Consider the following 144,179-nt stretch of genomic DNA (forward strand, 5'->3'; position numbering starts at 1 on the left):
GATACATGAGACAAGAGAAAGACAGATTTAAACCAAGCATATCCATCTTTACATTAGATGTAAACAGTGTAAACCAAAGTTCAGCAAACCTTTTCTTGTAGGGCCAGATGATGAATAGTTTCCCTTTGCAAGTTACAAAGTATCTGTTGCAACTCCATGACTCTGTTGTTGCACAAAAGCAGCTACAGTCAATGCATAAAGAAGTGGATGTGGCTATAATAAAATATTATTTTCAAAAACAAGCCATCAACCAGGCCATAGTTTATAGTCAACAAAGTCATAGCTCCTGTTGGAACACCTCAATTCAGAGGCAGAAGTAGACTGGGGGAAAAATCATGACCTAAATATATGCTGCCTAAAAAATGTATTTTCACAGTATGCATAGATCAAAAGTAAAAGAATTTAAAAAAAAAAAGTACACCATGCTAATATTGTAGAGAAGAGCCAATTCTAACTCCATGATGGAATTGTTTCTTTGAGTGGTTTTAGTTGCTGTTGTTATAATCACACATAAAGCCCTGCCTCAGGAAACCCAGTCCCTCTGCCTGGCTGTTGGACCAAAGTGCCCTTTTTCAGTCACAGGAAGGTAATCTGACCATGCCAACCTAAGCATAGTTTCAGGAAAGAAAAGATTGTTAGTGCTGTGTCTGCTTTGTCATGTCTGACTCTTAGCCACCCAGAGGACTCTAGCGCACAGGCTCCTCTGTCTGAGGAATTTTCCAGGCAAGAATACTAGAGTGGGTGGCCATCCCCTTCTCCAGGAGATCTTCTCTACCCAGGGATCAAGCCCACAATTTCTGCATTGCAGGCAGATTCTATATTGCTGAACCTCTGGGGCAGTCCAGTTGTTAGAGAAACGCAAATCAAAAGGACGAGGTATCATCTCACAAAAGTCAGAATGGCTATCATCAAAAAAGCTACAAACAACAAATGATGGAGAGCATGTGGCAAAAAGTGAACCCTCGTATGCTCTTGGTGGGAATGTAAATAAATTTATATAGCTACTACGGGGAACAGTATACAGATTCCTTAAGAAACTAGGAATAAAACTACCATGTAACCATGCAATCCCATTTCTAGGGTCTTCCTGAAGGCTCATATGGCAAAGAATCCACCTGCAGTGCAGTAGACCAAGGTTCGATCCTGGGTTGGGAAGATCCACTGGAGATAGGAATGGTATCCAGTCCCATATTCTTGCCAGGAGAATTCCATGGATAGAGGAGCCTCATGGTCTACAGTCCATGGGGTTGGAAAAGTTGGATGTGACTGAGCAAGTAGCACTTTTCACTTTTCATATATATACAATGGATATTATTCAGCCATGAAAAGGAATGAAATTGTCAGTGTGTAAGGTGGAGGAACCTAGAAGACAGTCGGTCACAGAGAGTTCAGTAAGTCAGAAAGAGAAAAACAAATATGGTAAACAAATATATGTGGAATCTAGAAACGTGGTGTAGAGGAACTTATTTGCAAAGCAGACCTGGAGGAATAGAGAGAATATACCTATGGACATTAGGGTTAAAAGGGGCGTTGGGAAGAATTGGGTGATTTGGACTGACAAATGTACACTGAGTCTGTGTCTAAGATAACTAGTAAGAATCTACTGTACAGCTCAGGGAGCTATACTCAATGCTCTATGATGACCTAAACTGGAAGAAAATCCAAAGAAGAGGGGATATATGTAAACACAGAGCTGATTCACTTTCCGTACACCAGAAACTAAAGCATTGTAAACCAACTATACATCATAAACAATTAAAAAAAAAAAACCCAGACTCATAGATTACAGAGAACTGCTTGGCATTTGCTAGAGGAGGCCCTTGGTGGTGGGGGAAATAGAAAAAGGTGGTGTATAACTTTCCTGGGGATGTAATGTACAGCATGCTGAGTATAGGTTTTAATACTGAGTTACATATTTGTAAGCTGCTCTGAGAATAGGCCTTAACTTTTTAGAACTATGTCAGGTGATGGATGTTAACTAAACTTACTGCGATCATTACATTCTATTACATACTATATATACATATATATGTGTGTATATAATATATATATATATATATATAATCACTATGTTGTACACTGAGAAAGGAGTATTTCCTGTCATATCACTAAACTGATGTCACAGTTATAAGTAATTCCAGCTGTACAAATGTGAATTTCTGAGCTCAGAGGCTGCCCATGAAGAACAATACCTGCTATACAGCAGCTACCAGCCACTCCTCATGGTGAGCCTTGAGGAGCTTGGGGGTGATGTGGAAAAGGCAGGATAGTGCTCCCTGATAGCTGACATGTGTATGAAAGGAATGATTTCAGCAAGCCCAGACTCTGGCATCTTCTCATACATAGAAAAGTGCTGTATTTCTTGAGATTTCTGGTTTTCCTTAATTAACAATAATATTTTGATGTTCAAACTACCTGCCCTTAACTGCAGACTTCTGTATCACCTCACTCCACCCCTTGCCTTCTTGGAGCAGTTCTCTCAAAGTCACTTGAAATGCTGTATCCGGGCTTGCAGTCCTAAAACTTGACACCAAATAAACCATTCTTCTTAACTTTCAGGTTGTGACTACTTTTTAGGTCGACAACACCTAAAACTAATGTTACAAGCCAATTATATCTCCATAGTACTGGAGGGAAAAAATTCAGCCAAACAACTGACTACCTACTCTCCCTAAACATAAAGTGAAGTCTTAGATATGCACACGATCAAATGACTCGTCACCTGCACATCTATATGAAAGGAATGTGAAAGGAATGTAAGGGAAACCAGTCCTTGAGGCCGAAATAAAATGGTGTCTCATGGAGGTCTACATCTACGCAAAAGAGGGAAGAACACCAGCAGTGGTAACTATACTGGCAAATTATATAAATACTTTTACCTTTCTACTTACATCTCTTTAAAGGACAATCAGATGGCTTGAAACAAAAATAAAATAAAACATTCTTGTTTCTATCACACATGTACTGGTGAAATACATAACAACAATATAAAAAAAGCCAGGAGAAGGGAATGAAAGTATGTTGTCAAAGGTCTCACTTCCTTTAAAATGGTGTATTGTTGGAAGGAGACTGTGATAAAGATACACAGTATCAGTTTAGTTCAGTCGCTCAGTCGTGTTCCACTCTGCGACCCCATGAACCGCAGCACACCAGGCCTCCCTGTCCATCACCAACTCACGGAGTTCACTCAAACTCATGTCCATCGAGTCGGTGATGCCATCCAACCATCTCATCCTATGTTGTCCCTTTCTCCTTCTGCCCTCAATCTTTCCCAGCATCAGGGTCTTTTCAAATGAGTCAGCTGTTCGCCATCAGGTGGCCATTATTGGAGTTTCAGCTTCAATATCAGTCCTTCCAATAAACACCCAGGACTGATCTCCTTTAGGATGGACTGGCTGGATCTCCTTGCAGTCCAAGAGACTCTCAAGAGTCTTCTCCAACACCACAGTTCAAAAGCATCAATTCTTCGGTGCTCAGCCCAACTCTCACATCTATACGTGACCAGTGGAAAAACCATAGCTTTGACTAGATGGACCTTTGTTGGCAAAGTAATGTCTCTGCTTTTTAATATGCTATCTAGGTTGGGCATAACTTTCCTTCCAAGGAGCAAGCATCTTCTAATTTCATGGCTGCACTCACCATCTGCAGTGATTCTGGAGCCAGAAAAATAAAGTCAGCCAGTGTTTCCACTGTTTCCCCACCTATTTGCCATGAAGTGATGGGATCTTAGTTTTCTGAATGTTGAGCTTTAAGCCAACTTTTTCACTCTCCTCTTTCACTTTCATCAAGAGGCTCTTTAGTTCTTCACTTTCTGCCATAAGGGTGGTGTCATCTGCATATCTGAGGTTATTGATATTTCTCCCGGCAATCTTGATTCCAGCTTGCGCTTCCTCCAGCTCAGCATTTCTCATGATGTACTCTGCATATAAGTTAAATAAGTAGGGTGACAATATACAGCCTTGACATACTCCTTTTCCTATTTGGAACCAGTCTGTTGTTCCATGTCCAATTCTAACTGTTCCTTCCTGACCTGCATATAGGTTTCTCAAGAGGTAGGTCAGGTGGTCTGGTATTTCCATCTCCTTCAGAATTTTCCACAGTTTATTGTGATCCACACAGTCAAAGCCTTTGGCATAGGGAGACTGTGATAAAGATACACAGTATAAACTAAAACACCACCACTAGAACTTATAACTACTAAGCCACAAAAGGAAATAAGATGAAGATATAAAAATGTTTTCACTTGTCCAAAAGATAGCAGCAAAAGGAAAAAGGAGAACCAAGGACATATGAGACAATAGCAAGACAGTAGATGTAAAACAATCATATGCATCATTACATTACATATAAATGGTGTAAACCAAAGATCAACAAACCTTCTCTACAGAGCCAGAAGGTAAATAGTTTCCCTTTGAAAGTTATGAAGTCTCTGTTGGAACTACATAACTCTTTTGTGGTAGCACAAAATCAGCCACAAGCAATACACAATGAAATGGATACAGCTATGTTCCAATAAAATATTTTTTTAAAATTCTTGTTTCAGCACATCAATTCAGAGGTAGAAGTAGATTGGGAGGAAAGCGTGATCTCAATATATGCTGCCTACAAAAAATATTTTAATGTGACAGCCACAGTTAAAAGGAAAAGTATAGAAAAGATGTACCTTGCTAAGTTTGCAAAGAAGAACCAGTTCTGACTCCTTTTTGGACTGTTTCTTTGACTTGTTTGAGTGGTTGTTTTTATTATGATCTTATATAAAGCCCTGTCTCAGTAAACACAGTCCCTCTGCCTGACTGTTGAACAAAAGTGCCCTTGTTCAGCTCACAAGGGTATAATCAGACCCTGCCTACCTATGAATGGCTGCAGGGAACAAGAGATTGTGTGTGTGGTGTGTGCTCAGGTGCTCCGTCCTGTCTCACTCTTCGTGACCCCATGGATCCTAGCACACCAGGCTTCTCTGTCCATGCAATGTTCTAGGCAAGAATACTGCAGTTGGTAAAGGACCAACTCCAGGGGACCTGCCCACACAGGGACTGAACCCACTTCTCCTGCATTCCCAGCAGCTTCTTTACCACTGAGCCACCAGTGGAGTCCACTTATTAGAGAAATGCAAACCAAAACCATAATAAGGTATCATCTCACTTCAGCCAGAATGGGTGACATCAAAAAGGCTACAAACAATAAATGCTGAGAAGGTGTGTAAAAAATGGAACCATCCTACATTCTTGGGAATGCAAATGGATACAGTCACTATGACGAACGGGATGGACATTCCTTAAGAAACTAGGAATAAAACTACCATATGATCAAGCAATCCCATAGCTGGACATATAACCCAACAAAAACTAGGGTTGTAAAAGATACACCACTGCAATATTCACTGAAGCACTATTTACAATAGCCAGGATATGGGAGCTACATAAATGTCCTATCACCTGAGGAATGGATAAAGAAACCATGTTTCATACATACAGTGGAGTTTTACTCAGTCATGAAAAGGAAAGAAATTGTGCCATTTGCAGAGATATGGATGGACCCAGAAACAGTCATACAGAATTCAGTGTTTCCGAGACAGAAAAGCAAATCTTGTATAGTAACACATATATGTGGACTCCAGAAACGTGGTATAGATGAACTTCTTTGCAAAACAGACCTAGAAACAACAGAGAACAAACCTATGTACATCAAGGTCAAAAGCTGTGGTGCGAAGAATTGGGAGATGTTTATTGACATATATACACTATTGATTCTATGTCTAAGATACATCACTAATGAGAACTTACTGTATAGCTCAGGGAACTCTACTGAATGCTCTAGGATAACCTAAATTAGAAGGCTATCCAAGAAGAGGGGATATATGTAAATGTATAGTTGATTCACTTTCTGTACAGTAGAAACATATTATTAAGCAATCGTTTAGTTGCTAAGTTATATCTAACTCTTTTGTGACAGCATGGGCTATAGCTTGCCAGCCTTCTCTCTCCATGGGATTCTCCTGGTAAGTAAACTGGACGGGGGTGCCATTTCCTCCTCCATGGGATCTTCCCAAAACAGGGACTAAACTTGCATCATCTGCATTGGCAGGTGGATTCTTTACCACTGAGCCAGCCAGGACACCTGTGAAGGAACTATACTATATTAAAAATTAAAAAAAAATGCATAGATACAGAGAACTGATTGGTGGTTGCTAGCCGAGGCCTTGAGGTGATAAATGTTAACCAAACTTACTCTAATAATTATTTTACATCACATATTATGTATATAATATGTATGTGTGTGTATGAGTGTGTATGTGTGTGTATGTATATATATATGTACACAATCACTATGTTCTACACAAAGAAATGGAGTATTTTCTACCGTATCAATAAACTGGATGTCAGAATCATCAGGGATTCCAGGCCTCCAAATGTGAATTTCTGAGCACAGAGGGCACCCAGGAAGATCAATATCTGCTATCCAGCAGCCATCAGCCACTCCCAGGGTGAGCCTTGCTGAGCTTGTGGGGATGTGAAAAAGACAGGAAAGAAGCTCCTGATAGCTGAGATGCATTTGAAAGGCATGATTTCAGTGAGCCTACACTCTTGCATTTTTTTCCCCACACATAGAAAAGTGTTAAAGTTAATAACTTGAGATATCTGGTTTTCCTTAATCAACAATAATATTTTGATGTTCAGACTACCTGCCCTTTGTTGCAAGCTTCTACATAACCTGATTCCTCCCCTCATCTCCTTGGAGCAATTCTCTCAGGGTCATTTGAGATGCTGTCTCCTGGGCACAAAGTCCTGAAAATTCCTGCCATATAAAAACTTTCAACCTTTAGACTGAGATTATTTTTTAAGTTGACCATAACTATAACTAATATACCAAATATACCTCAATACTCCTGGAGTAAAAAAATCCAACCAAGAAACAACTGATTGCCATATCTCCCTATACATGACATGGAGTCTTAAATATACAAAAGGTCAAACCATGTGTCACCTGCAGATCCAAACAGAAGAAATGTGAAAGGAATGTAAAGGAAGTCAGTCCTTGATGCCAAAAGGCAATGGCACCACATGGAAGCCTGGATCTGCAGAAAGAGTGAGCAGCACTAGTAGTGGTAGATTATTGGTAATTATATAAATATTTTTACTTTGCTATTTACCTCTCTTTAAAAGACAGTCAGATTGCTTGAAGCAGAATAAACAAACATTTCTGGTTTTATAACATATGTACTGGTGAAATATATGAGAACAATATCAAAAATGCCAAGAGAGGAGAATGAAAGTATGTTTTCAGTGCTCTTACACTGTGTATAAAACGATGTAGTGCTTGAATGTAGGCTGAGGTAAAGGTAAATTCTTTATCATGTGAGGCACCAGGGAAGCTCTGAAGATACACATGATCAACAAAAGTAAAATTTAAAAAAAGGAAGTTATAACCACTAAAGCAAGAAAGGAAATAAGGTGAAGTTATAAAAAAGAGTTTTCACTCGTCCAAAAGACAGCAGCATAAGAGAAAGAAAAAAAGGACACATGAGACAATAGCAAGACAGTAGATTTAAACCAACCATATTCATCATTACATTAGATGTAAATAGTGTAAATCAAAGCTCAGCAAACCTTTTCTTAAAGGACCAGATGGCATACAGTTTCCCTTTGCAAGTTACAAAGTCTCTGTGACAACTACATAATTCTGTAGTTGCCTCACAGAAGCAGTCGGGGTCAACACAAGAAATGGAGTTCAGTTCAGTCACTCAGTTGTGTCCAACTCTTTGCGACCCCATGAACTGCAGCACGCCAGGCCTCCCTGTCCATCACCAACTCCCGGAGTCCACCCAAACCCATGTCCACTGAGTCGGTGATGCCTTCCAACCATCTCATCCTCTGTCATCCCCTTCTCCTCCTGCCCTCAATCCCTCCCAGCTTCAGAGTCTTTTCAAATGAGTCAGCTGTTCGCATCAGGTGGCCAAAGTATTGGAGTTTCAGCTTCAACATCAGTCCCTCCAATAAACACCCAGGACTGATCTCCTTTAGGATGGACTGGCTGGATCTCCTTGCAGTCCAAGGGACTCTCAAGACTCGTCTCTGATACCACAGTTCAAAAGCATCAATTCTTCGGTGCTCAGCTTTCTTTATAGTCCAACTCTCACATCCATACATGACTACTGGAAAAACCATAGCCTTGACTAGATGAACCTTTGTTGGCAAAGTAATGTCTCTGCTTTTTAATATTCTGTCTAGGTTGGTCATAACGTTCCTTCTAAGGAGTAAGTGTCTTCTAATTTCATGGCTGCACTCACCATCTACATTGATTTTGGAGCTCAGAAAAATAAAGTCAGCCAGTGTTTCCACTGTTGCCCTAGTCTATTTGCCATGAAGTGATGGGACCAGATGCCATGATCTTCGTTTTCTGAATGTTGAGCTTTAAGCCAACTTTTTCACTCTCCTCTTTCACTTTCATCAAGAGGCTTTTTAGTTCCTCTTCACTTTCTGCCATAACGGTGGTGTCATCTGCCTATCTGAGGTTACTGATATTTCTCCCGGCAATCTGGATTCCAGCTTGTGCTTCCTCCAGTGTTTCTCATGATGTACTCTGCATATAAGTTAAATAAGCAAGGTGACAATATACAGCCTTGACGTACTCGTTTTCCTATTTGGAACCAGTCTGTTGTTCCATGTCCAGTTCTAACTGTTGCTTCCTGACCTGCATACAGATTTCTCAGGAGGTAGGTTAGGTGGTTTGGTATGCCCATCTCTTTCAGAATTTTCCACAGTTTATTGTGATCCACACAATCAGAGGCTTTGGCATAGTCAATAAATCAGAGATAGATGTTTTCCTGGAACTCTCTTGCTTTTTCTGTGATCCAGCGGATGTTGGCAATTTGACCTCTGGTTCCTCTGCCTTTTCTAAAACCAGCTTGAACATCGGGAAGTTCACGGTTCACGTATTGCTGAAGCCTGGCTTGGAGAATTTTGAGCATGACTTTACTAGCATGTGAGATGAGTGCAATTGTGCGGTAGTTGGCTATGTTCTAATAAAATATTTTCAAAACAAGCCATAGTTTGCTAGTCCATTGTTTCAACATCTCAGTTCAGAGGCTGAAGTAGATTGGGGGAAAAGCATGACCTAAGTATACGCTGCCCACTAAAAACATTTTAATATGGTAACCAAAGATTAAAAGGATGGAAAAAGATATACCATGCTAAAGTTGCAGAGAAGAACTGATTGATTCCATGTATGAACTGTTTCTTTGACTCGATTTGTGTTGCTGTTGCTACTATAATCATTTATAAAGCCCTGCCTTAGTAAACCCAGGCCCTCTCCCTGACTTTTGGACCAAAATGCCCTTGTTCAGCTCATCGGGAGATAACGGATCCTGCCTAACTATGAATGGCTACGGGACAGAAGAGTTGATGTGTTCTGTGTGTGCTCAGTCGTGCCTGACTCTTTGTGATCCCATGGACTGTAGCACACCAAGCTCTATGTCTGGGGAATTTTCCAGGCAAGAATATGGCATCAAGTTGCCATTTCGAACTCCATAAGATCTTCCCCGCCCAGAGACCGTCCCACTTGTCCTGCACTGCAGGTGGATTTTGTTCACGCTGAACCACCAAAGATGTCCTGTTGTTAGAGAAATCCATATCAAAACCACAATGATATATCAGCTCATACCAGACAGAGTTTGAATGAGTTTCATCAAAAAGGCTACAAGCAATAAATCTAGAGAGGGTGTAGAGAATAAAGAATCCTCTCACACTCTTGGGAATGTAAATAGATACAGCCACTCTGGAGAACAGGAGTGAGATTTCCTTAAAAAGTAGAAATAAAACTACCATATGACCATGAAACCCCACTTCTGGTCATATATCAGAGAAAATAATCATTCAGAAAGACACATAGCCACTGCTCACAGCATCACAAATTACAATATCCAGGACATGGGACCCACCATTGATGGATGCCTGGATAAAGAAGGTGTGACATATTTTATATATTTATATATATGGGTTTCCCTAATGACTCAGCCAGTAAAGAATCTGCCTGCAATGCAGGAGACCCCAATTTGATTCCTGGGTCAGGAAGATCTCCTGGAGAAGGGATACACTGCCCATTTGAGTATTCTTGGGCCTTCCTGGTGACTCAGATGGCACATAATCAGCCTGCAATGCAAGAGACCTGGGTTCGATCCCTGGGTCAGGAAGATCCCCTGGAGGAGGACATGGCAACCCACTCCAGTATTCTTGCCTGGAGAATCCCCATGGACAGAGGAGCCTGGAGGGCTACAGTCCATGGGGTCACAAAGAGTCAGCCACGACTGTGGCTGTGTACAGCACATATATGTACATACATATACATAAACATATACATACAATGCAATATTGTTCAGCATAAAAAGGAATGAAAATTAGTGTAGTGAGGTGGATGAACCTAGGTCTGTCTTACAGAGTGAAGAAAGACAGAAAGAGAAAACTATTATATATTAATGCATGTATATGTAATCTAGAAAAATAGTACTAGTGAACCTAATGAACTTGTGCTCATTTCATATGCTAGCAAGATAACACTCAAAATCCTTCAAGCCAGGCTTCAACAGTATGTGAACTGAGAAATTCCAGATGTACAAGCTGGATTTAGACAAGGCAGAGGAACCAGAGATTAAATTGACAACATCTGTTGGATCATAGAAAAGGCAAGGGAATTCTAGAAATGCATCTACTTCTGCTTCATTCACTACATTAAACCCTATGACTGTGTGGATCACAACAAACTGGAAAATTCTTCAAGAGATGAGAATACCAGACTACCTTACCTGCCTGCTGAGAAATCTGTATGCGGGTCAAGAAGCAACAGTTTGAAATAGACACAGAACAATGGAGTGGTTCAAAACTGGGAAAGGTGTACGTCAAGGCTATATATCGTCACCTTGCTTTATATGCAGAGTACATCATGCGAAATGCCAGGCTGGATGAAGCACAAGCTGGAATCAAGATTGCTGGGAGAAATAACCACCTCAGATGTGCAGCCGATACCACCCTACTGGCAGAAAGCAAAGAGGAACTAAAGAGCCTTTTGATGAAGGTTAAAGAGGAGAGTTAAAAAGCTGGCTGAAAACTCCATATTCAAAAAACTCAAGATCATGGCATTGGGTCCGATCACTTCATGGCAAATAGATGGGGAAACGATGCAAACAGTGACAGATTTTATTTTCTTGGGCTCCAAAAGCTCTGCAGATGGTGACTGCAGCCATGAAACTAAAAGACGCTTGCTCTTTGGAAGAAAAGCTATGACAAACCTAAACAGCGTATTAAAAAACAGAGACAGCACTTTACTGACAAAGGTCCATCTAGTCAGAGCTATGGTTTTTTCAGTAGCAATGTACAGATATGAGATATGGATCATACAGAAGGCTGAGCACCAAAGAATTGATGCTTTTGAACTGTGGTGCTGGCGAAGACTCTTGAGAGGCCCTTGGACAGCATGGAGATCAAACCAGTCCATCCTAAAGGAAATCAACCTTGAATATTCATTGGAAGGACTGATGCTGAAGCTTCAATACTTTGACCACCTGATGTGAAGGGCCAACTCATTGATAAAGACCCTGATGCTGGGAAAGATTGAAGGCAGGAGGAGAGAGGGATGGCAGAGGATGAGATGTTTGGATGGCATCACTGACTCAATGGACATAAGTGTGAGCAAATTCCAGGAGATAGTGAAGGATGAGGAAGCTTGGCTTGCAGCAGTCCATGGGGATGCCAAGAGTTGGACATGACTTAGCAACTCAACAACAACAACAGTGAACCTAATACAGAGCATAAGAAGAGATATGGACATAGGGAACAGGTCTGTGGACACAGCAGGGGAAGGAGGGTGTGGCACGAGTTGAGACAGTAGCACTGACGTACACACACTTAAATGTGTAAAACAGGTAGCTAACAGGAAGCAGCTGTATAGCGCAGGGAACTCAGTTCAGTGCTGTGGGATGACCTAGACAGGTGGGATGGTGAAGTGGTGGAGGTTCTGAAGCAAAGGCTCAGAAAAAGGATATAAGCATGCCTAGAGCTGAAGAGTTGAAGTCTCCATTGCAACTACATAATTCTCTTGTAAAACAAAAGCAGCCACAGTCAATACATAAAGAAATGTATGTGACTATGTTCCAATAAAAAAATATTTACAAAAACAGGCCATCTATGAGGCCATAGTTTACGCCTCCCTTTTTTCAGTTCTTCAGTTCAGAAGCAGAAGTAGATGAGAGGAGAAGCATGATCTAAATATATGCTGCCTACAAAAAATATTTTAATATGATACACACAGATTAAAAGTAAAAGGACAGAAAAAGATATCATGCTAATGTTGCAGAGAAGATATATCATGCTAATGTTGCTAATTCTGATTCCATGTTGTAACTGTTTCTTTGACTGCTTTGAATTGCTATTTTTATTATCAGTTCAGTTGCTTAGTCCTGGCTGACTCTTTGTGACCCCATGGACTGCAGCATGCCAGGTTTCCCTGTCCACCACCAACTCCTGGAGTTTATTCAAACTCATGTCCATTGAGTTGGTGATGCCATCTAACCATCTCATCCTCTGTCATCCCCTTCTCCTCCCACCTTCAATCTTTCCCAGCATCAGGGTCTTCGCATCAGGTGGCCAAAGTATTGGAGTTTCAGCTTCAATATCAGTCCTTCCAATGAATATTCAGGACTGATTTCCTTTAGGATGGACTGGTTGGATTTCCTTGCAGTCCAAGGGACTCTCAAGAGTCTTCTCCAGCTACACTGTTCAAAAGTATCAATTCTTCTGCACTCAGCTTTCTTTATAGTCCAGCATTCGCATCCATACATCACTACTGGAAAAACCATAGCTCTAACTAGGTGGACCTTTGTTGGCAAAGTAATGTCTCTCGGCTCTTTAATGTGCTATCTAGGTTGGTCGTAACTCTTCTTTCATGGAGCAAGTGTCTTTTAATTTCACGGCTGCAGTTGAAGGAGGAAACAGACGAACAGGCTCCATCGTGAAAGCAGGGCTCCATCTTGGGCCAGACTGTGGTATTTGGGCTATATGCCTAGTACCTGTGGAAAGGACATACCAACTGGAAAACCGGACCCCCTGGATGGAAGAGCCCCAGGGCTCGTACCTAGATTCTCTGTCACCTAATACTCTAATTATCTGTATAACCAAATAGAATCATAAATTGTATTATGCTCATTGGGGTATGACCACAGGCCTATTGATAATTGTTTCCATTGTTAACTACCTAGGCCTAAGGCATACGAATCACGGGTTTAAGGCATACAAATCATGGGTTAACTTTGATTGTATCTTTCTTTTCCTTTGTTCAGACTAGTTTCAGAGAATTTGGGGAGGTGGGTTTGGGCATGTAAACTTAGGGTATATAAGGTTTTCACAAAAACTGGTCGGGGTCCTTGGCTAAGAGGAGACTCTGCCTGGGGCCCGCCGGTGTAATAAACTGCACTCCACTATCTGCATTGTCCTTCTGAGTGAGTTTGTTTCCCGGAATGAGTGGCTACAACACAGTCACCATCTGCAGTGATTTTAGAGGCCCCCAAAATAGCCTGTCACTGTTGCCATTGCTTCCCCATTTATTTGCCATGAAGTGATGGGACTGGATGCCATGATCTTAGTTTTCTGAATGTTGAGTTTTAAGCCAACTTTTTCACTTTCCTGTTTCATCAAGCGTCTCTTTAGTTCTTCGCTTTCTGCCATAAAGATGGTGTCATCTGCATATCTGAGGTTATTGATATTTCTCCCGGCAATCTTGATTCCCATACACTGAACAATGCTAAATTTCTTAACTTGAGATATACCATTTTCCTTAATTAACAATAATATTTTGATGTTCAGACTACCTGCCCTTTGTTGCAAACTCCTATATAATCTGACTTCTCCCCCTTCCTCCTTGGAACGGTTCTCTCAGGGTCACTTGAGATGCTATCTCCTGGGCTTGAGTCCTAAAAATTCCCACCAAATAAAACTTTACTCTCAACCTTTAGGTTGTGACCATTTAAGTAGACAACAGCTAAAACTAAGGTTATATACCAATCATATCTCCATAAAACTGGAGGGAAAAAAATCCAACCAACAAAGAACTGATTGCCAGCTCTCCCTAAACATGAAATGAAGTCTCTTAACTATGCAAAAGGTCAAAGAATTTGTTACCAGTAGATCCATATAAAAGAAATTGGAAAGAAAAGTAAAGGAAGTCAGTCCATGAAGCCAAAAGAAAATGGTACCACAAGGAGGTCTGGTTCTACACAAAGAGAGAAGAGCACCAGTAGTGAAAACTACATTGGGAAATTATATAAAACTTATATCTCACTATTTAGCTCTCTTTAAAAGAGAATCACCTTGCTTCAAACAAAAATAATACAATACAAACATTTCTGGTTTTATAACATATGTCCTGGTGAAATACATGACAACAATATCAAAAAGGCCAGGAAAGGGGAATGAAAGTATGTTGTCAAAGTTCTTACACTGAGTATAAACTAGTGTGTTGTTGAAGGTAGACTGTGATAAAGATTCACAGTATAAAGTAAAATAACACAAAAAGAACTAATAACTACTAAGTGAATAAAGGAAATAAGGTGAAGCTATAAAAAGTTTTCACTTGTCCATAAGACGGCAGCAAGTGAGAAAGGGGAAGAAAGGACACATTAGACAACAGCAAGAAGGTAGATGTAAACCAGCCTTATTGATCAATGCTGCTGCTGCTGCTGCTGTGAAGTTGCTTCAGTTGTGTCCAACTCTGTGTGACCCCATAGACGGCAGCCCACCAGGCTCCCCCGTCCCTGGGATTCTCCAGGCAAGAACACTGGAATGGGTTGCCATTTCCTTCTTTAATGCACGAAACTGAAAAGTGGAAGTGAAGTTACTCAGTCGTGTCCGACTCTTCGCGACGCCATGGACTGCACCCATGGGATGTTCCAGGCAAGGGTACTGGAGTGGGTTGCCATTGCCTTCTCACATTAGACGTAAATGGTGTAAACCAAAGATCAGCAAACCTTTTCTTAAAGGGCTAGAAGGTAAATAGTTTACCTTTGCCAGTTATGAAGTCTTTGCTGCAACTACATAACTGTTTTGCTGTAGCATAAAAGTAGCCACAGTCAAAACAAAGAAATGGATGTGGTTATGTTTCAATAAATTATTATTTACAAATACAGGCTGTCTGCCAAGCTATAGTTTACAAGTCCCTTGTTTAAGTACCTCAATTCAGAGGGCATAGGAGACTGGGGGAAAACCACAACTTAAATACATGCTGCCTACAAAAAAATATTTCAGTATGATGTCCTGTACTGAGTACACATGTTCCCATGTCCAACTCTTTGGCGACCCCATGGACTGTAGCACACCAGCATCCTCTGTGAATGGAATTTTCCAGGCAAGAATACTGGAGCAGGTTGTCATTTCCTTTTCTAGAGTATCTTCCTACTCACAGATTAAAAGTAAAAGACGGACATGATATACCATGCTAAAGTTGCAGAGATCTAATTCTGATTCCATATTGGAACTGTTTTTGACTTGCTTTTTGGTGTTGTTGTAATTATAATCATATAGAATGCAGTGCCTCAGAAAACCCAGCCCTTCTACCTGACTGCTGGGCTAAATTGTCTTTGCTCAGCTCACAGGGAGATAATCTGACCCTGCACATCTGTGATTACCTACAGGAGAGAAGAGATTAACACATTCCTTTCAGAAGTTGGCAGTTCCTAGAGCTGTTTTGCAAGTCTGCCTGCCCCTTTTTACTTTGATTCTTCACTGCCTGTCCCTCTGCATTCTGCCTTTTTACTTTATTTCCTTACTGCCTCCTACCTCCATCTCTGTTCTACAAAAGAGCCTGGCATCCTGACCCTGATAAATGGGTATTTTGAGACACTAGTCTGCCATCTTCTCGGTCAGCCAGCTTTCTTACTAAAGTCGTATTCCATGCCTCCACACCTTGCTTGGATTTGTTGGCCTGGCGACTGTGTGGCCTAGAGATTGAGTTTGGACTCGGTACCTTTAATAGGAACCAAAGGGAAGGTGGAGGGCCGATGTTAACATTAGCCAGAGTACATCTAGAGCAAAAGAGGGGTAGGGTAAAGAGAAAGAGAAATCAAACAGAAAGATGGCTACCTCTTCTGCCAAATGAAGCAGGTTGCCGGTATTTATTTCATCTCCAGACTCTTAGGAATGAGACTCACCAAATAAGACAGGAAACCGCTGTCATGTAGCTGTGCCTTTAGCCTTTCTACTGTACTGGAAGGATCAAAGGAGCTAGAAAGAATGGAGGGATCCTAGGCTTTTCTTTCTTTTTCTTTTTTTTTTTGTGGTGGCAACAAAAATTTTTATTCAACTGGTTCAGAAAAAGATTTTGGAATGAATGCATTTAGATAACCAAATACACTTTAAAAACAAATCTTTGCCAAATAGTTTACTTTAAACTTCAAAACAATTTTTTTGTAATGTATAATTAACTACCCATAGCTATGTCATACCATAAACATGTTAATAGATGGTTGTTCTCAACATTCAAATCTTTCTAAGACTGGTAACCAGATTTATGCAAGTGTTAATAAGGGATTAAAACCATGACCTTGACAAAGTTAATTTACCCTGAGCTCTTTGAAGTTTTGTCTGTTTAGTCTTTGGAGGTCCCTGAATACCATTTTAAGTGTTACCATTTTACTTCTGCTGGATAATAGTGCAAGTGCTAAAATGTAAAAATCACATAGTACAAGGTTTGGAAATCATGCAGTTTAGATGCAGAAAAAAGTTAAATCAAGGCAAGATACTTTTACTGAGGAAACTGAATAAAATGATGTGGTGACCATAAGTCTGAAGGATGGCTTCATTTATAAAATTTTAACGTGTAACCTGTAAAATGACAAATTTATTTATCATAATCTAATTAGATAAGGGCATTAATTATCAGCACAAAACTGTCATTCTTCCATTAGAAAAGGAGCTCGACTCTCACAGAAGTTAGTTACAATTTAACTACAATAGAGAAGCAATATATTACTGCTTTTACATACTTAACAATGCATCTCCAGTGCCTGAGTTTTGTAAGCTATTTTATCAATATTGTTCGCTTTTCCATTGGCTCAGACAGTAAAGGAATCTGCCTGCAATGCAGGAGGCCTGTGTTGGATCCCTGGGTTGGGAAGATCCCTTGGAGAAGGGAATGGCAATCCACTCCAGTATTCTTGCCTGGAGAATTCCTTGGACAGAGGAGCCTGGAAGGCTCTATATAGCCCACAGGGTTGCAAAGAGTCAGACACAATTGAGCAACTAACACGTTTACACCTTTATCAATAAAACTATTTCCTCACTTTTGGAAGACAAAGACCATTTCGCTTAACACTTCCACAGATAGACAACCCACATTGCTAGTTCTTAAAGCTATCAGGCTTCTTGACAGATTTCAGGCACAAGATTATTTGGGGTTTCTTCTACTTTATCCTTATTGCAATTAATCCCCAACTAGAAAGGTGCTGATATTCCTTGCATTTCAATTGACAAGCTTTGCTACGAAGCATTTTAAAATAATTAACATTGTTTTGCCCACTCCTTCAAATATGAATATTTTTAGAAGTCATGATTTCTCAAAGGAGATTTATATAGGCCATGCAAATAGAACATCACCCATATGCACAGAGGCACTAAGAAAAAGCTAGAGGGTACTGCTTAGCATTTTAGCTGCAGTCACCTAGACATTAAAAACTAGATTTGAAAAAGCAAAACAAAAACTTTTCATTTTGGGCAATGCAAGAACAAATAGCAGTTGAATCTGGGTATCAGCTGTCTATGTATGACAAGTGAGAAATCCATTTGACTTCAGACAACTTTTCAAATAAGTTTATTTGAAGCAAAATGAACTATTGCCAAGAAACTTCATGAAAATTTCATCTCAAAAGGGTCAAAAAAGGAGAATTAACTGCTTTGAGTTTTTTGCATTCAGGGCTGCAAACCAAATACATATTATCACTTAAATCAGTTTTATTTAAGAATTTCCAGCATTGACAACTCTTGTAAAAAAGCATCCAAGCACAGGAGACAGAGCTGCAGCACACAGCACTCTTATGGGTAAGCCTCAGACGTCTGAACTTCCACCTTACTTGGAGACACCGTGAGGTCACTAGTGAACTCTGCTTCTAAGTACTCCTACAAAGCACACCATAAGCTCAGTACATGTTCTCAGCCCCTCAGCTTCAGTTCACATTACCACACTTACAGATCTGTGACAGAAGAGGACACACACCATACAGCATTCACAGTAGTTGACAAAAAGGGAAAATACAAACATCGTTTCACTTAACACATTCAGCTAACGTAGGTTAACTAAGAACAAACCTAAAAGTCTTCCAACAGATGCAGATGTCCTTTGAATGCAAAAAACATTTGTATGTTATTTGCTATCACTGCTCTCAGCACACTCTGTTACCAAAGCCACAGGGCTGAGAGACACATCTTGCCAAGTTAAAAAATATCCGTTATGCACCACCAAATCTCTGCACACGCTCTTTCCTTTCCTCGCTCATACTGGCACCATCATCAATCCCACACAAGGTTTCAGAAGTTTTAACAGGCCTCTGGTTCCATATCACAGCCTTGCATTCACAGCATTGATACAAGTCCATGAAATAAAGAGTAGTGTACAAAAATGAGACACATACAATCAAAGATGCAGCTTGTGCAGCGTGATAAGAATTCTTGAATGAGAAAGCATGTAGACAGAAGTATTCCTATGGTAGAATTATTTACAGCACTACTTTCACCAAAGTGCTTCTTCCATAAACATTTGAAATGAGATGAACTGCAAAGATCAAATGAAGGCTTTGTATTGTACTTTTGTACATGAAGGAGACAAGTGTTAAAAAAACAAAAACAAAACAAAACAAAACAAAAAACCAAAAGAACCAAGCACTGTGACACCATGCTCTCCAAAGAGATTTCCCAAGGAAAAAACTTGATATGGTGGGGTTTGAATGAAAACAAGAAAAACGTGGTTCTAATCAATCGTTTCCATTTTGAGCATGCAAAGAATTCACTTCACAAGTCCATGGATAAAATATTTCAGGAGAAACATTTTGATATCAATTGTAGTGTGTTGTTTTATCAATAAGGTTAATAGCAGTTCACTTTCAAACACTCAATACTTCAACCCTTTATGTAACAAAACTTAAAAAATTTAGCTCTTTTTCTAAAGAAAAATGCCAGATATACTGCTGAATATACTCCACACTGAACAAGCCAATTTTAGAAAGCTGTGGTACATATGCACGATGGAGTATTACTCAGCCATTAAAAAGAATACATTTGAATCAGTTCTAATGAGGTGGATGAAACTGGAGCCTATTATACAGAGTGAAGTACGCCAGAAAGAAAAACACCAATACAGTATACTAACGCATACATATGGAATTTAGAAAGATGGTAACGATAACCCTGTATGTGAGACAGCAAAAGAGACACAGATGTATAGAACAGTCTTTTGGACTCTGTGGGAGAGGGAGAGGGTGGGATGATTTAGAAGAATGGCATTGAAACGTATAATATCATATATAAAACGAATTGCCAGTCTAGGTTTGATGCATGAGACTGGATGCTTGGGGCTGGTGCACTGGGATGACCCAGAGGGATGGTACAGGGAAGGAGGAGGGAGGGGGTTCAGGATGGGGAACACATATATACCTGTGGTGGATTCATGTTGATGTATGGCAAAACCAATACAATATTGTAAAGTGATTAACCTTCAATTAAAATAAATAAATTTATATTAAAAAATAAAAATTCTTAAATACATATTTTACAATATACTTACCATGCATTTAGAAAAATTTGAATTACCACCAGTTTATACAAACTAACCATAACCCAAAGTCAACATTCCCTAGCCAGAAGATTCAGAATCCATGCTTGGGCCAAAGCCTACATTAAAACCACTGCCTGCATTTGATGCTGATCTACAACCAACTGCTGCACCTGAATTAGAACCACTCTAAGAGTTATTTCCAGTACCAAAAGCCTGACTTGGCTCCCTCTGCATGCTGCCTTGGCTTTGGTTATGACCTGAGAGGCCTGGCTGGTTCTGGTGACTGGCTAACATGCCCATCACACCCCAGCTGCTGTGCAGAGCTGCAGCCATCATTGCTGGACTAATGCAAAAAGCACCAACATTCCTCCGTCTGCCCATATTACTCCCTGGTGGCTCAGAGGTTAAAGGATCTGCCTCCAATGTGGGAGACCTGGGTTTGATCCGTGGGTCAGGAGATCCCCTGGAGAAGGAAATGGTAACCCACTCCAGTATCCTTGCCTGGAGAATCCCATGGACAGAGAAGCCTGGTAGGCTACAGTCCATGGGGTCGCAAAGAGTCAGACACGACTGAGCAACTTCACCCTATTTCCCAAACCAGCTCCGCCCTCTCTACTGCTCATCTACCAAATCCACCCTGACTCCCAAAGCCACCTGGATCACCACCACATCTTCCACTGCTGTTGCTATTGTGTTTAGGTTCAGCCTTGGAAATATGTATGCCAGTTCCTTTAATGGTCACGTCCTCTCCACAGAGAGACTGGGCAACCTGATCATCTGCAAATGGAACAAAGGCAAAAGCCCTGAACAGCATGGGATTGAAGACATCTACCACTTCCCGTACTGGGAAAAGAACTGCTGCAGCTCATCAGCAGTCATGTCCTCTGTACAGCACCCAGTAAACACCTTTCTGCTTCCCAAAGGCTCCTCTGGGCTTTGCTTAGAATTTGGAAGTTTACAGTCACACTGTTGTCCATCTATCACATGTTGCTGTGACATGACTTTCACCTGGGTTTCATATTCTGTAAAATGAACCAAGTCAAATCCTTTCAAATGATCAGTTTTTAGAATATGCATTTATTTGGCTGTGTCGGGTGCTATTAGTTGTGGCATGTGAACTTTTAGTTGTGGCATGTGGGATCTGTTAATAATTCCCTGAACAGGGATCGAACCCAGGCCCTCTGTATTGGGAGTGCAGAGTCTTAGCCACTGGGCCACCAAGGAAGTCCCGGAATGACCAGTTGTAGTATCTTTCTTGACCTGAACCCTAAGAACCTCTCCAAGGGTACTAAAATACTCTTTTAGATCCTGCTGTTTCCCATGGGAGACCCAACACTATTTCTGGACTACTTTTCTCCTGGTCACTGCTGACGGAGCATCCATTTTTCTTTTGTTCTTGTTGTGGTAGTTGACATCATACACCAGATTCCCTCAGCCAGCCTTAGGGGCATGCAGAATACCTCTCATATACTGAGGCACTGGGCTTCCTGTAGGGCAGACCATGTGCCCCTAGAAGCTGGGCTGCATTGTCCCATCATTTTATGATAGTATTCCAATGGGCTCGTCATTTTCATCTTTGGTTACCCGAATATATTCAGACATCTTTGCTTGCCTTTCTGCTAGGAAGCCCGACAAAGAAACTGAAGCAGTGAGGAATCCTACAGCAATCTGGCTACCACTTCACTACCACACCCCTGGGTTTCTTTCTGAGAGGCAGGAAAGAGCAGTTACTCACAGTGTGGGCTCTGGTATCTGACTTCTCAAATTTGAATCTTAATTTCACCATTTACAAACTGAGTTAGAGTGAATTTCTTAATATCTTTTAATCTGGAAAATGTGGATAATATTTATACCTTATGGACTTTCTATGAGAATTATATCAGATATGTGAAGCATTTGGTACACATCTCACAGCACTCAAGTGAACTCTGATGACACTGATGTTGCCAACCACCATGGTATTGCTTTGGAGAAGATGAAGTATTTTACGCTGTTTGTGCAACAATTCTTAAGTTGACACAATGACCTCCATCCTCTAGCAATAAAATGTTCTTAAATATAAGTATCATTTGAACATAGATAAATAAGGACTTACTATGGTAGCACTCTACTCAATACTCTGTAATGACCTACATGGGAAAAGAATATAAAAGAGTATCTATGTACTGTTATATATAACAGGGATCCTATAAAAGGGATCTATGTATATGTAAGAAAGAAAAATTACCATGCGGGATAGCATGACTTAACCCAGGTGAATAAGGGAAAATTCAGTTTTCTAGCTTTTCTTTTACTTTCACACTACAACAAAACAGAGTGCTTCTGACACCAGATGTGTGGGAGTTTTCTCACACTACAAGATTCTTGGATATTCGTTGGTGTCTTAAAATTCTACTCAGTTCTGACATCATCTCCCTGGAGATAGCACAAGAGCCCACAGGCTAAGGGCGCAGTCCTGCACAGGTGCCCCTGCTTCAGACGCCAAACCCAAGGCCATGCAGTTTCCTGTGCTTCTGAAGTTCCAGCGACTTCCTCCTTGGTTGAGATTAATTTGCAACAGCATCTCACAGAATTCAGAGGAACGTTTTCCTTACTAGATTACCACTATAAAATGACAAAACTCAGGAATAGCCAGATGGAAGAGATGCATAGGGCAAGGCATACCAAAAGGACTTGGAGGTTTCATGCCCCCCCCCGCCCCCCCACATCTCCACATGTTTACCAACCTATAAGTTCTCCAAACCGTGTCCTTTTGGATTTTTATGGAGACTTCATCATATAGGCATGATTGATTGAATCATTTGCCACTGGTGATTGATTCAACCTCCAACTATGCTCCCCTCCCTGGAGGTTGCAGTGGGACTGAAAGTTCCAATCCTAATCATGGCTGCCTATACTGGTAAGTAGTCCCTGTGTTTACATTACCTAGGGACTTTCCAAAAGTCACTTCATTAACAACAAAAGACACTTTAATGGCGCTCATCACAGGAAATTTTGAGGTCTAGGAGCTCTATGCCAGAAAGTAGACAAAGACCAATATATATTTATTATAAATCATGAAATTATATCAGGTTTCAGCAACCTGAAATTAGGTGTAGGTCAAATCCAGCCCACACCTTTTTTGTGCACTGCAAGCTAAGAATGGTTTTTACATTTTTAAATAGTTAAAACCAGGACTTCTCTGGTGGTCCAATGGTAAAGAATCCCCGGTCCAGAAAAATTCCACACTTCGTGGGGCAGCTAAGCCTGTGAACCACAGTTACTGAAGCCCATGGGCCTAGGTAGAGCCCATGCTCCACAACAAGAGAAACCATGGCAATATGAAGCCTGCGCACAGGAGGAGCTCCCGCTCGCCACAACTAGAGAAAGCCCGTGCACAGCAATGAAGACCCAGCACAGACAAAAATAGATTATTTTTAAAAGTCATCTTTAAAAAGAATAGTTAAAACCATTTTGTGACACATAAAATGATAAAATTCAAATGTCAGCGTCCATAAACCAAGCTGTATTGGAATCAGCCATGCTCACTCATTGACCTATTGTTTGTGAGTTTTTTAGCCACCGCAGCAGAATTCAGGAGTTGCAACAGAGATGGTGTGGCCCACAGAACCTAAAATATTTATTATCAAGCCTTTTACAGAAAATAAATTTGCCAACAAACTTGATCTAATGCATCCTTGAATTTCCCCATTATTTCTAAATGACCACAAATGGCACTTTGGAAACGGCCGACCCGGATAGCCCCATCCCAGATGGCAGAGTCCCAACCTTTTCCTGGCCAGGTCCTCACCTTGGTGTGGCAACCTTCTTTTGTTGGGAGTTTAATTTTCTTTGAAGCTTGGCAAAAAGCTTCTTTGGAGCTGATCTTCAAGTCCGCGGTCTGGTCTTCAGCTTTCTCTGCCTTCCACTGCAGAAGTCAAGAGCCTCTTTGCATGCTGTTAAGGAGGCCCTGGGCTTTCCACGTAACTTTCAGTTGGCAATTGCTCTCACCTGTTTATTATCTTTTTTCCTTAGCAAGAGCCACCTGATTTCATGATCCTTTGGTTCCCTGTTTCTTCATGATCTCTAACACCTGATACATAACACTAGCTGATGCATTCCTTTCCCACTGCCACATCATTCCAGCTTCCCACCAATGAAAGCTTTAATGATTGGACCAGCTCATCTCACTGGCCATTTTTGCTCAGTCACCATCAGCCATGAGGTCCCTGTTACAAACAGGGTGGTGGATGATTCAGCTCCAAAGCTGCATCAGCAGTTTCTTTCTGGGACCACTTCAGATTAGGGGTGCCAGATTTAGCAAATATAAATACAGAACTCCCAGTTAAATTATGAATTTTGGATGAATAAAACTTTTAGTGTAAGTATGTGCTTAGTCACTCAGTCATGTCTGATTCTTTGCAACCCTTTGGACTGTAACCATGGACGGTCCATGGGAGTCCTCAGGCAAGAATACTGCAGTGGGTTGCCATTTCATTTTCCAGGGGATCTTCCTGACTCAGGGATTGAACCCACGTGTCCTGCATTCAGTTCAGTTCAGTTCAGTCACTCAGTGTGTCCGACTCTTTGTGACCCCATGAACCACAGCACGCCAAGTCTCCCTGTCCATCACCAACTCCTGGAGTCCACCCAAACCCATGTCCATCGAGTCGATGATGGCCATACAACCATCTCATCCTCTGTCGTCCCGTTCTCCTCTTGCCCTCAATCTTTCCCAGCATCAGGGTCTTTTCCAATGAATCAGCTCTTCACATCAGGTGGCCAAAGTATTGGAGTTTCAGCCTCAACATCAGTCCTTCCAATGAACACCCAGGACTGATCTCCTTTAGGATGGACTGGTTGGATCTCCTTGCAGTCCAAGGGACTCTCAAGAGTCTTCTCCAACACCACAGTTTAAAAGCATCAATTCTTTGGTGCTCAGCTTTCTTTATAGTCCAACTCTCACATCCATACATGACCACTGGAAAAACGATAGCCTTGACTAGATGGACCTTTGTTGGCAAAGTAATGTCTCTGCTTTTTAATATGCTGTCTAGGTTGGACTTTCCTTCCAAGGAGCAAGCGTCTTTTAATTTCATGGCTGCAATCGCCATCCGCAGTGATTTTGGAGCCCAGAAAAATAAAGTCAGTGACTGTTTCCACTGTTTCCCCATCTATCTGCCATGAATTGATGGGACCAGATGCCATGACCTTAGTTTGCTGAGTGTTGAGCTTTAAGCCAACTTTTTCACTCTCCTCTTTCCCTGCATTACAGGCAGATTCTTTACCCACTGAGCCATCTGGGAAGCCCCTAGTATAAGTATAGAAAGAAAGAAAATGAAGTAGCTCAGTCATGTCTGACTCTTTACGACCCCATGGACAGTAGCCTGCACCAGGCTCCTCTGTCCATGGGATTTTCTAGGCAAGAGTACTGGAGTGGGTTGCCATTTCCTTCTCCAGGGAATCTTCCTGACCCATAGTATAAGTATATCCCCTGCCATTTCTGGGACATATTTAAATTTTAAAATTGTTATTTATCTGAAATTAAAGTTTAGCTGGGCAAACTGCATTTCACCTGGCAACTCTACAACAGGTTCCTCGGGAAGCAAATTCTGAGATGGAGCTTAGTTAGCAGGGTGTCATTAAACGGTGCCCTTACTATCAATACCTTTGGGAGGTCTGCAGGAGTAGGAAGCAGGATAGCAGAAAGAAAAGTCTGTGATGCAGGCCCAGTGACAGGTCTGGCTGAGCCACAGGGATCTCTGGTACTAGAATGGCCCTTTACAGCAGTTCCAAGTTGGGCTGAATTGTCCAAGCCTTTATACTCACACTGATCCATCACTGGATGAGGAGATGCTTCCTGGGTGAAGCAAATCTCTGCAGACAAGGCAAATCCTGAAGGGTCTGACAGCTGAAGGGTATATCCTGACAGCACTCCCAGCACCAGGGGCAGAAAGTCTTTCCTGATGTGGAATCCATGTAGTGGGTACATCACAGTGTTTACTATGCTTGGAGAGAGGATAAACACATTGGCCAGAGAGAATAAATGATGTTTAAGAAGGATATCAATGGACATGAGCTTGATCAAACTCTGGGACATTGTGAAGGACAGGGAAACCTGGCATGCTGCAGTCCACGGGGTTGCAAAGAGTCAGACACGACTTAGCAACTGAAAAACAACAACAAGGACTTTTCCATTTGAGCATCTATGATGCTCAAGTGAAATAATGAAATGACGTGTTCCATTGCCTAGAAGAGACCATGACACATAGATGGTAAGCACCAAGCAGCAGTTACATTGATGTCTCGAAAACATTTGGGCAGGAAGGGTTGTCCAATGGTGAGGCAATTTTTAGAGTAACAAGCAGTGCTGTGCCAGCTTATTTATCTACCTCTTGGAAGGTGACGACTGTTGAGGAATTCTTTGTTGGGGAGTGTTCTATGCCTGAGTAGGCTTAAATTGGAGAAGGCAATGGCACCCCACTCCAGTACTCTTGCCTGGAAAATCCTATGAATGAAGGAGCCTGGTAGGCTGCAGTCCATGGGGTCGCTAAGAGTCGGATACGACAGAGCGACTTCCCTTTCACTTTTCACTTTCATGCATTGGAGAAGGAAATGGCAACCCACTCCAGTGTTCTTGCCTGGAGAATCCGAGAAACGGGGGAGCCTGGTGGGCTGCCATCGATGGGGTTGCACAGAGTCGGACACGACTGAAGTGACTTAGCAGTAGCAGGCTTAAATTGGCAAATTCTTCTAGATACAGCTTTTTAAAAAGGAACGCCTTTTGAAAAAAAATCTTCAAAGTTAATTACTGTCTTTTTCCAAAGACCAGATCCTTCTCTTGGACATGTATGAGTAAGGTGGAAACCATGATCATAAAGTTAGGAAACAATGTCTTATCTTCACCATGACACTTAAGCTGTGATGTTAGGTGAAACTTCTCTGGGTTCACTTTTCTAGGCTTTAAAATGAGAAGCTTGGAATGGTTTTTATGTGAAGGTTCTATCTAGTGTTGACCTTTTGTAATCCTGTGATTGTGTATGTGGCTTCTTGGCAATGAATTTGGAACACTAACCAAGCCAGGTTGCTAGACACAAGACTTTATCAATTTTAGAATTAATTTTTTTAGATTTTTAGAAAGTAGTTTAACAACCACTGTTCAAGTAGCTCAATTTTTGAGGCTGATCATGACAGATTGTTTGGAGGGGAAAGTAGGGAGACAGGTTAATTTATTTCTTATTTTAAATCTTACAGTGAACAGCTATAAAACTGGATATGTTAGCATCCTATGCAAAGTCTGAACGGTCCAGGTAAAGGGGAAAGGCTATTTTCTCTGAGGACTTTTATTTCTTTTTTGCTTCGTATTATTTTCATGACAAAAGTCATCAGCAGTGCATGCCTGGGCCTGTCAGGAACAGAGACTCTTCTGGGGAAGGTTATAAAGAAGTTCTCTAGGCCAAAACAGTGGGTCCTTGAAATTTTTTTTTCATGATTTGAGGGCAGTTTTACTGTAAATTTGTAGCATGACTAAGGGACCATTTTTTTGGTGGCCTGAAGTGTTAACTCCCTAGTCATACAGATCAGCAGAGAGACACTGTTGATGCTGTGTGCCTCTCACTCAGCTCAGCAGCCCCTGAATAAGGCTGAAAGAATAGCAGGGTTGCTCTGGTTCCCTGAAGGTTTGAAATATAAAAGTACCACTCATGATTTATCAAGAATCATATAATTTTTAGAGCACTTTTCATTTCACATGGAAAAACCGAAGGAGGTAAGTAGTACTATCCACATTTTACAGATGACACAGAGCTTCTGAGAGATTAAAAGACTTGCCCAAATTCACACAAATCCAATTTTTAAAATTCCTTCTCTGTTTAGCCTGTAACATCATGTCCTTTTTAGTTGCCTAAACTAAGCCAATAAACTAACAAATCTTCATTGCACTTACGTCTGTATCTAGTTTTAGTAACTAGCAGCACATTTTTCATGTTTTCTGATAGAGAAAACAATCCATATTAATGACTTTTTTCAGTACTCAGAAGGAGCCAGCAAACTATGAGAGTTTGAATAGAGGACCAACAAATATGAATATAATTCTACCACAATACTGGTTTTTGGTTATTTTTTCTTCTAAACATTATGTATAAATTAACAGGAGGTAATAACAGTACACTTGTTTCAACATGTGATTATGTTCAGCAATGATTATTTTTATTGACTAATTAAAGTTAAATAAATTACAACCAAAAAAGATACATTCACCATGATCCATTCGTTGTTCAAAATAGCTTAGAATCTGTGGTTACAGATTGGAAATGATGGCTTTTAATGATGTGGTTCACCAGGTCATAGCAGCTGCATGAAAACTGAAAAGCTCCGTCGTGAACCTCTCCTTTAGATGGTCTGTGATCAGCTGGTCACAGTCAAAATGTAGTCAGTGCAGTTAGAAAGAGACACCTGGTTCTTTAAGAATTTTAGAGTCTTGTTTGACTTTTTATCTTGCAACCTTGGAAGGTAACAGACTGTGGAGGCACCTAAGATCAGAACTCCTCATTTTAAAACTTTCCTCCCAGGATTCGTTCTTTGTCATAACACCTGGGCTAAGTGATAGGACACAATATCAGTTTGCAAGAAAATGCTTTGAAATGAGTCCACCCAACCTCTGAGGTTGAGAGGGATGGTTCTGTTTACTCTCTGGTGGGAAGTTATTGGCTTTAGATTAAAGAAGAATTAGGGAATTATCTGGTTTGATTCTGACATCAGAAGTGCAAATGTTTGAAAAGTGCTTTAAAGTAACTTTGCTTATAAGCATCAATGTAAACTGCTAAAATGATATCTTGACTTAAAAATATTAACTGGTACCTTCTATTTTAGCAGTGAGCTCAAACCTTTTTTAAAATCAAGCACTGTTTGCAGGAAAGAATGAGTAAAATCTGAATTCTTTTCACTCTGTAAAGACAAACTTTTCAATCCTATTATGAAATTACTCACTAATTTTTGTTTGTTGATCAAACTCAGTTGTCCTTATATTACTCTACCATAGCAAAAAAAAAAAAAAAAGAGAGAGCGAGAAATCCCGATCTATATGTCTCTAGCAGTGAGTATATGATTCCTTACCAACAGTTAAGGGTGCCAAGATAAATCAAATACCAAGACTGAGGTTTCTAAAACTTTTTCTAAAAGAAATATGGGCTAATTCAATAACTAACCTCTTTTGGTTGTTACTGTATGTACAGTTAGTATTGTGTATATTACTATTATAATCATCACTATGAAATTATATACATATTCAGGTCCCCTGTGTCCAGAAACAGCCAACATATATTTTTAAATACTTTAAAAGAAGAGTAGCACATATTAAACACATTGATCTTGAACATGAAACTCTATTTTACTTTGTTATAAAACATGAATCTGAAGAGGACATTTTTTTAAAAAGCTGTGATGACATGACACAACCAATCTAATTAAAAAGTGGGGGGAAAGTTTCAAATACCCATTATTTTGAGAACACAGCAACAACAAATTCCCTCATAGCTGCCTAGGTTTATTCAGGGGGTGTGGAGACTCAAATGTTTCAATCTGCACATTCCCTGAGTTTTAAAATGCTTCCACTAACATGGTATAAAACCAGGACTCAGGGCCACTGAGAATCAATGATGCTCCAGTGAAAAAGTTTCAGAAGCTCCCCCCTAACACATACATGTACTCAGTGAGGGCAAATTGCCGAAAACATCTTTACATAAGTATTTCCCTAGGTCTCTTTCCTGACTGTAGGACCCCAGGACTCCTCTCTACTCTCTGTGGCCCTGCCTGGACCTCAGTGCTGGGCTGAAGGGTATCTGAAGAACCGAGTTGGCAGAAAATATGTGTATTTAAGGGCATTTAGGAGCAAGTACACAGAAGAACTATATGAAAAGATCTTAATGACCCAGATAACGACGATGGTGTGATCACTCACCTAGAACCAGACATCCTGTAGTATGAAGTCAGGTGGGCCTTAGGAAGCATCACCACAAAGCTAGTGAAGGTGATGGAATTCCAGTTGAGCTATTTCAAACCCTAAAAGATGATGATGTTAGAGTCCTGCATTCAATATGCCAGCAAATTTGGAAAACTCAGCAGTGGCCACAGGACTCCTGAGGCCTGTTTTCATTCCAATGAATAGGTCAGTTTTCATTCCAATCCCAAAGAAAGGCAGCACCAAAGAATGTTCAAACTACTGCACAATTGCACTCGTCTCACACTTTAGCAAGGTAATGCTCAAAATTCTTCAAGCCAGGCTTCAACAGTACGTGAACTGTGAACTTCCAGATGTTCAAGCTGGATTTAGAAAAGGCAGAGGAACCAGAGATCAAATTGAAAAATCTGCTGTAACACAGAAAAAGCAAGAAAGTTCCAGAAAAACATCTATTTCTGCTTTATTGACTATGCCAAAGCCTTTGACTGTGTGGATCACAATAAACTGTGAAAAATTCTTCAACAGATGGGAATACCAGACCACCTGACCTGCCTCTTGAGAAACCTGTATGCAGGTCAGGAAGCAACAGTTAGAACTGGACATGGAACAACAGACTGGTTCCAAACTGGGAAAGGGGTACATCAAGGCTGTATATTGTCACCCTGCTTATTTAACTTATATGCAGAGTACATCACGCGAAATGCTGGGCTGGATGAAGCACAAGCTGGAATCAAGATTACCGGGAGATATATCAATAACCTCAGATATGCAGATGACACCACCCTTATGGCAGAAAGCAAAGAAGAACTAAAAAGCCTCTTGATGAAAGTGAAAGAGGAGAGTGAAAAAGCTGACTTAAAACTCAACATTCAAAAAATTAAGATCATGGCATCCCGTCCCATCACGTCATGGCAAATGGATGGGGAAGCAATGCAAACAGTGAGAGACTTTATTTTCTTGGGCTCCAAAATCATGGTGACTGCAGCCATGAAATTAAAAGACACTTGCTCCTTGGAAGAAAATCTATGACCAACCTAGACAGCATACTAAAAAGCAGAGACATTACTTTGCCAACAAAGGTCCATCTAGTCAAGGCTATCGTTTTTCCAGTGGTCATGTATGGATGTGAGAGTTCGACTATAAAGAAAGCTGAGTGCCAAAGAATTGATGCTTTTGAACTGTGGTGTAAGAGAAGACTCTTGAGAGTCCCTTGGACTGCAAGGAGATCCAACCAGTCCATCCTAAAGGAGATCAGTCCTGAATATTCATTGGAAGGACTGATGCTGAAGCTGAAGCTCCAATTCTTTGGCCACCTGATGTGAAGAACTGACTCCTTAGAAAAGACTCTGATGCTGGGAAAGATCGAAGGCGGGAGGAGAAGGGGACGACAGAGGATGAGATGGCTGGATGGCATCACCGACTCGATGGACCTGAGTTTGAGTGAGCTCTGGGAGTTAGTGATGGACAGGGAAGCCTGCATGCTGCAGCCCATGGGGTTGCAAAGAGTAAACACAACTGAGCGACTGAACTGAACTAGGAGCAAGTTAAACTGGATTTTCTCCTGGCATCCAAAGGGACCAGATCACATTCTTTATAACTATATTTGGGTAGTTATAAAGTAATTGTTCACCAATTAAAATTTTTTAAAAAGTCACAAGGAGAAAAAAGCCAGATAACACATATTAAAAAGAAAAACTACATTAGGGTAAGAACAGTTCATTAACTGCTCTTTTGGGGGACACACTTAATTTTATGCTGTTCTCACCCTTGCGCTTTACTATAAACTCAAAGCATATAAATGACCACTTTTTAGTCTGAAACAAAAAAAATATAACAAACAGGCTCAGGTGAATAAGCCCTTCTAAGAATCAGGCTCACTTTACTATTCTAGATCAGGGGTTGGCAAACTACTGCTGTAAAGGGCCAGAAGATAAATGTTTTAGGTTTGGGGAGCTGTTACTCAACTTTCTTAGAGTGATTCAACACTGCCAGTATACAGCAAAAGTAGTCACAGCCTATAATACGCCGATGACTGTGATAATACGCAAATGCCTCTGATTGTGTTGAATAAAACTTTATTTACAGAAACGATGGGCTGCCTTTGGCCCAAGGGTCACAGTTTGCCCATCCCTGTTCTAGATAATACCCACGAATGGCACCTTTCTTCTGAAAATTGCAAAGTGCCTCTCAAGGTTCTCGCTGGATTAATGTCCACTTGCACAGTGTTTGCTCTGAGAGCAGATCCAGATCTAGGGCAGAAAGACCCTGCAAGACCTGCAGACTCAATGTTTACGAGCCCAGCTGCAGGTCGGCATGGTCAGAAATTGACAGGAATCCAGAAGCGCCTCTTTCTGCTTCAATGCAGGCAGCTATTCCTGGCTTTGGCTAATTTTGGTGTGGTAATCAGGAGCTAAGGATGATGCCCACTTTGACGCTCTGGTGGCAGGTGAAGATGCAGAGAAAGGTAATAAGTTAGGGGTAATAAGGTACCTCAACAGCCTTAAAGGGTCAGTGCAACTTCCAAAACAATAAACATAAGTCGGCACTAAGGAATTTATTGCTCAGGCCACCAGGCTGATCAACTCAGAGGTAAATCTGCTCAGCCATGGCTAAAAGCCAAAAATAAAATCCAAAACCAAATACATAAAAGTTGCGAGAGCAGCAACAGCTAGGAATCACAGAATTCCCTACAGGTAAGGAAATCTTACCAATCAGCTTAGCCAGCCCTTTCATATTACCAGTGGGAAAAACAAGACCTAAAGAGGCAGAGGTAACTTGCCCAGCTAGTTTGTGAAGGAATTACCAAATGCCAGCCATCTTTGAGTTCCAGTCTGTTATTTCCCCCTACAGAATCAGAATTCAAGGGGAAACACCACATAAGCGCCCATGTCGTGAGATTATGACAGCTAATTACCTGACCGCCCTTAAAGACAAGTTTCCTATTGGGACACACATGGTACCAGAGAACAGCTGAAATTTACTGAGGGGAATAGAAGGCTTCCTATCACTGGTGTAACGCAGCTGACAGAAATTGCACAGGATAAAGCATTAAATGGCCATCTTCCCAAGAATACAAATGCTGGTCTCTCATATTGTATGATAACATGGCAAGAACAGACTGGGAAGTTCTTAGAGCAAAGTTTGCATTGATCTGTTTCCCTCCTAACAGATCAAAGGCAAACGTTATCCGCGTATCTTTGGTGTCAGTGACATAGAGGATCCCTCGGGCAATGAAGGCATTGCCAGCCTTGGACTTGGGGTATGTAGTGTTGATGTGCTGCACCACGGAGAAGGTCCTCGCCTCCAGCTGTGCAACAAGGATGCTTGAGCCGTCCACGCTGGAAGCATAGATAATCCAAAGGCCCTTTTCATCTACAGCTAAATTGAAGTACGTCTTGGAATTCGCAAAGAGGTATTTTCGATCAAAATACAAGGCATTTTCAAGCTTCAGAGTTTGGGATGTTTCTTTGCCAAATTCAAACCTGAAATGTGTGTAAAAAAAAAAAGCAGATATGAGACACCATTTTTATGGACCAGGGTGGTTTTTAGGCTCCTCTGTTCACCTAGGGTGGGGCCTGGGATTCTGCATTTCTAATAAGTTGCAGGTTGTGCTCATTCTGCTATTGCATCTGCAACACCGTGAGCAGTGAGGATGCAGAGGCTGGTGACTGCATCTCAGTGTCCACCTACTAACCATGTGACCCTGGTAAAAGTCCTTCACTTCCTGAATCCTCAGGTGTCTGCTGATCTCCTGATATGCCCCCTCAAAGCTGCAAGGGGCCTTAAAAGATAATCTAGTCTGTCATTTCATTTTACTAATGAGAAAAGGAGATGTGACCAGCTCAGGAATACAGATAAGCAGTTTAAACTTAGGCTTTTGATCTCCATGTTTGGGGTGATTCCTCTACTCCACGCTGGAGTTTTAAGATAAAAATTTCACAGCAGGCTCAATGAAGGAAGTCAGCAGCTGAGAAGTGAAGGAGCAAACTCATGGCTGTGAAGTCACTTTTCTTTCTTGGGTAAACAAGGAGATCAATGAAGTGACGGCGTGAAACCCCATGCCCCTCAGCTCCTGGAGGCTGTTTGATCTGGCAGACTCCAAACCTACATCATAGCAAAGTGGATTTTGATTCAGCTTCAGGAATGAAAATTCAGGGACTCAAGGTTAAAAGAAAAGAAAAGCACTAGAGGGCGCCATTGAGCAACAGAAGAACTGTGACAGGTGCGAAGCTGCAGGTCTGCAATGGAGTACAGCAAGCTTGAAACCAGTTAAGAAATCCTGAAGTAAATTTGAAAAGAAACTAGATAAGAGTGAGGGCTTGAGAAGGTCTTTCATGCCCATCTCTGCTCTCAGGGCTCCCTTCCTCTGAATGCCAGGGATTCAGGACTGCCACTGGGTCCCTGTCTGATACTGGCACTTACAGTTGCTTTTCTTGAAGAGGCTCATCTCTTCCAGCAAAAAAGGGTCTAATTCCAGTCTGCCTCTGATTCTCCTCCCAGACTGTAGCCAGGCACTAGAGCAGGGCCCCAGTATAGTTGTTCTAACCTCACACAAGCTTAGTGTCATTAGAAGCCACTCTTTCTTAGGGTGGCCAATCCTCCTCTGGGCCTCATTTACCCCAGAATACCCCACGTAACTGCTCTCAGTTGCTCAGTCATGTGTGACCCTTTTGTGATCCCATGCAGTGTAGCCTGCCAGGCTCCTCTGTCCAAGGGATCTCCCAGGAAAGAATACTGGAGTGGGTAGCCATTCCCTTCTACAGGGAATCTTCCTGTAGATTGAACAGCTTTGATTGAGCCTGTTTGGCAGGTGGATTCTTTACCACTGTGCCACCTGGGTGGCTCTATATATGGCAGCCACAAGGCTTCCTAGTGGTAAAGACCCTGCCTGCCAAGGCAGGAGACAAAAGAGATGTGTGTTGGATTGCTGGGCTGGGAAGATCCCCTGGAGGAGAGAATGGCAATCCACTCCATATTCTTGCCTAGAGAATCCCATGGACAGAGGAGGCTGGTGGGCTACAGTCCATGGGGTCAAAAAGAGTCAGACACGACTGAAGCGAATTGGCACATGTTCACATGCAGGGAGCCACGGGACTGAATGGGAACAAACGTCACAGAAAGCAGTGTGCGGGGAGAGAGGGCTTCTGAATGGGTGGCAGGTCAGTTATCTTTTTCTTTTAGTGTAAGATTCTGTCTAGATGAGGTAGCCAGGAGGTGCTGAGGTGGTGAGGGAACCCAGGGGGGGAGGTGGTGCAGAGGCACAGGAGGGGGTGCCTCCAGCCACAGCTGACGTGGGTGTCTGACGTGGTTGGTTTGACCACATGATGTACTAGCAAGCCCATGCCCATGAGGGAATCCAGTCCTTCCTCAAGATACAGGTCTCTTGTTTGGAATGATGAGGACCACGGCTTTCATAACACTGGAATTGTCATTTCCAATGGGAGTACAGTTGGAGGGCTGCAGAGGTTCTCATCCATCTTTCCATTTGTAGTGAGGACACAGAAATTACCGGAAGTGGTGTCTCTCCTCTGAGGTCACAAATAAGTAGGTGGGAGGGTTGGAACTTGACTGAGTTCACTGCTCCCTTGATTTGCCCAAGATGACATCTGCTTCTAAAGCCCAGCATTTGATTTCTTCTTGAGCCATGCAGACAACCTTTAGCAATTCTTGTGCGGAGCCAGGAAGCCTGGGCCGCTGTCCTGGGCCCCGACTACCTGGGTGGCCACCTCTCCTGCCCATGGGAAAATGGCGGGCATGTGGAGGCGGCTTGGTGAGGGCTCTGTCGGGACGACAGAACCACCTGAAGGCCTTGCAGTCTCTAGTTCTCAGAGATCTCAGCTGTGACACGAAATTCTTCACACCCAACAGTTTTCAGAACAAAACTGATTTGGGGGTGTGACACCTTCCTGCCAGAGGGAGGCCTGGATTCTGCTCTTTCTTTCCTAAAGGGTAAGAAAGCTTCTGCGCGCTCCCCCGCCGCCCCCAATCTCCCCATCACTCCCAGCCTCCTTCTCTCTGGCCCTGAACTTGCACTTGGTTCCAGACCAGCAATAAATGCAATGGGGGTTCACTCCTTGTTGCCTGCGGTTCATTCAGTCAGCAAACCCTGACTGACCTCTGGCTGTGTGTCAGGCCCCAGGAACATAAAGAGGGTAGAACCACAGTCCCTTCCCTTAAGTAGCTGAAGTGTGACTAAAGCGCCACGCACAGTAGGTGCTAGCTGGGATGGGTGAGGAGGGGCAGCGGGGCCCTGAAGGACTCACCTCACTATGGTGTTGGAGCCTCCCTTGTGGTAGTAGAGAGAGTTATTGTGAACAGTGTGCCCACAGCCGTGGAAATAGTATGGGAGGTGGATGAGCGTGTAACTGCCGTTCAGCAGTGAGGGCTGGTCTTCGAATTCCTTCACCCTGATGCCTGTAGGAGGGGAATCAGGGAAAGGCAGTCACAGCTCGGAGGTGAGTCGGGGGAGGAGGGGTAAAAGGACAGAAGGTGAGAGTCAGACGTCCTGCAAGGGTCCTTGTCCAGTTGCAAGATTCTAGGCTCCCAAACCCCAAGGCCAATTCTCTTCCGTGGATTCCTGAACCATCTTTTGAACACAGTAACCAGAGTTGCCTTTGCTCCTCCCAGGAAAACGGTACCATGCCCTCCCCTACAATTTCATCAACTTTTCTGTCAGACTTCCACAGGCCTGCATCGTGAAGAGCACCCGTGCGGCCACCTCCCACCACTGCACTCCAAGGGGGCCATGCTGCCTCAATGGCCTTGCTCTTCCCTTTAGAGTCACAGATTCCCTTTCAGCTGGTCATCCGGACAGTTACTGCCAGCTGATGAGTGTGCCTGGATGAAACCAGAGTAGCATGTCTGAGCTGTTGCTCTGACTAGTAGGCATGGCCAGCCCTCTTCCGGCCTGGGGCCGCTGCAATTCCTGCGCACGTCTGTTTGGGACAGTGTGGTGCAGTAGACCTTCAAGATGACACCTCACCCGCCCCCCTGCAGTGCTGAGACTGAGCACTCCCCTACTCTACTGCACTATCTGAGAAGAGTGGCCAAAAGGGTTCTCCTCAAAGAAAGAGAGCCTGTGCAAAACAACAAAATGTCTCTGGCATTTCTTCTTCATTATGGTTTCAGGGTTTATAAAGGGTTTATCAGTCAGGATAAAGGGTTTATCAGTTTCCTCCCGGACACTTCGCCAAAAAGCGACCATGGAGGTGCCCTGGTCATGTCCCTATTATCTGAACTGTGAGGCTTGTCACCAGTGTGCTCAACTGAGAAGAGCATTCTGCCCACTCATTTGGGCTTTCTAAAATTATAAAAATGCAATTCTGTTACACCAGTGAGCAAGGATTTCAGACACAGAAACAGGATAAGCCTGAAGGGAGGCAACAGAGGAAAGATAAAATTACAACAGAGATATGGATTCTCTGCCAAGTAAAAAGCACCTGAGAAATGTTCAGTCACCCAGACGCGTTCATCACTCTTGTTAGCGGACTCTCTTATCCAAGTCCCAAACGTCTCTTTAACTTTCAACACTTGTATTGGGTTTCCAATGGATGTGATCATGGATTCTATCAAAAGAAGAGAAAGTTACTCACCTCCCAGTTATGACTGTCACCTACAAACTGGCAGTTGCCATTGGCACTTGCCACCTACCTCTACAAGGATCAAATCATGTGCTGATGCAGCTGCTGACTTTCCACATCCCCTGAAAGGAGCTAAGGGTGGAGAGCAGAAATGAGGCACTCTGTCCTCAGTGGAGGCAGGAGCGGGGGACTGATAGAACACGTCTTCAGAGAGTTAGATATTTTCAGGAGCTGATTTTATGAGCGCAGGCCAAAGAATTGATGCTTTTGAACTGTGATGTTGGAGAAGAGTCCCTTGGACTGCAAGGAGATCCATCCACTCCATCCTAAAGGACATCAGTCCTGAATATTCATTGGAAGGACTGATGCTGAAGCTGAAGTTCCAATACTTTGGCCACCTGATATGAAGAACCAACTCAATGGAAAAGACCCTGATGCTGGGAAAGATCGAAGGCAGGAGGAGAAGGGGACGACAGAGGATGAGATGGTTGGCTGGCATCACCAACTCAATGGGCATGGGTTTGAGTAAACTCTGGGAGTTGGCGATGGACAGGGAAGCCTGGCATGGTGCAGTCCATGGGGTCACAAAGAGTCAGACATGACTGAGTAACTGAACTGAACTGAACTGAACTGAAGTCATGTTCATATGGTGGCTCAGACAGTAAAGAATCTGCCTGCCATGTGGGAGACCTGGGTTCAATCCCTGGGTAGAGAGATCCCCTGGAGAAGGAAATGGTAATCCACTCCAGTATTCCTGCCTGAGAATTCCATGGACAGAGGAGCCTGGCTGGCTACAGTAAGTGGGGTCACAAAGAGTCAGACATGACTGAGAGACTAACACTTTCACTTTCTAAATATCTAGAAAAGTACCCAAATCCTTCATGGTGATGACTGCTCCATGTGACTTGCAGAAACTTTGATTGCATGTACTCCTCCTTCACCAAAATCACATATATACTGACCTTTCCCCCTGCCGCTCTGGAGCAGTTTCTCAGAGCTACCTGAAATGCCTTCTCCTGGGCTATAGTCCTCATTTTGCAACAAAAGAAACATGACTCACAACTCGCACATTGTGCTTATTTTATTTTTTTAGTCCATATGACTTTAAGGTATCTGATTTCTTTCTGAGTTTTAAAACAGGATGCTCTGGGACTTCCCTGATGGTCCAGTGGGTAATAACCTGCCTGCCAATGCAGGGAACACAGGTTCGATCCCTGGTCTGGGAAGATGCCACATGCCGCAGAGCAACTAAGCCCGTGACCACAACTACTGAGCCCACACTCTGCAGCCCTTGAGCCACAGCCACTGAGCCTGTGCAGCACAGCTACTGAAGCCAGTGCACCTAGAGCGTGTGCTCCACAGCAAGAGAAGGCGCTGCAGTGAGAAGTCCTTTCACCGCAACGAGAGTAGCCCCCGCTACTGCAGAAAGCCTGTACACAGCAATGAAGACCCATACACACATAATTTAAAAAATAAACAGGATGCTTTGTTTCTGTACCTGCTTGTGGGGAATGGTGTTCACTGACTTTCTCATCAGTTTTTCCAACCAAGGTATCATCATTTGGTACAGCACATGTCTCACCTAAAACAACAAAGATAATCAGAGCAAATGCAGTTGGCACAGTGAGATGTGTATAACTTTATAACTGGCGCTTTCAGCCACCTCATTCCAGATTCGAGTTCCATAAGCATCCTTGGTTTTTGCTTGCTTGCTTTTAAGCACCAACTCATATGCTTCCATTTTTTTCCCCGCTGCCTGGTGAGTTCCCAACAAGCATTTCATGACCATAGTTGCTAAGACTGTACAATCCCGAGAGGATGTCAGTAATAGGAAAATGTCACCTGAGTCAGCTATCCAAACCCTCAACAACCTGGAGGAAGGGGGGAAGGCTTACTGACACATTCCTGGCCACTCTGGGCAGGTGGGAATCTATCACAGTTTGTATTTTCTGGAGGGATTTTCACCCTCAGGGAAGTTGATGGGGATGAGGAGCAGCCTCATGATGGGGTGGCCCATTTCACCCTGTCTTCCTGAACTGCCAGGGAGCAGAGGAAGAAGAAGCCTAGAGACAGCCCAGACCAGAGAGGTTAGGGCCCTGTTCCCCTCCCCATTTTCCATGTTTTTTTCTGCTCAAAGACCTGTGGGACCCAGGCCCTTGAAGGGCACCTGATTCATAGTTGGTTTGAGGCTATGAAGCATAGATTCATCTTCCTTAGCAAATGGGCTGAACTCAGACCTTTGGTGAAGAGGTGGCTCAGGTGGCAGAAGCAGCCCAGAAGGCGGGGGTAGTGTGGCCAGTGGGAGATGAGAGGGCGCAGACCTGCTGGCAGCAGGTCTCAGCAAATCGGGCTTTCCGGGAAAGGCCAGGACCCCACTTCCCTAGGCAAATTCTGAGGGTTTCCGATCACCTTGTGGTTGCTAGATAGAAAGGAGCACCTCCACCGTCACTAGGGAAACACACAGAATAAACTACAGAGGTGTCTATATCAGTAAAATAGGGAGACTCTTCACAAACGTTCCTTTAGCTGGATGAGCCCTGTCTCTCTGAAGCCCGTCTGCCATGGATGAGAGTGGTCTCGGGGCTGTGGCTCTCCACACACAACCCTGCCTCTCAAGTCCCCCCCCCCCCCCCCCCACCCTGAGTTTCCACTTAGGGGCCTGGGCTTTGCACAGAGAGGGTCAGAGAGACCCTCTCATTCTCAGTCTGAAGAAAAGGTCTCATTAACTTGTGCAGGACTTACCCACCAGCTTCTGAAGCCGAGGGGCGTGGGACGGGGTTAAAGGAAAGGGATAGGAGGGGCAGGAGCGAGGGCCAAGCTCAGATGCTGGATGCCTGGCAACCAGGACTCACTCCTGGGAGGCAGAGCAGAAGGAACCGGCCTCTCTTTTAAAACAGTTTTCACAACCCTGAAGCCCAACCCCTGCCGACCAGCCTCTTAGCAGATAGGCTAGGCTGGGAGGCCACCTCTCTAGCACCCCTCTCACTGCTGACAGAGCCTCTGGCAAGTCCAAATTCCACAGAATCAGGGTCGGACTTCCCCTCCTCTCAGGGGATGGTTCTGCTCAGCCTGCACCCCCGGGGAAGCTGAACAAAGGGCTGATGCTAAGGGGAAGGGTGGTGTTGAATTAACAGCCTGCTCACTGCTGGGCAGAGTCATAATCAGGCTCCATTTACTGGACGTGACGGTGACATCTCTGAAAGCTCAGATTCACCCATTCTGACAGGTGAGTGTGTGCCTCTCCACCCACTCAAACATCTTCCAGAAAGAACAGTGTACCAGACAGAATGAAAGAGTGTTTAGGAAGGTGGTGGAGAAATCCACAGCAAGTGAGAAAGAAACCCCAGTCAGGACCCTCTTCTCTGCTTGCCAGGAAGCCAGGCATCCAGTTGTGCCTCCTCATGGCCCAAGTTAGGGGAATAAGTCCCTGAACATCGCTGTGTGGAGAAGTTATAGCAGCATCTGAGATTGACTTTTCATTAGCATGGCCCTTGATTTCTTCTTAGCTCTCAACCCCATGGCCACCCCTGTCACAACTGGCCGAAGAACAAGCCATCCAGGCCGGCCAGACATCGGTGCCCTTGCATTACTTTGCCAACAAAGGTCCGTCCAGTCAAGGCTATGGTTTTTCCAGTGGTCAAGTATGGATGTGAGAGTTGGACCATAAAGAAAGCTGACAGCCAAAGAATTGATGCTTTTGAACTGTGGTGTGGGAGAAGACTCTTGAGAGTCCCTTGGACTGCAAGGAGATCCAACCAGTTTATCCTAAAAGAGATCAGTCCTGGGTGTTCATTGGAAGAACTGATGTTGAAGCTGAAACTCCAATACTTTGGCCACCTGATGCAAAGAGCTGACTCATATGAAAAGACCCTGATGCTGGGAAAGATTGAGGGAGGGAGGAGAAGGGGATGACAGAGGATGAGATGGTTGGAGGGCATCAGCAACTCAATGGACATGAGTTTGAGTGAACTCCGGGAGCTGGTGATGGATAGGGAGGCCTGCCACGCTGCAGTCCATGGGGTCACAAAGTTGGACACAACTGAGCAACTGAACTGAACTGCCCTTTGTTGGCTTATTCTCAACGTGTGGATTTCTGTCTCTGAAAGGAAAATGCTTCAAGCAGGGGCTTTACAGGCAGGCACACAGGTTTGAATCCCAGCTGTTGCTTACTGAGTGGCCATGGACAGACTATGTAGCTCCCTGGGGTTTCAGCTTTGTATCTGTGAACTGGTCAGAATACGACTCCTATATCTTAGGGCTAGTGTAGAACTAAATGAACTGAGCACTTAGCCCTATCCCTACAATGTCGCTAGCATTGTTAGCAAAGCTTAGAGGTGGTGATGGCAGTACTGGGGTATCTATGGGGAGTTAGACGATCTGAATTTCCCCATCGTCTCCATCCCTCCAGCATCAGTCAAGCCCTCCGTGCTCCAGAGATGGTGGATCTGGCAAGAAAGAGAAATAGGCTGGTGATGGCTCAGCCTTTATAGAGAATCCACCTGCCAAATAGGAGACCTGGGTTTGATCCCTGGGTTGGGAAGATTCCCTGGAGAAGGGAATAGCTACCCCATCCAATAATCTTGCCTGGAGAATTCCATGGTGGAGCCTGGCAGGGTACAGTCCATGGGGTTGCAAAGAGTTGGACATGACTGAGCAACTAGCTCAAGAGAAGGAAGAGGGATGAGGGCAGGAGGCAGGAGGCCTGATTCTAAACCTGCCACCAGTCCTTACCCTGGGCAGGCTGTTCAGGCCTCCCAGGTCGGTGGAGAAGGGGAGGGAATACTCGCTTTGGGCAAAATCTCCCCTTATTTAAAACAATCTGGTCACAAAGTCTGGGTGAAGCCTGAGAGCTTGGGATTGTTAACTGAAGAGGTGGCTCCCTAGGGCAGGGGTGTGTGACCTGGGCACTGGCCGTTGAACATGTTTGGCTGCCGAGGGCCTTTGGACCTTCTGCTTCCAGCGGGACCTGGAGGACCCGGAGGGCCTGGGGGCCCAGGTGGGCCAGGTGGGCCAGGTGGGCCTTGGTCACCTTTGGCACCTGGAGAAAGAGAGAGAGAAGCAGGGGTGGGAGTTGATTAGAGAGCTGTAAGCAGAGATGGGTTCCACACAAGGGAAAAGGAGACGGAGCCGCTCCAGGGAGGCTGGCTCTCCAGCACTCACTCACACAGGGTCGAGGGAGCTCCCACAGAAGGCGCTGAGTTTCAACTCTGTGCCAGGAACTGTGCTGGGAATTTTAGAAATCTCCCCTTCGTCCCTCCCAAGTACTCTGTGAGGCAGTACCAGCAGCTCCTCGGGTGACCCGGGTCTCAGGGAAGTTCAGGGCTTTGCCCCAGGTCACAGCTGGAGCAGAGCTGCCCCCCCGCAACACTCAGGGCTGTCTCACTTCTTAGCTCATCCTCCTTTCGTTGGCTGATGTTGGGAGATCTCAACCCTGACTGTTTATTAGAATCACCCAAGGAGCTCAAATACAATTATAATGCCTGGACCCCATCCCAGATCACTTCATCAAAATGATGGGGAAGCTGGTCATCTGTAGTTTTTAAAACCTCCAAGGATGCTTCCAGGCATGAGAAATACTGCTCCATGTTGTGGAAGAGATCAGGGGGAGGCTGTCCAGCTTTGGGACCTTGGGCAGGCAGTGTATCCCTCTGAGACTGGTTCTTCATTTCCGGATTCTCATACTCCCTGCCCTGCCCTGTGAGAACCCACTGAGGTCACCAGGGTGAGTGCGCTGATGGTTGGATTCCCTACACATCAGCAGGTGGAGTCACTACACACTTCTGACTTCTGGTGGCCATGTGGGTGCAGCCCTTTGCAGGGGCCTTTGGTTCTGCAAGTTGCGTAAAGATGCCGCTAGTCTGGGATATTCAGCCCTATGGTTCTATACTCCTTTCCTGGGCTGACTGGTGATCTGAGATCTCTTTAGCTGCCTCTTCCCAGCCCCACCAAATAAGCCTTTTCAGCTGCTTTAGAACTAAAGGGGCAAGCAGGGGTCACAGAGGCTGAGGGTGGTTCTAAGCCCCCAGCAGAAAAGGCAGAGATCATGGCAGATGTGGTCCAGCCCTCCTTTTCTTTCTCTGCCCTCTGGCAGAGGACACACTGAGCTCTGGCCTAGTCTCTAGAATTGGAGTACACTCAGAGATGCTGCTTTCCTGAATGCTTTGTGGTCACCCTCATTTGTTTGGTAATATAGGGGTGTGTGATATTCTGGATGTGTAGATTTCCCATATAACTGAATATAACATGATCTTATAGTTTCAAAATATATTCACACACACACACACACACACACACATATATATATATATATATGAATCCTGTTGAAACATCTCTTAAATTTTACATATTTTGTGCACAACCTCCTTTTTTTGGAACAAGGCATGCTAAACCTAATTTGATTTTTCCTGGGTGCTTTGATCTTTACACAGTACCTGGTAAATGGCAGGTGCTTAAGAAATTTTGAAAGCTGGATGGGACACTGATTCAGGGTCACTGTCCTGAACATCTATCATCCTGGCTTCCTGAGGACAGATATCATGTCTTACTCATTTTCACATTTCCATTTTCAGCTGCTATAGCAAAGTCCCTAATTCATAAATGGTATTCTCTGATATTCAAAAATGCTTACTGAACACACGAATAGGGTAGTTATGCTTTTATAGTACAAATAGTCCCCAAAGTAAAGTGCTTTTAAAATTCTGTCTCTTCCTCCTCCATGACCAGCAGCTGTCACTTACTCTTTCCACCATGTCATTGCCTTTCTGAAGCTTGCTGTGCCACAGACACTAATTACCTGCTTTTAACCTGGGCTGGAAACCAGATAAAGAAGATCAGCAACCATGTTTGCCTCAATCCTATGTTAAGAATCTTAGGATAAGGGTCTGAAGATGGCCTGAGCTCAACTCTGAAGCTTGTACTTTCTGCTGTCCTTTGAAATTTCTCACTTCTCTTGTTCTGGATTGTGCTGGATTTAACAGATATTTGAAGGAAGTTTCCTTCATCCTAAATCCATCCAACCATGGCATGGTGCTTTATCTCAACTACTTATGCTTAGATCTCAGATTTGGTCTTACTAACATTGGGCTTACACATGGTTTTCTCCTTGTCAAAAGCACAGGACTGTAAAACATGCTAAGAAACAGATGGGCATCTAGGGCAGATAAGGAGAGATGACCCAGAGCAGCCTTGGTACAAGAAACCAGGATGGTTTCTGGGCCCATTCACCCCAGGAGAAGACCACAGCACCAGCCCCTTACCTGCGGGGAGCACATCATTGGACACGTCCCCTTTGTCTCCCTTGTCACCCTTCTGCCCTGCTGGGCCCTCATTTCCAGGCAAGCCCAGCTCACCAGGGTCTCCCTTTTCCCCTGGAGTTCCTGTGGCTCCAGGTGGCCCTGAGGAACAAAAATGATTTATGAGCCTGTTGTGCAAGAAATTCTGGTATACTACTTTGTAATACAGTGCTTTGTGTTTTTAAAGTGAAGCAGCTTCAGAAACCAAATACATAACACTTCATAATCATTTTAGGACAGCAGCAAGGTATAAATTCATGAAAGAATACACTTCTAGGTCGTTCTATTGAATTTTTTTTAGAGACGTTTTGCTGGGCCAACAGGTTGGAGAGAGGAGTGAACCCCAAGAGGGACAGTCACAGTGAGAGCAGAAAGAAGGGGACGCCTCATCAGAAATCTGCCCTTCCCACCCCAGCAGGGAGGGCTGAGCACTTGGAGGACTTTGTTAGGCCCTTGAACAGTGGATGTTGTCATCTGCATTATCTGGTGTATCCTTCACAATACTGGGGTTGTAAGCTGGTCAGTTTTCCTTACTCTCACTTGGTAGAAATTGGAAATAAGGCCTACAGGGTTTACAACTGAGGCTGCTAAGTGAGCAGCAAAAATCTTGATTCCATCTCCAACACCCTTTTCTTTGACATTTGGATGCAAAATGTTTTTAAGCAAAATAGCAAAACAGATCACACTGCTTTAGGACAAGCATTATGAGGGATGGAGATAGTGTGAACAACAGGTAATGGACAAAATTTCTGTCTCTGCTCACAGGGAGACATCACTACAGGAACTACAGTCCTACTAGGAGTAGTCAAGATCACGCAGTGACTCATCGCGGCATTGGAAAATGGGTGGCACAGCATTCTGATGCTGGGAGAAAGGAAACCAATCTCATGCATCATGTGATGCCCCAACTCATAGCAGCTTCCACACAGCAGCTTCGCTGAGGTGAGGAGACAAAAAGGTACAGTTTGGGGAGATAAAGGTGGCTGGGATTCATGGGACAGAATATGAGAGAGGAGGTCATTGTGTAGAAAGAGCTCTGGTGAACTTCAGAGGGGTTTCCTCAAGTCTTTGGCAGAGTAATAGTCTGTATAAGGTGAAAGTCTACCAGGCAGGGAAAAGAATGAACAGAAAGCCACTCACTATGTGGCTCTCAGAGCTTGAACAGGGAAGGGTCCTAATTCCCGCCAGTCAAAGCAGAGGGATCTCAGAAAATGGTAGGCTGTGAGGTAGAGTCCTTGGAAAGACTTGTGTTAGTAGTGAGGCTAAATTAGCCCAACAGTCAAGGCTGCTGTGGATCTATCGTAACAAACCTTAAAAATACTGAGCAGTAAGCTTAACTGCCTGCCAGGATAGAATTCAAAATCTGAATCATTTAGTCAATGTAATGTAGCATATTAATAATTTAAGCAAGGAAAAAATTACATGATCATCTTGATGGATATAGAAAAGACATTTGATAAAATTCAACACCTATTTTGAATAAAAATTCTCATCACACTAGGAATAGAAGGAAATGTCCTCAATATGAAAAAGGGAATTTATGAAAAGAACCTACAGCTAACATCATCTCTAGAGCTTCCCTGTTGACTCATATAGGAAAGAATTCTCCTGCCAGCGTAGGAGACTCAGGTATGATCCCCAGGTCGGGAAGGAGGAGGGCATGGCTACCCACTCCAGTATTCTTGCCATGGACAGAGGAGCCTGGTGGGCTAGAGTCCATCGGGTCACAAAAGGTGGGACATGACTGAGTGACTAAGCAACAACAACAACGTTCCTAATAATGAAAGACTAAATGCTTTCCCCCTAAGATCAGGAGCAAGACAATGGTACCTATTCTTGTCACTTTAAATAAAGCACAATAAGGCAAAGAAAAAGAAACAGAGGCAAACAGATTGGGGAGGGATGAATTAAAACTGTCTTTATATATGATATGATTATTTATGTAGAAAATTTATTAAAAAGCTGCTAGAACTTATGGGCACCTAGGGATACTAAGAGGGAAAGTGATTGCTTACTATGTGCAAAGATATTGCCAAATATGGATGAATTAATATGATATGCCATTGCAGGCATCGTTTGTTCATTTTGACAAGAGCCTCCTGGAGATATCACTCAACAGAGATATTTTTCAAAGGGGCAGAGATTTCAGGCAACAGAGAAGAGCCAGAGGCAAGTTTCAGTGAAAAACTTCAGTTTCTCTCAACCTCTATAACCAAGAGGCCTTAGGATTCATTGTTTTTCTAATTATGTGGCCAATCCCAAGCCCGCCTTAGGGTTCATTGCTTTTTCTAATTATGTTGCCAATCCCAAGCCCCTTCTTAAAGGTTCTGGCTGAGTTCCCCACCAGCTTGGCCAGTCCTCATTCCCTAACTGTCATTCTATGACATTGCAACTGTCCTCCCTCCAGATTTAAAACCAATTCTGATCCCCACCCCCAACTTCCTACCAGCTACACAGGATTCCTATATAACCATCCCAAGAGAATCATAGAATTTCAGATAGGAAGGCACCTTAGAGGTCATTTAGATTAACTTCCCATCCAACCCTGAACACCTCTCGACTCCCACCTGACTGGCTCTTCTCAAGCCCTTGCAGCAATGGGGAGGTTATTATTAATAAATCGCGTCACACCACAGATGGCGCTGCCATCCTAGCCCATTATCCCCTAAAATGTGCAACTGGCACTCCTAGCACCTTTTCTCTATGCCAAGGGGGTGAGAAGCTCTTTTAGATTCAAGGGAGCCTACACAGACCATCCCAAGGAAGACAGCAGTGTAGGAAAGAACCTGAAAGTGTTGATCACATTAAAAAATGCAATAAACAGGGAAACATTTGCTCAATTTCTGCCAATGGAATTGCTGGGGACACGGTGGAAGAGCATGTGAAGAAGAGCAAGGGAAGCCCCTGCAGTGTAGCTACTGGAGGCTCTGCCGTGGAGTCAGTCACATGGATGAGGCAGGTCCCACAATGCATCTCTCACACCACGCTGAGATCCCATGGCTGGGGGTCACCTCTGCCCACAGTTATCAGGACATCTTTCTGGAAAGAGGCTCACTCACTGAAAAGCCCTTAATCAGGGACCTCTGCACGAGCGGACGTTCTTTTGTCAGTATTTTAAATAGGCAATTTGGCACATTATCTGAAGGACACAAAAGATGAGAACGTTGCCATAGAGTCCAGCCAGCACAATGCACCAGAAGATAACTGACACCTCCGAAAGGTGTCATGTGACTCACATTCAGCAGTGCTCAGGGAAATGGTATCTTCTAGTTACTTGAGGGTTTTCTTTTTCAAGCATTTATTCTAGTCACAAAGAGCCTTTGGCATCATCATTCGATTTCCTCTTCTTTTATTCCTTCCTTTTATGCATTTTTCCCCTTTCTCAAAAAGGCCAGGTGTGAAACAGGAGAACATTCTCAAAGCTGTCATAATGCTCAGGGGCTGGTGCGTAATGCTCAGGATATTAAGGACTTTGCTCATGGGTGTATTTTGGCGCTCAGCTGTGTGTGTGCATGATCACTTTCTTCAAGAAAGGGGAGGGGACGTTTTGTCTCTGTCGTCTTTGCCACCTCCACAAAGTTGTCCCTCTTCTTGGTTGGTGCAACCACCTTGGCCGTGCCTGGCCGTGGCGTGCAGAAGCACACCACCACCTTGTCACGTCGCTGGCAGAGGTGGCGGATGTGGCACTGTCTGCCTTCCCTGACTTGGCTACGGGCAGGGACACTGTTAAACACTGAGTGGCCTGGACCAGGGCAGTGTCTGTCCCATGACTGCTGGCAGGCTCGGAGTCAGCACATTCTGCTGCAGAAGAAAGGCCAGACTCTGCTCGCCTTGCTCGGGTGCTGGGTGTGGCTTTCTGCTGTTTTCCTTTCTCGTTGCCAGTGCCCACTCAAAACAAGTCATTTTCCCAGCTTTAGAGTCTGGGGTTGTGTGATCAACTGGGGTCAACGCCATCTTCATTGCAGGGGGTGAAGGAGGACATCTTATTTTTGGCAGCGCCATCTGTCACCCACTGAGGTGGAGGAGATGGGAGCTGAGGGTATTATGCAAAACCCAGACCCAAGGCTGGGATGAATAAGGAGGAGGATGTTTATTTCTGTTTTTGTGGGGACTCAATTTTTAGAGAAAACACTGAAGCATTAACTCTTGAGTGAGAAAGTGAGAGGCAGATGGAAAGAAAGAAAATGCTTGGTTTTGAGGCATAGCATGTCAAACTTCGGAAAAGACGCTGTTTGCAAAAATGTTCAATTCTCTCTAAATCTAAGTTGATGGTTTCAAATAAATGTAGGCATTTCCACTCAGATTTCCTCCCCCACCCTTTGAAACAAGACTACCACCTAATATCTAAAACTAATGCAGCACTTGCTCTGTGTCAGACCCTATTCTCAGCACTTTATATATATAAATTTAATCTTCCTAAAAACACTATTACTGTTCTCATTTTCCAGTTAAGGAAACAGGGCGATTAAGTAACTTGCCCAGGTGCACACAGCTAGTAAGCAGACGAGCTGGGATCCAAACCAAGACTTCAAGCTCTGACTCTGGCCTATTCCACTCTTGTTCTTAGCTTTCCTAAGATCACAAGGTGAGGGTTAGCTTCATATTTCAATATCCTGGAAACAACCGTTAGTCTGGAGCTCTAAACTCTGGTCTCATTAGGTTGGTCTTCTCAAGAGCCCACAGTGGCTCCCGGCTGCCTCCTGCAGACACAGAGCTGAAACCCCTGCTCCCTCCCCACCCCACCATCCTCACCTGGGGCCCTTCTCATAGGCAGGGCCAGCCTCCCAAACAGTGCCTCCAAGTAGGGCCTTTTCCTTCTCTCCTTGCAGTGCCCTCCCCATTTCCCCTCTATTTATTTCCAAGGTGTGGATCACACGTCTCTCTCTTGTCCTTTACACTTAGCTCCACGGTACAACCCATCCTCTATACAGGATCCTATTTGTCCATTATCTTCACAATTGAGTTCAGATTTTCCTTCTGGCAGCATTCCCTGCTGTACAGAATAAAGCATCGTCATATCAGAATAACCAGTTACAGAATTCATGCTGTATATAAACTCTATCTTCTCTTTCAGCAGGACTGCAAGCCCTTATGGACAGGAACTATGTCCTACTGTTCTCATTGCTTCATTCTTCACTCATCAGTTCGTTACTGAGCCTTAGCTGGGGTTGGCAGAGAGCTGTGGCAAATAACAGGATACACAAGGCACAGTCTCTCCTTCACAGACAAACACTGGAGCAGACTGTTTCAAAACTGGAAGCCATGTTAGAGTTGTTGGAAGCCCGGCTCCTCGGTGTACAGGTGAGGAGACCCAGGCCCTCGAAGCCAGGCAGAGTTCACGGCAGGTGCTCCCTGAATGCCTTTCCCGGCTCCCTTCTGCTTGCAGAGCAGGGGTAATTCTTTCTGCCTGACACGTGGGTTCTTGATGAACTGTGCATCCAGCCTGTGTCCTATGGGCTTCTCTGAAGGGCTGGTGCCTTCCCACCCTCCTGGTGAGACTCAGAATGAGGCTCAGCAGCATCCTTAGACAATTAATAGCACTAGCTCCCAGTGCCCGGGCTCCCTTCCCCCTGCTCCTGCTTTGTAGCACCTCGGGTAATGCCTCTTGGACTCAACACCCTCCAGCCTGGAAGTATTCGGTGCTCTCGTGTTTAAGAGCAGGGGTCCAGGAGCCAAGGCCTGGAGTCAAGCCTGCCTCTTATGCTTATTAGCTTTTGGACACTGGGCATGTTATGTCCACTATGATTGCCCGCCTTCACTGGGTGCACCAGGCTCTGGAGCCTGGTTCTCACGGACCTCACATTCTCCCTAGGTGGCCAGACCATCAGCACATCAGCGGGCAACACAAGCAGAGGAGTTCAGGGAGGGATCTATGCTTCGGAGGAGAGCAGGGGATGTTACTGAGCTGGTGAGGCAGGGGTGGGAGGGGGTGAGGGGGGTCCAGACACGGAGGTCAGGGGCGATCTTGAAGAGGAGGAGGAGGTATCAGCTGCGATTGCTCCAGAGGAGGGATGGGCCGGGGCAGAGGTGCACAGGCCCTGACAGAGGGCCCGGGCCTGTTTGGAAAATGGAAAGATGAGACTTCTTCATCTGGGAAAAATAAGGCTCGCAAGTATCCCCATCTCCTGGGGCTGTTGTGAAGACTCAGTGAGGTAAATGTAGAGAGGATTTGGTAGAGTGCCTGACAGTGAATGTCAGCTATTAATATATACCATTGTTCAGAGACCACTGCTAGAGTGCACAGCCTGCTGCTGCTGCTAAGTCACTTCGGTCATGTCCAACTCTGTGCGACCCATAGACGTGCACAGTCTAACCCAGTCCTATCTCTGCGGAACATGGGCTCTTTAGCCTGTTTTTGGAAACAGCACTTGTTGTTCCCTCTTTCTGGAAGGCATGCCCACTCCTCCCCTCGCCCAACCCTGCCTGCCAAACCACTAAAGATCCTGGAGCTCTCTGCTGACATGATGGCCCCTCCTTCTCCATGGCCATGACCCTGGCCCTGAGGGTCACATCCTGCATGTGGCTGGCAGAGAGACCCAGACCACCATGCAGAAGACTCTGGAAGGGCCTGGCCCCCACCTCCTACCTCACCTGGCTGTATGCCGCCTCCCCCAGCTGCCCTAGCAGGGCCTTGGCAGGTGTGTGCACCCCACTTGGGCCACTGTCTGCCTTGCTCTTGTCCCTCAGGTCTGACCTCCGACATGACCTCTTGACCCTCTTTCTCTGCCCCGCTTGTAGCACACTGTTCTTTGCTTTCTGCACCTCACCTCGTGATTACAGATGCATCTGATTGTGGACTTTATGTCTGCCTCCCCACCAAGGACAGTAAGTTCCACGATACAATAGGGGCTGCATCTATTTTGTTTCCGCACCAGCACTGGGAACCCTCTCAATAAATGCCTGCTGAGGAATGTTCCCACCCTCTCCTAGGGCTCCTCCTGCTGCTCAGCCTGTCCTTGGCCTCCTTTGCTGGCTCCTCCCTTCCACTTGGTCACTAGATACTGCTGGCTCCTCCTGGATGGGCCCAGGCTCTCCTCTTGGGTGGCTCCCTCCTGAAGGGGCTAGGCCCATGGCCCCAAAGCCCATCGCCTCAGGTGACTCCCTAAGGTACACCTCGAGCCCCAGGGTTTCCTCTGACTGCAGACTGGCATCTTCAAGGCCCTCTGACACCTCCTCCTGGACATTTCAAGGCGTTTCAAACTGAGCACATCCCATGCTAGGACCTAAGTCGGTCCAGGGCTCTCTCCACCTTAGGGAAGAGTGGTCATGCAGGAGGAAGATCTTGGAGTCAGCCTTGGTACTTCCCTCCCCCTTCCTACTTATATTTGCCTTCCCCAAGTACTGTTGATTTCACCCCCAAAACATCACTCAGCTCATCAAGCTTTGCACATCCCACCTGCATCCCTTCTGCCTGCCTGCTGAGTAGCCTCTTCACTGTCTCCCTGTCTTGGCTCCCATGCTTGCTCGAGTTTGTCCTCCCCCAGTGGAGGTATCACAGAAAGGCAGATCTGATCATGTCCCTCTCCTCCTCAAAACCCCTCTGTGGCTTCTCTTGGCTCCCAGAACAAAGCCAGTTCCTCTCTGTGGCCCTGCCAGCTCTGGCCCCTCCTCCCACTCCCTGCAATTACACTGGTCTCTGGGTGGGATGAGAATGCATCCTGGGCCCAGGAAGGGAGCAGGGGAGGGCATTCACAGCCCCTGGGCTTTGGCAGGGTGGCGGGGACAGCACAGCCCTTGGTTTCTAGTCAGATGGTCCAGGCTAGAGTCTGAGCTGGTCGAGGGCTGAGCCATGCTCCCAACAGCCCGTCCTTGGACACAGGGTTTTCACAGCCTCCTCCCTTCCCTCCTGCAGCCTCCCTTGTGTGGCTGCCCAGGGAGGTATGCAGGGCAAGGGGCCGAGTACAAACCCTGGTTCTTAAAATGCCCAGGGCTAACCTGATTTGGCTGTGTTACCTCTCTGGTGTCAATTTGACCACATTTACCTCTCATCCTCTCTGTCCAGCTACCCTGGCCAGGGCAGGAAGTGACCCTTGAACAAACTTGGGGTACCAGTACAGACACTCTTTCCTCTTCCATCTGTCTGTTTGCAACAGAGCAAGCAGAGGAATGGACATCAGTTCCCAGGAACACTGCTTCTCCCAGGCAGCCTGGACATACACCGTCATCAGGGTTGGACCAAAAAGGAGGCCCTTATAGCCTCAGAACACAGCAGCTTCCAGGCAACACTTAACCAGCCTTGCATTCAGAGATGCAGCACTTTCCCCCACTGCACCAGTGTTGGCTCATCCAACATGCAATGAGGGAGACAAAACAACCAAGGGATTTAATTAGAAAAGCTGTGCCTAAATACCCATTTTTCCTCTTTTTCCATTGGCTCCTTTTTCGCCTTTTGGGCCCTGGGGACCAGGCTGTCCGTTTGATCCGTTGTGTCCTGGTAATCCACTGACTCCGGGAGGCCCTGCATCAAAACACGGGAAACGGGAACACTGAAAAAATTTTTCACTGAAGTTAATTTCCTTTAGCCAGTGAGACTGGGCAGGCATCAAGACCTCTCCCAGAGCTTCTCCTGCTTCTTCCTTTCCTTCCCCACCACCACCCAAAGCAGTGTCAGGTAGGGAATGGTGATGGCAGGCTCTCAAGTGGAAGGGGGCCGGAGAGCTGGTGACTCGGGTAGAGAGAAGGTGGGGACACAGCTGTAGTCAAGGCTGCCTCCGGACTCTTCCCCCCTCCCTGCCTCAGTCCCTTCTGAGGGATCCTGGGGAGCCAGCCACCCACATCCTCCCTGCAAACTCAGAATATCTATAGGTTCTTACCTGCTGGGCCAGGTGGTCCTACAACAGAAGAAAAATTTAGATGATAAACCACAGATAGAAGTAAGCTAAGTTAACTTCCGAACTCAAAGAACAAAGAGCATCTTCCCCCTCTTAAAACATACTGATCATCTATGAGCCCTAAGGAATTGCCCTGTGCCTTTTATTTAGAACTCAGTATATTTGCCCAAAGAGCCTTAAAAACAATTAGACAAATACCCATAGCCCAGTCAAACCCACTTTTGCTCAAGTTCTAGTGGACTAAGAATAATTTCTAAGTGGCTTCACCATAGACTCCAAAGTCAACTTAATTACATGAGGTTTGGTGATCATGTGGGTGGGCCTGCAGCAGTTTGTGTGCAGCTAGGTGTCAGGAAGTGCTGCATTTGCAGGGCTGAGCCAGCTGTCCTGGGAGCAGCCCTGAATGCACTCATCCAGACAGCCTGTCTCCTCTGGGCCACCCAGGGGAGTTGAGAGCAAAAGCTGGTTTGCTGGATTTCTATTTTGTTGCACAAAATTGCCTGAGAAAACCTGAGGGCTCAGATCAGGTAACAAATACCTTTCTTCATTTGTAATCACCCTAAAAAGGATCTAAGGTGTTCAGGTGAATCATTTACACATAATCTAACACAATAAATTGTTCCACAAACAGTTTTAGTGTCAATTATTCCACTTAATAAGCACTCATACAGACCAGTCAGGTTGCAACATGAACAGTTGAGGGTCTTTGTTTCTCTGACCACATAAATAGTCACCAATATTGGAGTGGGTGCGTGAAGGCTCAGTTGCTTCAGTCATGTCCGATTCTTTACAACCCCATGAACTGTAGCCCACCAGGCTACTCCATCCATGGAATTCTCCAGGCAAGAATACTGGAGTAGGTTGCCATGCCCTTCTCCAATTGGAGTGAGAAGGTCTGTCTAAAGATCCAAGTCCTGTGACTTCTCAGAAAACCACCATTTACGAAGCACTTACTGTGTGCACCAAAATCTACCCATAGAAACCCTGGGACTTCCCTGGTGGTCCAGTGGTTAAGAATCCATCTAATAATGCAGGGGACATAGGTTCAATCCCTGGCCTGGGAAGATCCCACATTCCTCAGCGCAGCTAAGCCTTTGCACTGCAACTACTGAGCCTACACACCCTGGAGCCCATGTCCTACAACAAGAGAAGCCACTGCAAGGAGAAGCCCATGAACCAGCCGGCAGTGAAGAGTAGCTCCGGCTTGCAGCAACTAGAGAAAGCCAGTGTGCATCAATGAAGACTCAGTGCAGCCAAAAATATTAATAAAATAATAATAATAATAAAGAAATCTTGGTCCTTGAATCTGTCATGTTTACAATCGAACTGAGTTAGGTGAATACTCTGAAACCACAGCGAGATATGAGGGAGCAACAGAAAAGCAACCACAGAGGTGCTGGGACAGTCTGGGCAAAGGGCAGTCTGAGCAGGACTTCAGAGAGGGTAAGCCTTCACTTGTAGCTCTGAAGGCCCAGGGGGCCTGAGACAGCTGCAGGGCTGAGGGCTGGGCACCCCTGCACGAGACCAGCTGGAACAAAGGTCCAGGGGTGAGAGAGAGAAGGGAAACTGGCCCAGCTGGAATGTGTGGTGATGAAGCCGGGGTACTTGGCGGAGGGATATGGCGCAGCAACGCTTGAAGGCCTGGTGGCGGGGCATAGGCAGTATCTACAAGGCAGCGCGGAGCCGTAGTAGAGTTTTAAGAAGGGAAGATGACACTGAAATCTGCGCGCTTGTGATCCTTTCTGTAGATGGAAATAGAATACAACTAGGGAGAAGGAAATGGCAACCCACTCCAGTGTTCTTGCCTGGAGAATCCCAGGGACGGGGGAGCCTGGTGGGCTGCCGTCTATGGGGTCGCACAGAGTCGGACACGACTGAAGCGACTTAGCAGCAGCAGCAGCAGGGAATGAGATGAGAGAGAGAGAAAGGGGTGGGGGTGTGGAGGAGAAAATATTCAGAGGATGTTTGTAGTTCAAACTTGGGACAAGGTTGAAGATAAATGTGGTTGGTGACTGTAGCGTTGTAGACGGAGCTAGAAATGCGAGAGGTATTTTCAGCAGAAGAACGGGCAGGACTCCTTGTCTGGTTGGAGGCAAAACAGAAGGCCTCTCAGATGATTCGGTGCCTGGAAGTATCCAGGCCTATTTGAAAGACATGAAAACTTTCAAAAGAGCAAGTGTTTGACAGTATGCTTTATATATATATAGTCCTATGTTGCGCAAAAATGATTTGCTGAAAATGACACGGCATTTTCTAGGATCAGGGTAGCCCGTAGTCATACCACAAGATGGCGCCACAAACGCCCTGGTAAGGACGCAATGGGGACTTTCCATAGCTGTCAGACAGAAATCAATCCACAGTCAATCCAGATTGCCGATAGAGCCAAATTCAGATGTGCAGGTTGGTAGAAAAAAGGTGACCTAGCAAGAGTCAACTGTATATAGTAGGTTGCAAGAGTTCTCGGGACAGTCCGTTTCCATGCAAAGGAGTATTAGAGAGAGGTCCTGGCCGGAGCTGTACACTCAGGGCACATTAGTTAGGGCCAAGGATGTTGCTATGATGAGGTGCTTAGATTAGGGTTTACTAACCCTGACCCGACGTCCTTGACATCCTACGGCTACAGTTCTTAGTCACTTGAGGCCTAGAGTCAACTAGAATGCTTGTAAAGATGCAGATACCTGGGACCAGTCTGGAGATTCTGATCCAGTTTGAATTAGCATGAGGCCCGGGAACCTGCGTTTTTACCAAGCACCACAAGTTACTGGAGTGCAGATGGTCCTGGGTCCCCTGGACCTGATGTGAAAGTTCTCTGGAAAAAGAATCAGTCATTGTCCTTACAGGGGTTCCTGACCCTAGAAAGACTGGGAGATACTACCCTTGAGGTAAGAGTGAAATATCTGAGCCAAATCTGGGGATGCAGAGAGGGGGACACACCTTACCTGGAGGGAGGCAGGAGACAGAAGCAGCACCAGGAAAGAGAGAGAGAGTGCTCTGGAGATGGAAGAGCAAGGCCAGCCCAGCAGGCCTCATGCATGCGTGCAAACTCAGTTGTGTCTGACTCTGTGACCTCAAGGACTGTAGCCTGCTAGGCTTCTCTGTACATGGGACTTTTCGGGCAAGAATCCTGGAGTGGGTTGCCATTTCCATCTCCAGGGGATGATCCTGGCCCAGGGGTCGAAACCAACATCTCCTGCATCCCCTACATTGGCAGGCAGATTTCTTTAACACTGCACCACCTGTGAAGTCCACGCTCAGGCCTTGAAACTAAAGAATTTCAGAAAAGAAAGGACGACAGTTTCAAAGAGCTCAGGAGCAGAGTGGTGTAGACTGTCCTAGGGTCCCCAGGATACCAACAGAGCTGCTCATGGCCCCCCACGCCCAGAAGAAGCCCCAAATATGAGTCATTACAATAATGTCAGATGTCAAATAACATGTGCCAACTAGCCACTAGAAAACTGTCTTGCAGGATGTTTTCTCAGCTCCTGACCCTTGTCCCCTTCTGGAATAACAGACCCTCTAGGAACACGTGTAGGCAGTCACATTCATATTAAGGCTGTACGCAGAGCTGTTCCCTGGGCCTGCCACCAGTGCACTTATACAAGGTTCCATGCTAAGAAGGGGGCTTCCCACTTGGGTTGGACTGGCTACAGCTTTGAGGCCTCAGCTCCCACCCTCTGTGTGCTGGTCTACCCTCCACAACTGGCCCTGCTGCCAGCTATTCTGCCAGTCCCAGGGCACCTGATGTGGAAAAATATGTATCTTTCCCCACATGCCCCATTAAAGTGGAGCTTTGGTCTAATCTCTTTTATTTGGTGCATTTCAATTTTGGATTATGGCCATGAAAACCTTAAAAATGAGAAGAGTTGGATATTATTTCAAGTGCCAACTCCAATCAGTTAGGACAACTTTCTGCAATGCCACAAAAGAATGACCTGGGACCTGAGGCCATGCTAGGTATAGTGGTCCACGACTGATGCCTGGGTATAGGATAAGAAGAGTTATCACAGACTTGGAGTCATGTCTCTGCAAGGAGAATGGGCACTGTGGATCTGAAGCACCTTGGTCCCAACAAGCAGTTCAGCAATATGATGATTTAGAGATTTTCCAATAAGCCTATATGTGGAGGCCACTGGAAGTGAAGAATTACCCAAGACCTGCCTTCTTCACGATAGCCTGCTCTTCCAGAAGACACACTTCTGGGGTCCCAAGGAAACCTGGGATCAGGGGTAAGATGCATCCAGAAAACCATATGTCATTTGACAAACTCTGCATTAGCAAAATCCTAAAGCCTGACTACTCTGGCTTGTGAACTGCCCTCACTATTCATCTGAGATGTCACAGGCTGCACAAAACTCCACGGCATCTGTCCTTGTCCCCAGAGCAACCACAGCTGAGTCCTGGGAAAGGAAGAGGAAGGGACTTTCCTGGTCACAGCTGGACTAGCCTCAAGTCACAAGCACCTGCTTTTTCAAAGATGACTCCAGTGAAGAGCTAGATCTTGTCCTCAGGCCCAAACCCAGCGTCTGTCCCGGCAACCCTTCCTGAAGGTGTCATCTGGGAGCCTTGTAACCTTGTAACCTCTGGACTGCTGCTCTCTGCCTCTCCCCCTGAAGCTCCCCAGTTTGGTCCTGGGTCCTCTCACCTCCCTGCCCCCAATACAGGCACCTTGGCCTATCCCTGGGTGCCTCCTTGCCTTGTAAAAAAGTACATACAACTTGTACTTTTCACACCTAAGTTTTAATTGAAGAGCTTTCTGTGTAAAAGAAGACCCAATTTCAAGCTGTCATGAAAAAAGGAACTGGCTTTTGAAAAGCATTTTTAGGTGCCAAAGAATAACCTCCTCAACCCATCTCCAGCACAGATGCGATCCCGTCAATCTCCCCTAAGTGGTCTCAATAGCTCTGGCCCACATTCACTGAATAGCCTGGCTCTCATTCTATCACTATAAAAATCAAAAGGGAAGAGGCTTTTCCTGTGCCTCTCAACAGGGCTTTTGTGCCTGTAATTCTATCCATTTGAGCATTTCTCTAGCGCTCATTACTGTCACATGCAGCTACGCTGAAAAGGGACTCCCAGAGATGTAAGAAAGGTGCTTAAGCCACAAGGATTTCAGAATAAAGGACTAAGCTGTTCTGAAGATATTTAATTTTCTGTAAGGGCTGAAATGTGACTTGAGTAATAACTCAATTAGCATTTTCTAAGAAGCTACAGGATTACAGCTTTTCTCTCAGGTTAAACTAAGCCAAGAGTCAGGTTTGGACTCAGAGTTCCCCAGGAAGCATCTTTCTTGCTAGCCCACCACTCCCATTAATCACTTACAAAAGTCAGATTTAGTCACTCTACAAATGCGACCAGAGCTCCTAATGCCTGGCAGGTACTGAGAGGTCCTGGGGAGAATCCTGCAGCATAGGTTTCTTCCAAGTCCATGCACACTGTGCAGGGGTTCTCAGCCTTCCCCAGTGCAGCCCTGTGAAGTGACCAGGACCTCCTCAGAGCCTGGAGCCTAAGACTGAGGAGACCCAATACAGGCTCCAGCTGGCTTCAAAGTCTTGTGGTTATCTTTAGAGTCCATGAGAGCTGTGCATTTATTCCATAATAGAATTTTTTTTCAATTGAAGAATAGTTGGCATACAAATTATATTAGTATCAGGTGTAGTACATCATGATTCAACATTAATATATATTACAAACTGATCACCACAAGTCTAGTAATCTTTCACAATACAAAGTTACTGTGATAATATTGACTATATTCCTTATGCTGGACACTACACTCCCATGACTCATCTATTTTATAACTGGACGTCTATACCCCTTAATCTCCCTCACTTATTTCACTTATCCCCTAACCCCTCCCTCTTGTCTCCTCTGGCAACCACCTGTTTGTGTCTGTGAGCCTGTTTCTGTCTTATAATGTTTGTTCACTTGTTTTGTGTTCTAGATTCCATATGTAAGTGAAATCATACATTTGTCTTTCTCTGTCAGACTTCTGTCACTTAGCATATTACCCTCGAGGTCCATCCATTTTGCTTCAAATTTCGTTCTGTTTTAATGACTGAGTAGTATTCTATTGTGTGTATTTATACCATACCTTCTTTATCCATTCGTGTATCATGGGCACTTAGGTTTTCATATCTTGGCTATTGTAAATAATGCTGCAGTGAAGACAGGGGTGCATATATATTTTCTAATTAGTTCCTTATTTTTTTCAGATAAATACCCAGAAGTGGAATTGCTGGATCATATGCTACTTCTATTTTTAATTTTTTAAGGAACCTCCATACTGTTTTCCATAGTAGCTGCACCAATTTACATTCCTACCAACAGCGCATAAGAGTTCCCTTTTCCACATCTCCTTGACACTTATTTTTAGTTGTCTTTTTGATAACAGCCATTCTAACATGAATGAGGTGATATCTCATTGTGGTTTTAAATTGCATTTTCTTGATGATTAGTGAAAATGAGCATCTCTTCATGTGTCTGTTGGTCATCTGTATGTCTTCCTTGGAAAAATGTCTATTCATGTCCTCTATCCATTTTTTAATTAAATACATTTTTATATTGTGTTCTTTATATATTCAATATTTTGGATATTAACTACTTATCAGATATATCAGTTGCAAATATATTCTCTCATTTGCTTGGTTTGCTTTTCTGTTGATGTTTCCTTTGCTGTGCAAAAGATTTTTAATTTTTTATAGTCCCATTTTTAAATTTTTTCTTTTGTTGCTTGTACCTGAGGATACAGAGCCGACTGATGTCAAAGAGTATATTTCTTGTTTTCTTCTAGGAGTTTTATGGATTCAAATCTTATATTTAGGCCATTAATCTGTTTTGAGCTTATTTTTGCAGATGGTGATCCAGTGTCATTCTTTTGCATGTGGCAATCCACTTCCCCAACACGACTGAGCAACTTCACTTTCACTTTTCACTTTCATGCATTGGAGAAGGAAATGGCAACCCACTCCAGTGTTCTTGCCTGGAGAATCCCAGGGACAGAGGAGCCTGGTGGGCTGCTGTTTATGGGGTTGCACAGAGTCAGACCCGACTGAAGCGACTTAGCGACTTAGCAACACCATTTTATTGAAGAGACTGTTTTTTTCCACTGTCTGTTATTGGCTCCCTTGTCATAATAAATTAATTGATGATAGAAGCATCTATTCTGTTCCATTGATCTATATGTTTGTTTTTGTGCCAATACCATACAGTTTTGATTCACTGTGTTGTACAGCAGAAAGTAACAACACTGTAAATCAACTATACTCCAATTTTTTTTTTAAAGAACCATATAGTTTTGATTACTATCTTTGCAATACTGCTTGAAATGAGGAAGTTTGAAGTTCTTTGTTCACCTTTCTTAAGATTGCTTTGGCTATGTGGAGTCTTTTGTGGTTTCATACAAATTTTAGGGTTATTTCAGTTCTGTGAAAAATAACATTAGCATTTTGATAGGGATTTTATTGACTCTGTAGATTGCTTTGAGTAGTATAGTCATTTTAACAATCTTAATTCTTCCAGGTCGTGAATACAATACATCTTTCCATCTGTTTGTGTCACCCTCAGTTTCTTTTATCAGTGCCTTGAAGAAAAGCTACGATCAACCCAGACAGCGTATTAAAAAGCAGAGACATTACTTTGCCAACAAAGGTCCATCTAGTCAAAGCTATGGATTTTCCAGTAGTCATGTATGGATGTGAGAGTTGGACTATAAAGAAAGCTGAGCACCAAAGAATTGATGCTTTTAAACTGTGGTGTTGGAGAAGACTCTTGAGAGTCCCTTGGACTGCAAGGAGATCCAACCAGTCCATTCTAAAGGAAATCAGTCTTAAATATTCATTGGAAGGACTGATGCTAAAGCTGAAACTCTAATACTTTGGCCACCTGATGTGAAGAACTGACTCTTTGGAAAAGACCCTGATGCTGGGAAAGATTGAAGGTGGGAGGAGAAGGGGACAACAGAGGATGAGATGGTTAGATGACATCACCAACTCAATGGACATGAGTTTGATTAAACTCTGGGAGTTGGCTGCAGTTCATGGGGTCACAAAGAGTCAGACACTACTGAGCAACTGAACTGAAATGAAATGTAGTTTTCTGAGTTGTTTTTATTGTTCAGTGGCCATGTCCGACTCTTTTGTGACCCCATGGACTGTAGCCCGCCAGGCTTCTCTGCCCACTGGATTTCCCAGGCAAGAATACTGGAGTGGGTTGCCATTACCTTCTCCAAGGCGTCTTCCTGACCCAAGGTCTGAACCCATGTCTCCTGCATTGGCAGGCAGATTCTTTACCACTGAGCCACATGGAAAGCCCAGTTTTCTGAGTACAAGACTTTTGTCTCCTTAGTTAAAGGTTCACATATAATAACTTATGTATAGAACAGTCTCTTTTAAGTTGGTGGTCACTTAAGTTTGAGCACGTTCTACAAGCATTACACTTTTACCTTCCTTTCTTTCATTTTATGTTTCTGACATCATATTTTACATATTTTTATTTGTGCATCACTGAACTAATTATTTTAGTTATAGATAATTTTACTACTTTTTGCCTTTTAAACTTAATATTAACTTTCTTGGTAGTTGATTCACTACCTTTACTATATGTTTGCCTTTACCACGGAGATGTTTTGCTTTCATAATTTTATTTCTAACTATGGCCTTTTCTTTTCTATTTAAGGAAGTGTTTTTTAAAAACAAAAACAAAAAAACAAAACACGTTTCTTGTAAGCCCTGTTTAGTGGTAATGAACTCCTTTACAAGCTTTCTCTTGACTGCAAAACTCTATGTCTCCAATTCTGAATGATGACCCTGTTGGGTATTCTTGGCTGTAAATTATTTTTCTTTCAATACTTTCAATATATCATGCCACTCCCTTCCCACCTATAAAGTTTCTGCTGAAAAAACAGCTGATAGTCTTATGGGGGTTTCCTTGTACATAATTAGGTTTTTTTTTCTTGCTGCTTTTAAGATTCTCTCTTTAATTCTTGACATTTTAATTATAATGTGTCTTGGTGTGGACCTCTTTGGGTTTGTCTTTTTGGGGGATTCTCTGTACTTCCTTTACTTGGATGTTTGTTTCCTTTGACAGGCAAGGGAAGTGTTCAGACATTATTTAAGTAGGATTTCTGTCCCTTTCTCTCTCTGTCTTCTTCTGGGACTCCTGTGATGCAAATGTTAGTACTCTTGATCCAGAGGTCTCTTAAACTATCTGATTGTTTAAAGTTCTTTTTTCTTTTCAGTGTTTTGATTAGGTGGCTCCCACTGTTCTTCTAGACTGTAGTCTTCCAGACTGCTGATCTGTTCTGCATCCTCTAATCTGCTGTTCATTCATTCTAGTGTATTTTTCATTTCAGTTACTGTATTCTTCAGTTCTGATTGGTTCTTTTTTTCTTATATTTTCTCTCTCTTTGTTTAAATTCTCACTGAGTTCATCCATTGTTTTCTCGAGTCAGTGGGCATCTTTATGACTGTTACTTTGAACACTTTATCTTGTAAATTGCTTATCTTTGTTTAATTTAGCTCCTTTTCTGGTGTTTTGTGTTATTTTTATTTATTTATTTTTTCATTTGAAAGGTATTCCTTTGTCTGTTTCTTTTGCCTAACTCTTTGTACTTGTATTAAGGGTGTCAGCTACATCTCCTAGTTGTAGAAGAGTGGCCTTATGCAGAAGGTGTGGCTCAATGGTGCAACTGCCGCCTGGTCACCAGAGCACTGCTGCAGGCCTGCTGATGTGTGGAGCTAGCCTCCAGTGCAACTGGCTTTAAGGTCCGGCTGGGACTATTATGAGTGCTCTGTGGTGTGGGGTGGGCCCCCTAAAGTGGGAGCTGCTTTGGAGGGGTGTTGATGCCAGCTAGGGCTGCCCTCTGGGTAGGGCAGGGCAAGAAGTATTTTGGAGGGACTGGCTGGAGTCAGTCCTCAGGGGAGCATCAGGGTGGGGCACACAGTGTCAGTTTGGTGGAGAGTGACAGAAATGGTGTCTGCCAGCGCTTCCATTCCCAGAGGAAGTTCCTCCAGATCCCTGTCCCTCGAGCACATGCCTTAAAATTCATCAGTGAATCTCCTTCTTATGTGACCCAAGCACTTTTCAAGCTGTTGCCTCTGTGCTGGAAGTTAGAGTGAATGAAAGTGTATGCAAGGAGCAGAGTCCCAGATTCCCACAGCCCTTCAGCTTTCCTGAATGAAAGCCTCACTGGTTTTCAAATCCAGGTGTTGTGGGGGCTTGTCTTCCCCATGCACATCCCACAGGTTGGGGAGCCTGATGTGAGGCTTTGACCCCTTGCTCTTCGGGGGGAATCTCTGTGGCTGTGACATCCCTCCTGCTTGTGGATTGCTGCACTGGGGGTGTGGGTTTGACTAGACTGTGTCTCTCTTCATCCTACATGGGTCCCTCACTGTGTCCTTTTCTTTCTGTCCTTAGTTTAGAAAATCTGTTCTGCTAGACTTCAGGTTGTTCTCAGAGATAATTGTTTTGTAAGTAGTTGTAGTTTCAGTGTGTCCACAGGAAGATGAGAGCTCAGGATCTTCCTACCCTACCATCTAGATCCAGACCTCTTCATAATAGATTTTTAATGCAAAAATAACTTCCCTCTGTTTCCTCTGAATGCTGCACTCCTTTCAAAGAGACAGGAAATGCAGTGTCTGAGACTAGGCACTGTAGGCCTGTGCTTGGTGGTCAGTGCCTGGTTGGGGCAGAGAGTGATGAATTGGGTGACTGGCCTCATTTCAACGTACAACACATTTCTGATTACCCAAGACCTAGTTATTTTCCATGGTGATACTACTATGGTAATAATGAAAATGTTATTATTTTTCATAATTATAAATTGATTTTTGGCCCATTAAAAATGTCTGATTAAAGCAAATCAACATGTATTTTCATAACCTAAAGTGTTTCTAGGTACTCATTCTGTCCCCAGCCCTTTGGCCAGAGCAGCATTCCGCATGTGAGCTCTGAAGGCAGTGGGCAGGCACTCCTCCCCTGAGATGAGAAGCCAGTCTCTGCCAGAGTCAGGTATAATCACACCAAGACCACTCCCCAGGGACTTCCCCAGCTGTTCAGTGATTCAGACTCTGCCCTTCCACTGCAGGGGACACGGGTTTCTGTTTGATTCCTGGTCAGGGGAACTAAGATCCTGCATGCCCACATGCCTTGCAGCCAAAGAAAACCAAACACCATGCCTCTCTTCCCCTGCCCCATCCATCAGCCACTCTAGGTCCTAAGGCTTGATGTGCCTTGAGGTTAATTCCCTCCTTCCTTTCTATTTGTCTTTGATTCACTGAACAGAAGGGGACAGGGTGTGACCAACCTCCAGTCCCATCGAGCACATAGTAGGCACCGCACAGAGAAATGGTCATAAAAACATTTTCTTAACTGATTAGCAGTTTGCATCTAGAGCTTCCCATTCAAGCTCTATGTATGATATGGGGAAATAACTACTTCTGGTAAGGGCTCTCTACTTCTTAGCAAGGTCTTTTTCCTTTCTTTTCCCTTTTAAAGCACTAATGGGAATTAGTGTTGGCCTCAGTTCAAGGTACCACATATTTCTAATTACCCAAGACCTAGTTATTTTCCATGGCTGGATTTCTATGGCAATACCAAAAATATTATTATTTTTCAAAATTTATGTTACTACTGAGTTTTAGCCCATTGAAAATATCTGGTATACAAGTAAACCAACAAGCATTTTCATAAAGCTAAGGAGTTCCTAGGTGTTCACTCTACCCCAGGGCCTTCGGCCAGCACACGCGTTCCCCATGTGAGCTGCTCTTGTTCAGTGCCGGCCAGCTTACCTGTGAGGCAGATCCCCCTGGTACTGTTGCACAGGTCCACCATCACTCGGATCTGTGGGAAGAGAGGACCATTACCAGCAGCATGGTAGGCAGTAGACCCTGAACTTGCTCTTTATTCAGAAACACAGAAAACAATAATAAAAATTTCCAAAATAGTTTCAGAAGAATAGGTAGAAGTCTGAGGAAAAGTTAATCTAAAACTTAAAAGACACCCCTGAAAGACCTAAAGATACAGATTTTTCTTGTATCAGCAGCTATTTCTATTGACATCCTCAACAGAATCTCCTTGATTTCTATCAAACTCTGAGAAGGCAGAGGATGGGGGAGGAACAGCCAAATCTAAACCCAAGCTGGCTCCCCAGGGTCTGAAGGACTCAATCTGTGGATCTGAATAAACAGGACTGGTGAACTTAGCAGTCTGAAGCACATACTTAACTCTGTGAGTGGGTATGGATAAGGTACTTCGCTCCTTGATGTTTTGGTTTCTTCTGAAAATGTAGATTATGTGAATAGCTGCTTTTAGGGTTAGGGAGCTCCATGCATGGCGTGTGGAAACTACGCTGAAAGCAGTGATTCTCATGTCGTGGGGACACTGCTTACTTGCCATTGGATGGCCATCTGGAGTGCACGGTCACTGCACCGCGCTGTCAGCCTGACACAAGATTCCCTCACACCATTTAACACTTCCCCCATTCGTTTCCCATGCTGTTGCTTGTGAGCTTCACAAAACCCAAATCTGATCAGGTTAGCCCTGATTCAATCACTTTGGTGATGCCTAGCTGCTCTAAAGATACAGCAAAATTCCTCTGTATCTGGCCTCATCTCACACCATCCCCTTCTCTCTTTCTGTTCTCTAGTTCCACTTCCCTAGTGGCTTAGTGATAAAGAATCTGCCTGCCAATGCAAGAGACACAGGTTTGATCCCTAGGTCAGGAAGATCCCCTGGAGAAGGAAATGGCAACCCACTCCAGTATTCTTGTCTGGAGAATTCCATGGACAGAGGAGCCTGGTGGGCTGCAGTTGGGGCTATAGTCCATGGGGCTGCAAAAGAGTCGGACACGACTTAGAGACTAAAACAACAAATTCCATTCTGTCTCAGTTTGCTTATCTGTGAAATGGGGCTATTAGTAGTACTTAACATCTTAGGATTGCTGTGAAACTTAAGTGAAGTTATATATGAAGTTCTTAGAACAGCTCCTTGGAGGTAGGAAGCATACACAAAAGTGTTTTCTATTTTGTGAAAGCAGCAGAAAGTACAGATGAAGGCATGAATCCTGAAGTCAAATTGCTTGTGTTCAAATCACGGCTTTGTCATTCACAAATAGTATGACTTTGGGAAAGTTACTTAACCTCTCTGTGCTGTCCTCGTCTAACCTCATCCTTGTCTAGAAAGGCACTAACAATACCTACCTTACTTATAGCATGGTTATGTGGATACATGATTGAATACACGCAGTACACTCACAACAGGGCCTGGTATGGGATAAGCAAACTCTACTTATGCTATTGTTTTGATGGTCTCTTGGATATGCCAGGAATGATTTAGTTAATTTATCAATTTACCATCTAAGAATTTCAAATTCATACATAGAGAAAATTTTAAACCCAAGTAACGTGGCATTTCAAAACTGTGGGAAGAAACCTTATCAATTGGGAAATGGAGTTGAGATAGCTGGATACACATCTAGGGAAAAACATAAATTCAGATCTCTGTTTCACTCCTTACACTAAAAAAGGTAATTGAGCAGCCTTAGTTGAAAATTTTAAAGTTAAAAACAAACTACTGAAGGAGACATTTGGAAAAATATTTATAATGGTATTAGAGTAGGAAAGACTTTTCTAAGAAAGAAACTAATCCCCATACTATATATAGGAAAAATGTGATAAATTTGACTGTCTAATAATTAAACATTTCTAGAAGACATAAAGTACTATAAGCAATAACAAAGGAGAAACACAAACTTAGAAGAATAATTATGCAAAGAGCTTGTATACAAAGAGTTGCTACAAAGCCTTAAGTAAAGGAACAAAAAAACAAAGGAAAATGGGCAATGGATCCATGCAGAAAGCTCAAAGAAGAAAAATAAAAGAGTGTCTTATCTTCACTTATATTTGAAGAAACACATCAAATTATGAAATACTATTTTTACCTTTCAGTTTGTAAATAAAAAGAATAACAGAGTACTTCTCACAAGGGTATCAGGAAAGGAGCATTCTCATACTGTGTTGACGGAAATGCAAAGGGACACTGCCTCTTTGGAGGGCATTTTGACAATATCTCCTAAAATTTAAATGGATCTGTCTTTTGACCCATTATATTTTATGATTTATCCTACAGATACACTCATGTATGCATGAGAAGATATATGTACAAACATTTTAGAAATGTGGGCAAGAGCAAAAGTTAGAAACAACCTCAATATTTATCAGTGAAGTCTGGTTAGAGAAACTGTAGCATATTCATACAATGAAATACTGTGGAAAAGACTAAATTTAAATCCATAAAGCCAATATTGAAAGATCTCTAAGATAAATAAAAAAAACACAAAATATAGAGCAGCATGTATAACATGCTTTCATTTAAGTAAAAAAGTAGTACATATGAAAATGCTTCTATACACTTTCTCTCTTGCTGCTTTCCAGATTCTCTCTTTGTCTATGACTTTCTAGACTATTTCTGGAGAGAATCCTAAAAAGGGGAACTAAAACCTAAAAACTCCTCCTCAAGTAGGGAGGAGTAGAGAGCCAGGGTGGGAGGGAGCTATACTAATGCCCACACTTAATAAAATGCACTTTTGTTTTATTCCAAAAATTTTGGTGATTTCTCTCTCAAACTCTTTTTAAAGGAAACTTGTTTTGATTTGAAGAGAAAATTTGTTTTGTCTTCTACCTAGGTTTATTTTGTTTGCTAGGGGACCTGGAGGAAAAGACTTGTACTGTATTTACTGTTGGTGAAGTGTGTCACAGGTGCTTACTGACTACTTTAGAAATTTATTGTGAAATATATCATATATACCACAAAAATATAAAATGTGTGCCAATAGTGCAAGATGAATAAAACAACAAACATCCATATACCACCTCCAGCCAAGCAATACATTAGGACATCCCAGGTGTCCCTCCCAATACAAACCGTTGCCTCCTAGCCCCCAAAACTCTCTGAGCTGAAGTATGTTGGGCAGTGGGACTCTCCCTTTTGTATAGATAAGAACAGAGAGGCTTAGCAAGGTGATGCCATTTACTCAAGGTCACACAGCTTGCTGGTGGAAAAGCTGGGCTCAACTCCAGGTTTCCTGATTCTAGGTCTACTGTATTTTCTGTTGTGGCTCGGATGAGCATTATAACACAGGCAGAAGAAATTTCAATTCACTGCTTTGAGTCATTTTCATAAATTAATGCAATCAGCTGCACTACAAAATTTATCATCTTAAAATATGCATAATTGTTCACTGAGAGAACCATTAGAGACTTCATAAATGCCTCATTTGTTGCCTGGGGGATCACAGCAGGAGAAGTAGTTGGAAACAACAGAAGCATCAATAGGGAAAATTAACCTTTCTCTCTTTTATGTTCATCACTGGTCTGGAGTTAGCATAGCTTCTATAAAAGTGACAAAAAAGGAGTTTGCATTTCCTGACCTTTTGGCTTCATTTATATGCTAAAAGTTAATTTAGATATTAATCAGTAAATTGTGTCAATCTTCACTTGGGAATATTCTTTAACAAACATGGTTTATATAAGATTGTATCAAAGTAAAACATGGTGTGAAAAGGTATGACCATAAGAAAAAAAGAAACTTTTTTTTTTTTCCTAATAATAAAGCTTAAGAGTTTGGATGAAAATCAGAAAATTCAAAATTGAAAGTCATAAAAACCTAGCTTGTCAAGTTAAGGAGTCATATTTGGTATACCAGGCTTTCCAGATCTTCATTTAGGATTTGAGAATGATGAATTGAAAACAGCCTTAAAACTCATAGCCCTGGGGGTTATGAGGATCCATGCAGGACGTGGCCCTGTCCTCTCTCAAGACCATCTACCCCCACTTCACCACTGTTGGACTCCAATCACACTGACCATCACCACTGGTCTTTGCCAAGCCTTATAAACTGTGTTCACATCTTCACAGAGGCCTCAGCCCAAATGTCACCTAGTTAAGAAGGCTTTCCCTGACTCCCCACCTGAGAGTAACCCTAGCAGCCAGTCCCCATCACCTCAAGGCTTTTAGCCTTTGTAGCACTCACTGTTATCCAATATTATCTTGGCTTCTGTATGCATTTGTTTATTACCTGTGCCTTTTCTCCAAAGAATGAAGGCATTTTGACAGCAGGAGAATTTGCTATTTTGTCTGTATCCCTGTGCACAGAACAGTACCTGTTTCCAGACCTAGAACTTTTCCACTGGTGAGATAAGGTTCAAGTAGGAAAGTATGTCAATGGTCTCCAAAAGACAGCTTGTCTTGAGAGCAGGTGACAACGGCTGTCAACCTGGGTGTAACATAAAGAATGGTACCCCCGGATAGCTTAGGTCAGGAGTTTTGCTGAGGAGGTGGGGCCATCCTCCCAGAAGAAATGCTGTGGCATCTCAGGGTCACCTTGAGGTCATGCTGCAGTGGACGAAGACATATCACAATACATGGGGACTTGCTTTCAACTTTTGTAACATATGGCAGCAATGAAGGAAAAGACAGCCCAAAGAGGTCCCATCTGTGGCCTGACCAGATCTCCCAGATTTCTCTCTGGATACAGAACTGGTCTCACTGGATTAGTAGAACCCATGGAATCTTGGGCAATTCAGGGGCAAGGAAAAAGCCTCTGGAGAAAAATAATGGACTTCTTGCTAATTTGGCACCAGTTGGCTTGAGTTGTGTTTAATTCAAACTAAAAATAGATGGGACTAATTCGGCAGCCTCTATGAGAAAGACCCTGCTTATTTAACTTATATGCAGAGTACATCATGAGAAACGCTGGACTGGAAGAAACACAAGCTGGAATCAAGATTGCCAGGAGAAATATCAATAACCTCAGATATGCAGATGACACCACCCTTATGGCAGAAAGGGAAGAGGAACGAAAAATCCTCTTGATGAAAGTGAAAGAGGAGAGTGAAAAAATTGGCTTAAAGCTCAACATTCAGAAAACGAAGATCATGGCATCCAGTCCCATCACTTCATGGGAAATAGATGGGGAAACAGTGGAAACAGTGGCAGACTTTATTTTTCTGGGCTCCAAAATCACTGCAGATGGTGACTGCAGCCATGAAATTAAAAGACGCTTACTCCTTGGAAGGAAAGTTATGACCAACCTAGATAGTATATTCAAGAGCAGAGACATTACTTTGCTGACTAAGGTCCGTCTAGTCAAGGCTATGGTTTTTCCAGTGGTCATGTATGGATGTGAGAGATGGACTGTGAAGAAGGCTGAGCGCTGAAGAATTGATGCTTTTGAACTGTGGTGCTGGAGAAGACTCTTGAGGGTCCCTTGGACTGCAAGGAGATCCAACCAGTCCATTCTGAAGGAGATCAGCCCTGGGATTTCTTTGGAAGGAATGATGCTAAAGCTGAAGCTCCAGTACTTTGTCCACCTCATGCGAAGAGTTGACTCATTGGAAAAGACTCTGATGCTGGGAGGGACTGGGGGCAGGAGGAGAAGGGGACAACCGAGGATGGGATGGCTGGATGGCATCACTGACTCGATGGACGCGAGTCTGAGTGAACTCTGGGAGTTGGTGATGGACAGGGAGGCCTGCCGTGCTGCGATTCATGGGGTCGCAAAGAGTTGGACACAACTGAGCAACTGAACTGAACTGAACTGATGAGAAAGAAAATGCTATGAACTGGGAACCTCACTTGTAAGAAGACTATACAAGGATATCTGACGAGAATGTTCATCTCCACACTGTGATGGCAAAAGCATGAAAACAATCTAAATGTTTATCAGTAAGGCACTTACTGGGCTTCCCTGGTGGCTCAGATGGTAAAGAATCTGCCTGGAATGTAGGAGACCTGGGTTCAATCCCTGGGTCGGGAAGATCTCCTGGAGAAGGGTATGGCAACCCACTCCAGTATTCTTGCCTGGAGAATTCCATAGACTGAGGAGCCTGGTGGGCTACACAGTCCAGGGAGTCACAAAGGGTTGGACATGACTGCGCAACTAACACACACATACACACACACACACACAACAAGGCACTTATTCAGTTCAGTTCAGTGGCTCAGTCGTGTCTGACTCTTTGTGACCCCACGAATTGCAGCATGCCAGGCCTCCCTGTCCATCACCAACTCCGGGAGTTCACTCAGACTCGCGTCCATCGAGTCAGTGATGCCATCTAGCCAGCCCATCCTCTGTCGTCCCCTTCTCCTCCTGCCCCCAATCCCTCCCAGCATCAGAGTCTTTTCCAATGAGTCAACTCTTCACATGAGGTGGCCAAAGTACTGGAGTTTCAGCTTTAGCATCAGTCCTTCCAAAGAACATCCAGTACCAATCTCCTTTAGAATAAGGCACTTATTAAGCAGATGCAAAAGAATGAAGTAGATCTATGTGACTAATACTGCTGAGTGATTAAAAACAACACAAGCCACATAACAGTAGAACTTCTTGGTTGAAAAAGAACATTTAGATATGTCTGGATAAGCACAGAGAAAACTTTGAAGGCTTATGAACCAAACCACTGAGATCTTGTTTCCTCTTGAAGACTGAGACTAGGAGATTAAAGGGTAATTTTCACTTCTTAGTTTATATCATTTGAAAAGATATATTGGGATTATGGGTGGTTTTTACTTGCTGTGTTTTTAATAATTCAGAGTGAGAGAAGAGAGCATGCAAACATTATATGAGCCCAGAGGATGGTTTTAATTACAGAGCTTTCCCTAGGAATCTCAATGTCATGTATTCCTCATTACGCCCATCACTTGCAATAACTTGGACAGATCTCTGTTTCTTCTAGACAAGTGAACGTAGAATGAACTAGAATAGCTGTCTAGCGATTTTGAAGTTGTTCATTAATCTTAAGATTTTTCTTTTTCCCAAATAAATTGCCAACCCTTCAATAGAAAACAAATAGAATGGAGCTACTTTGGGTTGATTTATCCATAAAATGAGAGATTTGGATGATTTCAAATTCTACTCCCAGGAAGAATTGGGGAGGAAGTAGGGGGAGACAACCAGAGACCTAGAGTCAAGCGGAGGAGGGATGAGAAAGCTGAGGTCCAAAGAAATCAAGTGAAGTAGCTGGCCCAGGCTCCCAGAGCTGGCTTCCAGGGCAGAAGTTCTATTTTCTACCACATCTATATTTTTTGCAGCTTCCCAGGTGAAGCTAGTGGTAAAGAACCCGCTTGTCAGTGTAGGAAACCTAAGAGATGAGGGTTTGATCCCTGGGTCAGGAAGATCTCTTGGCAACCCACTCCAGTATTCTTCCCTGGAGAATCCCATGGACAGCCTGGTAGGGGTTGCACAGTGTTGGACACAACTGAAGTGACTTAGCATGCACTACCATTTTTATACCATTTAGATTTTGCAAAAGGAATTGTGTGAAATTCAACAGGAAATGCAAATCTCTGCTTTAGTTTACTTTGAATGTGAACAAGACACTGGATTTTTACTAGTTGATTATGCATCAACTTCAAGCAGTCTCTTCTGTTCAAAAATGAAAGGCTTAATCAAATGTGTTTCTTTCTCATCAGGATGAATAGAGCAAAATTCCGTGTACTGCCACTGCTCATCTGCACACAAAGCCTCAGGTGGTTGGCTGGCTGCCCTCTTGAACTCCCTTCCTCTCACATTTTACTCTCAGGACTGATCATAAAAAAAAGTAAAAGAGCGAACCTACCCATCACCACCAGTTTGCATGCTGCTGAAATAATATGTCCTGTCACGGCTTCTCTGCCGTTCCCTAAGTACTGGCTCTGGTTTGCTGTGGAGAATGCTGTTTAATTTCAAGTCACCTTTCAGATGTGACCTATTTTGTAACTTAAATTCCATTTTTCTTAGACAACTGAATACCCTTTATGGGTCTCCTTAATTGTGCAAATTGCTGCTATTATGTGCATGCAAATAGTCCTTTAGAAACAGCTTCCTGGGAGTGGATAATCAGCCTGGGATTAAGCTAGGAAAGCCTTGGCCCAGCTGAAGGATTCGACCATAGGTGCTGGAGGAATCCCTCATGGAGTCTGAAGCTGGGGTCAGCTACCCCAGACTCATCCCTCTGAAAGGCAGGAATTCACACTGGGACCAAGATGTGGTGATGACAATCTATAGACCCCAACAGGAAGGCAGGCTTTGCCATGTCTGCAGATGAAATACTGAGGCATGACCTTTTTCTTGCAGCCCCACAGGAAGATCAGCCAAAGGTCCAGGCATTTGCTGATGCAAGGGAACAAATGTTGGCCATCCCATGCTGATGGCTTGGGGCTGAGTGCTCTTGGTTCAAATGGGTATCTTCAGAGTCCAGCTAAATCCTGCCCAACCTTCCCCAAAGACCTCCATCCCCACTGACTGATCCCTTTATAGCCCAGCAGCATCACTGTGCTCCTTCATGTTGCTCTGGCTCCCAAACCAAATAGGCACCTATTGGTGAGAACTCTTTCATCTTCTTCCTGTGTGCCCCATTCTCTCATCTGGTCCCTTTGCCAGCATTAGAATGACATTCAGCATATAGTAGATATTTCATAAGTATTAACACCTCCATCTAGTCAAGGCTATGATTTTTCCAGTGGTCATGTATGGATGTGAAAGTTGGACTGTGAAGAAAGCTGAGCACCGAAGAATTGATGCTTTTGAACTGCAGTGTTGGAGAAGACTCTTGAGAGTGCCTTGGACTGCAAGGAGATCCAACCAGTCCATTCTAAAGGAGATCACCCCTGGGATTTCCTTGGAAGGAATGATGCTAAAGCTGAAACTCCAATACTTTGGCCACCTCATGTGAAGAGTTGACTCACTGGAAAAGACTCTAATGCTGGGAGGGATTGGGGGCAGGAGGAGAAGGGGACGACGGAGGATGAGATGGCTGGATGGCATCACCTACTCGATAGCCATGAGTCTGAGTGGACTCCGGGAATTGATGATGGACAGGAAGGACTGGCGTGCTGCGATTCATGGGGTCGCAAAGAGTCGGACACTACCGAGCTAGTGAACTGAACTGATTGATGACTCAGTCACCTGGGAACAGAATGTGCTCTTCAGCCAAAGACATTATTCATTTTTGACCAGTAGATTATGGGAACCAAACGTCTAGCATGTGGTTACTGTTTCTCTTCATGTCTATTTGCTTAAGATAACTTTATTTTGGCAAATACTCCATTAATCCCTAGAAAATGGGAGCCCAGAGATTTGAGGCTTATCCTATTGGGGTCCCTGAGACATGGCCATCTCTCTCTTGCCCATAGCAACATCACTGCAAAACCAGGAGCTATTGATGTGCCCCTGGTTTGGATGCAAATAACACAAACCTTTCATGCTCTCTTGAGTAGAGACATCTGGTTAGGGCTGGGTCAGCCAGACAGAGACTGGGGTGCTGAATGAAGAGTGGTCTCATACATCAATGAAAATACAGTGTAAAATTAAAAGACTTGCTCCTTGGAAGAAAAGCTATGACTAACTTAGATAGTGTATTAAGAAGGAAAAACATCACTTTGCCAACAAAGGTGTGTATAGTCAAAGCTATGGCTTTCTAGTAGTCATGTACAGATGTGCGAGCTGGACCATAACGAAGGCTAGTCTCCAGTGAATTGATGTTTTTGAACGGTGGTGTTGGAGAAGACTCTTGAGAGTCCCTTGAACAGCAAGGAGATAAAACCAATCAATCCTAAAGGAAATCAACCCTGAATATTCACTGGAAGGGCTGATGTTGAAGCTCCAATACTTTAGCCACGTGATGCAAGAATTGACTCACTGGAAAAGACCCTGATGCTGGGAAAGATTGAGGGCAGAGGGAGAAAGAGGTGACAGAGGATGAGATGGTTGGATGGCATCATCCACTCAATGGAAATGAGTTTGAGAAATTCTGGGAGATAGTGAAGGACAGGGAAGCCTGGCATGCTGCAGTCCATAGGGTTGCAAAGAGTTGGGCACAACTTAAGAGACTGAACAACATAATCACCGCACCCCCCCACCCCCAGAAAAAAAGAAAACCCTGTAGAAGAATTAAAAGATAACACCCAGGGCTGAAAGGTGTGGTATAAAGTACATGTGTTTTGGGAGTCAGACACAGTTAAGTCTGATGTGAGTGCCAGTTCCTTCACTCACTGGCTCTGTGACGTTGAACAGGATGTGTTATCTCTCTAAGCCTCAGTGACCTCAGGAGTAGATGGACTGTTGGTTAGAGTCTCCCTGTGTCCAGGTAGTGAATATGATCATGCTCGGCCTCCCCATTATTTCTTAGGTACACTGCCAGCAGGGATTCCCTCCCTCACAGACTCAGAGGATGAGTCTGCCTCTTCCATATCTTCACATAAACATCTAACAGAAAGCTTGGTGTTAACATATCCCAAGCTGAACTCTTGATATTCCCCTCAAAATCGTTCCATCTGCAGTTCTTCTATCTCATTAATGACAATTCTGTCTTTCCACTACTTGGGCCACTAACTTTGAAGTCATTGAACTCCTTTCCCCCGCCCTCCACCTCACATCGCAGGTGCAAGCTGTCAGCAAATTCTAGCAGCTTGACATCAGACATATCTAGACAGAGTCCACTTAGCATTCCACCCCTTAGCCAGTACCTTTTTTCACTGCAATAGTCAAGTAAATAGCTTCCCTGCTACCACTGCCCATGCTTCCCCTCCAAAGAATCTAGTCCACTGTAGTGATCCTTTGGCAGAGAAGGCAATGACACCCCACTCCAGTACTCTTGCCTGGAAAATCCCATGGATGGAGGAGCCTGGTAGGCTGCAGTCCATGGGGTCGCTAAGAGTCGGACACGACTGAACGACTTCACTTTCACTTTTCACTCTCATGCATTGGAGAAGGAAATGGCAACCCACTCCAGTGTTCTTGCCTGGAGAATCCCAGGGACGGGGGAGCCTGGTGGCCTCCCATCTATGGGGTTGCACAGAGTCGGACACGACTGAAGCGACTTAGCAGCAGCAGCAGCAGTGATCCTTTGGAAAGGCAAGTCAGATCATATCACTCTGCCTAAAATCCTTCAAAGATCACCCCCCCCCCCGCCCCCCACCCTCACCCCCACCCCCCCATGCATAAAGGCCAATGTCTTTACAACATCCTGCAAGGCTCTACATGAACTCGTCCTCTGGTCCTTTCTCTGCCCAGTTATCCTCTGACCCCATTTCCTACCACTCCCTCCCACTCCCTCTTCTTCCTGTTCCTTGTGCTCCCTGTACACTCCCCCATCTCAGAGCTTTTGCTCTCGCTCTTCCTTCTGCCTGAACAGCCCTTCCGTAGATTTCCACATGGCTCACTCCCTCACCTCCTTCAAGTTTTCTGTTCAGATGTCACCTTCTTAGTGAGGCCTTTCCCACCCAGAAGACTTCTAACTGCATCTCCCCCTTCCTGCTCCCTAACCCTCATGCTGCTTTCTTGTTCTTCATAGCACTTTCACTTTCTAATGCTGCAGGTGATTTACTTACTTACCTTGGCTCTTGTCTGTTGCTACCCTCCCAGAATGTAAACCCCAACAGGACAGGGATTTGCATGGTTCGCTTAGACTGTTTCTTGTACACCCACGATAGTGCCTGTGATATAGTAGGTAACTACATGTCAAATGAATGAAGGAATCTCCAACAGGTAGAGCAGGCCTGCTAAATCAGTCTTACCAATACCTGACACAAACTCCTATTTGATGGATAGCAAGAATTCTTAGAAAAGACTTTAAAAAATACTCCAGGACTCATCTCCAAAACTCCTCATGTGTAAAGAAACTAGATTCAGAAACCGGCAGATATCTTAGTCTATATTTGCCCTTGCTGAGTTGTAGACGCATGTATCAGTGAAGAGATATTCATCAAATACCTCGCTAATGGTGTAGCAGAGTGGTGAGATATATTTAAAGAGACAAAGGTGACTAGAGATGACAAATCAGAGACCAAAACTGTACACAAACAAAGTTTTAGTTGTGTGATACAGACGATAAGTGCATAAGAGGTTATGGGTGGAAGAGATGAGTGTTTTGAAGTGAGCTAAGAATCACTTGTCTCCCCTAGGCCTCTAATGGATTTTTCTGAAGCAGGAGTGCTGCTGGAATAATCTTTCACTAACTGTTAATAATACTATTCCGTGCTCTCATCATTCCTTTCAACAAGCATCTTCAGATAATTTTGATTCTTATCTAAGTATGCTTATCTTCACCTTATAGTCAGAAAAGTATACATAAATGGTAGTTAAGTAACTTGTCCAGTGTTGGGGGGAAGGACAAAGAATTAATCCATTATCCCAAACTCTGCCCTTTGGCATCCTTTGTACATAGCAAAACCATTTGTGAAGCTGTTTTGTGAAGCTACTCCCTGCTCAGCCCCCTCCTGCCTCTGCACAAGGAACAGCTATAAGAGGTTAGTCCAGAAAATATTTAGAGGAGGTCCCTGGGTTGAGAGGAGAAGGAAATGGCAACCCGCTCCAGTATTCTTGCCTAGAGAATCCTGTGGACAGAGGAGCCTGGTGGGCTGCTGTCTATGGGGTCGCAAAGGGTTGGATATGACTGAAAGGACTTAGCAGCAGCAGCAGCAGCTGGGTTGAGATGCTCACAACAGTTGTGGATGTTGTTAGCATTGAAATATTGGCTGGATGAAACTGTTGGTTTGACAAACATGCTGTTTCTGTGGCGTTCAAAAAGCTTTGATCAACAGAAGAATGAAAGCATGAGTCCACCTTGAACATGAATATTTACAAATTATGCTTAGTGTAATTAACTTCCCTAAATTCAATACCCAGCATATATGTATGGTTTGAACCCATGAACCATAAAAATGACTATCTGGGAAATAACATTCTTTCTAGAGGTCATTATTTAGGCTTTGGGAACTGACTTTTACTTTTTAGACTTGTAAAGACCTCTCTGATGGAGAACACATAGTTCTTGGAAGAAGGGTATTCTCTTTTCCTTGAATATTCTTCCATTCTTCAGTTTTTCTTCCCCTTTTCCTCTATTTTCATCTAATGTTCAATCTCAAAACAAATGTAGCATTCTCACATCTAAACTAACCCACTTCAGTTTCCTCAATTCTGATCACTCCACCGTCTTTGGATGGATGTGGACCAGGTGGCTCCTTTCTCTTTTCTTACATCCAATTAGTTCCCAAGTTCAGTTCATCCTTATTTCATGGTATTTCTAGGATATAGATCTTCTCCATTTCTGATACCATCACCTCAGCTAGACAAAGTCATTTCCTGCCTGGACTAAGGCAATAACTTCCTAACTTTCTTCCAGCCTCTCATCTCTCCCCAGTACAATCTTTCCTGTATTGTACAGCCAGATCAGTCCTATAAAATCGCTTCCTTCATGAGTGCCCCATGGAAAATTCTCCCAATTGCTCATCAGATTCATTCTCAGCTTTTCAAAAGTAGAAATTCAAGGCTCTCCTGTGGCCCCCTTAATTCCTCTCCCACAGCCCAGACTCCTCAGTGTAGGAAAGCTTCTTGCGCTCTCAGCCTTGCAACCATGTTCGTTCCTGTCCCCAGACCTTGGCTCAAGTTATTAACTGTACTTGCACTGATTTCCCCTCCTTGCCTGCTCAAATATCATCCACTCTTCATTACCCATTTCCAGTTCTGCCTGCTCCACAAAACCTTCCTTCATCACTTGAGTGAGGACTGGTTTTCTCTGTCACTGCCCTGATGCTCACTGTTAAAGAATTTTCTCTAAAGGCCTGACTATTCAGAGGGATGGATTCCAAGGACCTCAAGTATTGCCTATAGGAAGACGGCATTTTCCACTTTTGAGTGAAGATTCCAGACCCCAAAAGCACTGAGTCACTGAAAAACTGGGGAATTATTTTGCAGTTGCTAGCTCATCATTTTAGCTTGGGTACAGTTACCCACAATGCATTTCCAAGTCCTTCACAGTTTTTACATATAGCTTATGCAGCATCTCCAACGGAGAAGGTGATGGCACCCCACTCCAGTACTCTTGCCTGGAAAATCCCATGGACGGAGGAACCTGGTGGGCTGCAGTCCATGGGGTCGCTAAGAGTCGGACACGACTGAGCGACTTCACTTCCACTTTTCACTTTCATGCATTGGAGAAGGAAATGGCAACCCACTCCAGTGTCCTTGTCTGGAGAATCCCAGGGACGGGGGAGCCTGGTGGGCTGCCGTCTATGGGGTCGCACAGAGTCAGACACGACTGAAGCGATTTAGCAGCAGCAGCAGCAGCATCTCCAAAATTCCCAGCACTTTGACGAACACAAGAAACTTTCCGAGTGGCTGGAAGATGGGGTTACTCTACTTATAGCATTCTGAACAATTCCACGAACTGTATTTTAAGTGATCTTTAGTTGGCCTTGTTCTTTTAACTCCACCGTTCAGTAAAGAAAATTGTGTCTGAACTTCAGTTAAACCAGAAGTAAATTATATCTACTTAAAATATAGAGCTGTTACAACTCAAAGAGCTACATAAAAAAAGCAACTGACGGGCTGAAAAATGCTCCCTTTGTAGCAGAATTACAACCTAAAAGCTTCAGCTTGTTTTACACAACATGACCTTTAGTCTGTAGATAAAATGCATGTAAATTAAGCTTGAATGTCAACTAGATTTGGCCAAGGATATTTTTCTGAGGCAGGGAGGGAAAAAGAGTTTGAAGAATGTAGATTTTTAAAATGTCTTTTTTCCCCAGATAAGTTATGTCTTATAAGATCTAGGACTATTTTGATAGTTCCCACATAGGTACCCATATCCTGGAGAACATGAGACACCCCACCCCAAGAAGGAAATTGTTTCCCTTTCTTAGAATGTTTTTGCTCTGCCTTCCACTCACATTTTATCGGTCTTTCAAATGAAAGCATCCAGAACTTTTTTTCAGAACTGCCATCAACAGAAATCAACAGGAGTACACAAGAACTATGCCAGTAGCTCAGAATGGGGGTGAAGATGACTCTCCTCATGGGTGTCAAACCTCGTCATCAGTGACCATGAAGCAGGGGTGAGGCCCTGGGAAAGCCTGAACTGTTGAAGAAGCCACATCAAGGCTAATTCTGTTTTGCTTTCAATGACGCGATGATTTAGGTTGGTGTGATGCCACCCTAGGCTTCAAAAGGCAAAATAGGATCCCAAAGCAGCAGCTGATAACTGCACATATGATTAGACAACTCGGCATTCTGCAGAGACTGAAGATAAATAGTAAAGCCAGAAACAAGATACTGAGGGCATGGGGCAAGGAGGGCTACATGATAAACTCACAGCGATTAATCTCAGCAACAGCTACAGTGAACAGTTACTGGAAGTCTGGCTATACTGGGCACTGTCCTTTACCTACTTCCAAACAACTGTATGAGGTGCATAGTCAATATTATTATCTCAGTCTTACAGAGGAGGAAACAGGCTGGGGGAAGTTAACAGACTTGCCCAAAGGTGCCCAGCTACCAAGCTGTGGGCCCAGGATGAATCTGTCTGATTCCCAGGTCCACACTACTTACTGCCATAACATACTTCAGGGAAGCAATGGGGAGAGAGAATTTGCCTGGGAACCTGACCATGAAGAAGAAGGAATTCCAGGTCTCCCGAGTTAAGGGCAGCCACATAATGGCAGCAGCATCACCTGAAGGCAAGCCTGGACCAGCCAAAGAGAGATCCTGAGATAAAGGCTTTGTGGAGGGTGAACAGTATCTCGGCTTTGGAAGATTCATGGTCTGAGAAGTTCTGCAACGCACCCAGAAAGAGCCTTCTACCCAGAGATCTCGCAGCCTGTCATCTAGTGGGCAGTGGTGCGAAATGACAGGCAGGTCTGAGGGATTCAGCCATCTCCCTGGAGTGGAGTGGTGCTCTTCCAGAGGGTGGAACATGACCTTGAGTTCATTTTATCCTTGGCTCAGAAGGTTGAAGGAAAGGCAGGGAAACAGCAGAAAAAGATGGAAGTGGACAATTCACTAGGCCCTGGGAGGTTCATCCTGCTCAGGTTGTATGGGCTCAGGGGGCCTTATTCCTGCTGCCCTCATCTCTGCTGCTATGGCTAGAAAGAAACTAGGAGCTTTCGCATAACCACAGGACCTGAGAGTAGGTCCAGACAGTTCAATGCCTTCCATGTGGCTAACACAACTTCCCTGTCCCACAGGTCCAGATGCTCAGTCTTGACCCACTTGTTTCTTCCATAAGTCCTTAGACAAGCATGACAACTGTACATCTTCACTGAAGGTTTTATCTGCATGTGTGCAGAATATGTATCAACGAAGAAAGTGTCTGAAGGATGCAGCTAAGGGGCCAGCCCTCTCCTGTCTTCCTCACATACCATCACGACCTGATACATGAACAAAATTTATGAGTGATTCATAGTACCAACACCAGACACAGTCTTAGCTGAGATGTAGCTTCAGGTTTTCTCTTACCCTTAACTGATACTTGGACATGGCTTCTGACACGCAAATTAACATGTGACATCCCAAGTGCCCATTAGCACATGCTGCTATGAGAAAGGCTGCAGAACCTGCCCTCCTCTCCGGCCACAATCAGGCTCCGCATGTGGGTTACTGCTTTGGCCGCCCGGTCTTATTTTGTTCTGCTCTGTCAGGCCTCTGAGCTCTCATCAAGGCCCAGTCTATACGACAGGACCTAATGGGGTATAAGTGTCTCCCCTGCAACTGAACAGAATAGATGTGGTTTGAAACAAGGCCTTGATATGCGGCTGAAGGGGTGGCTATTCTAACATTATCCATTCCAGACTTGGGAAGTCAGCTTAGAAGGAACCAGGCTTGAGGGCTGGCTCAGTCCCACTGCCTCCCTCTAGAGTGAATCCCTCTCAGTGCAGCTCTGTCCTGGACTCTGTCTCCTGCGGGAGGGCTTAAACCCCAAGGTTAACACTCTGCTTAAACAACCCCGATTTAGTAGCTTAGCTCTCCAAAGGTACAATGACTAGGGCCCTCCAATCCCATGGGCCACTGTCTAAATGAGAGGTCGGTAAACTTTTCTGTAAAGAACAAGATAGGAAATACCTTAGGCTTTGTGGGTCATATGGGCTCTGGTGTGACTACTCAATCCTGTGGTTGTCATGTGACAGTAATCACAGACAAAACATAAACAAGTGGGCACGGATGAATTCCAATAAAACTTTATTTATAGTTACTGAAACTTGAATTTCATATAATGTTCATGTGTCACAAAATACTGTTCCTCTTATTTTTTTCCTATGCACGTGTAAATGTAAAAATCATTAAGTCACAAGCTGCACAAAAACAAATAGCAGGCTTGATTTGACCTTAGGCCATGATTTGTTGATTCCTGATCTAAATCCTCAGCTTTTACACCGTGGAAGTGACCCAGTTCAAGGGGTGGGAAAGGCAGGTAACCCCTGCCATGATCAAGCTAAGGCCTTCAAGGAGATACAGCATCCATGCAAGCAGAAGCTGTGACTATGGTCATGTGACTTTTGTTCCCTGTAAACAAGATAATGTATAGATCCATGTACCTCAGAGTGGTCATTATGAAAAGCTGTTTGCTACAATGCATTACTAGTTAACATAGCTGGAATCTCCTCCATGAGAACTGCCCACAGTAAATGCTTTTGAAAAGCCACATGACAGGAAATCTCCATCCACTGAAGGTAGAATTTATGTTTTGTGCTCGCATTTAGTCGCTAAGCTGTGTCCAACTCTTTGCGACCCTATGGACTGCCGCCCACCAGGCTCCTCTGTCCATGGATTTCCCAGGCAAGAATACTGGACTGGATTGCCATTTCCTTCTCCAGGGAATCTTCCCAAACCAGGGATCAAGCCCGCGTCTCCTGCATTGGCAGGCAGATTCTTTACCACTGAGACACCAGAGAAAGCCCTATGGTTGATGTTTGATCCAAAACCAAAACAAAGTGAATGCAACAAGCAAACCAAATGAAATGCAAAAAACCAACTCCACTTAACCACCAATAATGGTAACAATGGCACAGATTCCACTATCCTTTCAAAATTAGACTGGGAAATCAGTGGTGGGGGTGGGGGTTGTGGTGGAACTACATAAAGCCATTTTGTTCAAAACCAAGTCTTAACTCAGCCCCTAACAATGTGAGTGTTGTTTGGCCAACACACTGTCAGTCAAATAAAAAACATGTTGAGAAAATTTTTGTCAATACTTAAAAGCCAAGAGATTTCACATAAAAAGACAGATTTTTAATACTTTTCTTGACAAAAATCAAAAGATCAGGCACACGAGGCTCTCGTTCATGTACAGCAACCATCAGCAAAAGCCTCCCCTGTAAACAGAGCACATGATCCTTGGGTGGGCACAGTCCCTACTGAGCCCTACTGCCCCCAGCCCAGTGGCAGCTGCCATGTAACCTTGGGCTTACAGCCTTTTCACTCACAATAAGAGTAACACAATCACATGGTTCAAAAGTCAAAATAATGCACAGAGCTATGCACTGAAAGGCTCATGCCCACCTTATCCCTAAGTAAGTAATTTTGTTCATTTCATTTATTTTTCCCCTTCTTCCTTACACTTTTGTCATTTAAAAATATATCTTTGGGGTTGTTCCAATAGCAGAATAGAGAATTTACTCATTCTTGCTTTATAGCTACCTAGTATCCCAGTGGATATATACGTCAGTTTATTTAATTAGTCCTGTAGTGGACACAGGATGTTAGTCTTTTGTTTTTACCAATATTCTGCAGCGAATAACTATGTGCATATGTCATTTCATAGGTGACAAAGTCTTGTGCAAGATACATTCCCACAAGTAAGATTGCTGGGTGAGAGAGTAAATGTATTTGTTATCCAAAGGTATTGCCAAATTGCCTTACTTATGGGCTGTAGCATTTTGCATTCCAAACAGCAGTATAAAAGCAAGTCTGTTTCCCTTCAGTTTCCCCAACAGAATATGTTGTCGAATTTTTGCAGTTGCCATTCTGAAAGGTAAGAATTATATTTTGGAGCAGTAATTGCATTTTTAAATCAAGAGTTCTTTTCCTGTGTTTTTAAGAGAAATTTGCATTTCTTTTCCTGAGACCTATGCGTTCCATATTCCTACTGGATTCCTATTTCTGTTGCGGATTTCCCTATTAAATTCTTACCTTGTTAAATCAGCTTCTAGAACTGCTATATATATATATCTTCTGCATATATATAATCTGCATATATAATATATGCAGAAGATTAGCCCTGTACCTATGATATGAGCTGCAAATATTTCTTTCCAGTATATCATTTATCATTTGCCTTTGATAATGGTGTATGTGTTTGTTTCTATAATTGTCATGCAGTTTTTGTTGTTGTGTGTGTGCTTTTTAAATGTGGTTAAATTTATTCATTTATTGTTTGCTTTTGGCTTTTGAGTTATAGTTCTCATTTCCCTTTCCAAGATTAAAAATGAACTTACTCATATTTTATTCTAACAGTTTTAGAACTTCATTTTTTAAATGTAAACTTTTGACCCATTTAGAACTTTTTAAGGCACACATTATAAGTAGTAAAACTTTCTTCCTGCTGGGTGCTCAACCCAAGATTCTAGGGAGGATGATAAAGCTACCAGAACATCAATAAGGGTGAGATATGAAGAATGGGATGAAAAAGAGAAACTGATGGTGGGGAGGAGTGAGAAGAGCGGTGGGAGGGAGTGGAGACTACACAGCGCCAGCATCTCTTGCTGGAGCTCCTGGCAGATGGGTTCCCATTACTGGTCTAGCTCAGTGGTACCCAGGACCCTTTTTATTACTTTTCTCCAAAATACTCACTTCCTTTTAAAGACTTAATGGCTATACCAAACTAATGGGCTTCCCAGGTGGCTTCAGTTCAGTTCAGTCGCTCAGTCGTGTCCGACTCTTTGCGACCCCATGAATCGCAGCACGCCAGGCCTCCCTGTCCATTACCATCTCCCGGACTTCACTCAGACTCACATCCATCGAGTCCGTGATGCCATTGCCTGACAAGCAGGAGACGTGGGTTTGATCCCTGGGTTGGGAAGATCCTCTGGAGGAGGAAATGGCAACCCACTCACTCCAGTGTTCTTGCCTAGAGAATCTCATGGACAGAGGAACCCGGTGGGTTACAGCCCACCCATGGGGTCACAAAAGAGTCAGACACGACTTAGCAACTAAACAATAACAACCAAACTGATTGTACTTAAGTAATAATTTGTTATTCTGTCCTTTTAATAAAATCATTTACAGCTGCCAATCAGTTTCTGGTCAGACTGTGCTAACCAGAATTAACATGCTGAGTTGAAGTGCTTTCAGCCAAAAGCATAGAACTTAGAAGCACTGGTTGGCTTGAGAAGGCTCATCTTGGATAAATGAGCCATTTTCGGAAGACTTTCTGCAATGCTGAAATTAGTGTGCATACAGTTTCTTTGTTCCGAGATCTCTCAGGACATGGGACTTCAGTAGTGAGGGGACCTCTGATCTCACCCTCATTGAAGACCTACTGGCACTATAGAAAACGGTGAGGTAAAGCGTAGACTTCAACCCTAAGAAGTTGGTACACTCACCTCCATGCTGTATACTACATCTTTAATAGTGCTCTTAGCAATTTTTCTACTTAGGTGCCCTGTTGTTGTTCAGTTGCTAAGTCATGTCCAACGCTACATGCCCTGGGAAAGTTCTTCTTAAAAATTGTTTTCTCATGTGAATAATTCTCTGTTCTGAGAAACACAGAGAGTAAAGATGAGGAAAATCTACAGAGGTGGATGGTGAGAATGTTGTCACAATAAAGTATGCAAAAAGCTTTTCACCTTAAGTTTGTTCCTTTGCCTAAAGCAGAGGCCTCAAGGGAGACCTGGTGAGAATGAGGTGCTTAATACAACTGACCATCATCAGGAAGGGATGCCAAGGCCCTTTGTGTTGGTGAGTGGGCACCCGCCCTCGAGCTGCACTCCTAACAATTAATTAAGAATCTCTGGGAGATGGGTCCTAGGCATCAGTCAAGTTTAAACTCCCTATATGGTTTCACTGTGCCAACCACTGCTCTAGAATGGAGTTATTCAAAGTGTGGTTCTCAGACCAGCAGCACCAATATAAGGGGGAGCCTGCTATAAATACAGAGCCTCAGCCCCCAATTTAGAGCTTCTGAATCAGAATCTGTATTTTTTATAAGATCTCCAAGATCTTCATATGCACATTAGAGAAGTGGTGGTCTAGAGGAGCGTTTCTCAAAGTGTTGGCACCTGGACCACCTGTATCAAACTCACCGAGGGGTTGGGAGGGTGGGAGATGGGTAGGTTGGGGGACTTAAGGAAGCTGGTTTTGGAGATTATAATTCTACAAGTCTGAGTGGGACCCTGAAATCTGCATTTTTAATGTGTTCCCAGGTGAACCCTAAGTCTACTGTTTGGGAACTACTTCCAAAAGGACTGTGATGGTGACTTTCTCCTGGCTTGCATGGAAAATCCCTCAGTGACTCCTAAAGGTCAAAGCATATCCATTGCAAGTGGGGGATGAGTTGGGGATCATCTTCAAGTGCTTCTCATCCAGATAAATGTAACGTAATGTCTCTTCTCTGACTTGCTACAGAGCAGGTAGTGGTAGTTAAATCAGCTTTCATACTGACACAGATATGAGTGTCTGCATTCTCTTGGATTAATGATGAACAGAATGCAATCTGGATACGTAAGCCTCTACCTTAAAAGCAGGATTTAAAATATAAAAGGTTGATGCTCAGGTGCAACCTTCTTGGATGGTTTAACAAACCCCTAAAAATGCACAGTGGAGAGCCAAGAGAAAGAGTGAATTTCCCTAAAGAGATTTCTTTACTTTACAGAGGTCCTTTTCTGAAACTTTTGCTTGCGTCCAGATTTTTAAATGATAATGTGGGTAAAAAAAAGAAAAAAAAAATGAACTCGGGAATGGAAAAATGTGATCTTTCCCAAAAGATGTGCTTGAAGTGCGTAGTACTTTCATGTAGTTATGAAAGCACTTCAGCTCATGTAAGATATTTAAAAGCTTCTAAGATAATAGGATTAAGTGAATTTATTTTCAAACACCTAGGATTCTGAAATATGGCTCACACTTGAGATGACAACTGAAATCTTTGTAAATTTAAAGTAAAATATCCATCACAGCTGTAACAGATAATGAAATAGAATGGGGAACTGCAATGTGATCCAAGTGTAATGGTTAGATAATTACTGAGCTAATATCAGCAAAAACAAATGAAGTTAAAACTGGAAGAAAGATTTTTGAGGCTTTGCTTTAAAGACTTTTTAAAGTGCAGTGTTTCTGAAATCATTTTTGGGGAGCACAGTGGCCTTTGAAAATCTAATGAAAAGCTCTGGACTCTCCCCTAGATGCATGAGCCTGTGAAGAGCTCACTCTGACATTTCCTGAGGTTCCATAGACTTCTTGGGAGCTTCCCAGGTGGCACTAGTGGTAAAGAACCCTCCTGCCAATGCAGGGGGTGTAGGAGAGGTGGGTTCGATCCCTGGGTTGGGAAAAACCCCTGGAGAAGGAAATGGCAACACACTCCTGTATTTTTGCCTGGAAAATCCCATGGACAGAGGAATCTGGTTGGCTATAGTCGATAGGGTCTCAAAGAGTCAGACACGGCTGAACGACTGAACTGATAGACTTCTTGCAGCCCACATGATAAACCCCAACCTTCACACTGCGTTTTGACAAAGTGGCTCTATGTTGATTTCCATTATCTGTAACCACTTGGTACCCAAGAGTAAGTTTCCCCTCAAAAAGGTCCCAGGGGTTGGTAAAATTAGGGCTGTTTTCACATAAACCGAAACTATTAGGTTGTCAGTCTTGGGTGGGATGAGCTGAGGCCAGGTGAAAAGCCAGACCAATAGATGATGTCAGAGAAAGAATCACTTTACAGAAGTGTGTGCTCTTCCAGAAACGTTTCGTCTGTGCTCTCAGGGGCCCCCTACGAATTTCACAGGCAGAGCTTAGGCCGCTGTGGCTTCTGTCACACCAGAAGGTGAAAACCTGTGTTCAAAGTCACGAAGTAGGCTCTTAAGAACATTGCCTATCCCCTAATTTATCTGCAGTCTGAACGATGTCAGAGCTGGAAGACTTACCCCCTCCCCCATTTAACAGATGAGGAAACTGACCACAGATGGGATAAGGCGCTCGCCAGGGTGATTTCCCCAGCGGGTTCACACCCAGGACTTCTCCCCAAGGCATCCTGCCATCTGGCCAGGGGAGGAGAGGATGTCCGAGGCGCTCTCCCTACACTGTCCGCTGCCCACCCCGGCGGGGGCGTCAAAGGGAGCTGAGACCCCGCCTACCGGCACCATGGAGTAGGTCATCATCATCAGCATGTCGTGGCTCTCGGCACGGATGTGCTGCGCAGGCTCCCCGCCGTGACTGCGCTTGTTGCGCGCGGCGCTCGCGGGGTCTGGGGGTGGCGCGGGCGCCCGGCGAGGCGCGCGACTCAGCTCCGCCAGGAAGGCGCGCAGGGCGCTGTCCTCGCGCTGCTCCTGGCCCCGCTGCGCCTCCAGCGCCCGGAGCGCAGCGCTCAGCCCGCGCCACTGGCACAGCGCGAACACCGTGCCTGCAGCATTGAGCGCCGAGAGCAGCGCCACCGCGGCCAGGGCGCCGCGCAGCCCCCTGCCCGCGCCCCCGCGGCCTCGCTCCGCGCCTGCAGCCATGCTCTGCGCGCCTCGGACCGGGTCCGGCAAGGCTCTGCCGCCTCTCACCCCGGCAGCCTTTATATGCCTCGGGCAAGCCGTGGGCTGGTGGCAGCGCCGTGAGTCACGCCGCCCTTTGGCCCTGCTGGCGGGGCGGGTTGGGGACAGTAGTAGTGGGGCTCGAGCAGCCCGGAGGGACAGGCCGGCGGAGTGGGGGACAGGAGCGAGACAGTCTGCGGAGGCGGGCAGGCTCACACTCCTGGTGCCTGGCCAAGCAAACTAGCAAACCCGCCTCTCCTTCCTTCTCCCCCACTGCCCTGACCGTGGCCATTGCCATGGCCCAGACGGGCAAAACGAGGGTCAGACTGAGGGGGAGAGCAGGAATTCTTATGGCCTGAGATGTCGCTGGATTCCACCCCCTCCTCCCCCCACACTGCCCTCTGTGGAGAAAAAGATCAGCATGCCCAGATGCCAAGGCATGTGCCCACTGCCCCTGGGCAGTCTGCTGTTGGGCTGAGTCCCAGGCTGCCTGTCATTCCTCCCCAGGGTCACAAGGCCTCATGGGGCCACTGAAGACCCTACCCCATCTTTCCTGGGAGAATGGATAGAGACAGGGAAACAGCTGGCATTGGATGGTTCAAAAAGCCATCCATCAGAAGGAGACAGACCCAGCCCTGCGTGAGAAGCAGGGGGCATCTGTGAAGGCCAAGAACTTTCCTATGAGATCCATATCTGGGAGGTAGCACGGAGATGAGGAAAAAACCCCAGAGTGGAAACTGGGAGGAAAAAAAATACCCCTGGTTCTAACCTTATTCTGCTGCTACCCAGCTGGAGGGCTTTGTCCCAAGACCACTCTGGTCTGATTCTGAGGTGCTCTCTGGCTGAAGTTTGGGATGGTGGCCAGGCCCCTACTGGACTTTACCTTACTTAGTCTGTCTTACTTGAGGGGGCAGTTGCCTCATACCTCCTGGCTACCTCTTCACAGCTCCCTCCAACTCCTGTTACCTCATATGCTTCTTGTGCCTCAACGGCCACTAACCACCCCTGCCCCTGCCCCCCAAGGCAGAGTCACTTCTCAGTCTCTCCCAGGACCTCTTCACTCCCCATTTTTCTCAGCTTGCTCTAGAATGACTGCCTCCCTGGGGCCCCAGGGCCTGCAGGAGGCCCTGGTGGTGTGGAAGCCACAACTTAAAACCAAGATTGCTGTTTCCATAGCCCATTATCTCAGAGAAGGAGCTGGCTCCCTGCCATTGAGCCAGCTGGAGCTGTCAAGGTTCTGTGTCAAGGTCTGGATTCCTTAGTTTTAATCGAGGCTGACCAGCTTGCGTATTCTTAAAAGAACATCCAGGATGAGGAATCAAGAGAGCATAAAGGCCCAAGTGCTTCATGAACGACCTCAACTACGGGGACATGAGGTCTGGTAGGGGATGGACGTGATACAGACAGTGTCCCAATCCCAGCATACTATGACCTATTGGAAGAATTGCCATGTATCCTCATCTCTTTTTATTTAGGCTTAGGATGCCAATTGTCAGGCTTACAACCAATAGGGATAAGTCACAGAGAGGCAGACTGGAGGTCAGCCCCAGTAAGATCTTCATTTAATTTATGCTCAGAGGTTAAAGCGTCTGCCTGGAATGCAGGAGACCCGGGTTTGATCCCTGGGTCGGGAAGATCCCCTGGAGAAGGCAATGGCAACCCGCTCCAGTACTCTTGTCTGGAGAATCCCATGAAGGGAGGAGCCTGGTAGGCTACAGTCCATGGGGTCGCAAAGAGTCGGACACGACTGAGCGACTGTACTTTCACTTTGCTTACTGACTGCCTACTGTATTTTAGGCACAGTAATGGGTGCTGAGTACAGAAATGAACAAGACAGTTTGCAGAGGAAGCAATTGGAGTCTCATGGAGCCTTCTGAGTATCCTTTTAGCCCAGCGTTCATACAGTTACTGTTGCCTGACTATCTGTTACCAATGCCCACCATTAACGACAGTGTACAGCTTCTGAAGTCAGGGGCCACATCTTGTTTAACCCTGTCTCCTCCCAACACCTGACACAGTCCCTGGCTTAAAATCGGCATTCAGCAGTTACCTGTTGAATGAGCAAATTAACAAATGAATGAACGAAAGGCTGTATGGTGAGCGCATGGCTTTGTCAAATGATGTGTGTGTAGTGATAGCAGAACTTAAGCATGAAACTGCTTATGCCACAGAACATGCCCCCCTGTCCTTGGCAGGCTGCCTGTCTAATGGTCATGGGAGTGAAAGCAGCCTGAAACACACATCTCCATCCCTTCTAGTCCAGAGCCCACAGCCTGTAGAAGGAGTTCCCCTTGGAACAAGCCTGGCTTTATCTGACAACCTCAGACCAAGTTGTTGCCCATCTTGGGATATAGGACTCCAAACCTTTGGCATGTACACTGGGCTGGATGGTTAGAGTACCTGAGATATTGTATTGAGAGGCTAAGAAGTGGGCAAGAAGAGGACAAAGGAAAAGCCAGATTTCCCAGAATCTTCCACCTGATTCTTCTTCCCATTCCCTCTCCAAGTCTTTCTGTGCAAGAATACAGTGTTTTACAAGAAAGGAGAAGGCTGGGGCATGTTACGGTGGCCTACGAGGCAGATCTCTTCACTCATCCCTCACCCGAGACTACCTGTATCCAAGCAGCTGACTTTGCTCTGTTCTCTTTCCCTGTTCTCCTCTCTCCTCCCTGGGCCCTGTTCACCGCACACCCATCTTTCTCCTTCTCCGGTCTATCGCAGGGTTGCCCCTGTTTAAGATCTAGCTCAGATCCTCCTTCCTCGTCAGGCCTTGCCGTCTATGCCCACCTCAAGCTTTCCCACTCCCTGAACTCTGCAAGCCTCAGGTACTCAGAGGTTCTGAGCAAGGGCTTTGGAATCAGATGGAGCTGAGCCTGAAACTGCTTTTTATGTGACTTTGGGTACCTTACTCAACTCATCTCAGGAGACTGTAATTATACGTATTTCATGGGGTTGTGAAGATTTAATGAGAAAATGCATGTAAAGCACTTGGCAAAGAGTTAATATTCCATGGGCTTTAGTGCAGTTGGCTATGGGCTGTCTGAACTTGCTGACACCCATACACTGTGCCTTGTGCTACTGACCAATTTCTTAGTTCTTCTGGATCTTAGTTCTTTAGTTGGGTTATAGTGTGCTTAAGGAAGGGACCTCTCTTCACTGTGTCTGTCACAGCAGGGACTTGTGCCAAGTAAGAATATTTGATTAATTGATTGTCAGTGTTTTTTTTCAGGAACAGAGCTTTGAGTGGCTGGTAAACTTGGCCTCTTGTCTGAATACAGTGACTTTGAGGTTGGTTATAGGTGGCCCTTCAATCTTTGGCTTAAGTCTCCTGAGACTTTTGAGAGGCAGGTATGTCTGTAGACTGCCTTGCCTAGTATTCTCTGGATGAGCTGGTACATTCTACTTATTATTAAAAAACAAAGTTAGCTATTAATCTGGCCTGTTGTGGTGACATAGAGGGTTCAAGGTACAATGGGAACCTGGGGAGATATCTGAGTTTCCTTTGCTGGAGACCAAAGGAGCCAAGAACATCATGTGCTGTCTTTACAATGATAAGTAGTTTTTCCATTAAAAGGCAGATGCTTCATTTTCAAAGGTTAAATAGAATGGTCTTAAAAAATGATTCCAGGTTAGCTTTAGGGCCCCAGAGTATAAAATCCAATTCAAGAATATACTCCAACTTTAATTCCATAGCATTTTCTCCTGATGGTAAAGTGAATAGTTTTCATTTACTTTAAGGCCTGGCACTTGGGTATTTTGGTCCAAAGGTTGGCAGCTATATTGTGACTTCTGATGGTGCTTTGCTGCCTCCCCAGCCCCATTCTTCCTCTTTACCACCAGTTAGGGAGAAAGTCTCTCTGATTTTTGTCAGTATGTACATCTATCTCCCACCCGACCGCCTCTGCTTTTAACTCCCTATTTCTACATTTTAACCCCAAGAAATTCAAGTCACACAACCGAAGTGAGAAATTCTCATTTTCCTTGTTTGTTCACTCACTCATTCATTCAACGTTTGTTTATCCACTTATACAACAAATTGAGTGCCTACTTTCTGCCAGGAACTGTGCCGGGATCTAGGAATAAGATGGAGAGCGAACTGGGACACCATTCCTGCCTTCCTGCAACCTACAGTCTAAGTAGGGAGGTAATTAACCAAATAGATCTCACAGATGTGAGGGTATAATTCCAAATGAGATGATGAGATAGACGCCCTGAAAAAACTGAATGTGATTCTGTGAGACTGGACCACTGAGGAACCCGTCCTACATGTGGAACAGGGGGCCAAGGAAGGCTTCCCAAAGGAACTGATGATGGTCGTGTTGGAAACTAAAGGTGAGTTGTCATTAATAGGTGACAGTTTGAGTGGGAGAGTTGCAGGCAGAGGGGACAGCATGTGTGAGGCCCTAAGGAACCATAAGAAGGCCAATGTGGCTGCAGCGTGGAAAACACTGGAAACAAGGAAGGCAGAGCGTGCAGTGAGCCTGGAGAAAGAGTTAGGGGCCAGTTTCTGTGGGTTAGACCTCATTAGGCTGGGGTCTTTACTGAAGGAGGAGTGGGAAGCCAGTGAGGAGTTTTAAGTGTGTGTGTTGGGGTGGTGGGAAGTTGGTTTGGTGGACCACAAATGACAGATTTTCATTTTCAGAGATTACCTTTTATTGTAGGATCTTCAGTGGCTCCTGTCACTACTGAAACTATGTATAATCTCTAACCCCCACCAGACTAAATCTCAGTCTTTAAACCCATTTTTCTGAATGAAATAAGAAAACACTGAGTTCCAGGAAATGCCACTTTTTCTTTCACTGCACATTTAAAGGCAGTTGAAACATAAAACCCTAACATTTGGATGATTTGGCTAATCTTGATATTAACTGAGGTTTTTGTATAATACCCAGTAACATTTGCATTTTCTGAGAAGTCAGCCTTCGGTGCCTTAGGCTGAGACCACCAAATCATGTTATGCCTAGGACTGAGATGATGAGATAGATGCCCTGAATAAGGCTGGATGATACTGCGTCCCTTATGAGATTTTGGTAGTAGCACATTTCCACCTATCATAGTTATAGTTTCTTAGACATCTGGGTAACCCAATCATTGACAGGTTGGAGCTGTCCCAGGTTGTACAGTAGTGCTATTTCAGATTTCCCCTCTACCTTTCCGGTGCTTTCTTTGTTCCCTTTGTTTGCAGTAAATCTACCCCTCCCCCAAACCCATCCTGCCCTTTTAGAGCATGGTAGCCAATTGTCACAGATTGGATACCCTGGAGTAGATGCTGAGATGGAATTTGGGGTACAAGATATTCATTAGGGATGAGTACCTATGAAGGAAAGAGAGGAAGTAGAACTGAGCAGAAGAAGTCCAGTTCAGTGTAGTCCTACCAAGCCTTAGCCAGAACAACTGGGAGGCTCTGGATTGAGTACTGCCCATCAGTATATTGTGTCAGGCCAGAATGACTGGGCTTTCTCCCTCGTCTCTCTGGGTCACGGGGGCAGATGTGGGCTGTACTGGGGAGGGTGTGGCCTTAGGCCAGGCAGCTCTTGAAGCTGAGGCTCACCTGTCCTACTCCTTGCAGCAAGTCCTTCCTTGAAGGGGGACGTGGGCACATCTCCATGTCTACATCTCCACCTGATTGGTGACAGACAGGGCCCCAGACTCCAACATTAGTAGAATCTAAGTTGTAACCTTGTTACACTGTAAAGAGAAGCTTTCTTTTTCAACCGGAGTTAAGGTCTTTGAGTAAATAAAAGAAGTGATTGTTTTCAGAAACTGAAGGAAACATATGAAGAGGAGCTTTGAGTGGTTCTGAAATGGCTAAATCCATGGAAGTAAGTTAATACTGCAAAGTCCCACTTAAGAAACTTGAACCACTGTTTTCAAAAGAATAAAACAAAGCTTTATATGTGTAGAGCAGTTCTGTTTTCAAAGTACTTTCTCATGTCATTTGAGCCCTATAATAAGCCTGTGAAGTTTGCAGGGTAAGTCTTACAACCATTTTACAGATGGAAAAGCAAGGCTCAGGTTGGGTAAGCAATTTGCCCAAACATCATTCTATTGTAACCTCACCAACATCTATCCATGCCCTCTTCATTGAAAGTGGGAACCTTTTGGGCCCAAATCTTGGCCAGTCAGGAATGCTCAAGATGATGGGCAGGAAGTAGGGAAAATAGGACAGGGAAAGGATTCAATTTGATGAAATGGAAAAGGGCTTAGAGCGGCGCTTGGCTCCAAGGCTTAAAAACAAAGGCGGGGTAAGCACTCACTGCTAGAATGTGTGAGCTTTGCAAGGGAGAGGAAACCAGTCCTAGATCTGGCATTTTATGGTGGGTTCACAGAGAGCAATGATGTCAGAATATGATCTCCTGGAGACTAGGTAGTGGAACCATCATTTCTGCATCTCAGAGATGAATAATAAACCTGAAAGAAAGATGAACTAGGAGACTAAGAGCCCAGGACCTTTTCTTCTTGGGGTCAAAAGGCAGAGTGACAAGCAAGATTATATATGCCTCATCTCTCCAGCGGCTAAGTGGGAGGGACCAAAGGGATTCCTGCCAATATCAAGACTGGTGAAGATGGCACTCTATCTACAGAGCCAGGGGACTGAAACCAGGCTTTGGAGGACTGCCACCAGCCAGGGGGAGTGCAGGTCAGACTACAGATCCTGACTTCGATGGCTTTCTTTTTTAAGAGATGTGCACAGCTGTGGTATTGGGCTATGTCTCACCTATCTTTCCCTCTCTCTCATTCTTTTTTTTTCCCCCACTATCTTACACAACAATTAGGAATGAATTACTCTTGTGTATCATTTTACCTTCTTTCTTTTTAAAACATTTGTTGTGGTAAAAGCATTTAACGTGAGCTCTACCTGCTTTACAAATTTTAAGTGTGTGATACAGTATTGTTGACTGTAGGTACAGTGTTGTACAGCAGTTTGCTAGGATGTAGTCTTTGTGCTTAACTAAAATATTATGTTCTTTGATTAGAAACTCTCCATTTCCTCCCCCGCGCAGTCTCTGGCAACCACCATTCCACTCTTTGATTTTATGAACTTGGCTATCTTAGATACCTCACATAAATGCAATCACGCAGTATTTGTCTTTCATGACTGTCTTTTTTCATAATGCCTTTTTAGTATAATGTCCTCAAGGCTCACCTATGCTGTCTTGTATTGCAGAGTTTCTTTATTTTTTAAGGCTGTGTAAATGTTCCATTGGGCCTCCCTGGTGGCTCAGACAGTAAAGAATCCGCCTGCAATGCGGGAGACCTGGGTTCAATCCCTAGGCTGGGAAGATCCCCTGGAGGAGGGCACGGCAACCCACTCCAGTATTCTTGCCTGGAGAATCCCCATGGACAGAGGAGCCTGGTGGGCTACAGTCCATGGAGTCGCAAAGAGTCAGACACAACTGAGCGACACATGACTGAGTGACTAAGCACACACACAGACGTTCCACTGAATGTATATACCACATATTTTTAATGCATTCATCTGTTGATGGACATTTATGGTTTCCACATTTTGGCTATTGTAAATAGTGCTATAATGAACACAGAAGTGCAGAAATTTCCTTGAGATCCTGATTTCAATTATTTTGGATAAATACGCCAAAGTGGGATTGCTGGATCATGTGATAGTTTTAACTTTTTGAGGAAACTTCATACTGTTTCCCATAGCAGCTGCACTATTTTATAGTCGTACCAACAGTGTACACGGAGAACGCAATGGCACCACACTCCAGTACTCTTGCCTGGAAAATCCCATGGATGGAGCAGCCTGGTAGTCTGCAGTCCATGGGGTCGCTGAGGGTCGGACACGACTGAGCGACTTCACTTTGAGTTTTTACTTTCGTGCATTGGAGAAGGAAATAGCAACCCACTCCAGTGTTCCCGCCTGGAGAATCCCAGGGACGGGGGAGCCTGGTGGGCTGCCATCTATGGGGTCGCACAGAGTCAGACACGACTGAAGTGACGTAGCACAACAGTGTACAAAGGTTTCAATTTCTCTACATCCTCACCAACACTGTTGACTTTTGCTTTTTGATGATAGTGTGAAATGATATCTCATTATGGTTTAGATTTGCATTTTCATAATGATTAGTGACATTAAGCAGTTTTTCATATACCTGCTGGCCATATACAACAAATGTTGGCATATGTATATATTCTTTGAAGAAATGTCTACTCAAGCAGTTAGCCCATTTCTTTAATCGGGTTATTAATAGTTTTTGTGCTATTGAATTGTGGGAGTTCATTATATATTTTGGAGATTAACCTCTTATCAGATATATGGTTTGCAAATATTTTTTACCACTCCCTATGTCATCTTTTTACTCTGTTTATTGTTTCTTTTGCTGTGCAGAAGCTATTTAGTGGGATGTAGTCTCACTTATCTATTTTTGCCTATGCTTTTAATGTTAGATCCATGGAACCATTACCAAGACCAATGTCATGAAGGATTTCCACTATGTTGCCTTCTAGAAGTTATAGAATTTCCAGTCTTACATTCAAGTCTCTAATCCATTTTGAGTTAATTTTTGTGTATGAGGGTCCAATTTCATTCTTTTTAATATTTATATCCAGTTTTCTCAACACCATTTGTTGAAGAGACTATCCTTTTCCCTTTATGTATTTTTAGCACCCTTGTCAAAGATCAGTTGATTATACATGCATGAATTTATTTCTGGGTTCCCTATTCTGGCTTATTGTCCATATTTCTGTCTTTATGCCAGTACCATACTGTTTTGATTACTACAGTTTTGAAGTATATGTTGAAATCAGGAGGTGTGATGCCTCCAGCTATGTTGTTCTTTCTCAAGATTGATGGTCTTTTGTTGGTTCATGTGAATTTTAGAATTGTTTATTCTATCTCTGAAAAAAAAAAAAAAGTTGCCACTGAGATTTTGATAGGGATTGCATCGAATCTGTAGATAACTTTGGGTAGTATGGACATTTTAAAAATATCAAGTTTTGTTATCCACGACCACAGACTGTCTTTCCATTTGTGCATATTTTCTTTGATTTTTGTTGTTGTTGTTGTTGTCAGTTTTGTAGTTTTAAGTATGTAAGCCTTTTACTTCCTTAGTAAAAAGACTTTTACCTTTTTGGTGCTGTGGTAAAGGAATTGTTTTCTTAATTTCTTTTGCAAATAGTTTGTTGTTAGTGTATAGAAACACAGCTGATTTTGGTATTTTACAACTTTACTGAATTTGTTTATTCTAACAGTTTTTTTAAAAATGGAGTTTATAGGGTTTTCTATTTATAAAATCATGTTGTCTACAGACAAGGATAAATTTACTTCTTTTCTTCCAATTTGGATGCCTTCTGTTCCTTCTTCTTGTCTATTTGCTTTGGCTAGGACTTCCAGTATTGTACTATGTTGACTAAAAGTGATGAACGTAGGCATCCTTACCTTGCTCCTGATCTTGGAAGGAAAGCTTTAGTTCTTCAATATTGAGTATGGTGTTAGCTGTGGGCTTCTCATTTATGGCCTTTTTTTATACTGAGGTATCTTTATGCTATTCCTAGTTTGTTGAGAAGTTTTTATCATGAAAGAATGCTGAATCTGTCAAATATTTTTCTGTATCTATTGCAACAATCATGTGATTTTTATCCTTTATTCTGTTAATGTGGTGGCTCACATTAATTAATTTTCATTTGTTGAAAAATTGTTGCAACCCAGAGATAAATTCCATTTGGTTATGGTGTATGATGATCTTAATGTGCTATTGAATTAAATTTGTTATTAATAGTACGGATTTTTGAGTCTATATTTATCAGGGATGTCAGCCTGCAGTTTTGTTTTGTTTTTTTTTTTTGTGGTATCTTTGTCTGCCTTTTGGTATAAGGGTAGTCTCATAAAGTGAATACGGAATTGCTCTCTCCCGCCTTTAAATCTTTTGGAAGACTTTGAGCAGGACTGGCACCAATACTACTTTAAATGTTTGGTAGAACTCACAGATGAAGCCATCTAGTCCTAGGCTTTTCTTTGTTGCAAGGTGTTTGATTACTGATTCAACCTCTGTATGAGTTACAGGTCTGCTCATATTTTCTATATATTCATAATTCAGTCTTGGTAGGTTGTATGTTTCTAGAAACTTATCAGTTTCTTCCAGGTCATCCTAGTTTGTCGGTGTAGGATCATGCGTAGCAGTCTCTTTTAATCCTGTTATTTCTGTGGCATGGGTTGTTCTGTCCTCGCTTTCATTACTGATTTTATTTGAGTCTTCTTTTTTTCTTAGTCTAGCTAAGGGCTTATCAATTTTGTTTATCTTTTCAAAGAACAAATTCTTAGTTTCATTATTTTCTATTAATTTTTTGTACTCTATTTCTGCTCTAATCTTTATTATTTCCATTCTTTTGCTAGCTTTGACCTTAGTTTGTTCTTTATTTTTCTTGAGCTGTAGAGTTAGGGTGTTTAATATCTTTCTTCATTTGTAGTGTATTTATCTCAATAAAATGCCCTTTTAGTATTGTTTTGGCTACATCTTATATGTTTCAGTATGGTGGCTCAGATAGTAAAGAATCTGCCTGCAGTGCAGGAGACCTGGGTTCGATCCCTGGGTTGGGAAGAACCCCTGGAGAAGGGAATGGCTATCCACTCCCATGGGGTCACAAAGTGTCGGACACGACTGAGTGACTTTCACTTTCACATGTTGTATTTATTTGTTTTGAGGTATTTTTCTAATTTTTTTTTTGACCTCTTCTTTGAGCTTATTATTGCTTAACAGTGTGTTGATTAGTTTCAACACACTTGTGAATTTTCCAGTTTTCCTTCTGGTGCTGATTTCTAGTTTCATTCCATTGTGGTAGGAACAGGTAACAATCTTCTGAAATTTATTAAGGCTTGTTTTATGACCTAATATGGATCAGCCCTGGAGAAAGTTCAATGCATAATTGAGAAGAATGTGTTCTGCTGTTGCCTAGAATAGTCTTATGTATATCTGTTAGGTTCATTTGGTCTACAGTGTTGTTCAAGTCATATGTCTTCTTATCAATCTTCTGTCTAAATGTTCTATCCATTATTGAAAGTGGGGTATTGAAATATTCTATTTTTTATTGTTCTCTATTTTCCCTTCAGTTGTTATAAACATTCTGTTGATGTTTACTTATATGAGGAAGTGCTCTGATGTTGAGTGTGTGTTTATGTATATGTGTATGTATGTATATATGTGATATCTATCTTCCTGGTAGAATGACACTTTTATGTAATATACTTCTTTGTCTCTTGTAACAGTTTTTGCCTTAAAGTTTATTTTGTCTGATATAAGATTAGCCACTTCTGCTCTCTTTTGTTTACCATTTATATGGAATATCTTTTTCTATCTCTTGTTTTTCAGCTTATGTGTGCCCTTAAATCTAAATCAAGTGTCTTATAGACAGCAAGTATTTGGGTGCTGTTTTCTTATCTGTCTAGCCACTTTATGTCTTTTCATTGAGGAGTTCAATCCATTTACATTTAAAGTAATTATTTATAGGGAAGGATTTCCTATGGCCATTTTCTTGTTTTCTGATAGTCTTGTAATTCTTTTGCTTGTCTTTTCCTGTCTTACTGTCTTACTTTGTATTTTGTTGATTTTTTTTGTATTGCTATGTCTTGATTTTTCTTTTGTGTAACTTTAGGTATTTTGTCTCTATGGTTACTTTGAGGCTTACATAAAATATCTCATAGCTATCAGAGTCTATTTTAAGCTAATAATTTAAATTCAATCAGATACAAAAGTTCCACCCTGTAACTTCTCCTGATCCCTCCTTCTGTTACTATTGTCACAATTTACATCTGTTCATGTTATGTATCTTTCAACATATTTTAAAATTATAGTTATTTTAGTATTTTTGTTTCTTAATGTATACACTAGAATTAAAAATTATTTACCTACCACCATTACAGGAATACAAAATTCAGAATTTGTGTATGTATTTACCTTTACCAAGGTTTTCATATTTCTTATACTATTGTGTTGTTGTTTAGTACACTTTTATTTTAATTTGAAGAACTCCCTTTAGCATTTCTGATATGGAGAGTCTAGTGGTGATGAACTCCTTCAGCTTTGGTTTGTCTGGAAATTCTTTGTCTTTCCTTCATATTTGAAGGATAGTTTGCCAGATGTAGTATTCTTGGTTGGCAGTTTTTTTCCTTTGAGCACTTTGACTATATCACACCATTCTCTTCTGTCCGGCAAGGTTTCTGCTGGGGAATCACTGATTGTTTTTTGGTGGCTCTCTTCTATGTGACAAGTTGCTTTTCCTTTGCTGCTTTTAAAATTCTCTCTTTGTGTCTGAATTTTGACAATTTGATTAAGTTTCAATGTGGGGTGTTTTTTTTTTAATTTGGTTCATCTTATTTAACATTCTCTGGGCTTCTTGGGTCTAGAAGTCTAGTTCCTTCTCCATATTTGCTAAGTGTTCCATCATTATTTCTATGAATAAGCTTTCTAGTCCATCCTCTCTTTTCTCTTTCTGGGATACTCACAATGCACCTATTGGTCTATTTTATGATGCCCCATAGGTACCTAAAGTTTCTATATTCTCTCTCTTTCTTTTCCTTTTGCTCCCCTGACTGAATTATTTTCAATGATTTGTCTTTGAGTTCATGGATCCTTTCTCTGTTTAATCAGTCAGTTGCTGAATTCCTTTAGAAAAATGTTCAATTTAGTTATTGTGTTCTTCAACTCCATGACTTCTGTTTGGTCTTTAAAAATATTTTCTGTCTTTTTGATAAAATTATAATTTTGTTCATGCATTGTTCTCTTGACCCCAGTGAGTATCTTTATGACAGTTATTTTGAATTCTCTGTCATGTGGATCATATAATTCCATTTCATTAGGGTAGTCTTCTGGAGATTTATGTCTTTTCCTTGTTTGGCACATCTTTGCCTGATTTTTTATTTTCCCCAACTTTCTGTGCTAGTGTCTGTGCTACACAAATTAGACTGGCCTTGTATAGGAGGAGACATCGACAAATTAGCCTAGCCAGCAGTTCTGAGGGCCTCTCGTCTTTCATGCTAAGCTAGTCTACTTCTGTTGTTATTTGCAGTCTGCAGATGTCTAGGGTTATTGGACACTCTTTGTAACTTTTTTCTTTCCTAAAGAGAATCTAGAAACTAGGTATATAAAAAAAAAAAACCTGCTTGCTCTATGCTGCACAATGAAAGGGTACTATGCAAAAAGCCTCTTGATGAAAGTGAAAGAGGAGAGTGAAAAAGCTGGCTTAAAGCTCAACATTTAGAAAATGAAGATCATGGCATCTGGTCCCATCACTTCATGGCAAAAGATGGGGAAACAGTAGAAACAGTGGCAGACTTTATTTTTGGGGGCTCCAAAATCACTGCAGATGGTGACTGCAGCCATGAAATTAAAAGACGCTTACTCCTTGGAAGGAAAGTTATGACCAACCTAGATAGCATATTCAAAAGCAGAGACATGACTTTGCCAACAAAGGTCCGTCTAATCAAGGCTATGGTTTTTCTAGTGGTCACGTATGGATGTGAGAGTTGGACTGTGAAGAAAGCTGAGCGCTGAAGAATTGATGCTTTTGAACTGTGGTGTTGGAGAAGACTCCTGAGAGTCCCTTGGACTGCAAGGAGATCCAACCAGTCCATTCTAAAGGAGATCAGCCGTGGGTGTTCTTTGGAAGGACTGATGATAAAGCTGAAACTCCAATACTTTGGCCACCTCATGTGAAGAGTTGACTCATTGGAAAAGACTCTGATGCTGACAGGGATTGGGGGCAGGAGGAGTAGGGGACAACAGAGGATGAGATGGCTGGATGGCATCACCGACTCAATGGACATGAGTTTGGGTGAACTCCAGGAGTTGGTGATGGACAGGGAAGCCTGGCGTGCTGCAATTCATGGTGTCACAAAGAGTCGGACATGACTGAGCGACTGAACTGAATTGAACTGATGGTGACTGCCAGCTAAATTCTATGTCTTTGTTTTCACTAGCCCCAAGTTGTATAGATTTTGCCAGATCCCATCAACATTCCAAGACAAACAAGTTAGAAGCTAGTCTTGCAGGAAGCCCTGGGAGAAGTTGTGGTATTGGAAATCTGGGCCAACTCTTTCCCTTGCCAAGGAGAATCAGGCAGCTATGTTTTTTGTTTGCTCACTCTGTGCTAAATAGAGAGGAGAAGCCATGGTATCTACCAGTCCACATGGCTGTCTCTGTTCTCCCCTGTGTGGTTAGACTATGCTGGACATGTCAGAGCTCTAAGACTGGCAAGACAGAAGTCAGTTCTCTGAGTAGCCCCCTTGAAAAAAAACTGTGGCACTGGACATGTGCAACAGCTTTTTCCTTCCTAGGAGAAACTTGGAGCTATGGTTTCTCTTCTTGGCCATATGGAACTGTACTGGGGTAGCAATTATTGCAAACAGGTGTCTTGACTTTCCTTACTAGCTTCAGCAAGTCTGGCTTAATGTTTGCCTATGGTACATGAAATTTTCAGTTGGCTTCTGGGTTTCTCACTGAAGTAATTTTGTCCACGAATTGTTGCTGAATTGGTGTGTTTGTAATAGGAAAGAGGGCCTAAGTCTCTCTACTGTAATATCCATCTCAGATATCACTCTGAAATGATTTCTCGAATGGAATCATACTGTTTTCTTAAAGCTGGGCATGTAAGCACCTGATCTCTACACTGCCCCTTCTTCTGTGATCATAGGAAAGCACCAGTATCTGGCACCAGTAGGTATCCTGGCAAAGGGACCTGGCTGGGTGAGAGGGAGAGGAATCATACAGGTGTACTGAGTTTATCTTTGTTCCTGAGAGTATGAAGTGAGAGAAAACTGGGGAATGAGAGTCTTCCTCCTGTGGCCTTGATAAGGGGACTAATACCCACCACTTGTGGGGCTGCTTCTTCTTAAGCTTCCCTAGCAGCTGGCACTGAGCCCAGGGATCAGACAAAAGGAAAGACTACCATAATACCTAAGGGGCCCAGCAATACTCTTAGAAGAGACTTACATGAAACCAAGCCAATAGAGAACAATGATAACTTAAAAAATAAGATTAGGATGTAACGATTGCACTGAACACAAAAAGACTTTCTGAAACTAGAAGGGAAGCTCTGCAGACAAATTAAGTAGATGGAAAAGAGGTCCACGGGGGTCACAAAGAGTCAGACACAACTGAGTGACTAACACTTTAAGTAATAGGAAGTAAAATTTCCAAGCTAAATTAAAGTCTGCTGATTGGAAGGTTTCAGTAAGTCGTGGGCAAGACAAATGAGTCATAGCTTGGTAAATTCCTGAAGTCTGAGAATAAAAAGAAAAGCTTGTTCTCTTCCAGAAAGAAAGTACAAGTTACTTACAGAGGAAGAAGTATCATGAGGGCATCAAATTTCTTGTCTATGACACTCAAAGCAGAGAAGACTAGAGTGAATCATGTGAGGATTACCAGAAAAAAAATACTGCGTACTGAGAATCCTGTAGCAAGATCTTACCCTCCTGTCAGAGCAATAGAAATATATTTGAGGATATGCAAGAATTCAAAGGACATGTCACCCACATCTTTTATCAGAGAAAATGATACTAAAAAGAGAGCTGATCAGACAATGAATGAATCAGTTTAAAGGCTTCAGAATGGAGGGAGGATAGAAAGGGAAAAAAAACAACTGTTGAACAAGGATCTGTAAAATATATAATTAGTTACATTTGGGTGGATAATAATAGTCCATTTAGGAATGTGTAATAGAACTGCACAAAATAGAAGAGACATATTTCAAGGGAAATGTTAATAATAGCCTGGAACTAAAAGTACTAAAGGAGAAAGAGGGGAAGTAAAAGTTTTCCACAGGTCTCATGTTGCTGTGTGAGAGTGGGAAGTGAAAGCATTCTAAAGATTTTATCCTGAAGAGGAAGAGAAATAGCAGGAGAATAGTGAATTTGGAGGAAATAGTTGGACACATCTTCATATAATGGGTCTGCCTGTGAGTGACACAACAGAGATGGCAGCTGGTAGAATGGAAAGGTACAGCTCCCAAACTAAGAAGGAAAATAAAAGAAATGAATAGCAACTTGAGCTAATTAATACAAAGGAAATAGGGGGAGGGATGAAATAAGTAATGAATATTAAGTGAAATAAAAGAAATAAGTCACCAATGACTTGTTTGCTAAACACAGCATATACTTTTCTGCCTCATTGTCAGTCTTGCTCGACCTCTCTGCAACATTTGGCCACTCACTCCCTCCTTGTCCCTCCTTCCTGCCTTGGTTTCCATGATATCGCTTTATTCTAGTTTTCCTTCTATCCCTCTGAGCATTCTTTCTCCCCTCCTTCAGCTGCTCTTCCATTTCTTTTCACCTCAATGGCCAGTATACTTTTGGATTTTGCCTTCTGTGCATGCTTAGTCACTCAGTCTCGTCCAGCTCTTTGCAACAACATTGGACTAACCCCATTGGACTGTGGCCCACCAGGCTCCTCTGTCCGTGGAATTTTTCAGGCAAGAACACTGGAACAGGTTGCTATTTCCTACTCCAGGGGATATTCCTGACCCAGGGATCAAATCCATGTCTCCTGCATTGCAGGCAGATTCTTTACCTGCTAAGCCATCAGGAAAGCCTGGGTTTTGCCCTTACATCCTCTCTATAGACTCAGACTCTCTTGGTGACTTCATCTACTTCCAAAGATTTTGATCACCGCCTACCATGAAGACTTTCAAACTCTGTCTGTAGCCTATGCTTCTCTTTTGAGCTCTAGACCCACAAAGTCAACTACCAGTGGACTCTACCTGGAGGTCCACAGGGACTTCAAACTCACATCCAAACTTTCTGCAAGTCTCCTACCGCTTTATTCCCTTCAGTTCAGTTCAGTTCAGCCGCTCAGTCATATATGAATCTTTGCGACCCCATGGATTGCAGCACGCCAGGCTTCCCTATCCATCACCATCTCCCGAAGTTCACTCAGACTCATGTCCATCGAGTAGGTGATACCATCCAACCATCTCATCCTCTGTCGTCCCCTTCTCCTCCTGCCCCCAATCCCTCCCAGCATCAGAGTCTTTTCCAATGAGTCAACTCTTCGCATGAGGTGGACAAAGTCCTGGAGTTTCAGCTTCAGCATCATTCCTTCCAAAGAAATCCCAGGGCTGATCTCCTTCAGAATGGACTGGTTGGATCTCCTTGCAGTCCAAGGGACTCAAGAGTCTTCTCCAACACCTCAGTTCAAAAACATCAATTCTTCGGCGCTCAGCTTTCTTCTCAGTCCAACTCTCACATCCATACATGACCACAGGAAAAACCATAGCCTTGACTAGACGGACCTCAGTCAGCAAAGTAATGTCTCTGCTTTAAAATATGCTGTCTAGGTTGGTCATAACTTTTCTTCCAAGGAGTAAGCATCTTTTAATTTCATGGCTGCAGTCACCATCTGCAGTGATTTTGGAGCCCCCCAAAATAAAGTCTGCAACTGTTTCCACTGTTTCCCCATCTATTTGCCGTGAAGTGATTGGACTAGATGCCATGATCTTGGTTTTCTGAATACTGAGCTTTAAGCTCACTTTATTCCCTTAAAATGAAACAAAAACCCTTATCAAGTTCATAGAAGGAAATACCATACCCTTTTACTTCTTATTACTTTATTAGTGATGGCAATATTTTTTTCATATTTATCAAGTGTGTGTGTGTGTGTGTGTGTGTGTGTGTGTGTGTGTACACACAAACCCTTCCCCCCTTTATATTCCTTATACCCCTTCCTTCCTCCCTTGTGCCTTAATTTGCCTCAGGCAGACTCCTGCAACATTGTCCCTAATGCTTGTCCTGTTCCCAGTCTGCTCTGACTCTTCAGTCTCCGTGATATGTTTATTACACAGATCTGATCATGTAACTCGTTTGCTTAAAATGTTTCAGCTGCTTCCTACTGCCTTCACAGTGAAAACCAAACTTGCTGACGTGATTCACACAGGGACTTCGTGACCTGCCCCCTGTCTGCTTTCTCTGCCCTGTTTCTTACCATTCCACACTGTGCCTTATATTCCTTCTTCCAGCTTCCAGGCGGTACCCGCTCCTTCCCTGACTTCTGCCACTGCAGCACTCATCTCTAGCCTGTTTTGTCCTTCTTCTCTTCCCTATCTGCCCCAACTTAAATTCATTCTTCAAAATTATGCTGAGTGAAATGAATCAGACAAATACCATATGATAACATTTATATGTGGAATCTAAAAAAACAAATATAACAAAACAAACAGGCTCATAGATACAGACAGAAAACTAGTGGTTGCTGGAGGGGAGAGGAATGGGACAATGGGCAAAATAGGTAAAGAGGATTAAGAGGTACAAACTTACAGTAATAAACTAAATCATGGGGTGTAAGGGCTTCCCTGGTGGCTCAGATGGTAAAGCGAGATCCCCGGGAGAAGGAAATGGCAATCCACTCCAGTACTCTTGCCTGGAAAATCCCATGGACGGAGGAGCCTGATAGGCTACAGTCCATGGGGTCGCAAAGAGTCGGACACAACTGAGCGACTTCACTTCACTATGGGGTGTAATGTACAGCATAGGGAATATAGCCAATAATTATTGTAATAACTTGTATGGTGATAGATGGTAACTAGACTCATAGTGTGATCTTTTCACAATGTATAAAAATACTGAATCACTATGCTTTACACCTGAAACTAATAAAATATTGTATGTCAACTATACTTTAATAAACAGAACATCTTACCTTTGGTATTCCCTCTGGGGAAACCTGCTCATCCTTGGGAGGGATAAACGCCCCAACCATATGCTTCCACTGTGATTATGTTTACTTCTCCCGGTGTGCATCCCATCATTTTATAACTGCCTTTTTACCTGTCTATCTTCCTGTCAGGCAGTGAGCCTCTTAGTGTAGGCCTACATCTTGTTCATCACTAAAGTCTCAGAACTTAACGCAGGCCTGGCATGCAGGAGACATTCAACGCATTTTTGAATGAGTGAACGAATACTTGATAAAATGAAATCCCCTTTCTACAGTTTCTTCCTGAAGCCTTCTTTCCTGACCACAAGATTCAGTCACTAAAGGGGAACTAATCAAATGGTCACATTGCCATTCCCTGTGCCCAGAGAGAAAGGGTGCGCCTTTGAGAAACTTTCTTCATCCCAGGTGGCATTTGAAGGGGTTCTCTGTATCTGCCTACACTCTAAACCTGAGTGTCCAAACAGATACTGAAAAAGGGCCCAAGCCCCGGGGGGCCAATCAGTTAGTTGTAAGAGCTGCTTGTTGGCTGTCCCTCCCATTCCTGTCTGCCACTGCCTGCTTCATGCTGAGTTTGGGGTGGGGTCCTGTGTGCTGCAGCTAGAGCCTCCTGATACAGTGCTTCAGGGTATCTTAGGGTGGACCAAGGGCTATGATGGCGAGAGCCCAGCACCCTGGAAGGAGGCACCGGAAGGCAGGAGGCAGGCCAGGGCAAGGACATGGCTCAGACTTGTGTGGGAGTGTGTTAGATAGGGCTCTTCAGAGAAACAGAACCAATATAATGTGTATATAGCTAAGTATAGATAATACATAGATGGTCTATATACACACATGTATGTACACACGTGTGCATACACACACAGATTTATTATAAGGAATTGACTCACGTTATTTTGGAGGCTGACAGATTACTCAGGGTGTTGGCAAGCTGGAGAACCAGAAATCTGATGGTGTGGCTCCATTCTGAATGCCAGCAGGCTTGATACCCAGGAAGAGTCCTTGTTTCAGTTTGAGGCCTAAGGCAGGAAAAAGTCGTTTCAGTTTGAAGACAGGCAGGAGGAATTTTCTCTTACCAAAGGGAGTCTCAGCCTTTTTGCTCTATTCAGGACTTCAACAGACTGGATGAGGTCTCCCCACATTAGGAAGGGCAATCTGCTTTACTCAGCCAATTTAAATGGGAATCTCATCCAAAAATACACTCATAGAGAACTGTATGGAGGTTCCTTAAAAAACTAAACAAATAGAGCTACCATATGCCCCTGCTATCCCACTCCTGGGCACATATCCAGAGAAAACCATGACCCAAAAAGATACATGCACCCTAATGTTCATTGTAGCACTGTTTACAACAGCCCAGACATGGAAACAATCTAAATGTCGACAGAGGAATGGATAAAGATGTGGTATATACATATATATGCAGCAACATGGATGGACCTAGAGAGTGTCACACTGAGTGAAGTAAGTCAGACAGAAAAGGAGAACTACCATAAAAAAGATACAAATGAACTTACTTACAAAACAGAAAGAGACTCACAGACTTAGAAAATGAACTCATGGTTTTCAGGGGGATGAGATAGTTATGGATTTTGGGAAGATCATGTACACACTGCTATATTTAAAATGGATAACCCACAAAAACCTATTGCATAGTACATGGAACTCTGTTCAATGTTATATGGCAGCCTGGATGAGAGACAGGTTTGGGGGAGAATGGATACATGTATATGTATGACTGAGTCCCTTCACTGTTCACCTGAAACTACCACAACATTGTTAATTTTCTATACCCCAATACAAAATGTTTTTGGTGTTAAAAAAAATAAAATTAAAAAAATTAACTATACTTCAATTAAAAAAAAATAACTAATCTGAAGAAAGTTTGTTTGTGTACCAACTCTGTGACAATTTATTGTAACTTCCTCCTTCCTGATAATAAATTATTTCAAGAGAAGTAAAAAAACAAAGAAAGAAAGAAAAACAGCAACAAAAATACACTCATAGAATCACCCAGAATATTTGGCCAAATAGCAGGCACCCCATGACCCAGTCAAGTTGACACATAAAATTAAGCATCACAGAGGGCAATCGGAGAAGGCAATGGCATCCCCCTCCAGTACTCTTGCCTGAAAACTCCCATGGGTGGAGGAGCCTGGTAGGCTGCAGTCCATGGGGTCGCTGAGTCAGACACGACTGAGCAACTTCACTTTCACGCGTTGGAGAAGGAAAGGGCAACCCATTCCAGTGTTCTTGCCTGGAGAATCCCAGGGATGGCGGAGCCCAGTGGGCTGCCATCTGTGGGGTCGCACAGAGTTGGACACAACTGAAGTGACTTAGCAGCAGCAGCAGCAGAGGGCAATAGGGTAAGCAGAAAATCCCTAACTCTAGCTATTGGAAGACACTCCCTCCCCCACAATACACCCCTGCCCTCTAATTTAGACTTCCGAGAGAGAGTGGTTCCACCTCTTAAAAGGCATTTTCAGAATTTATGGAGGCATTTGTCACAATGATGGGGGGGGGGTTGCCACCGACACTTAGTAGACATGGGCAGAAATTCCAGATGTTCTGCAGTGGTCAGGACAGTCTGCACCACAAGGGACTATCTTACTTGACTTTCAAACGTCTCACTGGACATTCATGTCTGTGAAAATCTTATTCATAACTAACAGGGCTGAGCTTCCAACTTCATTTTATATATAAACACAAAGGCGGGATTATTTTTTTTTTTGCTTTTAGCTTTAACACACATTGAACTTTTCAGGAGTGCAAGGTTGGATGAAGGTGGTAAATTTTGTTCCGAACTTTGCTGAGGGTTGTTCACAATTCTGGAAAATAATATTACAAATGGCAATGCCAGTCACAGCAGTTGAGTGGCCCTTAAAACACACGTGCACCTGTGTGCATTCATACGCATTGAATCCACAGTCATTCTGCACATAGGGGCAGACATCCAGCTCCTTATTAGGTCTTATAAGAAGCCGTGTACACTATTTTTTTTTTTTCAGGTATTGACATACTTATTATTTTACTATAAATTGTTTTTCTTTGTTCCTTGAATATAGTGCAGTGAATGTATGATTCTATTTTTTTTTAAATTATGGATTTTAGAGGGTAAATTTTATGTATAGGCAGATTGTTTTATCTCTGGCTTAGCTTTCATTTGAGTATGAGAGAGGGAGAGTAACAAATTATTTGTTATAAAAAGTGCATCGGATCTAATGTTACTAAGAGCCACTATTCCAGGTGATCCAGTGTCCTGAAGAAATGCTTCTCTATCCATCAGTCACAAGCCTGGCCCAAGGGGCCTGTACAGTGAGGAGACTGGGTCCTCACAGCCCAAAGTAAAAGATAGTATATAAGGTTATTATCTTTCACTTTTGGCTAACTTCAGAAATTAACACATCCCTTGGCAAGTACCTGATGTGTCCTGCTCCTTAGTGTCATTGAGATATTACTTTATTTAACCAAGGAATGGAAGGATCAAGGGGCTTCCTACTTACTCCCAGGAGCTTATCGACTCTGCCTCCTCCATGAAGTCTGTCTGGATCAGTTCCACCTCAAACAGCCTCTCTCTTCCCTCCCTGATCTGCCTGTGCTTGCTCTGTTTTAACTTCTTTTCATGGGTTCATTTCGTATCTCCTCAAATGAGTTGTAAATTCCTTGAGGGGAGAGGTTGATGTGTCCTGTGTCCCAAGGTACTCATGAAAGAATTTTGAATGAATGAATGGGTGAGTGAATAAATAAGTGGATGTATTATCATGTGGAAGGAATATTGGATAGCTCTACTAACTTATTCCTAGCGTCTGTGGAAATAGAATAGAAGGGACTGTTTCGTACTTTCTAACCAGCCAGCTCACCAGCTAAACCCCTAGTGGTGCCTTGGGCTTTAATCAGGAATTTAATTAGCCCTGGCACCTGATTCTGGAAGAAATGGAGAACAGCAATGAGTTCAAGCCAGAGAGAGCTGGGCTGTCACCAGTGTGACATATGGTGCCTTGTATCACCTGCCAGCTTTCACGTAAGTTACTTTACTTCTAAATGTTAGAAGTGTTTATCCTTTTGAGATGCTAGATAACTAAGATCTGTTATTGACTGCCTGAAACCAAGAATCTGAGCCAGTTTGGCTGATTAGGAGCGTATACAAAGTAGCTGGAGGTGTAGAAGGTGTAGGGAACACAGGTCTAGATTTGGATTCAAGAGGCTGACTTGATCTCTGGCTTTTTCACCAACTAGCTATATGGCCACGGACAAGCCAGTTCATATTTCCAGGTTGAAAGTCTATGAGTCAGTGAAATACAGTAAACTACTATTTGAAGGAATTTCACAGTGATGTGTTGGCAGAGGTACATGTGCCATGAAGTGAAAGACACTTGAGCTTTAAAGCCCCTCATTATACTGGCTCTTCCCAAAGCCCTGTGCCTTTGTGTTTGAATGCTGTCATATGTACATTCGTCCTTTCTTTAGGTACTTCCCATAACTTCAGACAGTTTTGATTAAAAAAATATGAAAGTTTAGATACCTGGGATTTACTAGTTTAATATTAAGCTTTAGCCATGTTTTATGCTTTATTGCAGTTGAGATTTATTCCAACAAGATTTTTTTTTACTGTAAGGTCCATGTCATGTTCCTATTAGTTTTGCTATTGTCTTATTCTTTGTTATCCAGGAGTTCTGGACATTTGACTTAGTTACTGCAGATGGATTTTTTCTTTCTTCATTTTCCTAGAAGAGCTTTGCCTCTGGCCTCTTGGAAATCATGGCTAGGAGATGTTAGGTAAATTATGGATTGAGCTGACTGCATTCAGTTAAATTGGTCCTTACTCCATAGCAACCTCATTTGGACACCTACCTTAATCAAATGGGAGAGACTAGGGAGACTCAGGAATTCTCTTAGTTACTTGTTGGGTATGAGACAAGCCCCATGGTTTAGCATCATACAGTGAGCACAAGAAGACAGAGCAGAGAAAGCAGATGGTGAAGGAGGTGAACATCTTTAGGCTGCAAGTTCTTACAAGCACCCACAGGGTCTCTCTCCTCAGCGTGCTTTTCAGAATCACTATAAGGGCTTTGCAGTGCGTACTCACTCCAAACAAACTGCGCCAGTTTATCTGGGCTTAGGAGTTCTCTCAATTACTTTGTCTTTCTTGTTTACTGGTATTTTATTTCCTTTTGTGGGAAGCAGAGAAAGAACTGTTTTCTTTGTTTTATTTTCCTGGTCATTTTCACCAAAAATGAGGTTACATCTCCACTTCTGACTTCAATTTGTGTCAAAGACAAGACCCAGCATTTTGTTACAGTTTTTTTTTTACCTATGACCTTTATTTTCCCAGTATAATCATTTCCTCCTCAGAATTACGGCCCACAGAGATCCGTATGGCTGACAGAAAAGACTCTGCATCAAAAAAAAAAAAAGACTCTGCATCAGAGGACAGCTGAAATGGGTTTACTCTGTCTGTCTGAAACTTGCATTACCCACTTATGCTTTTTCTCATTTAAATTTAATTTCCATATGTTTGTTGACTGTTGGATTTAAATCAGTGTTTAGTTTGTTTTAAAACAGCTTTGAATTGGCCTTTTATCTTTTTGGCTCATAATTACCTTTTAGCTTATATTATTTTCTGTTTCATTCTCAACCAGCCATGAGTGGATTAGGAGAACTGGGTTCTCCCCCAACTCTGATCAGTGTGTGACTTTGTCACCCAGCATGCGTTACTTAATTTCATCAGACTGTGGCTTAATAAACATAATGGCACCTCTCTTTACAATATTTGAGTGTCCTATGAATTGGCTTTCTAAAAAAAATAATTCACTCATTTCTGTTAGCATTTTTAGAAATATTTTCAAGCACATTGTCATCATACAAGCCTAATGGTAATTAGGAATAGCTAGAATAATTGCCAGTGTAGTATTTATAAATATTGATTTTGGGAAACTATGAGAAATGTTTACGTTTAAATAAGGAGAGTGTCCATTATGTTGGGTGTTGGAGGGCTGTCTTTTGACTGAAAGAAGAGTGTGAGAATAGCCCCATTTCATGGGCTGCCTCATTTTAAAATAGCACCAAAAAGTGCTGCCCAGTCTTTAAGGGGGCTGAAAGATGCTATAAACAGTGCCAGAAGGGCCACATTCTTGTCTTGGTTTAAAAAAAACCAACCATGTCTCTGGGTTTTATCCACAACACAGACCCTCCACTCTTCTTCCCTGCATGCCAGTCTCCCGCTGCCCTGTTGCAGCCCAAGCCAGAAACCCTGCCTGTGGTGAAATTCGGTGTTTTCTTGTGGGGCGAGGATCCCTACGGGGATTAGGAGGTGGGAAGGGGAGAGAGCGTGATCCGCAGGCTGGAAGGGAAAGTGCCGGCTGGCACCTCTCCCTCCCCAGGGCTGCTGAGTGGCCGAGCTGTGGCAGAGCCGACTTGAGGAGGGGGCCGCTTCCAGGCGCAGGAGGAAGTGGTGAGGGGCACCGACATGCTGTCCTGCTGAGCTTTACAGTTTGCAAGCACCCTCACATGATCGAGTGGGCGTAGCTCAGAGGCTCCAGAGCTATTTTATGTTCATAAAAGCCAGATTTCAGAGTGGTTAGATAAATTTCCCAAGAGCACACAATTTTTAAAGACGAGGTAGAGCCAAACCCAAACCCAGAAATTTGGTGTTGGAAGCCTTCTGGCCACAAAACATCTCCCTCTCTTGGTTCATCTTTGATGCCTCAAATTCAACTCTTCAAAATTGATTTCTGTGGGAATGTAATGGCTTTTTTCCTCCTATGAGATGCCCATATTTCCATTCCTGAGGAAACATCGAACCTGAGTGTGAGTTAGTCAGAAGTCTCCTTCCCACTTGAGTGCAGATCCTCTAGGAGGAGTTTCTTAGCAGTCAGCGGAGGAGAGGGCCGGAGAGCCCCATAAAGTGGGCAATTGTAAGCTGCCCAAGGGCCTGGATTTGTGGGGCGGTGGGGCTGTGAAGAGGGGTCCAGAGGAGGCAGCCCAGGAGGCCACTGAAAGAGTGAGCTTGGGAGGAGGGCAGAAGGTCAATTTCCTTCTTTCTGCCGGGCCAGCTAAGGCCTGTCCAGGGCCCCTGTGGTTCCGGCAGTCATCTGGTACAGAAGAAAAAGCTGAATTCCTTGGAGTCATTATTGAGGCTTGAAAGTTTGGAACCTCTGTGTAAGCAGCAGTGTTGGGAACAGTTCAGCCAGAAGAGGATGGTGCTCCCTGAAGACCCATAATTCTAGGAACTGCATTGTTTCCTAATGGGATCACTGGTTAAAGACTCATGGAACTGAAAGGGGCTCCAGAGTAGAAGAGAAACCTAGAGGTCCTGCCATGAGGGACTTGCCCAAGGCCACACAGTGAGCTAGTCTCACCCCAAACTGTTGAAACTAAAGGTACTTGCGAGGCCCCGACGCGAGAGTTTGGAAAGCGAAGGTGGACACTGTGTTGTCAAGCATTAGAGTATGACAGTTTCTCTCACAAAGTTCTCTATTCTTCCAAGGATTTAAAAAATGACAGCTGAAGTGGGGGTGTGGGGCTATGATATACTTTAAAGCAATTTGACGGTGTTATTGACATTTGAGTACTTCCAATTTGTTTTTACTGCTTGGATGGTGAATAGCAAGCAGCAGTAGCAGCAACAAACTCTTACATCACACTTCACTCTAAAAGCCAAAGCAGTTCCTTCCTGTAAATATAGTACAAAAAGAGACAGCCATCTGCATACAGTAGCTCTCTATCTTAATATTCCCTTCATGCTTCCAAATCAGGTAAGGGACTGAACAGTTCAGAGAAAGCGTTCATCTGTTCTCGGCGGGAGGTCAGGAGAGAACAGGGCCTGGTGAGCAGGCCACCTTTCTCCAAGAATGCCAGGGCCCTTCAAACTCACAGATGAGCCCCACTCCGACCCAGCAAGGTGGCAGGAAGGAGCACTCAGTCCACCTGCAGTCCAGGAAGCAGCCCTGGCAGCCAGCAGTGGGAAGGCCCTGCAGACAGGACTTGGGAATAGAGCCTGAGCTCTACACTCTCACCTCTGACACAGGGGAGTAGCGTGCTCCCTGGCTTAGCTGCTGCTCTCAAGAATTTCAGTTTCCAGGCTTCTTTTCTAAACAGCCTTGCTCTCAACATAATTCACAGGATATTGATGAATTTCCCTTTTTCTCCTTCTAGGGAGCTCCTCCCACAAGAGCCTAGGCAACCTTCCCAGGACGGGGTCCCTCCTGCACGCTGTTTTGCAGGCAGGCCTCCAAGGCCAGAGGATGAGCCCCTGGTGCTGTCCACTGCTCTGTTTCCATCTGCTCAGTTCAGTAGGTGTTCACTGGGGACAGCCTCTGGGTGCAGCCTGGTATGTGTGGCAATGGAGCTGTCCACTGTCTGACCTCGCGGCTCCTATAGGCCAGTGAGGGAGACGGCTGTGGGGGTCATGAAGGGACAGGGCAGAGGGGGCCCTCCAGAGTGGGGCTGAGGAAGAGGCGGATGGTGCACATCCTGTCTCTCAGCTTGTTGGGGCCACAGAGCGCCAGAGCCTCCGGGACTGTCCTATTTTTCTTGCTCCCTTGGCACCTGACCATGTGCTGTTTTGTTCGGGACTGTGGCTCACCTGTGCATCTGAGTTCTGGCCTCAGCCAGATGACAAGCCTCTTCTGCTTGCCCTAGTGCTTACTCAGCCCAGGGCTGGGGTGGAGGCAGAGGTTCCCTCCACAGGTGTTTGGGAAACACACTTGTATTGCAGGGAGTCAGGTGGCTGGGGCCTGGGAGAGGGCTCATGGGCAGTGGAGGCGTCGGGGGCTTGACTACTTCCTTTAGTCCCTTTATCCCCAGAGACAACCAATTTGCTCCCAGACTTAAGGCCAATGGCTCATGACAGAATGGTGAGAAAGGACCGTGCCAAGAAGCTGTGCCATTGCACAGAGGGAAAGGATCATTTGACAGAGGCAAAATGAAAAGTAAATGTGTGCGAAAAAAATGACAAATATTTGATTGTTTCATGGCCTTTGATTGTTGCTTCATGGCCTATCAAGGATTTCTCATCCTTGATTAACCTCAGATGAGGTGCGCATTGGTATCATTTCCATTTTGCAGATGAAAAACCTGAGGTTCAGAGAGTGTTGACCTCCTAGAGATCACACACTATTAAGAGGTAAACTGGGCCTGGATGCCAGCCTTCCTTAGACCAATCTCTGCTGTTGCTTGGCTAAAGGAGAAGCTAGTACATGTGCAGTAGTACAGATTTCAGAGTTCCTTTTGTGCCCATCAGCTGGGTGTAAAAGGGTGTAGCTGCTGCTACTGCTAAGTCACTTCAGTCGTGTTCGACTCTGTGCGACCCCATAAACGGCAGCCCACCAGGCTCCCCCATCCCTGGGATTCTCCAGGCAAGAACAATGGAGTGGGTTGCCATTTCCTTCTCCAATGAATGAAAATGAAAAGTGAAAGTGAAGTCGCTCAGTCGTGTCCGACTCCTAGTGACCCCATGGACTGCAGCCTACCAGGCTCCTCCGTCCATGGGATTTTCCAGGCAAGAGTACTGGAGTGGGGTGACATTGCCTTCTCTGGGACAGCTACATGTAAAAATATGAAATTAGAACATCCTTTAATGCCATATACAAAAATAAATTCAAAGTGGATTAAAGACCTAAATGCAAGACTAGATACTATAAAACCTTTAGAGGAAAACAGAGGCAGAATACTATTTGACATAAATCTCAGCAATATCTTTTTTGATCTGTCTCCTGCTGCTGCTAAGTCGCTTCAGTCATGTCCGACTCTGTGCGACCCCATAGACGGCAGCCCACCAGGCTCCTCCGTCCCTGGGATTCTCCAGGCAAGAACACTGGAGTGAGTTGCCATTTCCTTCTCCAATCCATGAAAGTGAAAACTGAAAGTGAAGTCACTCAGTCGTGTCCGACTCTTAGCAACCTCATGGACTGTAGCCTACCAGACTCCTCCGTCCATGGGATTTTCCAGGCAAGGGTACTGGAGTGGGGTGCCATTGCCTTCTCCGGATCTGTCTCCTGGAGTAATGGAAATAAAAACAAAAATAAATAAGTGGGACCTAATTAAACGCAAAAGCTTTTGCACAGCAAAGCAAACCATAAATAAAACAAAAAGACAACCCACAGAATGGGAGAAAATATTTGCAAACAAAGCAACCGACAAGTGATTAATCTCTAAAATTTACAAACAGCTCATGTAGTTCCATATATATTAAAACAAACAAACAACACAATCAAAAAAACCAACAGAAGATCTAAATAGACATTTCTTTAAAGAAGACATACATATGACCAAGAGGCATGTGAAAAGATGTTCAACATTGCTAATTATTCGGTTCAGTTCAGTTCATTTCAGTAGCTCAGTCATGTCCGACTCTTTGCGACCCCATGAATTACAGCATGCCAGGCCTCCCTGTCCATCACCATCTCCCAAAGTTCACCCAAACTCATGTCCATCGAGTCGATGATGCCATCCAGTCATCTCATCCTCTGTCGTCCCATTCTCCTCCTGCCCTCAATCCCTCCCAGCATCAGAGTCTTTTCCAGTGAGTCAACTCTTTGCATGAGGTGGCCAAAGTACTGGAGTTTCAGCTTTATCATCAGTCCTTCCAAAGAACACCCAGGACTGATCTCCTTCCGAATGGACTGGTTGGATCTCCTTGCAGTCCAAGGGACTCTCAGGAGTCTTCACCAACACCACAGTTCAAAAGCATCAATTCTTGGGCGCTCAGCTTTCTTCATGGTCCAACTCTCACATCCATACATAACCACTGGAAAAGCCATAGCCTTGACTAGATGGACCTGTGTTGGCAAAGTAATGTCTCTGCTTTTGAATATGCTATCTAGGTTGGTTATAACTTTCCTTCCAAAGAGTAAGCGTCTTTTAATTTCATGGCCACAATCACCATCTACAGTGATTTTGGAGCCCCCAAAGATAAAGTCTGACACTGTTTCCACTTTTTCCCCATCTATTTCCCATGAAGTGATGAGACCAGATGCCATGATCTTCGTTTTCTGAATGTTGAGCTTTAAGCCAACTTTTTCACTCTCCCCTTTCACTTTCATCAAGAGGCTTTTGAGTTCCTCTTCACTTTCTGCCATAAGGGTGGTGTCATCTGCATCTGAGGTTATTGGTATTTCTCCCGGCAATCTTGATTCTAGCTTGCGCTTCTTCCAGCCCAGCATTTCTCCTGATGTACTCTGCATATAAGTTCAATAAGCAGGGTGACAATATACAGCCTTGACATACTCCTTTTCCTATTGGGAACCAGCCTGTTGTTCCATGTCCAGTTCTAACTGTTGCTTCCTGACCTGCATATAGGTTTCTCAAGAGGCAGGTCAGGTGGTCTGGTATTCCCATCTCTTTCAGAATTTTCCACAGCTTATTGTGAGCCACACAGTCAAAGGCTTTGGCATAGTCAACAAAGCAGAAATAGATGTTTTTCTGGAACTCTCTTGCTTTTTCCATGATCCAGCGGATGTTGGCAATTTGATCTCTGGTTCCTCTGCCTTTTCTAAAACCAGCTTGAACATCTGGAAGTTCACGTTGTATTGCTGAAGTCTGCCTTGGAGAATTTTGAGCATTACTTTACTAGCGTGTGAGATAAGTGCAATTGTGCGGTAGTTTGAGCATTCCTTCCTAATTATTAGGGAAATGTAAATCAAAATTACAATAAGACATCATCTCACACCAGTCAGAATGGCCATCATCAAAAAGTCTACAAAAAATAAATGTTTGGAAAGGATGTGGGGAAAAGGGAACCCTCCTACACTGTTGGTGGGAACGCAAATTGGTACAGCCACTATTGAAAACTCATGGAAGTTCCTTAAAAAACTACAAATAGAGCTACTGTATAATCTAGCAATCCCACGCCTGGGTATATATTCAGAGAAAAACATTGTTTGAAAGGATACATGTACCCCAATGTTCATTGTTTTATACAATAGTCAAGACATGGAAGAAATATTCATTATTAGATGAATGAATAAAGAAGATGTGGTACATTTATACAGTCAAATATTACTCAGTCACTAAAAAGAATGAAATAATGCATTTTCAGCAACATGGATGAACCTGGAGATTATCATCCCAAGTGAAGTAAGTCAGACCAAGATAAATATATGAAATCATTCTTGTGTGGTATTTAATTTAAAATAATACAAATGAACTTATTTACAAAACAAAAACAGACTCACAGAGAATGAACTTATAGACACTGGGCGTCTGGGTAGAGAGGAAGGGCAGATTAGGAGTTTGGGATTGACATGTACACACGGCTATATTTAAAATAGATAACCAACAGGGACCTACCATATAGCACAGAGAACTCTGCTCAATACTCTGTAATAACATAACTGGAAAAAGAACAGATACATGTATATGGGTAACTGCATCACTTTGCTGTACACCTGAAACTACCACAGTATTGCTAATCAGCTATACTCCAATATAAAATCAACATTTTAAAAAATAAAATAAAGAGAAAACTTTGTCTTCAACAAATTTAAATTACTCTTTCATGTCTGATTCCAGATACTTTAAGTGGTACATGAGAGAACAAGAATATTGATGATAGTATTCATAAGGAAATGAATGAGCATTAATAACTATTAAAATCTGCTAGACTTAGGCTAAGTCTGATATATCACTGATATATCTAGTCATAGTAAAATAAGGTGAACGTATTCTGTCTTCAGCCTGATTAGGGGAGCATGTGTAGGGGTGAGAATCTTAGACTGAGCTTGGAAAGAAACAGCAACTGTTTGGACAGAGGAAAGGGAGGTTGTGCAAGACAAGAATAGGGTGGACATGTGATGGCCTAGGGCAAAGCCTGGCATAGGGCTTGTCCCTCATACTTAGGCAGTGGATGCAGAAGGACCAAGGTCTATCCGTTGCCTTCAGCTTTGCAGGCTATGGTATCTCAGGGTGTTTCCGGTGGAATTTCCAGAAGAAAACTAGGGTGGTCAGCTTAGGGGAATATGTGGTTCATGTTGGAACACTGGACATACCACATTACTGGAGGGATACACACTGGATGATCAGCAAAATGAAACTCAGCTTTGCAAATGCTGGCAGTGATAGGAGATTCAGTTCCAATGACCAGTTGTTTATTGACTGAATGTCAGTGCAAATCAGAACAAATGCATTCTAACCATGACAGTCACAGGATGGCCACAAAGAACGAAGTGTCCCTGATCCCATGAAACAGCTTGCTGGAATTTGTGAACTCTAGAACCTAGAATGGGAGGACTCTGATATCCCTGCCCCATGACCAGACAAAATTGAGAGCCCTCACAGAGGACTGGGCATCTGTGGGCCCACTCTCTCCCAGGAGATCCCTCACCCACACGGGGTCAGGTGCAGAGCATGCTGGTGTGACTCCTGGCTGGGATGCCGGTTCCGGATGCAGGCGGAATGAGCACAGCTGGAATCTGGCAGGAGATTCTTAGTGCTGGTCAACCCATCAAACCAGGTAAGTCCTGGGAATCTGAGCAGGAACAGGAGACTGTTCCATGATTTGGCAGAGACTGGGGAGATGTTAGAATGTGGGGTTCAGAACAGGTCTATGGAGTTGAACGAACATGGCTTTTTACCTCAACTTTGCCGTCAACTGAGCAACATTGGATAGGCGACTTTATTTCTTGAGCCTCTGTTTCTTCATCTTCATCTGTAAAACAGGAATGGACATTATAACTTTATTAGGCTCAAATGAATGAGAGTAATCAGATAATGTATAAAGAGCAGGCAGCGCTGTACCTGACACTTGGGGAGGGTCTTACTCCACAGTAAAGGAGCACCCCGGCCATGGTAGCTGCACAGAGGTGGCTAATCAGGGGGCCCAGAAAGCGTTCTCAGATGTAAAGGTAGGTCTGGCTCCTATATTTCTGGCAATCCCCAAAGCTCTCTCTTGGGGGGGGGGGGGCCACTGGAGCAGTACACGGTCCAACTCCCCGGCTACGTCAAAGTGTAGAACCTCCATTTCTTCTCTTGCTGCTCCAGATCCTTTCAAATGCAGAACAGAATTTCAGGATGACACCAGACTGAGTGTCGAGAGAACTGAGATCGACTCTGTCACTCCCTGGCTGGGTGGCCTTAGGCAAGCCCTGTAACCTAGGCATGGATTTCTTTGTTTGCAGTGGGGGCAAGGTCATCTACTTGTTTGTCTGTCATAGGATCAAATCCAACCGCTTTGGCCTGGCAGTCAAACTCCTTTCATTACATTCTCTGGTCTCGACTCCCATAAATTCTTTTCATGCCCACATGGACCTGCAAAACCAAACCTTTCTTCTTTTTTCCTTCATACCCAGAGAGACCCTTCTTGCCTAAGTCTTGTGTGTCTAAATCTTAAGTATCTCTGCATTCCCTACAGTACTTAGTACAGGATCTTTCATAAAACAGACGATCATTTTATCAATCAGGATTAGGTTTGTTTTACAAGTGACAGGAAAATAAAAATAGTATCTTAAACAAGATAGGAATTATTTCTCTCTTATGGAAAAGAGATCCAACAGAATTGGCCTAGAGCTGGGATGATGGCTCCAGGAATCAGGAACAAATGCTCCTTTTGTCTTCCTGCTCCAACATTCTTAGCACATCACCTCATGGTACACTATGGCTGCCAAGTTCTAGTCATCTTATTCTCATTCATCCAGCATAAAAGAGAGGAGAAAAAGCACAAAAGGTGTCTTCTCTCCCTTGAGGAATATATTCTGGATGCTATATGCGACTTCTGCTCACATCATCTTGTTGGCTAGAACTTCAGTCACATTGTCATTCTAGCTGTAAGGGAGGTTGGGGAATATTCTTTATAACTGAGCATATTGCTATTTCTAATAAAGTTGATAAGGAAGAGATGCTGACATACCCATACGGTTGTCTCTGTCAGTTATTTAAAAGAATGAAAATTATGAAAGCTCACTACCAAGTTCAAAGCCTCATACAATGGATAAAATTATGATTACAAAACACCGTGTTTGAAATGGTATGGGTGTCCTGATCTTTAGGTTGGAGACATCTTGATTCTTCTTCACCTCAGGTAAGAATGTGGTGACATGGTTTTTCATAGAATGATAATTCAGAGTTCTAAGTGAAGATACATTATTGGCCCTTCCCCCTTTCTACATTTTACAAATGAGGAAACTGAACTCCAAGGAGGCCAAGTAATTTGCCCATTGTCCCATGATTAAGGAAGGAACCAGGACTAGAATGTGAGTTTCTGGACTCTGTCAAGGGTTTTTCTGCTCCTCTGTGGAGGAGTGGCCCATTCAGTTTCTAGAGGCCTTGAATTCTGTGGGTCTTCCCATCCTGTCTTGACCCAGCTTCTAGCCTCCGACATTAGTTCTAAGGACTGCTGCAATCTTCCCGGGGACCCCTTTCTAGGGGCACTGGACCCTGACAGTGACCTCTAAGGTAACTAATTACAACCACTTAAGGAGCCACAGTGCCCCAGATCTGTGCTGGACTCTTCATGCCATCATTTCTAATGCTTACGATCCTCTTGTGAAGCACATATTATCCCTTTTTACTGAAGAAGAAATTGAGGGAGATTAAATGGCTGCCCAAAGCCACCAAGCCAAACTGTCCACTGTCCCACTGTCCTGTTTGTGAGTCAGGGAAGTCCAAGAGAAATCGTCAGCAGCTTTGTGCTAAGGCACTTCACAAATGTTACATTTTTATCCTCACAAGGGTTTATCAAGATAAGTACTACCATTGCCTTTTTACAAACGAAAACACTCAAGACTCAGTTTACTTATTCCAAGGTCACATAGCCAAGAAGAGACACAGGTGGGATCCAGACCTAAGTTTGTTACCAAAACTTCCTCTCTCCACCTGTCTAGGTACCTAGGTGAGCATCAAACCTCATTTCCTGAAATCAGACTCCAGTGCCCAGGTAGAAGCACACAGATCCAGGGACATAGTTACAGAAGAGTCGTGTGCCTGAGGTCCTTTCCTAGCCCACTCATGTGAGCCTTTTGGAGTTTTTATAGAGGGAAGAACCAGGACCACAGATGAGCAAGGGCTTTGCATAGCACCATTCAACCACTCTATTTTCTCAGTCCCCCTGCTCTCTTCATGCCTCATTGATATGGTTCCAGGGGTTTGGCCCATGATCCCAGCCTACACTCCACTCCTCCAATTGGCTGCACCCCGCTCCTCCCCCACGCAGCCTCCTATTCCAAAGCCGAGACTATTCAGCTTTGATTCAGGTTGAATGAGTCATTAAAGATAAAACAAAGAAGAGGAGGTCTATTCCTTTGCCGGACGAAATGAGCCTACCCACCTTTTGTCCTTCTTTTTGTTCTGAAATGACAGTATGCAATGACTCAGTATTCACACTCAAAGAAGACTACTTTGTATTTCTTTTTTTTTTGAAAATGAAATGAAATAAATGAGCTGAAAATGGCTCATGCTGGGAGGGAAAGAAGTCCTCTGAGCACATCAATGCAGCCTGGAGGCTGAATGAATGTGCAGGAATGTGAAGGGACAGAATTCCATGGTGGGGAGGAGCAGATGACAAGGCCACGCAGCAAAGCCCTTCACAACTCCTCAGTGGTAAAACCTGAAGAAGCAAGCACCGATCCCCAAGTCTACTTGACTTAGCAAGCACGTTCACAGGCACTGGAGGGAGGGAAAACAGGACTTTTGCAAAACTTTTGCAGGGTGGGGGGATGGAGAAGCCTGTGTGTCTCATACCAGAGAGCCTCCCCAGCCAAACAGCCTGGCTGGAGGCAAATGAAAGGATGGGAAAGAAAGGGACCGCATCTCTTGGAGCTGACTCTCAACACTGTGTTCCTCTTGGGAGGAATGAGCCCAGAGGCTCTAATCTACTACATCCTGCCCTCCTAAAGTGGGGTAACTGGCCCCGCTCCCAGTAGCTGTAGCTCACAGCTTGACTCTGGCACTACCCAGGGCCTCTGATTGTTGGTGTGGGAAAAGAGCACAGAATTGGGTGCCAGACTGTTGGCGCTTTCTCCAGCTTAGTGCTGGATGGTCTGGGGTAAAACCTCTCAGACGGTTTTCTCTGAGAAAACAGGAGGTGACTGCTCTCACCTACCTGAGGTGGTGGTGGTGGTGAGGATGAAATGAGAAAATGTGTGAAATGAGACCTATTCTATTAATTGTAAGATGCTACACATGTGGTAGTTATCACTGTGTTTACAGATGTGGTAAATTAAATGTTTTCTGACAGACTTGATGTTACCCTGGGAATCCGAGGCAATGGGGAAATTCCATTCCATTTATTAGCATCTGAAAAAGCTGACATTTGAAATGAGTTTATTGGGAGTGAAAGTTTTCTATGGTGCTTCCTTTCCTTTGCCATGAATTCCAGCCTTTCCACGGTGTTTGAGATGTTCTGTTAGGAAGCTGCTGGGGAAAGTCGACCTCCATTCTGGTTGCTTTGAAACTCCAGATCTGGTTTTGTTCAGTGACCATCTCCATTTCAGTCAAGGCATTTCAGTCATTACAAAGGGTGCAAAATCTGTGGGAGGACAATGGTCTCTTGTTTCACAGTATTGGGTTTGATAAATAATGTTATCATTTTTGAATAGAAAAGTCTACATAGGAAGTGCTAATGGATGTCTTAGAGCTGGAAGGGAAATTAGGAGACCATTTAGCTCAAACCTGAGATTTTCCAGATGAGGAACTGAGGACTAGGCAGGGGACCTAGTGTTCCCTGGGTCTCACACTTGACTCAGTGAGCCAGGATTAATCATCTCCCACGTGTCTTATATGTCTGTGCTCCTTCCCTGGCACCAGGGTCAAGAACTCATATGTGTTTAGGGTCTAGGCAGGTGAGAAGGAGGGCGTTGGTGGGTAAAATGGTTCAGTTTTCTTTAAGTTTATCCTGTTTGTGGAGAATCTGTAAATTTCTGCCTTTCACCAAATTGGGGACATCTTCAGCTATTATTTTTCCAAATATTTTTTCTCTACCAACCTCTTTCTTGAGAACGCCAAAGATATGGATGTTAGACCATCTGATATCTTCCCACAGATTCCTGAGGTTCTATTCATTATTTTTCAAACATTCTCTCTCTGTTCTTTAGATCAAATAATTTCTATTTATCTCTTTCAGCCTACTGATACTTTCTTCTGTCTTTTGCCTTCTGTATTAAACCTATCAAGTGAATTTTTATTTCATGTATTTCCCAGTTTTAAAATTTCCATTTGGTTCTTTTTTAAAAATTGTTTTTGTTGTTTTTTTTTTTACTGAGAAGTTCTAGTTTTCCATTCTTTACAAGAATGTTTACCGTTACGTCATGAAGGATGGTTATAATAGCTGCTTTAAATTTTTTTCTAGCAATTACACCATTATCTTGTCTTTTCCTTGATAAATGGTCAGATTTTTCTGCTTCTTACCATGTTGGGTAACTTTAGATTGCAATCTGGACATTTCGTATGGTATGCAGTGAGACTCTGGGTCCTCTTAAAATCACAACAAAGTGACAAGAGAAAAAATGAGGACTACCCTCATACTCTTGCCATCACAGGACTCTGTGGGTTTTTCTGAGTTCCTCAATCCAGAGGTAGACGTTTTCTCTCGGGGCTTTTAGGAACCTGAGCAGCTGGCATGATGGTGGCAGGACAGTTTGGGAGCTGCATCTGGCCTTAAGGCTGAGCTAAAAAATTTAAAAATGAGAAAAAAGAACAGGGTTTTCTCCCACTCTCTGGATTATTGGGTTAAATTTTTCAGGTCATTTGACCAGAAAAATCGGCTGTTTCTTGGAGCTGCTGCTGTCCTTGACTGCCATGCAGTTTCACAACTGTACAGCAGTCATGGACAGGTCAAATCCAGGAAAAAAACTTCAAGAAACTGGCTTCTATCATATTGATCGTTCATCACATTTTTATTTTCCCCCCAGACTGCCTGCTTTTACCTACTTTTCAGAGTCCTCAGTTAATTGCCTTTTTTTTGTGTATCTTGTTCAGAGTGTTTAATTGTAATAAGCGGGAGAGAGTGCCATGTGTCTCCTCCATTTGGTTGGAACCAGAAATCTAGTGGCACACGTAGAATCCTTTTTTATTGGTGGTGTTGGTGTTGTTGTTGGTAGCTGCCCACTGATAGAACTTGTATTTGAGGATCCTAGATACCTTTGTCTGGTGGTGCCAGCTCCCAGGAGTCTGTGGCTCCAAGCTTTCTGCCTTATTTGGGTAGATATTCATCGCACATGTTCACTTGGCAAAGATGTATTTATATGCCCCTATGTGCTATATCCTGGGGAAACAAAAATGCCTAAAACTTGATCCCTGCCCTCAAAGAGCTCACGGTATAGTGGAATAACAGGAATCTGGACCAGAAATTTAGGACCCAAACTTGGTTCTTTCTCAAGGTCTCTTGTTAGCCCCCAAACCACAATACATAGAAAGCATTTCCCACCCATTCTGGGGCTCTGCCTTTCTAGAAAACATCTATAATTGCTTCTCTCCTCTAAGGGGGACCAACCACGAAGCACTTCTATCAGACAGTATGTAAAGTACTACTTGTAGTTTTGTGAACTCGACAAAATGCCAAGATTACTCTCTATAGAAATCTTTTTGTCCACTACATATAGTCTTAGAGAACACAGCCTGGTTTGAGGTTCCAGAACTCAAAAGGGAAGTGAAGACACTGGAGTTTCCAAAGTAGTACTTGAAATGGAAAAAGAATGGAATCTGATATTCAGTTCAGTTCAGTTCAGTTCCTCAGTCGTCTCCGACTCTTTGTGACCCCATGAACCGCAGCACGCCAGGCCTCTCTGTCCATCACCAACTTCTGGAATCCACCCAAATCCATGCCCATTGAGTTGGTGATACCATCCAACCATCTCATCCTCTGTCATCCCCTTCTCCTGCCCTCAATCTTTCCCAGCATCAGGGTCTTTTCCAATGAGTCAGTTCTTCGCATCAGGTGGCCAAAGTACTGGAGTTTCAGCTTCAAAATCAGTCCTTCCAATGAATATTCAGGACTGATCTCCTTTAGGATGGACTGGTTGGATCTCCTTGCAGTCCAAGGGACCCTCAAGAGTCTTCTCCAACACCACAGTTCAAAAGCATCAATTTTTTGGCACTCAGCTTTCTTTATAGTCCAACTCTCACATCCATACATGACTACTAGAAAACCCATAGCCTTGACTAGACAGACCCTTGTTAGCAAAGTAATGTCTCTGCTTTTTAATATGCTGTCTCGGTTGGTCATAACTTTCCTTCCAAGGAGTAAGCGTCTTTTAATTTCATGGCTGCAATCACCATCTGCAGTGATCTTGGAGCCCCCCAAAATAAAGTCAGCCAGTGTTTCCACTGTTTCCCCATCTATTTGCCATGAAGTGATGGGACTGGATGCCATGATCTTAGTTTTCCGAATGTTGAGCTTTAAGCCAACTTTTTCACTCTCCTCTTTCACTTTCATCAAGAGGATTTTTAGCTCCTCTTCACTTTCTGCCATAAGGGTGGTGCCATCTGCATATCTGAGGTTACTGATATTTCTCCTGGCAATCTTGATTCCAGCTTGGGTTTCTTCCAGCCCAACATTTCTCATGATGTACTCTGCATATAAGTTCAATAAGCAGGGTGACAATATACAGCCTTGACGTACTCCTTTTCCTATTTGGAACCAGTCTGTTGTTCCATGTCCAGTTCTAACTGTTCCTTCCTGACTTGCATATAGGTTTCTCAAGAGGCAGGTCAGGTGGTCTGATGTTCCCATCTCTTTCAGAATTTTCCACAGTTTATTGTGATCCACACAGTCAAAGGCTTTGGCATAGTCAATAAAGCAGAAATAGATGTTTTTCTGGAACTCTCTTGCTTTTTCCATGATCCAGCGGATGTTGGCAATTTGATCTCTGGTTCCTCTGCCTTTTCTAAAACCAGCTTGAACATCTGGAAATTCACAGTTCACATGTTGCTGAAGCCTGGCTTGGAGAATTTTGAGCATTACTTTACTAGCATGTGAGATGAGAGCAATTTAAAAAAAACGAGTGGGAGAAGCGGAGGCCACATGCCAAGGAGATAATCCTTCATAAGGAAGATGAACATCTCCCTCCCTCTGCCTCTGCCTCCCTGCCTTTTCTCTTTGAAAGAACTTACCTTCTCTTTCTACATCAAAGTAAGACCAGAGTATTGAATTTGGGAAAGGAGATAAAAATGTGGGGAAGAATAGGGGCCAACCACTGAATTAGCACAAGTACTAAACGTCAGCAAGGGTGCTGACTATCTTGCCATTCTTACCACACTGTGATAAGATTTGTGGTTCGTAGGTGGTACACAAGGAGACCGGGACTCAAAGGGTGACTTGATTTTCTCTTAAAGCAGTAAAACCATAGACTAGAATCCAGGTCTCCTGGGTGTGTGGGTTCTGTTTTGTCTACTGCATCAGCATCTAAGATTCTGGGGTCTGAATATGCTCCCTTCTCACATTACTAGAGCCATAGCAGTCTGATGAGTGTGTCATTTTGAGGAGGACTTTGGGAGAAAGAGACCCTGCCCCTAACAATGGGGCTCACAAAAGAGGAAGAATTCTGCTAGGGCGCCATGTCCCAGCTTCTTCAGACCTAGATCTCTTTGGAGTATAATTCAAGCAAGTGTTAATCCCCCTCTCTAAAAAAATTAAAAATCAGAACCTATTATTATACAAAGGAAGAAAAGTTAAACTATAAAGGAGGGCTCATTTTCCAAGACACTTTCCTCTGAGCAGAAGGGTGATTTGCAAACAGAGGACAGCCAGCAAGCAGCAAAGTAGCAGGGTTATCCCTCTGAGTTCCTCCCAGGCCTCAGTGCTGGCCCTTGCTCAGATGGGAGCTGGGAGCTCTGAGGGGGGAAGACTTCTCTTCTTCCTAACTGGTTGGTGAGGAGCAGCTTCTCTTCCTGCTCCAGGAGGGTGGGAGTTACCTGCATGTTGCATTCAGACAAGGCTTCTCCTTGCCCATCTCCCTTCTGGCTCCTTTTGTGTTTTTTCACCATCTCATGCCCTCTCTATAATTTAATAACAGGGAGGAAAGAAATGAATGTTGATTGAGCCCCATTTGTACCAGACACCTTGTTAAGCACTTTACGTCCATCTAGCAGAAGGCCTGGTACATTGTAAGTATTCAATAGATAATTAGCTCTTACCTTTAGTGTCTCTTCATTTCACTAGAATCCAGGTACAATCCACCTAAGCAGTAGGTGACTGCTTAGTCTGATTGCTGAAGATGTAGGGAAGAACAATGTCAAAATGGCAAGGATTAAAATGAAACTAACATTAGGGCTGATCACACAAATTTCTCAAGGAGGAAACTAAGGAAACCCAGAATCTGATGGCTTAGCAGGGAGCCAAGGAAGAAGATATGCGGAAGCCTATGGAAACTTAGGCCCCAAGCAGCATCTCTCAGCATCAGTTTGGACCCAAAGAGCATCTTTAAATCTTGGCTCACACTTGCCCTGGAGGAAGCAGCCTTTCACACCATTACCATGCTCTGTTCCTGATGTGGCTAATTTTTAATCTCTGAAATTCTCAATTAGGCATGAGCTAATTCTGTAAAAATGTCAGAATAAGCCCATGTATGATTATATTTCTCTGCAAAGAGAAAGAAGTTTGCCTAGAGCACTTGGCCTCACCAAACAAACAGGGTCCCTGCCAAAACCTTTGAAGGCTTGTGATGCCAGTAGATTCCCTAGAGAGGCACCATGTCTTTTTGAATTTTTTTTTGTGTGTATATTGTATTTTGAATGCTATCTTCTCCTCTCCTTCCACTGCCTTGGCTTGGTCTTTATCACTTTCACTGTAAATTCCCCATTGGCTCCCTGCCATCGATCCAGACAAACTCAGCTAAACACGGATTTTCATAAAACATTTGCTTTTGATGGATCCAAATGACTTTAGCGGCTTTCCACTACATACAGGAAAGATCTAGACTCAGTAACCGAAACTTTCCATAGCTGCTTGCTTTTCCAGACATCTCTACTTCCTGCCATGAGTTCCACCTCCAACATAACTGGTTCACTTAATATTACACAAATATGCCTCGACTCCTCCAACCTTCCCAACTTTTTCCTGCATGGCCCAGAGGTCCCTTCCTTCTCAGTCCTCATCACTGATGGGACATTAACCTTCCTTTAAAGATGGGCTCAAGGTTGGTCACTTGGTCTCTAAGCAATTTCCCCATCCTCTACAATCACACCTTTGTCTGGACTCCTCATGTCACATGAAATTAGATTGCTGTTATATCTGAAATGTGTTTCCACATGTGGATGTGACAGCAGCACTGTGATAAACTTCTCTCACAAAATAGAATAGCACTTAATGTTCTATTGAGAGGGTGGGATGAATGGAGACAGTAGCATGGAAACATATACATTACCATATGTAAAATAGATTGCTATTGTTAAGTCGCCAAGTCGTGTCCAACTCTTTGTGACTCCATGGACTGCAGAACACCAGGCTTCCTTGTCCCTCACCATCTCCAGGAGCTTGCCCAAGTTCATGTCTGTTGCTCTGCTGATGCCATACAACCATCTCATCCTCTGTTGCCTTTTTCCCCTTCTGCCTTCTATCTTTCCCAGCATCAGGGTCTTTTCCAATTAGTAGTCTCTTTGCATGAGATGGCCAAAGTATCAGAGCTTCAACATCAGTCATTCCAATGAGTATTCAGGGTTGATTTCCTTTAAGATTGACTGGTTTGATCTCCATTCTGTCCAAGGGACTCTCAAGAGACTTCTCCAGCACGACAGTTGCAAAGCATCAATTCTTCAGCACTCTGCCTTTTTTATGGTCCAGCTCTCACAACTTGCCTGATTACTGGAAAGACCGGAGCCTTGACTATATGGATCTGTGTTGGCAAAGTGATGTCTTTGCTTGCACTGCCTAGGTTTGTCATAGCTTTCCTGCCAAGAAGCAATCGTCTTCTAATTTCATGGCTGCAGTCACCATCCGCAGTGATTTTAGAGCCCAAGAAGAGGAAATCTGTCACTGTTTCCACCTCTTCCCCTTCTATTTGCTATGAAGTGATGGGACCAGATCTTGGTTTTTTTTTTAATATTTAGCTTTAAGCTGGCTTTTTCACTCTCCTTCTTCACTCTCATCAAAAGGTTCTTTAGTTCCTCTTCACTTTCTGCCTTTAGAATGGTATCATCCACCTATCTGAGGTTGTTGATATTTCTCTCCACAATCTTGAGTCCAGCTTGTAACTCATCCAGCCTGGCATTTCTCATAATGTGCTCTGTGTATAAGTTAAATAAACAGGATGACAATAAACAGCCTTATTGTACTCCTTTCTCAATCCTGAACCAGTTAGTTGTTCCATACAAGGTTCTAACTGGCATACAGGTTTCTCAGGAGGTAGGTTACATGGTCTGGTATTCCCATCTCTAAAAATTTTCCACATTTTGTTGTGACACACACAGTCAAAGGCTTTAGTGTAGTCGGTGAAACAGAGACAGGTGTTTTTCTGGAATTCCCTTGCTTTCTCTATGATCCAGTGAATGTTGGCAATTTGATCTCTGGCTCCTCTGCCTTTTCTAAACCCAGCTTAGACATCTGGAAGTATCTATGTAAAATAAGATAGCCAGAAGGAATTTGCTCTGTGATCCAGGGAGCTCAAACTGGTGCTCTGTGGCAACCTAGAGGGATGGGATGGGGTTGGAAGTGGGAGCAAAGTTCAGGAGGGAGGGGATATATGTACACCTATAGCTGATTCATGCTGATGTATGTCAGAAACCAACACATACTATAAAGCAATTATCCTTCAATTAAAAAGAAAAAATAAATAAAATTCAGTTCAGTCACTCAGCCGTGTCCCACTCTTTGCAACTCCATGAATCGCAGCATGCCAGGCCTCCCTGTCCATCACCATCTCCCGAAGTTCACTCAGACTCATGTCCATCGAGTCAGTGATGCCATCCAGCCATCTCATCCTCTGTCGTCCCATTCTCCTACTGCCCCTAATCCCCCTCAGCATCAGAGTCTTTTCCAATGAGTCAACTCTTCGCATGAGGTGGCCAAAGTACTGGAGTTTCAGCTTTAGCATCATTCCTTCCAAAGAAATCCCAGGACTGATCTCCTTCAGAATGGACTGGTTGGATCTCCTTGCAGTCCAAGGGACTCTCAAGAGTCTTCTCCAACACCACAGTCCAAAAGCATCAATTCTTCGGTGCTCAGCTTTCTTCACAGTCCAACTCTCACATCCATACATGACCACTGGAAAAACCATAGCCTTGACTAGACGGACCTTTGTTGGCAAAGTAATGTCTCTGCTTTTCAATATGCTGTCTAGGTTGGTCATAACTTTTCTTCCAAGGAGTAAGCATCTTTTAATTTCATGGCTGCAGTCACCATCTGCAGTGATTCTGGAGCCCAAAAAATAAAGTCTGACACTGTTTCCCCATCTATTTGCCATGAAGTGATGGGACCAGATGCCATGATCTTCGTTTTCTGAATGTTGAGCTTTAAGCCAACTTTTTCACTCTCCTCTTTCAATTTCATCTAGAGGCTTTTTAGCTCCTCTTCACTTTCTGCCATAAAGGTGGTGTCATCTGCATATCTGAGGTTATTGATATTTCTCCTGGCAATCTTGATTCCAGCTTGGGCTTCTTCCAGCCCAGCATTTCTCATGATGTACTCTGCATATAAGTTCAATAAGCAGGATGACAATATACAGCCTTGACGTACTCCTTTTCCTATTTGGAACCAGCCTGTTGTTTCATGTCCAGTTCTAACTGTTCCTTTCTGACCTGCATATAGGTTTCTCAAGAGGCAGGTCAGGTGGTCTGGGATTCCCATCTCTTTCAAAATTTTCCACAGTTTATTGTGATCCACACAGTCAAAGGCTTTGGCATAGTCAATAAAGCAGAAATAGATGTTTTTCTGGAACTCTCTTGCTTTTTCCATGATCCAGCGGATGTTGGCAACAAAAGAGTCTGAAATGCAGTACTTGGATGCAATCTCAAAAGCGACAGAATGATCTCTGTTTGTTTCCAAGGCAAACTATTCAATATCACGGTAATCCAAGTCTATGCCCCAACCAGTAACGCTGAAGAAGCTGAAGTTGAACGGTTTTACGAAGACCTACAAGACCTTTTAGAACTAACACCCAAAAAAGATGTCCTTTTCGTTATAGGGGACTGGAATGCAAAAGTAGGAAGTCAAGAAATATCTGGAGTAACAGGCAAATTTGGCCTTGGAATGCAGAATGAAGCAGGGCAAAGACTAATAGAGTTTTTCCAAGAAAATGAACCAGTCATAGCAAACACCCTCTTCCAACAACACAAGAGAAGACTCTACACATGAACATCACCAGATGGTCAACACCAAAACCAGATTGATTATATTCTCTGCAGCCAAAGATGGAGAAGCTCTATACAGGCAACAAAAACAAGACCAGGAGCTGACTGTGGCTCAGATCATGAGCTCCTTATTGCCAAATTCAGACTTAAATTGAAGAAAGTAGGGAAAACCACTAGACCATTCAGGTATGACCTAAATCAAATCCCTTATGATTATACAGTGGAAGTGAGAAATAGATTTGAGGGACTAGATCTGATAGACAGAGTGCCTGAGGAACTATGGAATGAGGTTCGTGACATTGTACAGGAGACAGGGATCAAGACCATCCCCATGGAAAAGAAATGCAAAAAAGCAAAATGGCTGTCTGAGGAGGGCTTACAAATAGCTGTGAAAAGAAGAGAAGGAAAAAGCAAAGGAGAAAAGGAAAGATAGAAGCATCTGAATGCAGAGTTCCAAAGAATAGCAAGAGATAAGAAGGCCTTCTTCAGCGATCAATGCAAAGAAATAGAGGAAAACAACAGAATGGGAAAGACTAGAGATCTGTTCAAGAAAATTAGAGATACCAAGGGAACATTTCATGCAAAGATGGGCTCGATAAAGGACAGAAATGGTATCGACCTAACAGAAGCAGAAGATATTAAGAAGAGGTGGCAAGAATACACAGAAGAACTATACAAAAAAGATCTTCACAACCAAGATAATCACGATAGTGTGATCACTCACCTAGAGCCAGACATCCTGGAATGTGAAGTCAAGTAGGCCTTAGAAAGCATCACTATGAACAAAACTAGTGGAGGTGATGGAATTCCAGTTGAGCTCTTTCAAATCCTGAAAGATGATGCTGTGAAAGTGCTACACTCAATATGTCAGCAAATTTGGAAAACTCAGCAGTGGCCACCGGACTGGAAAAGGTCAGTTTTCATTCCAATCCCAAAGAAAGGCAATGCCAAAGAATGCTCAAACTACCCCACAATTGCACTCATCTCACACGCTAGTAAATAAAATTAGGGAGATGAAAAAAATATTCTATTGCACAATCTACTAGAGATCTGAAATTTAAAGATAACTTTTTCACTTGGACTATTTTATTGTTTTTAGTAGAGACTTAGGGCCCTTGAGATGGTAGAAGAAAAAGAGATGAAGGATTTTCTTTTTAAAGCTATTTGTCTTTCCTGTGCATATTATATAATCTCTTAATTATTCCCAGTATTAAAGAAATAATCCCTCTGATTCCTTTAAAATGATTCAAACATTGAAATGATTCACCAGTTTGAAACTGGTGTCACCGTTCCAAAATTTTTTTTGAAGGAAGAAGAAAGAAAAACCAAATATTGGCTCTTCTGGGGGAAAGTAGACTGGCTGTGCTTTTCTTTAAAAAATGCACCACAGAATGGTGGAACTTGTTTCTGTGCCTTTGGTAGCAAGTAACAGAATGAAAGGGCTTCCCAGGTGGCACTGGTGGTAAAGAACCTGCCTGTCAGTGCAGGAAATGTAAGAGACATGGGTTCAATCCCTGGGTCAGGCAGATCCCCTGGAGAAGGAAATGGCAACCCACTCCAGTATTCTTGCCTAGAGAATCTCATGGACAGAGGAGCCTGTTAGGCTATGGTCCATAGAGTCACAAAGAGCCCGACATAACTGAAGTGACTTAGCACATACGCACAACATGAAATAAAGTTCTAGGAAATGACTAAATTTCAGGGAAGAAATTTGCCAAGTTTCAAGAGACACAAGTGAAGGGCTTGCCTTTGACTGAAACCCAATGTTGATACCTTCCCAGGGTGTAAATTTCATCTCCGGATCCTCTCCTCTGCACTAATCTCCTATTGGGTGGGAGAACTCACAGACCGGCAGCCAGCATCACTTACCTGAGCTTTCTTCATGAGAGGGAAAGACATGGGTTTAACCCCTACCTCAGGGATCCTTAGGAAGAGGGGGAGGCTTCTTTGCTTGATTTTATATTTCAGCACCACTCACTGAATTCCTCGAGCTGGCCAGGATGCTCTTTTGCTTCCCAAGCTTCTCAAAGGACTTTAGATCTTACATCCTCCTCTGTCTTCAAGGATGAAAAAAGACACCCTTTACTGATTGCACTAGTTTTCCATTGCTACATAACAAATTACCACACACTTAGTGTCTTCAACAATAGAAATCTTTCTTGCATGGGTCTGGAGTCCATGTATGAGTTGGCTGTGTCCTCTGCTCATATTGAAATCAAGGTGTTGGCCAGGGTTGAAGTCTCATCCGCAGCTTAGGTTTCCCTTCAAAGCTCTCTACTTGGAAGAATTCAGTTTCAGCTCCCAGAAGCCACCTGCTGTTCACCGTCACGTAGCCCTTTCCACAACATGACAGGATTGCTTCTTCAAGGCTAACAGAAGAGCATCTCTGCTGCTTGAAATCATTCTGACTTGGAAAACCTGGACTCTTTTCAAGGGTTCACCTGCTTAATTCAGGCTCACCCAGAGAAATTTCCCTTTAAATTAACTCAAAGTCAACTGATTAGGGTCATTGACTTCATTTACAACATCCCTTTTGCTATACAAGGTAATAATCACAAGAGTGAAATTCCCTCATATTCATTAAGTCCTGCTCACTGGCAACCCACTCCAGTATTCTTGCCTGGAGAATCCCCATGGACAGAGGAGCCTGGTGGGCTACATTCCATGGGGTCACAAAGAGTTGGACACGACTGAGCGACTAAGGACAGCTCATTCTCAAGGGGTGGGGGGATAAGACAGACATGTGCATGGTGGTGAGGGGGTGGAATCTTGGGGGCTCTAGAGGTAGAATGATAAGAATTACCTTAGAATCCTACTTACCACATCTCTTTTCCTCATGTCTGAGGTCAGCGTGGCTCAGGCTTCCACTGAATATTCTGGCAGAACAGGCTGCAGATGACTCTACATTCCCAAGCCTTTATCATGATGTGGCCCCCTGGCCAAAGCAAGGCCCAGCAGCCAGCCAGCAGAGAGTATGTGGGGATGTAGAGGGAATCGTCAACTGGCCCAGAGCACTGGGGCATGAAGGCACAAGTGGAGCAGTGAGCAGCAGCAGTGCTCACGGGTTAAATTCATATTGAACTTGGTTTTAAGACAGTCCTAACCATACGACTGCTAGCTGAGTTTTCCTGCTAGAAATTTGACATAAGTCATATAGGTTATGCCTTATTCTTGGGAATCTTGCCAAGTCACATTTTCCTATAATGCACTGAAGAGTTGATATTAAGAGAAGAGAAGCAGCCATGTGGGGGCTAGTAAATGCTCTATTTTGAGGTGCAGTCCTAAAGTTTACCTTGCAGAGTTTATGCTCATGCATCTTTTAAAAAGTAAGTTGAAAATCTTGAATACTATGCCAGGAATATTCTCTCAAAGGAGGCACAGAGGTATTGTCATATCACTAGGAATCTCATGGCTTCCAGAGATTCTCTTGGAAGACTAAAGAGTGATGACTCCAATCATGTCCAGTCTGCTTTTCTTCCTTCAAAACAAGAAAATTAACTTAGTAATATTTGGAAAATGCATAAAATGTAAAGGAAATAAACATTCCTCATAACCTCATTACCCACTGAAAACCATCATTAATAAGACTTGGACTGGGAAAAAAATAGGGAGAGTTATACTCCTGCAAAGGACTGTTTGTCCCCCTTCAGTAATATGCATCAATCATTAGCTAAGTGACAGTGGGTAGATGGAAAGGTGACTTCTTTATTCAGTGATATTTCCTACCTGGCTGGCAGCTAAAGAGAGAACTGGGAGAAAGTAATGGTTTTTGCAACACCCCAAGGCAAGAGATATATTCATATTTATGCAAACCTAGCACCAGGGAGATGGCTAAGTGGGAACTTCAACTCAACATTTATCAAGCCCTCAATATATCTCCCAATCCAGAAAAACAATGAAGACGTTAATCTTTCAAATCAGTAACTAAAGACCACATCAACATTCATTTTAAACAAAGTTGCATGTAGAGCACACTTTAGGTTTCTAACAACATTCTCCTCCTTCCTGGCCTTATATTTCTAGATTTTTCTGCTGTAACTGGTGAGCTTGGAAGCACTAGAAGTTCCACTCCTATCGCTCTATGGTCACCCCCATCCCCAACACTTTCCAAGGGACACCCCCTGCAGCCCACACCCTTCCTTTTCCCTCATACTTGCTCCTGTGCAAGATTCACTCACACCAGTGAGCCTAGGCCCCACCTCTTCACTCTCAGCCTAGAAACTTCCGGCTCCTAGGGGACTTCTTGCTGACCCACCAGCACATGCAGTTGTAACTCCAGCTGAACTCATCATGATATCCCCTTCATCATGGCCCCTCACTCCCCTCCCACTGCCTCCTGCCATCTAACCAGCTCCACTGGTCAGTCTCTCAGGAGGGGCCTCTCCCCACTCATTGGCCATCCCCTGTGCACACATAACCTGCTGTTTTCACCTCCTTGTCTTTGCTCAAACTGTTTCCACCACCAGGGAGGCAGATACTTCCTTTCAGAAACTTATTTTCAGAAATTCTGCCTAACAAAATCCATCTACATCTCCTGCTTGGCACCTCCAAATCCTCACGTGTTTAGGGTGGGCTATGTATGTTTTCACTTGTCTGTCTTGTTGATACTCTTGACCTATTGGTAATGACAATATTAAGAATGATTACTATTTAAGAGCTGATAAGTGCCAGGACATACACCTTTTAAAAAGACAAAGGCATAAATAAAGAGAAGGAAACCCACTCAGAATACTAAGGGGCAGTGATTGAAAGAGTGTCAATAAATAGCCCTCTCAATCCCCTAAATTCCTCACTTGCCCAGCCTGTCATGCCCAGACCCTCTAACATACATGTCTTTGAGGAGTAAAGGTTCACACCTTCACCTCCTTCAAAGCCCCCACCTCCATCTTTCCCTCTCTTCAGTGCAAAGACTTCTGGGAATAGCAACATTCTAAGCTGTTAACAGCTGAAGGTTCCCAGAGAACTCTGTCCCACAGTGACAGTTGGCTGAAGGCAGTGAAAGAGAGATGTCCTTCAGGAATGGCTGGGATTGAGAAAGGGAGGGAAGAGGGAGGCCAGTCCCAGGAAGAGGTAGACTCCACACTCAAGGCTACCAGCAGAGCACACCATATCATTGTTAGAGCCTCCCCCTTCCTTAGCCTTTTCTGCATGCCTCAGAAAGCGTTCACAGGGCTCAACCCTGCAGGGGATCCTGAGATGTATCAGACATGGATCCTGCCCTCGAGGAGCTTACTGTCTAATGTAGAAAATGCCAAGTACCATAGCAAATACCATTCTAAAGGTCAATGGGGCTGCAGAAGAGAGAAAGATGCAGGTTGGACCTCAAGAAAGGCCTGCCAGTGGAGGTCGCATTTGAGCTGGACCTAGGAGGCTGAGAGGAAATTTTCCACAGGCAGAGATTGAAGGTGGTAGTAGTTATGGTGATGGGTAGCTGCAGTCTAAAACTGTGATCTGAAGAGGGGATAGCTGGAGAAAGGTGAAAAAGAGGCCAAGGAGACTCTGGGCATATTCTCTAGAAAGAGGACACCAAGGATGACACTTTGCCTGCTTTACCTTTTTTCCCAATACCGCTTAGAGGAAAATAGGCTGCTGTTTATAGGGAGCAGTGATTAAAAGTTAAGAACTCAGGGTTGGAATGAAAAGTGCTCTCTGAAGGCAGTTAAGGTGACCCTCAGCCCCATTATCCTATGAGTTTGTGATTTGGAAGGGCAGCTAATGAAACACCTTTAGACCTAGGCAAGATGTTTCAATCAGTGAATACCCTTAAGTGAACAACGAGGCTTCAGAGCAGAATGGGACATGGGACCCCATAGAGTGAAGATGCTCAAGACTGTTCATTTGAATCTGCAAGAATGTCAGGTCCATGTTTAGTTCATGTCTGTCAGCGAAAATAGTATGGGCACATGTTGTGAAGTGTCTGTAGGCAGAATTGAGAAGATTGGAGCTGACCCAAGGTGGGGAGGAGAAGGCAAGAACTGCTTGATGCAAACACACACACACACACATTCAAGAAGGGGCAACAGGATAATAATACAAAGACAAAAGGGGAAATGTATGTAGGAAGTCTACACTTCAATCCAGTGCTCCTTTTCTCCTTCATCGCTATTTTAGAATTGTAGCTCTGCAACTTTTGTAGAAAATTTGTGAAAATTTTTCTTTGGCAAGGAAATTGTTACCTAAGTTTTACTGTTTTAAAAATATTTATATAACTTCCAAGAATAATTTTTGCTTAATTATCAGTGATATCACACCCTTTAGACTTTTGGCTTTTAAGCCCAATCATAACCAGTATTTCCCCAGGATTGTAGTCACTCCCAGTAGTCTGAATTTAATCAGCAGTAATCCTAGCCTTGGAAAGACAAAGGAACCTGAAGATACTTTATGGAAAAGAAACTGGCAGTTAAATCAGGTCTAGTCCATCAAAGGATGAAGAGCAGAACACTCAGGCCTGAGAGAGCAGCAGTAGCATGTCTTCATGGCCAGATAAGAAAAGGAAGAAAGGCATTGTTGGTCAAGCCAGAGTAGGGTCAAACATGTAGGCCCGTGAACCCTCAGGAGTGGGAAAGGGACATTCATTCTCTGCTTGACCTTTTATACACCTAGCTCAAAGGGGAGGACCCTTGGCCTTGGAAGTGTAGCCCTTGCTTCCAGAATTAGGTGAATCCTGCCATTGATCAGCTCAGGACCATAAAAGGCCAAACCTTATTTGGAAAGGAAGCTTTGTGCCCTTTCAGGTACATGCTCAGTGTCTGCCCTTGTGCAGTGGGAACCAGAGAATAGTGCAAATAACCTGAGGGTACCAGAAAGGGGAGGAAAAGAAGAGGAACAACATGGCCAAGTCCAATGCAAGAAACTGCCTTCAGGGATTTCCCCACATTGGTATTCTTTCAACCTCCAAACTCAGTCTTTCTAGCCTCTGCCTTACAATTTGCCTCCAAAGACCAACTTTCCCATGCCCGTTCTAAGCCCATCAAAGTACATCTTCAACCCTTACTGTGGCAGGTCTCCTTGGATCTGATTTCTCTCCTGATGGCTGCTCCCACCTGCCCCTGGTCTGATTCCATTATCTTCCTTGGGGAGGTGGTTTCCTTTCTTAGCTTTCTGTTCACTTCTCTTCACCTCTTTCTCTTTCCTCTTTCTCCCATCACACTTTGCCGGCCTTCAATCATATTGGTGTCAATTCAGTTTGTCCCCTTACTATTGTTTTCTGCTTCTGGGGGGCAATGATTTTCTTAAAGGGAATATCCTTCACATTTTTAAACAACAACAACGAAAGTTACACTAGCAGGGACCTCTAATCCCTTGATATACTGAAAGGGCATAGAGGATGGGTATAATTTGGGGGAAAGAAAGGCTGTTCCTTGTAGGAGGGAAAAGCAGCAGGGAGCCGGTTCCCCTTGTAGGGCCAGGGCTAGAGGAGGAGCTAGCGGCGGCCCTCTTCAAACTCTGTAGGCCTCCAGCAAAGGAGGTGGTGCTAGAGCTGCAGGCCTGCCAGGTATGGTGGTAGCACTCTTCAGGATCTTATTCCAGAAACTCTCTGCCTTGACTATTGGCAGGGGAGCAAAGGGTCAGTTTCACTCAATGCTGTCAAACCTTTCTATTGCACCCTGGAGATGACTTTGAAAAGCGCCAAAGTGATTTCTAGAGACTCTTAGCTCTACACAACAAGTTAGTATGCTGTTGGTAGCCCTTCTTGTCAGCTGCGGCTTGGGGTAAAACACAGAGCACTCAGTAACCTATGTAGAAAATGCTGGAAGATTCCAAACATTTGTTGGAATGATTTCCAAAGAAGCCTAGAGAAAGTAAGTTGAGTTGAGATCATAGAGTTGCTCTTTAAGTGGACTCCATCAGGGCTACTTCTCCCTCAAAAATCTCTTGGTGAATTTCTAAGAAGAAAGGGGTCTAAAGAGCATTGACTCAAACTGAGCTCAGGACTCCTGGTGGGCTGGCTGATGAGCTGGAGGAGCCTATTTGTGGCAGCGTGATCGGTCCTGCCTCGTTGGCTGCCTCTGCATTCTCCCTGCTGCTCAGATTGGCTCCACGTTCTCCTGCCTTCACACAGAAGAATTTGCACAGACGAGAGCCTGCCCATCTCCATGTCTGCCCAGTGAAATCCTGCCTCTCCTCTAAGCCAGCTCAGATGTCACCACCTCCGTAGGACCCCTCATGGGTATCCTGTTGGAAGTCCATGTTCCCTCCTCTAGAGTAAGTGACCGTTCGGTCAGGAGCTTATCTGAACTCTAAAAGCTGAAGAGTTAGTAAGGATCTTGTCCCCCCCAATAGGCCATAAACTAAATGTGAAAAGTAGACTGCTGAACCCCAAAGTCAGGACAAACCAGAAAGGCGATGCTTGTTTTCTGAACCATTACACACTATCTCTGCATGTGGAAGTACCTCAAAAGGGTTCCTCACAGCCTTTTCTTCCTGAAGACATGGTCAGGTCTGCAGATGTAGGGTTTGAGCAGCTGTGGCAGGGCATCTCTGACCACATGGCCCATCTTTTCCAGGCTGTTGCTGACCTGATCAAAGGCCACTTTGGAAACAGCTCTGTCCTAAGAGCCACTAAGAACTGTGGAGGCAGGAGTAGGGGAGGAAAGACAAACATCAAAATTTCTGTATGATCCTGAGTAGCACCTGGCCAACTGGGGGATGAGAATGGGTGGCATAGCCTTTCACCTTTGGGGTCAGCAACATGCCTGGCTGCAGGGCAAGAAGGCCAGAACATCTGTCAGCTGGGCAGCAGCTCCTATGAATGAATCGCCTTTGTCTTGTTGGTGGGGGGGACGGATGTGTTTGTTTGCTCAACAGAAAGCCATGCAAATCAGGGATCAAAAGGAAGCCCTGGTGATGGCAAGAAGCCCAGGCGCCACCAGACAGAAGATGCCACCCACAATGGAAAGGAGTGCACAGGGGCTCAGGAGAAAGGGTCCTCTGTTTTGGCAGAAGGTACCTCTCTTCTGTATGGAGCCTTCTGAGGCAGAGTATTGAAGGAGCCAGAAAATGCCTTTGTTGGTTCCCAGGAACCTGCATGGAGCTGACAGATGGGGGCCTGACCCTAGGCACTTGCCTTCCTTGCTTTCTGCTAGCTGTAGGAACAAGCTCACAGTTGCACTCAGCTCAGGCCTCGTTTTTCTAATTTGAGGAAAAGCAGTGATCCATGATCCCAAGGGCGATTCTTTGCCCCTGGATCAGCTCCTTTTTTTGCACTTTGTTCCAGCCCTGCTGGCTTTTTCTCAGCAACAGCTAAAGTGGGACAATAGCATTAGTGGTTGAGGCCAACTCTTAACTACTAACGCCAAGAGTTCCTGAGAAAGCAAGGATTCAGGGTTTTGGAAGCAAACATTACACAAGGTTGATTGGTGTGGAAGGGAATGTCCTAGACCACTGTTCAATAAAGGAATCCTTTAGAATTTCATCATAGAAATGGCAGAGCTGGAAGAGTCCTTAGAAACCATCTATTCCATTTTTCCCCTCCCTAGGCAACTGCTTCCCTTCTACAGATGAGAAAGTGAAGTGGATGGTAGTTAGAGATGAGGCATTTACTGTCAGGGCTGAGCTGGGGAAAGAAACCAGGTCTTTCTGATTCCCATGTGAATGCTCTCTCCCCAGAGATAGAATTTGTTTCCGGATTCCTTTGTTAATTTTCAAGAGACACATGCTCACAACATATCCCCAGCTAAACACCTTATCACTGCAAGCATCACAAAGTGGCCACATCATTACTGAAGGGCATAAAGGATAGTGAGATGTCAATAAAACTTGTCAAACGTGCCAGGGTCAAAGTTAAAACATTAATTTACTACATTTTATTTTTTATGGCACGGGCTCAATAAAGCTTCATTTTTCCACAAAGTCTAAAAAATGTAATTAGACAACCCCAAAATACAGAGTAACTTAAATGGCATTTGGGCATTAAATCTCAGCTTAGAGCCAGGGGACAGATGACCTTATTTTATCAGGCAGGGGTCATAACCCAAGTGAGTAAGAAAGGGCTGTTTGGTTTTACACTATCGCACATGGTAGCTGCACCCCAGCTGGCGGGTACTCCCTGGCTCTCAGTGTGAGTTTCCTCTGTAGCTGCTGCTATGCTGTCTGGGGTGTGTTGGTTTTATGAAAAGGGGCAGGGAGCTGGATTTGGAAAGTCCCCTCTCTGTCTCTTAACTCATTCTTCCAAACCCAGCTCAAATGTCTTCTCTGTGAAGCTTTCCTGGGTCCTACCCCTATTCCTCAGAGCGGCCCCAATCCCCCCCTCCCCATTCTAACTTCCCCGCAGTGGCCCTATTCACCATGTCCCTTACAGCCAAAGTATGAGGTGACGCTGCTAGGTCTCCCCAGCCCTAGAGTGCCCTTGTTTGTAATTTCCAGTGTTTTAGCCTCACAGACTACTGTGAGAATTTTTATGCC

At 43.7% G+C, this 144,179-nt stretch overlaps 1 protein-coding gene and 1 pseudogene across 1 annotated transcript; both read right to left on the reverse strand.

Annotated features, from left to right (window-relative positions):
* Positions 1-19,854: 19,854 nt before the first annotated feature.
* LOC128054811 (TAR DNA-binding protein 43-like) lies at positions 19,855-21,405 on the reverse strand (annotated as a pseudogene).
* Positions 21,406-32,744: 11,339 nt separating this feature from the next.
* Positions 32,745-88,893, reverse strand: GLDN (gliomedin). Its single transcript, XM_052647120.1, has 10 exons — positions 88,531-88,893; positions 65,230-65,281; positions 53,426-53,443; positions 52,963-53,070; positions 44,577-44,714; positions 42,221-42,358; positions 38,819-38,902; positions 37,180-37,305; positions 36,004-36,154; positions 32,745-33,222 (listed from the first exon to the last, which is right to left on the reverse strand). Exons 1-10 carry the CDS (start codon positions 88,891-88,893, stop codon positions 32,745-32,747), a joined length of 1,656 nt encoding a protein of 551 aa, XP_052503080.1.
* Positions 88,894-144,179: the final 55,286 nt, after the last annotated feature.

Source organism: Budorcas taxicolor, chromosome 10 (assembly GCF_023091745.1).
Source record: "Budorcas taxicolor isolate Tak-1 chromosome 10, Takin1.1, whole genome shotgun sequence".
In the NCBI taxonomy this organism is placed as follows: Eukaryota; Metazoa; Chordata; class Mammalia; order Artiodactyla; family Bovidae; genus Budorcas; species Budorcas taxicolor.

Coding starts and splice junctions, on each gene's coding strand:
- GLDN (XM_052647120.1), bottom strand. CDS start 88,893: ATGGCTGCAGGCGCGGAGCGAGGCCGCGGGGGCGCGGGCAGGGGGCTG. Junction 42,359..44,576: donor CAATGATGTGCTCCCCGCAG/GTAAGGGGCTGG, acceptor CTCTTTCTCCAG/GTGCCAAAGGTGACCAAGGC. Junction 36,155..37,179: donor GGTGACTGAACATTTCTCAG/GTGCTTTTTACT, acceptor CCCCTCCTACAG/GCATCAGGGTGAAGGAATTC.